At 37.7% G+C, this 126,232-nt stretch overlaps 6 protein-coding genes across 14 annotated transcripts in view; 3 read left to right on the top strand and 3 right to left on the bottom strand.

Moving 5' to 3' along the window:
- The window catches only part of pias2 (protein inhibitor of activated STAT, 2), a 10,364-nt gene extending 1,493 nt beyond the window's left edge, over positions 1–8,871 (top strand). For 4 of the 5 annotated variants that reach the window (XM_049470542.1, XM_049470546.1, XM_049470544.1 and 1 more), the window contains 13 exons: positions 228–684; positions 1,359–1,446; positions 1,581–1,631; positions 1,732–1,822; positions 1,921–2,055; positions 2,144–2,249; positions 2,463–2,536; positions 2,647–2,807; positions 3,675–3,808; positions 5,737–5,914; positions 6,481–6,620; positions 6,732–6,769; positions 7,717–8,871. In XM_049470542.1, coding sequence (XP_049326499.1) covers positions 228–684; positions 1,359–1,446; positions 1,581–1,631; positions 1,732–1,822; positions 1,921–2,055; positions 2,144–2,249; positions 2,463–2,536; positions 2,647–2,807; positions 3,675–3,808; positions 5,737–5,914; positions 6,481–6,620; positions 6,732–6,769; positions 7,717–7,905 — 1,842 coding nt within the window. In that variant the 3' untranslated portion in view covers positions 7,906–8,871. The remainder of the gene's footprint in view (positions 1–227; positions 685–1,358; positions 1,447–1,580; positions 1,632–1,731; positions 1,823–1,920; positions 2,056–2,143; positions 2,250–2,462; positions 2,537–2,646; positions 2,808–3,674; positions 3,809–5,736; positions 5,915–6,480; positions 6,621–6,731; positions 6,770–7,716) is intronic. The other variant, XM_049470543.1, reaches the window with a different exon arrangement.
- A 4,825-nt stretch (positions 8,872–13,696) lies between these two features.
- eef2l2 (eukaryotic translation elongation factor 2, like 2) lies at positions 13,697–33,485 on the bottom strand. Its single transcript, XM_049470539.1, has 15 exons — positions 33,339–33,485; positions 27,195–27,409; positions 25,995–26,176; positions 23,809–24,020; positions 23,456–23,643; positions 21,313–21,418; positions 19,401–19,514; positions 19,120–19,258; positions 18,177–18,372; positions 17,830–18,088; positions 17,569–17,676; positions 16,159–16,512; positions 15,247–15,429; positions 15,009–15,141; positions 13,697–14,075 (listed from the first exon to the last, which is right to left on the bottom strand). The coding sequence occupies exons 1-15, from the start codon at positions 33,339–33,341 to the stop codon at positions 13,882–13,884; spliced, it is 2,586 nt and encodes an 861-aa protein (XP_049326496.1). The 5' UTR covers positions 33,342–33,485; the 3' UTR covers positions 13,697–13,881.
- Positions 33,486–39,469: 5,984 nt separating this feature from the next.
- Positions 39,470–54,112, top strand: fancg (FA complementation group G). Its single transcript, XM_049470541.1, has 14 exons — positions 39,470–39,701; positions 40,667–40,751; positions 41,087–41,212; positions 42,074–42,264; positions 45,559–45,700; positions 45,800–45,930; positions 47,760–47,906; positions 48,096–48,256; positions 48,907–48,973; positions 51,353–51,687; positions 51,792–51,832; positions 53,119–53,286; positions 53,569–53,683; positions 53,879–54,112. The coding sequence occupies exons 1-14, from the start codon at positions 39,624–39,626 to the stop codon at positions 54,000–54,002; spliced, it is 1,911 nt and encodes a 636-aa protein (XP_049326498.1). The 5' UTR covers positions 39,470–39,623; the 3' UTR covers positions 54,003–54,112.
- Positions 54,113–55,224: 1,112 nt separating this feature from the next.
- LOC125786909 (valosin containing protein) lies at positions 55,225–67,731 on the top strand. The gene is made up of 17 exons (XM_049470540.1): positions 55,225–55,379; positions 57,686–57,797; positions 57,884–58,056; positions 58,429–58,571; positions 58,752–58,882; positions 59,807–59,938; positions 60,024–60,126; positions 60,241–60,374; positions 60,879–61,014; positions 62,654–62,766; positions 64,562–64,726; positions 64,857–64,979; positions 65,094–65,306; positions 65,700–66,008; positions 66,140–66,295; positions 66,684–66,838; positions 67,115–67,731. The coding sequence occupies exons 1-17, from the start codon at positions 55,363–55,365 to the stop codon at positions 67,218–67,220; spliced, it is 2,421 nt and encodes an 806-aa protein (XP_049326497.1). The 5' UTR covers positions 55,225–55,362; the 3' UTR covers positions 67,221–67,731.
- Positions 67,732–69,547: 1,816 nt separating this feature from the next.
- akr1a1a (aldo-keto reductase family 1, member A1a (aldehyde reductase)) lies at positions 69,548–84,934 on the bottom strand. 5 transcript variants are annotated; one of them, XM_049470549.1, is made up of 9 exons: positions 84,874–84,934; positions 81,695–81,831; positions 80,688–80,807; positions 80,417–80,568; positions 79,407–79,602; positions 78,033–78,232; positions 76,162–76,234; positions 70,011–70,097; positions 69,548–69,906 (listed from the first exon to the last, which is right to left on the bottom strand). In XM_049470549.1, the coding sequence occupies exons 2-9, from the start codon at positions 81,776–81,778 to the stop codon at positions 69,841–69,843; spliced, it is 978 nt and encodes a 325-aa protein (XP_049326506.1). In that variant the 5' UTR covers positions 81,779–81,831; positions 84,874–84,934; the 3' UTR covers positions 69,548–69,840. The 5 variants fall into 5 exon arrangements, with proteins under 5 accessions (XP_049326506.1, XP_049326507.1, XP_049326508.1 ...); XM_049470550.1 differs by having other exon boundaries at positions 81,695–81,828; positions 84,874–84,932; XM_049470551.1 differs by lacking the exon at positions 84,874–84,934 and adding an exon at positions 82,133–84,846.
- Positions 84,935–92,701: 7,767 nt separating this feature from the next.
- Positions 92,702–121,657, bottom strand: dnajb5 (DnaJ heat shock protein family (Hsp40) member B5). Its single transcript, XM_049470547.1, has 4 exons — positions 121,570–121,657; positions 115,823–116,075; positions 110,350–110,984; positions 92,702–98,798 (listed from the first exon to the last, which is right to left on the bottom strand). The coding sequence occupies exons 2-4, from the start codon at positions 116,031–116,033 to the stop codon at positions 98,565–98,567; spliced, it is 1,080 nt and encodes a 359-aa protein (XP_049326504.1). The 5' UTR covers positions 116,034–116,075; positions 121,570–121,657; the 3' UTR covers positions 92,702–98,564.
- Positions 121,658–126,232: the final 4,575 nt, after the last annotated feature.

Raw genomic sequence — 126,232 nt, 5'->3', positions numbered from 1 at the left:
AGACTTCTTTATTGGGTATGATACCTCTTATTTTAAGCATTCCTCTTGTTTACTGTCATGCCTTTTTTGTTATATTTTATTAGACATTGAAACAGCCTAAATGTGTCATAGAATCACTTCTTTTTATCACCTGCTATAAATGCAAATTTACCTAACCAGACTTTGAACTTGTCCCTGTCACCTTTTTCAGTTGTTTGCCTTTATGGTTCTTTGTATTTGTTTTGCAGAATATGGTATCAAGTTTCCGTGTCTCAGAGCTGCAGGTACTGCTAGGTTTTGCTGGAAGGAACAAGAGTGGTCGCAAGCATGAACTTCTGCTGAGGGCTTTGCATTTGATAAAGAGTGACAGTAATCCTGCTGTGCAAATTAAAATCAAGGAACTGTATCGCCGGAGATATCCTCGAACATTTGACAGTCTTTCGGAGTTATCAAACATTAAGGCCTACTTTCAGACAGGGGACAGATCAACGGTTGTAAGTCCGGAACTTTCTCTTGGTGCTAGTCACTCAGACGTGGTGCATCAGCAGTTGGCCACCCGCAAATCACCAGCATTTCAGGACTCAAAGCCCAGGATGAACATGCAGCAGCCAAACCCACTTATGCCCCCTGTCCACCCGGACGTCCAGATGAAGTCCCTCCCATTTTATGATGTGTTGGATGTATTGATCAAGCCATCGAGTTTAGGTAATTTTGGTGGGGATTTTTATGGGCTCCTACAATGTCAAATATGCCAAACAATGATTTTAAAAGTATTTTTTTTATATAAAGTATATAATTTTATTTTTTAATACTATAATACGAAATGTGGCATTGTTAAAATATTTAACTATTTTAAATACATTATATTTTCATTAAAAATGCATCAAGAATGTTGGCTTGTACTTTATTTTTATCACTGTAGTGAAAAATCCTTGTACCTCAAAAATGGCAATTTTAAAGGTATAAAAAAAGTTTAAAAGTATATTTCATTTATCACATTCTTATTCAGTGCAGGCCAATTACGATAATTACGGTATTGACATATTGTATGTCAAAATTAAATAATATATTATTAAAATAAAATTAATTAAAATAATATATATATATATTTAAATACATGATACTGTGTGGGGGCTTTCTTTAAAATTATTGATTTTATATAATAGTCTTGGACTACAGAGTATTTTATACACACACACACACAAAATGCTGTGTTGTCCAAAACTAGGCTTAATCCCTGTGTTTGAAGTACCCCGCAGTATAAAAAAATATATGAATCATACCAAAACGGAAAAAAATGGGAGATGCAAGGTTTTGTCTGACAGCAGCGTAATTAAACTTAGTATCTAAATTATATTCTTGTACTTCTTTCCCCACAGGACCCAGTACTGTTCAGAGGTTTCATCAGGAAAAGTACTTCATCTTTGCCTTGACTCCACAGCAAGTGAGAGAAGTTTGTATTTCACGGTAAGAATTAAGAATGACTTAATTCTTGTCTCTTTAATTTTTTTTCTTGGTTTATTTCTTTTGTGGCTGATTTGGCTTGCTGCTGTTGATGATGTCTCTTATCCATGTATTTAAATTTGATTGTTTGTTAAAAGGGATTTCCTTCCTGGTGGGAGAAGAGACTATATGGTTCAAATACAGTTACGGTAAGGATGACTCTCAATTTAATGTTGTGTAGTTTATGAAGCTGTGATATTGGTCCTCGAGCTTACTACTACTTCTTTTTTTTGGTTTGTTTGTTTACAGGTTCTGCCTTTCAGAGACCAGTTGCCCTCAAGAGGACAACTATCCCAACAGTCTTTGCATCAAAGTCAATGGGAAGCTCTTTCCTTTACCAGTGAGTAATTAGATGTCTCTCATACTTCATCAATTAGGATGTAATGTGGATGTGAAAATGAGCAGATTTGATGTTTCTTTTTTCTGCGTTTGTGCTAGGGCTATGCACCACCTCCTAAGAACGGTGTTGAACAAAAGAGGCCTGGAAGGCCTTTGAACATCACGTCTCTCGTCAGATTGTCCTCTGCAGTACCCAATCAGATATCAGTCACGTGGGCACCTGAAATAGGAAAGGTAGGCAGATTAATAAATAAAAAACAATGTTTTGATTTAAGTTTAAATGTTTGATAGTTGTACCTAATTTTTTTATTTTTTCCCCCAGACATATTCCATGTCCGTTTACTTGGTACGGCAGCTGACGTCACCGTTGCTACTGCAAAGATTACGAATGAAAGGGATCAGAAACCCTGACCACTCAAGAGCACTAAGTAAGAATTCTTAATATACAAAGATTGTTTAGTATTTAAAAGAAGAATAACAGCATTTCCTGTACAGGAAATATTTTAAATTCTGTCCTGTTGATTTATTTTGGGATGTTTTCTGTGCTTTTTATTCATAGTGCTTTGTCACTTGTTGTTGGGGGATTATTTCTCAGAATCATTAATGTAATTAAAAATACTCACTTTCTGTCATGTTTTTAGTAAAAGAAAAGCTCACAGCAGACCCAGACAGTGAAATAGCTACAACCAGTTTGCGAGTGTCCCTCATGTGCCCAGTAAGTTCTGAAGGTTTTATATATTTTATCTTTGCAAAATATTTTTTCATATTTTAACATGCCTTTTTGAATTGCGTTTGTATTACTAATTAAAAAATGTTCTTTCACAGCTCGGAAAGATGCGCCTCACAGTTCCCTGTCGAGCGGTTACCTGCTCTCACCTTCAGTGTTTCGATGCAGCTCTGTACCTGCAGATGAATGAAAAGAAACCCACCTGGATCTGCCCTGTGTGTGACAAGAAAGCCACATATGAGAGTCTGATCATTGATGGGTAAGTACTGTATGTCTTGGTTGTTTGCAGGCATGGTTTGGATAATGAAATTTGCAACTTACCACGGTTAATTCCAAAATTGGTTGGCCGTCATTAACGGTACACAGGGAAACACATTGGTTGATTTTTATTTATAAGACACTCTCCGGTCATTTGCCAGAATACATCACTTCATTGATGAATGTAAACAGCAGTAATTATCAGACTCGCTCTAGTGATTGGATCAGCTGTCAGGTTCCAACAAGCTGAAATTCACTTCAGAAAACTTTTAAACTCAGCTTACTGGTGTCACTCAGTCATTTTAAACTTTTAATATCTAATTTACCTTCAGAGAGCCTGTACCTGTTTTACTTAATCTTATTTATTCCTAACCTTTATTTCTTGCTTTAGTTCTTCTCATAGTTCTTTATTTTCTGTTTATTTCTTCATTATTTTATTTTTTTAAATAAAACTATATTATTGCCTTTTAACTGGTTTTAATTAGTTTATTGTATTATTATTGCTATTTTATTAGTATATTTATATTATATAAATTATATATATATATTGTTAGTTGATGTGTTTGTATTTTTATTGTACTATGTAAAAGTTAGTTTTTTTTATTAATCTTATCATCTTTGATCTATTAATTTCTTAATAATTCCAAGTTTTATTATTGTTACTATTGTTATTTTACTCATGTTATTTTTACTTTATCTATTTTTTAATTTTTTTATTTACTGTTATTTTAAAAAGATAAAATGTAGTTATTATTTTATTTGTCATGTCAATTAGTGTATTTGTAAATGCTCGGCTACATGGAAAATGAGGGTTGCCCTCAATGTACTTTCGAGTTAAAATAAAGCTTGATTGATTGGGTGTTCTCAGGCTCTTCATGGAAATATTGAACGACTGCACAGATGTGGACGAAATCAAGTTCCAGGAAGACGGGACCTGGTGTCCAATGAGACCAAAGAAGGAGGCGCTAAAAGTTTCATCTCCAATTATACCCAAAATTGAGTGTAAGTATTTATTGAAAATAGATTATCACTGGAATGGAATGGTTGCCATGTCAGTTCTGATTTACAGCAAGAGTTTGTATTTTAAATATGTAATTTATGTATTTAAAAATAGAATTTTAGATCAGTTAAATTAGAAACAGAAAATCCTCTAAATATTTATTCACTGTATTCTTGAGAGAAGATACAAGATTGTCTTGAAGACAGGGGTTTCCTTTCCCCAAAAACTCCTTTTGCGGGGAAATAGCCTTGTGCCAGTATACTTACAAAATAAACTTGCTAAAGATTGGTTTGACAAAGGAATTATTTGTTTGAAACATCGTTAAAAAGGTCTGTTTGGTTTAAACAAGAATTTGGGATGAATAATAAAGTTTTCTCTTGTTATTTACAACTGAGGGTCTTTCTTAGCGGCATCTTACCAAACATGTCAGCCTTGGAATCCATATGTCATTTATATGAACCATTAAGTAAAGCTATTTTAAATGTATATGAATTACTATTGTCTAATAAGTCAATACACAATCCAGATAGATCTAAAATCAAATGGGGGGAAAAAGAACTGGGGTTGTCTATAGATCCACATATGTGGGGAGATCTTTGTAGAGATGTGGTCATTTCTACCATTAGCTCAATATATTGATTGATTTTAATTTAATTTCGTACACTAACTTTATTGTACTCCAGCTAAGCTGCATAATATTTAATTCAAATGTTCCCCCATTTGTTATAGATGAAGTGTTATTGATGAAATCTTTTTACATGGTCATGGCCTAAATACATGGCTTCTGGCTGAGATTCTTGGTATCTCTTTTCCAATAGATCTATAAGTTTGCCTTTTGGGTAATTTGGGTAACTCTGACTTTAAAAATAGTTGTGCTACAAGGGTCACTGAAATCCTTTTTATAGCAACTAAAGGTTATGCTGCTCATACCTGAAAACTTAATAAAAATTCCTTTCTGTATGTGGATTTCTGAAACTAACCAGTGTATATGCCTAGAAAAGATCACCTACGTTTTGAGAAAAAAAATGGAAATGTTTTATTTGTGGCAGCCCTTTAACTATATTAAAAAATGCTCCTTTGACCAGATTGACTGATTTGGAGTGATGCAAGCTCTTGTTGAACTTTCTCTGACAATATTTGTTAGTTGCACATTAGGTATTTATACTATATGCATAATTATATTATAATAATAGAAAAATTATTTGATTATTTATGATACAAATAAGTAATAAAGTAAGATTGTAAAAATCCAAGATATTTGAGCAATTGTCTGAAATTATTGGTCCATGTGGACTTGCAAATGTTTGAAAAATAAGCATTTAAATTAGCACAAATGAAAATGTTGTATTTTAATGTGTGTTTACAGTTTGTAGAATAGGAGCAGTTTCACATGTCCAGTATTAATTGGGTACTGTATTGTGTTTAGGATAAGTCTGATTTGAACACAGAAAGAGAGCACAGATTGACCAGTTGATGTAGTGCGGTTCAAAACATTTAAATGTGAAAAATCTGTATTTCATAATTACATTAAATAAATTATTAAAATTGTATTTTTTGTCACATGGGTAACAAAGGTTATCTGTGTAAGGTAGCTAATGAGCTAACACTACTACTAACCAGTGAAAAAAAAAAAGGTAGTGTAAAAAAATATAATAAAACCTGCAAAATGTGTCTGGTGCTCAACCTTCAGCCAAATGTTTCATTTTTACATTTTCATTTCCTTTAGTTCTCAGAAATATATTTAAATTGTTTATTTATCAGCAATAGTAGTTAATGTTGTGCTGAGCCTAACATCAGCTACAGCCGTGTTCTCATGTCATTCATAAGTATGTCTTACCCAAAATATTTTTTCAGGGTTATTTGCTGAAGAACAGAGTAATCAAGACTTTTGTTTTGACCGCTACAATATCTCTTTCCTTTGATCTTTCAGGTGCTGCCCCTGTCCGGCAGAGTGCAGTGGTTCCCTATTCAGAACCCAGCAGCACAAAGAAGGCTGACGTGATTGATCTGACCCTCGAAAGCTCTTCAGATGATGATTCAGAACCAGACCCTCCCTTGAAAAAGCGATGTCTCTATATGTCCAAACAAGAGGAAATCCATAGCAAAGGGTGAGCGGTAGCTGTCATCATACTCAGAATATTATAGTCAACAGAGGGAAGCATGAAGTGCTGTAAGATTTTCTGGGAAAACACTGAACTGACTTTGTACTTGATAAAACACAGTGGACCAACACCAGCAGATGACATGACTCTTCAAACCATCATGCAGTGCAGTTTTTTTTTTCCGGAAAATCTTACAGCACTTCATGCTTGCCTCTGCTGACAACTTTTATGGTGATGCAGATTTCATTTTCCAGCAGGACTTGGCACGCTGCCCACACTGCCAAAAGTACCAATTGATCTTCTATAACATTAGAATATTCTGAGACACAGATTTTTGGGTTTTTATTGGCTGTTATCCATAATCATCAATAATAAAAGAAATAAACGCATAAATTAGATCACTGTGTGTAATACATGTATGATTTTCACAATTTGGGCTGAATTACTGAAATAAAGTTCAAAGATATTCCGATTTTTTTTTTTAGATGCACCTGTAAATATTAAGGGTTTTGCTGCATTGTGTGATTCATTAAAGACTAACCCTGAATTTCCTGGATTTTGTCTTACCTCAGGGTTTTGACCTATCAGCCATCAACAGTTCGGGTGCCAAATGTCCAGGCACTGGACACATCATACCTAACATCCTCCATAGCAGACTATGCAGTTCCATTCCACCATTCAACATTGTCAACTATTCCCACCGATATGCAAAGTATGCTATAATCTCATTGATTTATTAGATAAAGTTTCATACAGGTGAAATGCGTGATTTAGAATTTCTCATTGTGTTTTTATTTTTTTCTCTCCGTGTCCTTCTGTTCAGGTCTTGATTTATTTTCTTTACTTCAAGCAGACCCCCAGGTATGTGTTTAAAATCTCTATATGCCTTTAGACTAGTGGTGTCAATCGATTAAAAAATTTAATCCAATTAATCACAATAAAATTGTGATTAACTGCGATTAATCACATTTTGTTTTTACTCAGCCTAAATTATTATAGTATATATTATAACTCTAACCGGGTCTGAGCTGGAAGTCTGAACCCTAGTGTTACTGCTGGACACCGTATGAGCGCGTCGTTCAGCCAGAAAATATGCATTGGTCGGGGGCGGGGCAGATTACGGCGAAAGTAGGAGTCAAACTTGGTGCCTTAATTAACTTGCATTAAAAAAATAGTAACGCGTTACTGATTCCAAGTTAACAGCGTGCGTTAACGCTTTAACGTTGACACCCCTACTTTAGACGCTTAATGTTTATGACTTACAGTATACCTCTTTACCACAAGTTAGCACATTTTCCTTGGGCAATATAAATATATATTTTATTATTATTTATTTTTTTAAATTACATTTTCTGTCCAATATACAAGGCCCACTTTTTAGGACTCTCCCTATTACTAGTGATGCCCCAACGCCAGGAGACTGAAGACTAGCACATACCTCTCCTGATACATGTGAAGTCAGCCATGCCTCTTTTCTAACTGCTGCTGATGTAGCATTGTCGAGTAGCATCACAGCGCTCTCTGAGAAAAGCGCAGCGACTTGATTCTGATGCATCAGCTCACAGACGCCCTGTGCTGATATTTATTGTGTACATTTTTTTTAAAAATTGGAATATAATATTTTCACCATACGGCCCAGCCCTGCCTGGTGTCTTCTTGAAATGTAGAGTTTGACTCTTTCAACAGCACTACAGCACCCTTCTCACTTTATTAAGTTTAGTCAGTTTTTGTTCACACACAAGACAAATTGAGGCATTGTGTTTTAGGCCTGCCTTTTATAAATCTAGTAACCATATTCTGTATTCCAGCAGCATTACCGGAGCCCAGTGTTCCTGGACAGCCTCCCCAGCAGCCTCCAGAGTGCCACTACCAGTGCTGGCCTTGTGTCCTCATCAGTCCCGTACGAGACAGCCGCACATGGAGGGAGCTCCAGTCACGAAACGGGAGTCATTACCGGAGGATCCTCCAGTCTGTCAGATATTATCTCTCTGGACTGATGGAGTCACGGTTTCGGTCTACGCAGGCCAGCACGACACAATCACCAAGCAAACTGCCATGGGCCACGGGTTTAAAGACTTATGCCAGACTTTAATCATGGTTAAGCATCATACTTACAATTATGGTATATAAATGGTAGGTATTGCTGTAGATTACTGCAACAATGGGAAGCGGCATGTTTTGCGTTGCTTATAGATGTCGGTAGCACCAGATGGTTTTGGGAATTCCAGAAATCCAGCCCTGACTTGTGCTCTCTTACTGTCCTTTCTCCTTCTGAAGTTTTTTTTTTATTATTTTATTATTATACACTTTTTAACGTTGTAACAGTGACTCATACCCATTGCCTTTTTGATTGAACGGACTGAACAAGCAAATCAGTCAATGAAATGTTGGACTGGTTGGACTGGGAACACTGGACACATGTTGAGTTCACGGAGTCATGTTGTGTTGGAAACGGTGCAGCAGTGTTTTTTGTTGGAAACTTGTGAAATTACTCTGGGCAGCTCGGAATTTTAATGTAGTACTAACCAATTTATGCAGTGCAATTTACCTTCATCTCAAAGGTCCTAATTTAGCGTTAAGCAATAAAACAAGCTTGATGTGTGTTCAATTGCACAATATGTTAAATGGTAAATTTATAGACTGTAATCTGGTTTCTTTCTGCTAAAAGTTCAGATTACATCAGCAGGTTATGTTGTTTGTTATTTTTTTGCCACTTGTGTGTTTTTTTTTTGTATCATTAAGTTTAATTTGATTTTCGGCTGTGTGCTTTTTATTAAGGGCCCCTCAGATGATTAGCTTCTGTTTTGTTAATTAACAATCTTTGTTTGTCGACCTGCGTTATACTGTATTTGTATGTGGGAACTTTGTCCTCTTTTTACTATTTAAACTGTGCTTTTGAATATCCACCTCAAAAACTCTTACTCAAATTATGTTTATAATTAAAAAAACACGATTGTCAATAATGTTTCGCTTCTGCCATCTTTAGTAAACAGATCAGTTTCTGCCAGAATGAAACTGCTGTCCTGCAAATTGTTGAACTTCAATTTGCAGTTTGTAATTGAAGTTTAATTTAAGTTTAATGTTGTTGCTCCCAAACAGTAATATATAACCACGCTGTTTTAATATTTACAGCTTGTGTCCGTCAGCAGGCTGCTTGAGAAACTCTTTACTATACGCTTTTTACAGCAGAGAGATGGTCGTGTGGCTTTTTTTTTATTATATATATATATATATATATATATATATATATATATATATATATATATATATATATATATATATATATATATATATATATATATATTATTTTTTCCTCTTGGTATTGGTGATTTATTATTATTTGACATGCTTTGTGGAAAATCGGAAACACCTCGTGTATTTCCTCAAACCTCAAATCTGCTCTTCTGTCAATTGTTTTTGCCAAAAAAAGTAGATTAATCGCAAATTATTATATATAGCTGTTATACCTGTACAAATGTGATGTCACTAAGCTGCAAGGTCAGGGTTCAGCAGTCGTATCAGTAAAGAGCCTCTGTGGCTGCAGGTTTTCATTCCAAACAGGCAGAAGCACACCCTGGCCGGTTTTCAGAATGTTTCTCACGCAGTGCTTCTAGTTCTGGTTTTAAAAAATGAGGCCAGAAATGGATAGTAAAGGTGATACAAACAGTAATAGTTTATTCTGTCATGAGACTCCTATACTCTCTTGTGGTAGTCTAGCTAAGCTGTTTTTGTTATAGTCTAGAGTTTTATCATTTAATGTAGTTAAATAGCAAGTACACAGTATCTGTATTATCACAATTAAACAGTAAAAGGTTTTTATTAAACAATACAAACCTACATGGCCTTGTGAAAACGTGTTAAAACATAACTCTGGTTTATCACACCTGATTTCAATTTCTCTAGCCACGCCCTGGCCTGCCACACCAGTTCTCAATCAAAAAAATCACTTAAATAGAACCTGTCTGGCAAAATGAAGTAGACCAAAGTAGACTCAAAAACTAGACATTCCAATATCCAAAAAAATTCAGGAACAAACGAGAAAGTAAATAATTGAGATCTATCAGTCTTGGAACAGTGATTAACAGTGGCCGGCTAACCAAAATTGCTCCAAAAGCGCAGTGACAACTCATCTAAGAGGTCACAAAAGACCCCACAACATTCAAAAAACTGCAGGCCTCATTTGCTTCAGTTAAGATCAGCGTTCACCATAAGAAAGAGCTGGGCAAAAATGACCGGCATGTTAGAGTGCTAAAATAAAAATCAATGTTGAGCAAACAAAACGTTTGATGATCCCCAAGATTTTTGAGAAAAGTTGAACTTTTTGGAAGGTGTGTGTCCCTTTACATCTGGCAAAAAAGTTACACCACATTTCAGAAAAAGAACATCATACATTACAGTAAAATACAGTGGTGGAACTGGAACACTTGTTGTGATAAATGGAACCGTGAATTTCACCAAAAGTCTACCAAAAAAATCCCAAAGAAGAATGTGTGGCCATCTGTTCATGACCTTAATCTAAACCCAACTTGGGTTCTGCAGCAGGACAATGATCTAAAACACACCAGCAAGTCCACCTCTGAATGGCTGAAGAAAAACAAAGTGAAGACTTTGGAGCGGCCCAGTCAAAGTCCTGAATCTGAATGAGATGCTGCGACATGACCATGTACAATGTGGCAGAATTACAACAATTCTGCGAAGAGTGGACCAAAATTCCTCCACATTGCTGTGAAAGACTTGCAAGTAGAAGCAAACGCTTGATAGTAGTTGCTGCTAAAGGTGGCCCAACCAGTTATTAGATTTAGGGGGCAATCACTTTTTCACGCCAGGTATGTTTAGATTTATTTTCTCCCTAAAAACTGCATTTTGTGTGTTTACTTGTATTGTCTTTTAATTTATTTGGTGATCTGGAACATTTAAGAGTGGAAAAAATAAGAAATCATGAAGAGGGTAAACACTTTTTCACATCACTGTATGTTCATTCTTGCAAGGTAACACCTTTTTTGGGCCCTATTTTAGTGATTTATAGGTGATCTGTCAGTGTGTCTTTACTATAGTAATGATGGGAAAGGTGTGCCTTGTGCAGCTTGCTACACACAAAAGGCATTCTCTTAATTAATCAAGAGTGTACTTTGGGTATAATGTGAAACCAGTTAGTCTGTCTGTGGTAGATATATTTATAATTGTTGATCTATTTAAATGATGTAAAATGTGTGTGAAAATGGTTGGCAGAGTATAAGATAGCAAAGAGCATCACAACACACCTTTCTCAGGGTGTAAGATAGGGCCTGTAGTGTTCTTGGTATTGAGGTACCCCCTGTGTTAATGAGACTAGTTGATTAAACAAGCAGAATGAAATGTGTTTCTGCAGTATTAGATTGAAAACCTGCAGCCACACCAGCCCTCCTACTATACAAGATCAACCAGTTTTCAAGCTCAAGTTTCAGCTGTTGGCACATTTTTAAACATAGTGGTTTTCAATGCTCCTGCCTCAAAATATTAGACCTTGAGACCCGCATTTACTGTTTTTAAGTAGAAGTCCTAAGGCTATGTTCAGACTGCCTGCCCAAATCTGATTTTTAGCAGATCTAGATGATCTTCAGATTAATTTTTGATAGCCTGGACAGCCAGAAGAGTCTGATTTGATGGTTTGAAACAAGGTAACAATCAGATTTGTACAGATGTGTTTCAGTCTAATCATTAAATCCAGAGTGACAGAACTGTGGGGTTTGAGAAGAACTCAGATGCTGTCCTTGTAACACACATGCAGATCCAATTGTGATATTTGGACACACAAATCTGATCTGATCATTTGCAAATAACAGATCTGATCTGAGAGACCAGTTTGATTCTGAACAGTCTGAACAAAGTTTAAGACTATGATCATGAGTCTTACTGAAATGGTGCTAAAGTTAATGTTGAAATACAGTGACTTGTTAAACATACTGCATTTACTTGTAACAAAGCATTTTTCATTAGATTGAGTAATTTTAATTACTAAGTCTTTTAGTCATATTAATTTTAAGTAATAAGTAATTAATTGACTTACTGGACCATTTAATTAATTTTTCAATATGTGCAACACCATAAAAATACTTTCCTTTTACCAAAGTCTGCAGCCATACAGAGCTTTAAGTATTACAATTTATTCTTAAGTACAGGTTTTTATGTTCTATTTGAATTTAAGGTAATGTGTTTTGTATTTTTTGTTGATTTCAAAGATAAAGTGACATAAAAGGAGGTTTGCTGGGTTAGATCTGACTATGAGTGGGGAAAAAGCCAATTGTTTACTCATAATATTATGTAATGGATTTTGGTCTTTCCCAATAGTTACTTTACAGACTTATTATACAAACAATATATAAACATCATTTATGCTGATGTCAGTATTACTTAGCATGAAGAAACTAATAATGTAATTGAGGTAGAATGTCAACTTTAGTTGGATTTTAATAATTTTGGATATTCAATATTTTCTTATATTTAAATTCTATGTTTAAATATTCTTAATCAAACAATCACTGCTCTTTAGAAAGTTGTAATTACATTATTAGTTTTTTGTTTTATCATTACATCAGTGGAATGAAATGGTGACTAATATTGTTCTTTTGGGACAATACTATCCAAAAACCTTTAAAATTGTGACAGACCTAAATGTTTTTTTTTACTGTGTATTAATTCAGACCTTCCAACAAAAAACATGTCAAACTGTTTGATTATTAATTAAGAACACAGGCTGTAAATTGTAAATTTTTGGGAAATATTGATATCCTAAAGCCCTATCTGAACAGGATTAGTTTGTCAAAGGGACGTCTGTGAACAATATTTCACACTTCTACTCAGTGATAAAACTCTTGCATCTGGACTGCAATTAAAAAACAGGAGGACCAGTGATTTTTTTTGGCTTTGTCACACGTTGTCACGTGATGTCAGGTTTTGCACACGGAGCATGATGGCGGCGTTAAAGCGCTTTGTAGCAGCTCTTATTTCGATTTGGGGTAAAGCCAAATTTCAGCAAAAATATGAGAGTACAGTTCACAACCACAAAGTGTGGGAGTCCATATGGAAGTGCGTGTGTCCCTCCGTCAGTCATTTCCACTCGCTGTTGTGTTCATGTGGATCTCTGTGGAAACTGTGGCAGTGGACAAATAGCTGTTTTATTAAACATGAGGTAATGAAACTCAGAGATTTGCATCCGGACAGGACTAAAATTACTGGAGGACCACGGAGTTCAGTGAAAAACAGTAGATATTTCAGCCTGTAATTTTCTCAAAGGACGTCTGTGAAAAACACGTACATGGTCGTTGTGGACAGGAATAAAATCACAGAGGACCCCCATAAAAAAGAAAATTACCCCAGGACCCCCTGAGAAACTAATCCCGTCTGGATAGGGCCTAATATATCGCAATGTTTTTGTTTGGAATACATTATATGCATGCCGTTTTAAACTCCCCAAGAGTCGCCCACCCAGTTTAACTTACTAAAGTTACTGCTTTATTACTCCACGTGGTGTTGCCAAAAAAAAAGAGTAAACCTGCAGTGAAGAATATTGGTTGTCATTAATTCTGTGAAACTGACACCAATAAATCCACAATTCCTTGTATAAATTCCTGATATTTGCTCATTTAGGAGTTTATTTATCCTCTTCAGTAACACAGATACCGTATTGTATCATAAATAATTGCCTTGTGATATATCAAGCATCACAGATATTGATATTGTTATCGTGGGCAATGTATTACTACTTGTTTCTAGCAGACAGTTGCAGAATGATGAAGAATTCAGCCTCAGTTCGCATTATGTAAGGTGCTCAGTTTTTATTTGCTTTGAAGATTGAGCAATGTGGAAAACTCAAGTCAAGCTCAGTTATTATTTTTAATGTAAACATATATTTTTCCATACATTTTAGCTTTATCACAATGTAGGTAAGTAACACGCTAGCTTAAACATTCTTTTGGTAGTCCAGGACAGTTAGTTTATAATTTGTCCAGGAAGTTGTCTAAAGCTGGGATTCCCTCCTTCAGGCCTTTGCGCTTGCGGGTCTCTGCAACCACCTGGCAGGGTCTGCTGTTGGCATCGTAGGGGTCTCCAGGCAGAATCTGCCAGTGGTCGAACACACACTGGGGGAAAGCCTGTCCACCAGTGTTTGACCTCAGGTCAGCTGTGAATCCTAGACAATGAAAGAGACATTAAATATGTAGTTCATACATAATAACTTCAGAATAAGTGTTCTGAGTCACAGTACATTTAAGTACTTATTTTTTGTAAAAGTTTGGACAAACCTTCAATTCAGTGTTTTTTCACTATTTAAAAATGGACTGATTCCCATTTTCTTACTAATTTACGAGGCCAATTACCCAACCCACTCATTAGAACTCCCCCTATCACTAGTGATGCCCCAACACCAGTAGGGTGAAGACTAGTATATGTGAAGTCAGACACAGCACACTCGGAGGAAAGCGCAGCGACTTGGTTTTTGATACATCAGCTCACAGATGCCTTGTGCTGATCGACATCACCCTTTGGAGTAATGTGGGGAGAGAGACCGCCATCTACCCACCCAAAGAGAGCAAGGCCAGTTGTGCTCTCTCAGGGCTCCAGCAGCTAATGGCAAGCTACATGAACAGGATTTGAACCGGCAATCTCCCGATCTTAATGGCAGCACTTAGCACACTGGACCACTCGGAGCCTTGAGTAACGTTCTAATCCGTATTATGGCAAGAGATACTTATCTAAGTAAAGAAAAAAATACTTTGAGAAATGAAGGTCAGTCAATCTGAAAGATTGCAATCTCAAAGACTTTCAAAAGTTATGATGAATCTGGCTCTCACAAGGACTGCCCAGGAAAGAAAGAGCAAGAGTTACTTCTGTTGTACAGGATAAGTTTATTAGAGTAACCAGCCTAAGAAACTGCAAGTTAACAGCTTCCCTGATAAGAGCACCTAAATGCTTCACAGAGTATTTAGGTTTGTTTTAACACTTTTAAGTTACTACATGATTCCTTATGTGTTCCTTCATAGTCTGGATGACTTCAGTTTTCATTTACAATGTATGAAAAAAATCACTGAATGAGAAGGTACTGTAATTTTAATGATAAACTTACCAAATGACTCATTTACAGGGAGGTAGGCCTTCACCACAAATATGGGTGTTCCTGCCACTTGAGACTCCTCAAAGACGTGGCCTCTCTTCCTGTTTAGGACACCATAGATACCACCCACCACCTGCTCTGGACACTAGAGGGATGATCAGTGAGAAAATATGTTTATGTTAGATTGTTATGTTTGAGAAACTGTGTGTAATTGTGTTGTAATGTCCATCACTAAAGATTCCAAACTCACCTGAATCTCTACCAGGTAAATGGGCTCCATGAGTCTGGGCTGAGCCGTCAGCACAGAAGCGTAGAGAACCCTGCGGGCTGTGGGAATGATCTGGCCACCTCCTCTGTGAATGGCATCAGCATGCAGGGTGACGTCATGGATGTCAAAACGCACTGACCTCATGTTCTCCTCACAAAGTGCTCCCTGAAAACGTACCAGGAAATGATTACCCGTTAATTAAGACAGTCAAACTGAATGCATTTGCATGTAAATAATCTGTAAAACACTTTTTTGTAAGTCTCACAATATTTTAAAGTACAAACAAAATTTACATCTGCCAGACCTAAGCGTGCGTGATATTATGTGCCATAACTGCACTTTAATTCAATATTAACTAAAACATATAGCAATAAATATTAAACAAAAAATAAATCAAGCAAAATGTTTGTTCCTGTTCAGTGTCTCTTAATTCTGCAGACTTAAATTTTGCACTGAAATGTACGCTTTTTATGTTATCCGAAGGGCTTAAATTACTTTTTTTATTTTATTTTTTATTTTATCCCATTTTCTCCACAATTTACAATACTAATTACCCACTCATTAGGATTCCCCCTATCACTAGTAATGGCCCAACACACCAGGAGGGTGAAGGCTAGCACATGCCTCCTCTGATACATGTGAAGTCAGACTCCGCCTCTTTCTGAACTGCTGCAGCATTGCCGAGTAGCATCACAGCTCGCTTGGAGGAAAGCGCAGCGACTCGATTCTGATACATCAGCTCTCAGACGCCTTGAGCTGATCGACATCACCCTTTGGAGTGATGTGGGAAAAGAGCATCGTCTACCCACCCAGAGAGAGCAAGTCCAATTGTGATCTCTCGGGGCTCTGGCAGAAATTTGAGAAAATCTGTGAAATCTCTTGAGTTTTACTCACCTCTTTGGTTGCCCATTGGAAACCAGCCACCACGCTGTCCTTGATCTCATTCAGATACTGCACTCCCTTTGTGACGTCCACAAGGATGTTGGGTCCGTTTCCGTCTGGCCCAAAACACCATATCTTACGGGACTCTGCAACCTCCCATTCGTATTTCTCAGCCAGGTAACGAGCTCTCTGCTTCAGCTCCTGCCGAGCGCTCACTTCACCCTTATCAATATCCTCAGCCAGGCCATCTGGGAAGGGCCGAGCCTTCATGTACAGACGGTTGTGCTTGTTGGGAGATTTGGACAAGCAGACTTGATCTGAATCGTCGCTCACTGTTTCACGATACGACACCACTGGATCGGATTTCTATAAGCAAAGCAGAAGTTAAGACTTTTTTTTTGGCATGCCAGTGTACATTTTGACACATCTGACACGTTACCCTGTAATTAAATAAGTACATCTAAATAAAGAACAGAAAATAATGTAGAGCACCTATAACAGAAGCCAATAGGTTGCTTCAAAAAGTTATTATAAAGTATGTTGTAAATGTGGTGAATAGACATTTAGTTAAAACATGATGACTCCTTAGACTTAAACTGTTCAGACAACTGTTACATTGTAGTCAGGTCAAGTCATTATCAACCGCTTCATCCATTAAGGGTCGCGGGGGGGGGGCTGGAGCCTATCCCAGCCGGCATCGGGCGGAAGGCAGGATACACCCTGGACAGGCCGCCAATCCATCGCAGGGCAGACAGACACAGACAGACACACAGACACATTCACTCACACACTCACACCTAGGGGGCAATTTTGTATCCGACATCCAATTAGCCTGAACGTGCCGTCTTTGGACTGTGGGAGGAAACCGGAGCACCCGGAGGAAACCCACGCAGACACGGGGTGTTACATTTTATAATTAACCTATTCATATAGGTTATAATGATAGTAGAATTCCCTACTATATTACACAGTTAATTTGGTAGTCAGAATATTATGAACAGCTTGTTATTCCTCTTTGTCTATTTTATCAACTCCACTTCACATAGCATAGTACAAACACTCTAGATCTGTAATTCTGCAAACCAATCATTTGCCTAGGGCAAATTGTTAGAGCACCCCTTTAAATTATATAATGTCAATGCAGGAAACCTTTTTTTTTATTTATCTTTTTGGTAGGGCAGCAGGAGAAACACTTTTGTACCATCTTGTGGCAAGACAAAGTGTTTCTCAAAAGCTTTTTAGCACAAAGATAATTCCTAAGCATCACAAGATGCAGATGCAGGCTGAGTTTTGCAGAAGTCTGAGGGCGTAAGTTTTTGTACATGAGCGGAAATGATATTTGCAGATGCTATCAGTTCTCCCAATAATAAATATAATAAGAATACTGTTCACTCATTCCTGCCTGATTGACAACAAGCTTACCTTCAGGGGAATACAGGCATGATCTTCTTCAAGATCCTTTAAGCAGATTTCCAAATGCAGCTCTCCAGCACCAGCTACAATGTGCTCACCAGACTCTTCAATGATGCACTGACAAAGCATAAACACATAAACTCATAAATCATGATATAAAGGATGATATCAAAGGAACAGCCACATAGGTTTAAATGTACGTGCAATATTTAGAAAATACGTAGCCAGGTAGCACTCGCAACCTGTTCAAACACTGCTGTCAGTGCTTACCTGAACCATGGGGTCTGATTTGGCCAAGCGTTTAAGGCCTTCTACCAGCTTTGGAAGATCAGCAGGGTTTTTGGCTTCCACTGCCACTCTCACTACAGGGCTAACACTGAACTTCATCACTCGCATGTTGTGAGCTTGCTCAAAGGTGGTGATGGTACCAGTCTTCACCAAAAACTGATCTACTCCAACCAATCCCACAATGTTTCCACACGGCACGTCTTCAATGGGCTCAACGTAGCGACCCATCATCAGGATCGTTCTGCAGGGTTACAATAAAACGAGTTAATTCATATTTGTGTATTAATTTTGACTACACTGAGAGATGTGTCTAACAGAATGTAACGCACCGTTGAATTGGCTTCAAGTACAAGTCCTCCTTCTTCCCTGGGGTATAGTTTGGGCCCATGATGCGTACCTTCTGCCCAGTGGAAACTATACCAGAGAAAACACGACCAAAGGCATAGAATCTACCCTTGTCAGTAGTTGGTACCATTTTGGAGATGTACATCATCAGTGGAGCTTTAGGATCACAGTTCTTGACACCTAAGAATGAGAGGAATAGAAGAACAAAGATCAAAGTTGATACTATTGGATACCATGGCAAAAACATTCTCAAGCTACCATTGCTTTTTATATCTTTTACAATGAAGTACAATAATTGCATGCTTTAATAAAACTCCAGGTTATTTCAAAATGTTTAGTACATCCCCAATTCCAAAAAAAAAAGGGAAACTGGGTAAAATTAAATCAATGTAAATAAAAATAGAATGCCATTATTTGTAAATCATAGAAACCCATATTTAATTTCAGATGTAAAAAATTCAAATGTTTAACAATTTAATGAAAAACATGAACTCAAAACCTGGCTGTAAATGTCCAAAATTTAGATGATCTCCTGGGTTTTTCTGTGCTATTAATCTATGTCTTAATCTATAAAGGAAATAAATAATGGATGCTGTTACTTTCTTAATTTCTTTTTCTTGATGCTTGTGATCATTCATCTTCCTCTTGATTATGTTCCAGAGGTTTTCAATTTGGTAAAATCAAAGAAACTAATCATTTTTAAGTGGTCTCTTATTGACATGATTTTGCCATGTGTTTAGCATTAAAACCACAACAAATAAAAAAACACTGCAAATACACAATACAACTTGATGGTGCATACTGTAAACTGCATGCAAATCATCAGTGATGAATTAACATTGTATTGAACTAGGCTGTTATTATATTCTAATGAAGTCTGGCTGGTAACATCATATCCTCACAATATTGTAACTAGTTGTAACTAACCCATTGCTGCTTCATCGTCCCCTGGACCTTCATACAGCAGCTCACAGCGGTACTTCTGAGCTGTGACAGGTGAGGGTAGATGGATGGTAATCATCTGGAGCAAAGCTTCACCAGCAGGCAACCAGCGGCGCATCACGGCCTGGACAGCGCAAAGAAACCGCAAAGCAAATACAGTTATATAAATAACCTCTATATATTCAAACATGCTTATTATGTGAGTTGTCGTAAGCACATTTACACATTAATAATTACATAAAAACACTTTTCCAAAGCTATTTTACCTTAAGCAGTTGTTTCCCTTCCTTCTCCTTGTCCTCTGCATCAAGTTTAACATTCAGTTTTTCAATCAATTTCTGGGTCTCTTCTTTCTTGAAGTTCATGATGGCATCGAAAACCTTTCCAAACAAGATTAAATTCATTAATAACTAAATAATAAATTCTTGTAAAAGCTATCGAATCAGATGGAAGTAAGCTAATTTTTATATAGTCTCAGTGACAGTACCCTCAAAATGTAATGTAATACTGTAAGTAGCTTTCTGTGAAACATTCGTTAACCCCTGGAGTCTGTTACCTTTCAGACACAGCAGTAAGCACTAGTAAATTTCGCCCAACAGAGCTAAGCAGATGAACGCTGTGTGTTACGGTAAGCCAGGGTGATATTAGCACCTTGCCTCTGATATTAGTACTTGCCTCTGTACGGCGAAAAAGCTAGTGCTTAGCGTGGTTAGCGGGTAAGGCTAATGCTGCTCCAGCAGTGCTAGAGGCTGATAATACTCACATCTAAACAACAAAAAGCTAGTGGTTAGCGTGGTTAGTGTTTAATGCAAATACTGCTCCAGTCTCAGTACTGGAGAACTAAACCTAAACTCCTGTATAACGCTGTACTTTATCAGAGTGGCTTTACTGCTCCTTAATACCTGACTGGTAGAATTCATACTTAAGACACACTGGATTATAAGGTGCACTGACGATTTGGGGGAAAATTAAAGGATTTGAAGTGCTCCTTATAGTGCTAAACAGGCACTTTCAGCACAAACTCAGCTACAACATTTTGGATGTTCAAAATATGTCATGAATATGTTTTGATAAAATGTACTCCAAATCCAGACATTACAAAAAACTATTTTCAAAGGGGCTGAAATAATGTGAAAAACACATTATGACTAGCTGAAACTTTGTAAACACAGTTGTTGGCTACATGTTGGTAATTTGACTCATGTTTCTCTGACATTGATCTGAAAATATATTCACAAACAGTATCCCACAAAAGTGAGTACACACACTCTCCCTCTGATTTCTGTAAATATTTTATTCTATCTTTTAATGGGCCAACACTGAAGATATGACACTTTGATACAGTGTAAAGTAGTGTACAGTGTGTATAACAGTGTAAAATTACTGTGCCCTCAAAATAACTCAACACACAGCCATTTATTTATAAACCTCTGACAGCCCTAAGTGAAAATGGCCAAATTGTGCCCAAAGTGTCAAAGTACTCCATGCTGATATCAAAGAACTAGGGGGTGTTATACACCTCGTCCTCTTTCACCTTTCACTTGAGGATGGCTCACAGGTACTCAACTGGGTTTAGGTCTGAAGATATACCTGCCCAGGCCATCACCTTTACCTTTAACTTCTTCTGTAAGGCAGCTGTCATATTGGAGGTGTGTTTGGGGTTGTTACTATGTTGAAAAAATGCTTTGAAGCCTAATAAAATATATAATTTACAAAAATGTGAGGGGTGTACTAACTTTTGTGAGATACCGTATATAATATATTGTAACTTTTCATATATTTCAGAACATTTCAGTATAAGGTGTATTAGTATTAGGTGTATAATTAATACAGTTTAAGGTGTATTAATTATGTTTCAAGGACAATAACTCACAGATTTATAAAGGTGTTTTGAGGGAAGTTCATTTTATCCCATTAGCTGATTTGCGGACTCCATAGGATTAAGGTAAGGTTAAGGTAAGGTAAGGTTACAAGCGCTATAAAGATCTATTTATTTTAGTAGGTGATAATATGAGAAAAAAATTATCTACATAAAGTATAAACATTACCCTGATGGATGATACTTAAATAAAGTGTAAAGTCGCAGACATTTTTTATTATTAAATCACTGTATAGTATGAATCAGCTTTGCAATTTGAATATATAGTATAATGCTGAGATTTCTAATGTAATCCATACCTTGAAAATTGGATCCAGAACAAGTTGGCAGAAAGTGCGAGGGAGGTTTTTGCCCTCTGCATTTTTGGCTGTTTTGCTGAATTTTCCATTGGAAGGGTCAAAGTACCTGATGAATTAAAAACAATATACATGATTTCACTCACACATCAGTATTTTAACATTTAATTAATTTGCAGTAAATCTTTCTATTTAGAAAGATCGACTAACAGATTGATAGATCACTTACAGTGCCCTCCATAATTATTGGCACCCCTGGTTAAGATGTGTTCTTTAGCTTCTCAGAAATTGAGTTTTGTTCAAAATAATATAGGACCACGATGGAAAAAAAGAGTAAAATACAACCTTTAACTCAAGTGAATTTATTCAGTAGGAAAAAAATCCCACATTAAGAAATAATTATTTAACATCAAATCATGTGTGCCACAATTATTAGCACCCCTGATGCTAATACTTTGTACAACCCCCTTTTGCCAACAAAACAGCACCTAATCTTCTCCTGTAATGTTTCACAAGATGGGAGAATACAGAAAGAGGGATCTTTGACCATTCCTCTTTGCACATTCTCTCTAAATCATCCAACGACCTGGGTCCTCTCCTCTGCACTCTCCTCTTCAGCTCACCCCACAGGTTTTCAATGGGGTTGAGGTCTGGGGACTGAGATGGCCATGGGAGGAGCTTGATTCTGTGTGCGGTGAACCATTTCTGTGTAGATTTGGCCACATGTTTAGGGTCATTATCTTGCTGAAAGACCCAGTGACGACCCATCTTCAGCTTTCGGGCAGAAGCCACCAGATTTTGTTTTAAAATGTCCTGGTATTTTAGAGCATTCATGATGCCATGCACCCTAACAAGGTTCCCAGGGCCTTTAGAAGAGAAACAGGCCCACAGCATCACTGACCCCCTGCCGTATTTCACAGTGGGCATGAGGTGCTTTTCTGCATACTCAGCTCTTGTGTTACGCCAGACCCACTTAGAGCATTTGTTGCCAAAAAGCTCTATCTTTGTTTCATCTGACCAAAGCACACGGTCCCAGTTGAAGTCATAGTACCGCTTAGCAAACTCCAAACGTTTGCGTTTATGATTGTGAGTGAGAAATGGTTTCTTCCGTGCATGCCTCCCAAACAGCTTGTTGGCATGTAGATAGCGCCTGATGGTTGTTTTGGAGACTTTGTGACCCCAAGAAGCTACCATTTGTTGCAATTCTGTAACAGTGAGCTTTGAAGAACTTTTTATTTCTCTTATCATCCTCCTCACTGTGCGTGGTGGCAAAATAAACTTGCGTCCTCGTCCAGGCTTGTTTACCACTGTTCCAGTTGTTTTAAACTTCTTAATAATTCCTCTGACAGTAGATATGGACAGGTGTAGGCGAGTAGCGATTTTCTTGTAGCCATTGCCTGACTTGTGAAGGTCAACACACATCTGCCTCACTTGAATGGTATGTTCCTTTGTCTTTCCCATGTTGAAGATAAATGGCCTCTGTGTCACGTCATATTTATACCCCAGGGAAACAGGAAGTTGTGAATTACTAATTAAATGTTCCTACATACTCTGATCAACTTCGTAAACTACTGTAGAAGTGACAGAAATACTTTTATAAAACTTATTTCCTAAGAATTGTTAGGGGTGCCAATAATTGAGGAACAGGTGATTTTATGAAGAATAATTATTTCTTAGTCAGGGATTTTATTTCCCCCTTAAAATTTACTTGAGTTAAAGGTTGGACTTTACTTTTTTTCCCATCGTGGTCCTATATTATTTTGAACAAAACTCAATTTATGAGAAGCTAAAGAAAACATCTTAACCAGGGGTGCCAATAATTATGGAGGGCACTGTATACCTTGATCCACCTGGGTCTCCCACTACAGTGTAATTCAGATGGTGATTGATAGTATTAGCTGATCTTGTTGTACCTTGTATTTGCAGGTCAGCTTAAAATTGTTTGGAATTTGACTGATACTGGTACTTTAGCCCCTGTCGCAACAATCCTTGGTTGCAATCTTTCATTAAAAAATACAAACTAAAGCAGCACCACTAATTGATGCATTTACTCATTTAAAGGGTGCCAGTCACTTAGTCCAGTTTATTTCTGGAGTTCTGTGTTAAATGATTTTGTATCTAGGAAGACTTTCTTTGCTGCACTTACTTATCACCCCAGAGCTTCTTCATCATCTCTTCCACTTTTTTACAGCGCTCTGCAGGGGTGGAGTCTCCCTTTTTCTTGTCACCTTTGGCAGCGAACTTGGCTACATACATCTCAGCAAACTGCTTCAGGGTGAAGGCCCAGCCATGGAGACCTGAACCAAATCCTACTGTACCCACAACAGGATCCACCTGGAAACATAATGCATCAAATAGCTTAATCCAGTGTTGACAGTTGAATATGAGTATTACATTATCTGTGATTTAGCTTCCTATTCAAGATTCCACCCTAATAGATGTTTACGCAAATAAAAAAAACTTTGCAAATATTAATTGATTAGTTGATTTTTTTTTTACCATAATATTGCCCATCGGTCCATGCTCTCCTTCACCGTAGGTTGAGATGATGACATTCACATTCTCCACGATGCGCTGGAAGGTCTGGTACAGCTCGTCTGCTTCCAGCTGCAGCTCCAGCAAGGCACGGTCCATCTTGTTCATCATCAAGACGGGTTTGATGCGCTCGGCAATGGCCTGCCGCAAAACAGTCTCAGTCTGCACACACACACCTGTGGAACATATTTAAACACACTGAAATAATCAATGAAGTAGTGCTTTGTTACCAAACTACATTTAAGTGTCACTGCCTTATCTTATCTTAGTTTCCTTTAAAACATGAAATATAATTAATCAAAACTATCTGTAAAACTGACAATGTGATGTGGCAAATATTAAACAGTCAAGACAATAAACAATGCTAAACGAGCCATAGTTTGGACTCCCCTGCCTTAGAGCAACCCATTTCATTCTGTCAGTACTGTTGTAGGTTTCAGCACAAAATGTGTTGTGTCGCCATCTTGTGGGTGCTGTGTTAAAGGCTGCTTGTGTAATATGGTCTCATTGGAGCCATTTCTGTCCCCAGGAAAATTGTATAAATGTGCACATAAAATAACATTAAAATACATTTTATTAAGCATAGTGTCATCTAATTGCAAAAGTAAGATATTTAATTTAAACATTAATAAAAACTACTTAGAACACTGGTAGCAAAAATAACATTTGTTACTCTCCAACTATAAACTTTACCATGAAATTTAATTATTAAAATCATTTGCATTGTTGTGTAACTCCAAATCCCATCTATGCTTTAAAAATAGATATTTCCCATAATAAATCCATAATATTTAAGTTAAAATACACCTTTTAGTTGTGTGCCTGGGTTTCACGCAGTCCTGTTACTGTAACACATTACTCCATCTGAAACATCTGGAACATTCTACAAGTCACATCTACAGCAGGAAGTGACATCAGCTGCTTCTTCTGAAGATCATGGGAAGACCAAAATCAAGTTCCCTTATTTGTTTTTCTGTATATTTGAACTTATTTAACTATGACTGAGGAGCTGAATCTCAACACTCTGTTCTGTTACCTAATTAGTTTTATTTGTTTTTAAATATACATTTTTGGGAAAATCACTAGAATGTGCTCAGTGTCCTCATGTTATTAGCATAGCCACCATTTAGCTATTTTTCATATTTTTGCTAATTCTATGCTAAAAACTCAGTCCTATTACTTTCAGTCCTGTTACTCATAACATAAAAAGTAACAGGACTGAGTTCCAGTAATAGGCATGAGTGCCAGAAACAGGAGTGAATTTCAGTAACAGGAATGAATATTGTCTCCTGGTTTATTGATATATTAATGTGAATATTAGTTAGTCTAAACCCCTTTTCTCCAATTCTGTTTGTTTAATCATTTATCCAGTTGTTTAATTAATTACATAATAAAAAGTTTGATCAATTTCAGGTTTGGGTCTTCTTGATAAGGATTGAATTACATTAGAATATAAGTGCCTTTTTTGTGTGCATCACAAACAGAAAACAGCATCCTTGTATTTTTCCATCACTAAAACATAATTGAGGTTTAAAGAGGTGAAAACATGAGACATGTGGCACAGAGTTCATCACAGTCCAATGATAGTGTTGTTACAACACTGGCTGAAAAATCAATTTGCAGTTAATTTTAACTTTATTTTAACAGTTTTATTCCATGTTATTTATGCCTGCTTGTAATTGAAAGTTTCATTTCTGAGGTATTTTATACTCCTTTACTTGTTCTAGGGCTGTGTACTGTTTTGCTGTCTTGTTATTTTTCACAATATAATATTGTGCACCCAGATTGACTTACATGTGAATCCTGCTATACAGGTAAGTGAATATAGTGTTAACTGTCTTGCACAATTTGTCTTATTGGTGTAGCATGGTATCCAATTCTGCCACTGTAGGGCAGTGTAGCCCGAGAATTGTTGTTACCCAATATTCTGCTTTACTACCCACCTTGCAGAAAAATAAACCACTGACTAAACCATAGGCCTGAATATACTTACACAGTTTACAGTTTGTTGTGTGAACCTGGATTATATGGTGACGGGTGGGAAAGCAGCACATTTGCATTTTTTTATAATATGGGCCCTTTAAGACACATGGATCTGGGAAGTCAGAAAGTTTGGATGTTAAGCCTGTTGAAGTTGTGCACTGTCATACCTGATACACAGTCTACTACTACGAGAGCTCCATCTGTAACTCTCAGAGCTGCCGTCACCTCGGACGAGAAGTCCACGTGACCCGGAGAATCGATCAGGTTAATGAGAAACCCACAGCCATCCTTGCACTGTTTGATGAAGGCCAAGTCATTCTCGCTGAGCTCGTAGTACAGAGAGATAGCTCTGCATTGAAGATAATACACAAGAGCCTTTAAAAATAAAAGGATCCTAGCTATCTGTTTTATTTAATGACTTGCACTTTCAAAAATACTGTGTGCAAACTGCAGGCATACAGTTTACAACGAAAGTGAGAACACCCCACACATTACGACAGTCTTGGGACAGCAGTATACAAATGAAACTTGGATATAACGTCAAATAAGTCAGTGTACAGCTTGTACAATAGTACAGATTTATTGACCTGTGAAAATAACTCAACCAACAGCAAAAATTATCTTGTACTGCTTTAACCCTTGGATATGGAAATCACCAGAGCTGCACATGTTCCTACTAGAATCCTTCTTCTGTAGCTGGCACTGAGATGTGTGGGTACAAGAGAGAAGCATGTAGCGCATGCATAATAGAAAAAAGGCGCGTGAATTCTGGACCACATATGAAAATGACTCAAATCTGATTAGAAAAAAATGTTAACACACAGCCATTAAAAAGTCAGATCTGAGCCACATTGAGCAAAAAAACTGATTTGAATCACTTCAGCATGGTAATGTGAACATAGTCAGAGTTCTATGCCATGAAGTACCATGTTGCATATTTATTGGCCAGTATGAGAAAATTTTACCCAAAATACCAAATTTACAAGCCTGCTCCCTATTCACACCTGGAAACTTTGTAACATTAACGAGTCACATGACACCAGGTAGGGACAGCGATACAACTGGACACAATTTGGACATGTTTACTGTGACCTATACTCGCTTGTGTTGTTTGTGATTTGTATAGCTATTTTTCCTGCCATATGATATAAGCTGTACACTCTGTCTTCTATAAGATGTATCCAAGTTTAATTTCAATAGTGTTGTCCCATGAAAAGATGTAATAAAATATTTGCAGAAATGTGAGGTGTACTCACTTCTGTATATCATCAGGCAATAAAACATTTTAAAACACAAAATATAATGCTTTTAATAGCATTATTAAACCAAAAATGGTCAAAAACTTTGAAGCCAGAATGAATACTTACGTTGACTTGATGGTGATGCACCTCTCCTGCTCATCTTTTCTTGTGTCTGTGAATCTGGTCTCACCGGCTCGTGCAGAAGCGATGATACCTGCCTTGCACACCAGGGAATCAGTGAGGGTAGACTTGCCGTGGTCCACGTGAGCGATCACGGACATGTTCCTGATGTTGGACTTCTTGTCCATGATCTCCCTGATCTGGTCTACTGTAAAGTTCACCTAGAAAAGAAAAGTTTATTTTTAGAATATTGCATGAGATGCTTTTAACTAGATATTGGAGCATTGCTGTAAGGATTTGATAGCATTCAGGCACAAGGGCATTAATGAGGTCAGAAAATGTTCATCAGAACTGGATAGTGCACCATTATTCCAGAAAACATAGTTCTTACACAGCTCAATGCAGAAGTATTTATACCCCACTAGCCCTGCAGCCTCAGTTTTCTGGTCTTGGCTGATTGAATAAAAAACAGATGTGGCCTTCTGATGCTTTGTAGCTCATCTGCCTCAAATGTGGACATGTTTTGCATTCTGATGTGTGTTTCTGTTTACAACAATTGTACAGATTGTTACTAATCATAGTATTTCAGTTTGGTTTAACCACTTACATCAACAAGGTGGTTCCTTCTACAGGACTGCTGCTCACTGGATGTTTTTCTTCATTACATTATTCAGAACAAACTCTAAATACATTCTGGAATCAGACCTTTTGAGTTTCTTTAATTTTACCAAATTGAAAACCTCTGGAATATAATCAAGAGGAAGATGGATGATCACAAGCCATAAAACCAAGCTGAACTTCTTGAATTTTTGCACTAGGAGTGGCGTAATGTATCCAAAAGCAATGTGTAAGACTAGTGGAGGAGAACATTCCAAGATGCATGAGAACTGTGATTAAAACCAGGGTTATTCTACCAAATATTGATTCCTAATACTGAAACATGAATATGAACTTGTTTTCTTTGCATTTTTTGAGGTCTGAAAGCTCTACATCTTTTTGTTATTTCAGCCATTTCTCATTTTCTGCAAGTAAACGCTCTAAAGGACAATATTTTAATTATAATTTGGGAGAAATGTACCTATACATAGCAAAATCAGAGAAACTGAAAAAAAAATAGATCTAAGTTTTTGCTCTGTATACTGTATACACTGTACTGCTGTCACACAATAAGTTGATTAGAAAACTACAAAAATGAGGTTTACAGGTGTTTACAAATAAAGTGTTTAGTCACAAATGTGTATTTAATGTAGAAGCATTTTCTTGGAGTCAGCTGAACAGAGTGAAATCCTGCCAGCAAGCATGTTAAACAAGCACTGGTTCAGCAGTAACTCCGTGTTTCTAAACATAGAGCTGCTTGATCTCCAACACAAGCATTTCCATAACCCAGCAAACTCTAAGTATAGTAAATACAACCTACAAGTAATCCTACAAGTACAGCAATGGCGTTAGTGGAGGCGTAACATTTGTGCCATGCAGCAGTTCTGTGAATGGTGTTCTTAGGTACCAAGTAAAAATTCAGTTCATTAAGCTGCCACTTAAGAAACACTACAAAACTTGGATATATGAACATTAATTTGCTAGTGAATTTAGCAAATTTCCAGAGACAGTGCCTTAATGTAATTTTGTTTAAAGGGAAAAAAACTTTTATTTACAGTTCGTGTTGAAGGTAAAGAGGCTCTAAACCCTTAACACTGTTTTCATGAATAGCTGGAATGTGTTTATTTTAAGTAATGAAACATTTCCTGACCTTTAAAAATGTTTTAATTGCAATCATTTCCGTCTCTGCAGCGCCCTCTGTGCTATAGGCAAGAATGATGTGTCTGTGTACATTGGTACACAGACACTCACAATATGCAAATTAGTGATGGGATGATCCACTTTTTTCAGCTCTAATCCGATTTCCATATAAAACTGATATAAAACTGCAGATACCGGTACAAATACAGATAAAAGGTCTCTTTTAGTTTATTATTAGTACTTTGATTAATGTTACGTAATGAGGCTGAAACAGACCACACAGCCCTTTGAAGAGCATACACAAGTGCATTTATTGTAAATGCATTCCAAAGTCATTTATTTGACACACTTTATATACAAACACAAAAGTTTTCTTTCAAATTAAATATTTACATTTTTAATAAATATTTCAAAAAAGTTAAATATTTAATATAAGTTTAATATTAAATACACGGCTCTAGACTAATTTTTTGCACTGGTTGCGCAGGAGACATTTGTTTTGACATGTAGTGTATTGGATTACCTTTAACGGTTAAGCGGCGACGCTAACTGTATTTCCAAGCTGAATTAATCACTGTTTTTTAATAACAGATAGATTTCTTACTGCTGGTTAGAGTGGGTAGGATCTGTTGTTTGATATTCGATGTGGATTATGGCTGTAGTTCACTTGAGTTCACTTTACTTATTACTTTCACAATGCCAAAAAAGAAGCTGTCGGCTCAATGCTAGCTAGGCTAACAGACTGCAGATAATAAAGGAGATGGCTAACGGCTAACTGGCAATGCTAACTGTATTTCTGAACTAAATTAATAGCTGTTTTTACCCACAGATTGGTGTGTTTGTGCTGGTTAGTGTTTGTAGATCCTGAGAATTTATAGGACATGTGGATTATGACTATAGTTTACTCCAGTCTGTAGTTAATACCTTTACAACACCAGAATGCAGCTGTCAGCCCAATGCTAGCTAGGCTAACAGACTGCTGGTGTTAATCTGTTCACCCCTCAGATGCTGACTTTACAAATATTACAGTACCAGAACTGCCTGCATGCAAGTTTACCGTGTGTTATTTGCTGAGGGGAGCTTAGGAACCCTGCAATAATTTCTGGGTCACAGGCAATGTAGTATATTACCCAGCCTGATGACATCCATAAACACACAGTGTAGTACAACACAGACTTATAATTGTGTTCTTGAATTCAACTAGTGGTGCTAAAAGCCAGTGTGTGATGCTGGAAATGCTAGAGAACCTCAAGTAACTAGCTTAGGTCTAGCAGTTAGGTTAGTGTTTCTGTGTTGACTAGCAGCACATCTCGGGTCCCTCACAGCTTATCTGGCTTTCTCTCAGAATGGATGAAACAAGACAATGTTTAAAGAAATCTACTTTATTTACTCAGAAGTCAGTACATAATACATGAAATCCCCTACAATTTTGACCCCTCTTGTTTAGCTCTTTAAACCAGTAGTTGCTGACACTCGTCTGATCACCAACCTGTTAACTATAACCCACAGCAGCTCAGCACACTCAGCTCTCCCGCCTGCCCCACCCCTAAACCCAATCAAGACTTTCAGCTGTGAAAACTTAATGTCTTGGGCCAGAGTGTGTGATTAACAAATCCTGTAAGTGTGGGAGCAGGACGACATTTACAGTACATGTAAATTAATAAATCGTCTATGCACAATTATAACAATCACAAACAGATGAATAATAATCAACAACAAAGTAATAAGTTGATTCTAATAATTTGCGAAAGTAACTAATGATGTAAAAACACATGGAATGTGTGTTATTGTGCTCCAGAAATTATAGAGTCAGTTATCTTTTTACATGTAGGTGTATGTGTGCAATGCATAGAGGCTAATTACTTTTTACTGTGCATCAAAGCATTTGCCTACTGGAAAAAATGTTCCACATTTTAAATCTGGCTTTGTTCTTATCAGAAAAATGTAACATCCTGCACAACAATACTATCAAGTTAAAGTGGTCTGGTGTTTATTGGTGCCTTTAATGTCCAGTGCATTAATGGAACACTATCCAAAATTGTTTAGTTCTTTAATGCATTGCATACTGTTTAGGATGATTAATTGAGTAATTGTACATAGAATGAATTTTCTCTCAGCCACTCTTGTGGTCTGTAGGGGAAAATCAAGCTGGCAAGGTCAGGAGTACTCAGCCCACGCCCATAGGCTCACAAGTCTTGGCCATCGCGAGAGTACTAGCAGAGAGCGAGAAGCAGACAAAATGCTAGTGGCTCCAAAATTACAATGGCAGTAGCTGTAGACATGTACATTTATCATGATGTACCCAGTGAAAAAACAGTGAAAGACCATGTTGGAGCAGCAAGAAACAAGAGAAGACTCTCGACAGAAAGAGTAGTCACACATGGGTAAATCCTGGCATGCCTCCAAATAGCAAGAGCTAAAAGGCTCATTGTAAGAAAAACTAGGATGATTTTTCTCTTTCTGTGCATGTTTGTGATTTCACTATAGAAGTCATTGTTTGTAAAGGTGTTTGTTTGAATGTTTTTATGAATGTCGTCTGTTGCTCAAAGTGGTTAGTATGGATGTTTGTTTACTTAGTTAGATACCTAGCTAGATAGCTTGCTGGCTAAACATCATTGTTTGAGTAATAGCTAGAATACTGGCAAACTTGCTTCATAAGATAAGTTTTGTCCAGATATGTGTATTTACTTAACTAAATAGCTCATTATTTGATCCAGATTTGGTTTGAAGTGCGCTTTACAATGAGTTTGCTAGCTATAAAACTCACAAAACTGAGTGTGTCTGTCTAGAATAGCATTTACTGATGATTGCTCAATTTTTTCTAATTGTATTTTACTTTTAACCATGTAATGCACAACCCCATTTTACTGCATACTCCATCTGTTCTCAAAGCAATCATGCATGGCTGGAGAGAGGAACCAGAGAACACGCCACGGACAGGCCACAAAGTGTGCATCCGAAGAATGAAGAAGGCACCTCAAGGAGATTGTCAAACTCCAAACGAGTCAGTAAAATAAGGCAGAATAAGCTGTTTGGCAATGGCAGAAATTATTTGGGATTTTTTATGGCCGCTCTGCTAATCATCCAACAAATGCATGTTCCATACAAATGTGGCACCATTTAAAAGGGAAATTAGCAGGTTTTCCAACTTTATAAAATGTATTGCCAAAAAGCATTGTAACCTACCAGACAATATTTTTACATCAGAGATACTATCCAAATATTTTAATATAAACTATTTACAATATGTGGACTACTGCTCTAACATGCTCTTAAATTAATGATAAATTATTATAAAGTTGCATAACGCTTTCATTATACTATATTATATTATATTATATTATATTATATTACAGCTCTGGAGTTTCTTTGATTTTACTGATTCAGAAACTGAAGTGATCTCCTATTTTTTTCCAGAGCTGTATATTATAAATGTATTATATTATATTATATTATATTATTTCATAAACCCAAAATTTAGTTGCGCGCCTGCGCATTAGTGGAGCCGCGACACTGCTGCGTTCTTTGAATCCCGCCTGTATTACGTTAAGCCCCGCCTCCTGCGGAAGAAACATCCTGCGATAGGTTCATCCTCTTGACTTTTGACCAATCACAGCAAACATGCCGGCGCATTCCAGCCAATCAAGACCAGTCTCAATGCAGAAGTGACCGGAAATCGGGTGGGAAAACAAACGCCGCGGTATCTGCCTTCGCCATGCGCGCGAGGAGCGTGCCAGCGGAGCGGGAGGGGGGTGATGATATGCGATATACTGTATAAGAGGTGACGGGCAGTTTTTACCCCCCTGAAGAGGAAAAACAGCCTTAAAGGGTCTTTCCTGACCTCTAGCACACATCCATCCCCCTGCTCTCCATCCGCCAGCGGCTCGCTCTTGCTCAATCTGGGCTCATGCGGGTTTGATGAGCAGGGTGGGCGGGATGGAGCTATTTATAACGGGGCGGGGGGTGAGGGGGGCTCTGGGGGGTAACGCTATTCCTAATTCTAAATCTGTCCCGAAAATAACGCAGCGCACATGCGGGCTACTTAAAGCTAACCCCTAGCTTTTCAGATCGAGAGAAACCTCGTATCTCCGCAGTCTAATATCATCTCAGTCATGACTGGGCAGATCATGAGCAGACCAGCCGGTCTGTATAAAAACAGGATTTATTTATTAACCAGCATTAACTAATCCAGGACCCTCCGCAGATCAGTGCGTCACAACACACTCACACACTGCACTGCACAAGTTCAAGAAACCCCAGATAACAGGCTCACATTACGTCACTCACATTAAAATCCCACTGAATTATAATAAATAACAATAATTATCCTCATAGCAGGTTCCCGACCCCTCAGCGCTGTATAGCCCCGGGTTTAGGTGATTAACGCCGGGGCGGTGCGGTGCCGAGTCTCACCATGTTGGCGGGTTTGTCCGGCTGTGAGACGCGGCCTCGCTGCGGCTCCTGCGCTGCTGCTGCTGCTCCTCTCCGCTGGAGGACTTTGGGGGGGAAAGAGAGAGAGGCTGACGTCGAGTCTTAGTTTATACTGCGACAGGCGGCTCTGAGGAGTCATGTGGAAGGAGTCATATGGGTCCAACCGAGCCGGACAGACCACCTGAGCCTGAGGTCACACATATACATACATACAGCTCAGCCGAAGAGAAATAAATACAGCAGATAAAACACTAATAACACTAATAATTAACATGTTCATTCTCTCTAAAACAAAGATTAAAAAAAAAGAATTACCTTCCTATGACAATCAATTTGTTTTAGTAATAACACCATACCATACCTTATTTTTAATGTATATATGTATTAGTCTATTTATTTTTATATAATGTTACAAGGCATATCTAAAACCAATACAGTGAGACATACAAGTGAGTCATAAATAAAAATATGTATATGTGCAAGAAAAGGTAAAGAAGTGTATTTTGCTGTTCATATTCTGGACAATGTTATGCAGACAACTAGAACACTCTTGCATGTTCTGGGTGCTTCCTTGTTGTAAAACATCTGATTCAAACAATCTGTTTGAAAAAAAAATACATATATATATATAAATGTTTATTTAATATATCTACTGCCTAGACCCAGTTATGAATATTGATCCAAAACAAAAAAATAATGAGTTAAATTAACTGAGAAGCACGTCTTATTGTTCATGTCTTATTGTGATAAAAAGCACATTGTTAATATTGTAAGTTTAAAATCCAGATGATATAACAATTTCATAACCTGTGCTTTATTGCATCATGCTGTGGGGCTGTGTGAAGTGAACAGTGCAGGTACTGGGAATCATGTTAAAGTTGAGGGTCTCATGAATTTCAGTCAATATCAGCAGATTCTTGAGAGCAATGTTTAAGAATCAGTGAGAAAGTTGAAGTTGAGCTGGGGCTGGATACTTCAACAAGACAACAACCCTAAACATTCCAAACACTGCTGAAAATCTACTAAATCATTCATGCAGGGGAACAAGTACAACATTCTGGAATGATCTCAGTTCCCAGACCTGAATATTATTAAAATTTGTGGTGTGATTTAAAGCGGGCTGTTCATGATTGGAGGCTATAGGCTATGGTGCACTATATAACCCTGTGGCACAGCCTAAGCTTTTGCCCTTAATGGCATTTTTTCCCTTACATTACTTTTACTTTTATACTTTAAGTAGTTTTGAAACCAGTACTTTTACACTTTTACTTAAAAAAGTAAACCCTAGTATCTATAATTCTACCTGAGTAATGAATGTTGAATGAATGAATACTTTTGACACCTTTGTCAGACATGACACTGGCTTCTTGTACTGGCTGGATGAACACTGTGCCTTGCCGACCACTGAGGAAAGTTATCTATTGTGGGTGGGACAGCCAAGGTGGACTGTTATACCCTGGGTCTTAAGTGTTGCTTTGGGTCATTGTCCTGTTCGAAGATAAATATCTGTCCGAGTCTCAAATCACTGACAGACCCAAACAGGTTTTGCTTAAGAGTATTGCTGAATATAGCACCATCCATCTTCCCCTCGACTCGGACCAGTTTCCCTGTCCCTGCTGCTGAAAAACATCCCCACAGCATGATGCTTCCACCACTATGTTTCACTGTGGGGATGGTGTTTTTGGTATAATGATATGTGTTAATTTTGTGCCAGACATTTTCCTGACAGGGCACTTTGCTCCATACATTTGGGGAGTCTCCAACTCATAATGAGCCTTCCTATTTTTGTCTGCAAGTAAAGATTTTTTTCTGGCCACTCTTCCATGAAGCTATGGAGCTGTAAGAAACCAACCAGGAGTTTGGATGCAAATGCAGACAGGTTTATTTATCCAAATCAGAAGGCAAAAATCGTAGTCAAAACAGGCTAAGTTCAAAAAGACCAGAAAAGACACGCTAGGCTAAAATCGTAGTCAAGGGAAAGCGGTAGATCAAAAACCAGGAAAACAGTAACAGTAATAACGCTCGATAAGACACAATGTGGCAATATCTCGCAACTAGGCAGTGCATGAGTCCAGTTTATATAGTCCTGTAGATGAGTGATCTCCCACAGGTGTGTGGGAGAGGAGGAGTCAGCCTCAATACTCAGGAGAGGTGGATCTTAAAGGTGTAGTGCGAGCAGGTGTGACAGAACCCCCTTCCCTACGCGCTACTCCAGGAGCGCCAAGAGTCCGGCCGGGGGGTCGGCCCCGAGGTCTGGGTGCAGGACGTTCCGGCCTGCGGGAGTGGAAATCCGTAATGAGAGAGGGGTCCAGTATGTCCGGTGTAGACACCCAGCTCCTCTCCTCGGGACCGTACCCCTCCCAGTCCACTAGATACTGGATGTGCCCCCGTCTCCGACGTGAATCCACAATGGTGTTGACCTTGTAGGCAGGACTGCCGTCGATGTCCAGAGCTGGAGGAGGCGATGAGAGAGGGGAAGCATCATCCAGTGGACCAGGAATAACCGGCCTGAGGAGAGACACATTAAAACTGGGTGAGACTCTGTAGTTATGGGGCAAAAGCAATTTATAAGTCACATTGTTTATTCTTTGCAGTATTTTGAAGGGTCCAACAAACCGTGGACTGAGTTTACGACAGGGCAGGCGCAACTTGAGGTCCCTTGTGGAAAGCCAAACTCTGTCACCTGGGTTAAATAAAGGGGTTTTGAGACCAGAGCGCTGTAGCCCACTTTAGGGCTTTACCAGAGAGTAGTGAAGTTACAAACATTATTTTAGCGTTATCGTTGGGACCAGGCGGGGGTTGTTGGGCGAAGTAAATATCGCATTGCAATAAAAATCCCTCACATACCTCTGGGTCTCCGTGGTATTTCTCCGGCAGGGCGACTTTGAGAGGAGTTAATGCAGGTGGCTGGGGTTCTGGTACCGGAGGAGGTTGTGCTGGTGGGTTAACCACCTGCTGGACGGGATTAGCAGGCTGGTTGCTAAACAGAGCCTCCAGACGCTCAGTCAGTGAGTTAAATGCTGTACCCAGTTGATTGAGTTGTTGTTGTACGAGTTCTACAGCTCGTGATTGTTCAGCCACGACCTCATTAAGGTCCCGGTTCCCTGCTGCATCCATGGGTGGCGAGATATTCTGTAAGAAACCAACCAGGAGTTTGGATGCAAATGCAGACAGGTTTATTTATCCAAATCAGAAGGCAAAAATAGTAGTCAAAACAGGCTAAGTTCAAAAAGACCAGAAAAGACACGCTAGGCTAAAATCGTAGTCAAGGGAAAGTGGTAGATCAAAAACCAGGAAAACCGTAACAGTAATAACGCTCGATAAGACACAATATGGCAATATCTCGCAACTAGGCAGTGCATGAGTCCAGTTTATATAGTCCTGTAGATGAGTGATCTCCCACAGGTGTGTGGGAGAGGAGGAGTCAGCCTCAATACTCAGGAGAGGTGGATCTTAAAGGTGTAGTGCGAGCAGGTGTGACAGGAGCTATCAAGTGTACAGCTTATTGTGTTCGTAAAGACAGATGCTCCAGTCTCCTCTTGAGAACTGCAGCTTCTTCAGGGTTATCTTTGGTCTTTGTGCTGGCTCTCTGATTAATACCCTACTTGACCGGTCTGAGAGTTTTGGTGGGCGGCCCTCTCTCGGCAGGTTTGTTCTGGTACCATGTTCTTTCCATTTGATGATAATGAATTTGACGTTGCACCTGGGCATCATCAGAGATTTAGATCAGGATTTTTTTATTTTCTACAACTTTGTCCCTGACTTGCATGGAGATCTCCTTGGCCTTCATGGTGTTGTTTGGTTAGTGGTCTCTCGCTTAATGGTGTTGCAGACTTTGGGGCCTTTCAGAAAAGGTGTGTATATACTGACAGATCATGTGACACTTAGATTACACACAGATGGCCTTAATTTCACTAATCATGTTAGTTCTAAAGGTAATTGGTTGTACCTTTTATGGACTTCATAACAGAGGTGAATACACAAGCACATGCCATTTTTTTATTTCCACAATTTTATATATATTTTTCATTTCACTTCACCAACTTAGACTATTTTGTGCAGATGCATCACATACAATTTAGATTAATGCTTTTGCAAGCCACTGCAGACATATGTGGAATTGCAAATGATTTTACACTGTTGTGAGCTGTGTATGATCAAAAAAAGCAACTTGCAACAGTCCAAAACCCCACTAGACTATATTCACTCAGGTGCACCCATGGAAAGAATCATCGTGGACATTCTTGGGTCTGTTTTCCCTAACAGATGCTAGAAATCACTATGTGCTCTGGCAATGAACTATTTTGCCAGTTGGCCTAAGGCCTTGCTGAACAGAAACTTTCTGCAGGTCCCAGAGGAGCTTCACAGCAACCAGGTTTGCAAATTTGAGTCAGTGGTCAAGGCTGAGGTATGCAACCAGCTGGGCATTTATGGAAACACAATTCCACTCCAGCCTCAGTAAGATGGACTCAACAGCATGCAAATGGCCCAGCATGCCACATCACGATTCACCAGATTCATGCCAATTCTGCTGATGCTCTGCAAGGACATTTAGCACTTTTCAGAGGATGTTTGCAGTCCTAAAGTGTGGGAGGGGGTTAAGGGGGCCAGGCTGAAATTTTGCAACATTTCAAATAGATTAAGGTCAGGGCTTTGACTTGGACATTACAAAACATTATCTTTATTTTTCTTCTACTCTTTGGTAGAATGACTTGAGTCATTGTCTTGCTGCATAACCCACCTTCTTGAGATTCAATTCATGAACAGATGTTTTCAGTTCATGTGTCATGAACTGACATGTTCCTTTAGAATTCTCTGATATAATTTAGAATTCATTATTCAATCAGTGAAGGCAAACCATCCTGGCCCAGATGCAGAAAAACAGGCCCATCACCACAGTGTTTAGCAAATGGTCTAAGGTTCTTATGCAGTGTTTTTCTTTTTCCAAATATAACGCTTTTATTATTAAACCAATATGTTCTATTTTGTTCTCATCTGTCCACAAAACCATCTTCCAATAGCCATCTTAATTAGAGAGAGGCCTTCAGTTGCTTAAAAGTTCCCCTGGGTTCCTTTGTGACCTCGCCAACTATTACACACCTTGCTCTTGGAGTGATTTTCGTTGGTCAGCCACTCCTGCGGGAGAGTAACAATTGTCCTGAATTTATTCCATTTGTCCACAAACTGTCTGAGAATCAACAGCTCTTTTTTGTGATCCTCAGAAATGTCCCTTGTTCGTGCCATGATACAGTTCCACAATCATGTGTTTTGAAGAGCAGACTTTGATAGATCCCCTGTTCTTAAAATAAAACAGGGTGCACATCCACACCTGATCATCATCCCAGTGATAAAAAAAACACCTGACTTTAATTTTACCTTCAAACTAACGCTAATCCTAGAGGTTCAAATACTTTTGTTTATTTTCATTTATTTAAATGTACTTTTTTACATGTCGGCTTTCCTTTTAAAGGGGAGACTTTTATTATAGCAGTTTTTTTATTCCGGATTCAGGACAGCAGGTGGCAGCAGTCAGGCCAGAGACTCTTTAGAGAGGTGAGAATACCCACTTTATAATAATGTCTGGGTTTGTCAGACCACCACCAGGGGGCGCACTCGAGTAAGTCTGAAATGGATGAGTTCATATGGCGCAATTAAGCAGAATCAGAGTTTTTAAATATTAGATATTTTTATCCAGAAAAATGTTATAAAAACACTGTTTATTTTCTTATCTCAGAAAAGTATCAAATGTTCCTGCACAGAATATATAATTTAAAAAGCTTCAGTTATTAGTCTTTTTAAAGATCTTCTTCAGCATCAGCTCACTAACCAGTCAGCTCACAGTAGCAGTAATGCTAGCGCCTGGGTTGTCCAAAATCGTTTCCTGTTTTGAACAGGAAATAAATAGATAAGTTTTCTTTGCTTTATTGAGAACAAAACGTCATAGTACATTCTAAATTAAAGAAATTCCATAGAGTAGTAAGTTAAATAATATTTTATAAAAGTTTTTAGCCGATTAGCTCTATTCAGCCCCATTCATTGAGGACTCACTCGCGGGCTCCCTCTATCGGTTGCAGTAATTTTCTGGTATACCGGGGAAATAGACAGCCTCTCCATAAACTGTCTCTGGTCTCTGTTTACCGTGTGTTTATGTGTGGAGGGAAAGTTGAAACCGCTGTTAATCGGGTTATTAGCGGATATTAACACATTTTACTGTGTTTATTTTCTACCTTTAACAGTTTATAGTTAAATAAATGCGTTATTACCTGTATGGTCGACATGCCTGTTACTGCGAGCCTGTTTAACAGCTGGGCTGAGGAGAATAACAACATCATCAGAAAGTGGAAGGTAGGAGACAGCGTTAGCTCAGATATACTGTATCTCTAATTATACTCAGCTACTCTCTAATTACTCAGCTCTACTGTTTAATTACGCAGCTATACTTTCTATTTGCTTAGCTATACTCTACTTGTATATATACTCTAATTACTCAGATATACTCTTATTACTTAGCTATACTCTAATTGCTTAGATATAACTTACGTATTTCTCAGCTATACTCTAATTAATCAGCTGTACTTTTTAATTACTTACCTATACTCTAATAACTCAGTTGCACTCTTTAATTACTTAGCTATACTCTCTAATTAATCAATTATACTCATTACTTAGCTATACACTTCAATTTCTCAGCAGTACTCTTCTAAGCTATACTCTCTAATTACCTAGATATACTCGAATTACTCAGCTATACTCGAAATACTCAGCTGTACTCTTTCTTTTATTATTAGGCTACGCTCTTTAATTTTTCAGCTGTACTCTTTAATTACGCAGCTATACCCACTAATTACTCACTTGTACTCTCTAATTACTCAGCTATACTCTTTAATTTCCTACCTATAATCTCTAATTACTCACCTATACTCTCTAATTAATCACCTATACTCTTTAATTACCTACCTATACTCTCTAATTGCTTACCTATACTCTTTTATTACTCACCTATACTATCTAATTACTCAGATATTCTCTAGTTATTTTGCTATGCTCTCTAATTACTCAGCTATACTCTTTAGTTATTCAGATATTCTCTTTAATTACTCAGATATACTCTGTAAATACTCAACTATAGTCTCTAATTACTCAGCTGTGCTCTCTAATTCTTTAGCTATACTATAAATACTTATATATTCTTTAATTACTCTGATATATTTTCTAATTACTCAGCTATACTCTGTATATACTAAGCTATACGTTTCAGTTTAAAGTACAATTCATAAATTTGAATTAATTATCTTTAAAATTAATTTCAGGAATATGAAAAATGCCTCCAGCCACAGCGAGACACAGTAAAGCAGTGTTATACAGAACTCATTAAACTCCAGCAAAAAATACAAGGTGAGAGATACGTTTTATTTAATCATATTTAGTACCAGTCAAAAGTTTAAACACATCTCTTCTCTTTTAATGTGTTTTATTTGTTTTTATGATTTTTTTTTTTACATTATAAATTTAATATTGAAGACTATATTAAATCTATACAGGAACACATGCAGAATTATTCAGTAAACATAAAGTGATAAATAAACCAGAATATGTTTAATACTTTAGATTATTCTAAGTAGCACATTTATCTTTAAGGACAGATCTGCATGCTTTTGTGTATTGTCAGTGTAAATTATAGTTAATTAGTTTAAGAATGATCTCTTTCTGCTTCTGAAATTTCTCCACAGGTTTACCAGCCACTGCAGAGCTACTTAAACTTGATCTCACAGTTTCATACAACACCTTACTGTTTTCACTCAGCCACTCCAAACCTGAGGAGATCAGGCGCTCAGTCACTGACAGTCTAATCCGAGGTACATCTCCAACTTCTGATGTTGAACAGAAATACTGAAACTTACAGCAAGCTATTTTAGTCTAAAATCACACCAGCCTGCTGCTAACCCTGTTAAGCGCTGCCGAAGCAGCATTAGCTTTACCGGCTAACCACATTAAGCGCTAGCTCTTTGGCTGTTCAGAGGCGAGTATATCGGACTGTTGCCTGCGTGTTTACCATGTTAAAACAAGCTAGCTGATATCGTCTGGCTTACCAGAACACTCAGTGTTCCTCAGTGTAGTGCTGTCGAGTGCCATTTACTAGCTAGCGCTAGCAGTTCTTCGCTAATGTTGCTGCACCCAGCCTTAGTGGAAACCTGGAAATCTTAGCTTACTGTAAATAAACAGAAGCATTTTATTCACCCCAATAAACAGTTTTCAGAAGAGAAATGTGGGTAGATTAACATCCGGCGCTTGTTTGACTGTAGTTTAAGAACTACAGTTTTGTTTACTTAACTTAGTTACACCACCACCACCTCCCAGCTGTGCTCTATAATTCGTTGCGCTTATGTATGAAAATATACCCAAAAATAGACCCTCATTGATGCAATGTACAAAGTGCTTTTTTATAGTAGAAATTGTAATTCTAGACATTTATAATTACTATAATTCCACTAGTACATGTGAGTTCAGTGAATTCTGGCAATCACAAATGCTAATTCAATGCATTTTGGATATGTGCAGTTTTACATTTTTATAATATAATATTACATGTCTACAATTTAAGTTTTCAGTAATTACTGATGTGATTTTAGGCTAAGTGACTTGCTATACATTATAAAAAGTCCAGTTTTGAGTTTTTGCATTCTTAGCTTTGTTTCTCTTTCTTGTATGCTTTCCAGTACTTGAAGTGTTTGAAGCTGAGGCGCCCAGTACTGATCCAGTTACATTATGGCAAGTTGTATCAAAAACTGTTGGTGGTGCAGAGTATCAGGCCTGGATCCACCCGCTGCTGCTGATCCAGTGGGTCATCTGCCTCTCAGAATGTCAGTTTGAAGAAATCCTTCATCTTCTTCAGCAGATTAAACCACAAGTAAGATTCAGCAGAAGTAAGAAAGTAATGCTAGATATAAACATCTTCATCTCTAACATCAAATGTATAAATTATTTACCCAAAAAATATATAGTCAGTCTGTGAAAATATGTTTGGTCTCTGAGGTTTGCTATTTCTTTGAGCTAGGGCAGTTAACAAGACTGGTTGTGCTGTCCCTTAGTTATTGAGACTTTCACACTACGTGACTGATCGGTTTCACAGTGCCACAAATTACACATTTTCTCGCTGTGGGAAATCATAGACTCACCTGGCTGCTCTCCAGAAACACACCAGGACTAAATGCACGAGCACTAGCGATGCCATACCAGAGAATCTCTTTAGAGGAGAATACACAATTGCAGTCCAAAATGAATGGATTCATATGAAGCCTAGCAAATATTTGGCATGCTAGGTATCTAACCCAGTCGGTGACTGGGAGTCAGGAGCAGCAGCTACCTACAGCCAGTGGGATCACGGAGAAAGAGAGAAACGCAGGTCCAAAGCACACCCTCTGCATTTGCAGAGCTGTTTACGGAGAGTCTGACCACATTCTGTCCCCCCTGTTATCAGAAAATGACTGTTAAACTCCAGAGGGAGACTATTATAACGTTATTCAGAAAACCATGAAATTCCCAAGGGTTTACATGTTTTTTTTGCTATTGTATATAAATGACTACAGTTGTGGTCTGATTAGACATTTGACAGACTAAGAGAGGGGGTGCATCATTGGATAGAGGGAAGCAAGTTAGTTGTTTTGACCAATTGCTCTCCCCCATAGGCAATTTTTCAGATTTAAAATTTTTACCATCACCTTTTTCAGTGTTATTGCGAATAAGAAGCCTAAACTGCTGTGGATTGGAATTGTATCATCACAGTTTCGGGTCACTGCTCCACAGCTTTCACTGCTTCACAGTTTATCTATTGCAGTCCTATTCTATTGGAAATACTTTCTACTGCGTCTAAACTGTGTGTATGTGTGCATTTGCACATCTGTGTCAAGTTAAAGTAGCTGAATACATTAATTAAAAGGGGTGTCCAAAAACATTTGGACATAGTGGGGAATTATTGTAAATGAGTATGATAAGTAATTGCAGACTTTTGAAGGACAGTGTAGTTGAGGTCAGAGGTCTGAGCGAGGGTTGTTTGTAATGGAGGGTTTTATAAGCATCAAGACTTAACGTGAAATTAGGCCAAGAAACAAAAGGCACATTCAGAAGGGCAAATAAGGACAGTATAAAAGTCTCTTATGTAAGGACCGGTTTGTAATGATTGTGTACATACAGTTCAGTCTGCATGTACGTGGATAAAAAGGCCACTTTTATTTGTTAACAAAAGCTCTGTTACATGTACCTCTTATAATTTTATTGGATATAATTATTAGGACAGATGAATGTAATCTTAAATGAAATTGCCACGTGTAGCATGCTGTTTTCTGGCAGCCAGTACACATTCTCAGATGCTATATTTGTCCTGGTGGTGCAGGCCATGCATGAAAAGCAGCTTTTTTCAGTTTCTTAAGGTTAATAGGTCTTTTGCCGTATTTTGTCTTCAGGAAGTTCATCAAGAAAAAGTCAATAGTTACTCTTATAATGTACTTCAGTATGTTGTCATACTACAGTACACCATCAAAGCATTATCCACAAAATGAACTGCTCGAATGTTTCTGTTCAGCTGCTACTTCATGGGAAATCCCAAACAACCCCAAATAAGAAAAGTTTGGTGAGTATGGAAAGTGTGAATAGAAATAATTTGAGTATTTCTTACATTTACATGAACTTTTATATATATATATATATATATATATATATATATATATATATATATATATATATATATATATATATATATATATATATATACACACACACACACACACACACTCACACAGCTCTGAAAAAAAAATAAGACCACTTCAGTTTCTCAATAAGATTCTCAGATTCTGCTATTTATAGGTACATGTTTGAATAAAATGAACTTGTTGTTTTATTTTATAAACTAAGGACAACATTTCTCCCAAATTCCAAATAGAAATATTGTCATTTAGAGCATTTATTTACAGAAAATGAGAAATGGCTGAAATAACAAAAAAAAATGCAGAGCTTTCAGACCTCAAATAATGCAAAGAAAACAAGTTCATATTCATAAAGTTTTAAGAGTTCAGAAATCAATATTTGGTGGAATAACCCTGTTTTTTAATCACAGTTTTCATGCATCTTGGCATGTTTTCCTCCACCAGTCTTACACACTGCTTTTGGATAACTTTATGCCACTCCTCCTGATGCAAAAAAATCAAGCAGTTCAGCTTGGTTTGATGGCTTGTGATCATCCATCTTCCTCGTCATTTTTAAGTGGTCTCTTATTTTTTTTCTCTTATTGAATGTATGTAAACTATCTACATGTAGGCATGGCAATTCTATAAAAGTTAAAAGTAGTTTTGATGTGTGATGGTAGGGGCAAATACTGGGTGATATTTTATTTTTTTTGCATAGTTGTGAGCATTGTTTTACTTTATATTTATATGAATTTGGATATTTGAATACTTGGTTTTAAGAATTAACTAATTAATTTGTGATGAAGCTGAATTTATTGTCAACTACAAATCTACAAACTACAAATATTAATAGAGAAACATTTTGTATTGTTGACCCTTTAAATGTGTCCTTCTGTTAAAATCCACTTATTGTGAAATACAATATGTCTCTCTGAGTTGTATTTGGCCCATTGTCTGCAGTAACTAGTAAACAAAAATATTCAGAAAAACACTCAGTGGAGTACCTGTGTTTTCTGCCAAAAAATAGCAACACGCCCAAAATTTACCTGAACACACCTCCCTTCCAGACCACCACGCCCATCAGTGTAGATTTATTCCTAAACTCTGACACTATTTTAACAGCGCGGATGCAAGGCATGGAAATAGACTGTTGACGGGGTGTAAGGTAGCAAAGAGCATCGCGACGTACCTTGTGCAGAGTGTACGATAGGGCCCTGAGAGGTCAAGCTAAACTTCTATAGGCTGAATAGGTGTATTAATGTAAATGCATCTTTTTTTTGACATTTTAAAAACCTTGCTTTCGAAAGAAGATGTTTTTGGAGCACAGTTTCTATTTACTTTATGGCTGAGGAAGTCGATAATACATTTTATCAAACATTTCAAACACTTCTGCCATCAATATTCAGAATATATGTTTATTATCAGTAATCCTTAGTTTTTACATTGACATTTCTACATGTAATTTTAAGGTTCAAGAAGTTGATTTGTTGTAATCTCTGGTCCTCTCTTGTTTCTCCTCACAGAATAAGATCACATCGTCAGGGGATCTCCTTGCAGAAATCCGAAACCTCACCTTCTCCATCCAAGAAGACGCCTCCCTGCTCGTTGCCATAGCAGCCAAAGACCTCAAGGACCTTTTGCACATCTGTACTTTTATTTCCAAAGGTATCTCCTCTGAGATCTTGAACACGCTGTGACCTTCTAACTGCTATTAGAAAAATGTTGCCCTTTCTTTCAGGTAAATAAGAATTATCTGTGTTTTAGGAGTGGAGCTGATGAATAAAGAGAATTATACTGAATCTCTTCTGGCTTTTCAAGAAGCTGCCACTCTCTCCTCACCCAGGACTCTCCTGGCTCATGTCCACACTCTCACAGGTCTTAGCTTCACTAAGCTGGTAAGACGTTTTGGTCTAAAATCTCTGGTGTACTCCAATTAAATCTCAACTTGTTTGGAATGTTCACCAGTATAACAGAGACAGCCCTAGTTATATCACAGGACAGCTTCCAACAGCTACACACCAAAGGCTCAAAACACAAAAAAAAACATCAAAAAGGCATCTTGGATCCCTTCCCGAAATGTATTCAGTTTTACACAGGACCAAAAAGTATGAACAAAGTTTGAGTCTGTTTCTCTTTATCCCTCCAGCAATTACGAGATTAAGATCTTAGTTTTACGTCAGATGTAATGGGACACACACCTTCATAAAGTTCATGTCAGTCCAAAGAATATTTATATTTAAGTCCTGGGGTTCATCAAGATGTTTATTGTAAATGTGAGATGGCTGTTGTGTTCTTTTTGTTGAGCAGTATTTTGTGCCTTGAAACTCTCTCATGGATGCCATTTTTTATTATTATCTTTTTTCTTATTATTGAATCATTAACTTAACCTTAACTGACGCAACTAAGACCTGCAGTTCCTTAAAGGTCACCTTCCGCGAAAATCCGATTTTTCTTGTTTTTTGTGGAATACAGTAGGTCTCTCCGAGTTGAATGTGTACACCTGCACATTAAACTGTTTTGCAGCCCCCATTGTCTGCAGGAGCTAAGCAAAGAAATCCCCCCTCCCCCCCTCCGAAAAACGGGTGAATTTTGAATTATCTTTCTGCCTACGTAGGCAGAAACTCACAGACCAGCCCTCCTTGGCTCGAGAAACTCCCAGAGGCGGAGCTGAAGCGACGCAACATCACCGCTCATCAGTTAGGAGGTGGGAGGCAGTGAGCGGCAGAGCGGCGGAGGGGCGTCGCAGTGCTCCTAGCCAATCAGAGGAGAGATATTTGCATTCTGTTTGCATGTATGAATATTCATGAGCAAAGCTGGAATCCGGTCATTTTGGACACACCCCTAAAACAGTCCATTAAAAAAGAGCTATACAGAGACACCTGAGCACTTTTTTTTTTACAAAAACGGCTCACATGTCATTCATTCATACTAGAGACCACAACTAGACATTTTAAAATGAAAGAAAAAACGACGGAAGGTGAGCTTTAAATGTTGTTCTGGGTTCTTTTGTGACCTCCTGGATAAGTTGTCCATGCCCTTTTTGAATAATTCTGGTAGGCTGGTCACTCCTGGGTGGGTTCACCTGTGTTTCATGTTTTCTCTATTTGTGTATAATAGCTCTCACTGTGGTTTGCTGGAGTTCAAAAGCTTTAAAAAATGACTTTATAATCTGTTCCAGACTGATAGATGATCAATAACTTTGTTTTCTCATCTGATTTCTTTTGATTTGGGGCGTAATCTGACGCTTTTTGATATCTTTAATCTGCTTTGTGTTGTCAGACAGGTTCTATATTTAGGGTGATTTCCTGATTCTACAGATCTTGCAGTTATATCAGGTCTGGTTGTGGTTAGTATTGATATTGAACTCAGCTTTCCAAAAAGTGTGATTAATCACAGTAAATTTATGGAGGCAAACACTTTTTCACAAAGGGCTAGATTGGTTTGGATTTTTTTTGTACCTTAGTAAATTAAATAATCATTTAAAAGCTCTTTTTATATTTACTTAGGTTACATTTATTTGATATTAAAGTTTGTTTGATAAACTGAAAAATGTAAGTATGATGCAAAAATGCAAAAACAAAAGAAATCTTTAAGAGGCAAATACTTTTTAATGCCACTGTATGATATATTGTATATTTATTGACATTTTATTCAGTGTATGAAAGGACTTCATACAATCACAAATATCACAAATAAGTGTTGCACTGTTGTTTTTGTTTTCTAGGGAAGGCTCCAGAGTGCCCTTCACTGTAACAGAAAGGCCTTGGAAGTGGACTTCAGCTGCCAGAGGGCACTGTATCAGAGCTCACTTGTCTACAAGCAATTGGGCAACAGTCAGGCTGAAATAGAGGCTCTAAATCTCCTTCACTCTGTAAGTGACTGTACAAATGCTTTGTTTTCTTTAAAACACTGTGTATTCTTAAAACACTATAATTATTAAGGACTGCTGATTTTTAGGATACAGAAACTGCTTTAAAACTGTCCCTCAGTATTCTGCTGCTGTTTTCCAGTTTAGAATGGAAATATATGACATGTCTGTTTTTTTGTTTTTTGTTCATAGGCTGCTTTGTTAAATAATGAGAAAGATCCATCAAACACTCCAGCCCCCCTCATATCTCCTGAAATGCTGCTTGGGAAGGAACAAATGGCTTTCATTAGCCAAAAACCCTCACCAGTTTCAATACTGCACACACTGGCACATAGATGTGTGCTTAATGACAGGCAAGTATGCTGATACAGAGGCCAAAAGGTTTATTATTTAATAGATTGTAGGTGTGTAAATACAGGACTTCATGAAAGTATTACAAAGTTAACAAAACAAAATAAGCATAAATACATTACGAAATGTACAATATACAACCCAAAATCAGAAAAGGTTGAAACAGAATAAAAAGGCAAATAACAGATTTTTTATTTATATTTACTCACATTTACTTTTACGTGATTTGATTTCAGGCAGTGTGACCCCAAGATATTTCAAGCTGAAGTTAAAAAATGAAGTACAAATAAAATTACTTATTGGTGAAATGGAGGAATTAATATATGTTAAAAATTGAATAAATTAAACAGATAAAGCATGAAATATCTTGGGTTCATATTGTCTGCAGTGCAATAAAAGTCAAAGTAAACATAGAAAACACTGATTTTATTTTATAAGCATTTTAGTAACTTTTATATTTACTTTTAGTAAGTTTGAGTTGGGGCTGTAAATTAGGAGAGCAAAGATTTAGGTCTTAATTTTTTTTGAGGTCAAGACTGTCTATGCTATGTACATATAAGAAAAATAAAGAACGTATATTTTTTTGTTTTCATTAATTGGGTATTCTTGTTGTTTGCACAGATAGTCATTCCTGTATTGTTGTCTCAATTAGGAATTCAGAAGGGGCTGAATACTATCTTGACCTTTTGGCTTCTTTACAGCCGGGCTCCAGACAACATGTAAGTTGTTCATTTCAGAAAAGTATGTTATTGAATGTTACTGTATATATGCAGAGTTGCTAGTTTCATCACTGGTCACTAGCAGTGTTTATTTAAAATCTTTAAATCTTTAAAGTACTAAGCCTGAGCATTGCTTTACCAGCTAAACAATATCTGGCCAGTGGTGGACTGATCAGATGCTGATTGAAGCCAGCAACTGATGGGTGTACCAGATGAAACGACCAATTATCAGAGTATAAATTGATGGTACTGTATGTTAGGGGTGCGCAGTTTGTCAGTATTTTGCTTAAAGAACACAGGTCATCCATATGTTTCTGTAAAGAGTGATTAGTCCTGATTAAAATGATAGAATGCTGTATAATTGGTTTAAAAATTAATATGTTCTCACTATAAGTATTTGAGAGATTTTAAAATGTGTTTCAATTTGTGAAAAAGAATTATGATTTTTTTTATTGAAAGCAACAGTAAATAGTAGTAGTATTCCTAAGTTGGGAGGGGACTACATATTGTAATGAATGGTATTAGTGTAATGGCACAACCATCCCTGCAATGTCTAATATATATATTAATTCTAAAACCAGAGTGGTCTGATTGGTTTGTTGGATGTAATTGGATGTAATTTGACAGTATTTTATTAATAAGCAAAAGGAAACAATATCCTCAAAAACATATAATTTCACATAGCAATTTATTTACATTAACCTGCATTAAAAGTACTCTTTCATATGCTTGGTGCAATTACACATTCTCACCAGAGAGTAATTGGGAAAAAAAAACTTACATACAGGTGCTTTAAATATTATGATATTTTTACTGTATCGCCCTGCCCCACTCTAGTATATACTCTTAAGAAATGCAATGGCAATATAAAAAAAAGTCGCCACCAAAAAAAAAAAAAGTCACACACACTAATATTTGGCTGGACCGCCTTTGAATCTTTGATTGCTGCACACATTTGCTGTGAGTTTCGATCGGCTTCTGCAATGTCACAAGATTTATTTCAATCCAGTGTTGCATTAATTTTTCACCAAGATCTTACAGCAGTATTGATGATGGTAGAGTCTGACCACTGCACAAAGCAGCACTTCTCCATCCAGCACATCCCAAAGATTCTCAATGAGGTTAAGATCTGGAGTCTGTGGTGAACTCTCTCAATCCATGTGTGAAAACGATGATCTTATGCTTCCTGAATCACTCTTTCACTATTTGAAAACTGTTTCACTCTTTCACTGTCAAAAGGTGTGCACCTCAGTCCGGCATAGTTTTGCGCAGATATTTCCAGTTACAGCCAAAATCACGTTTTTATTCCAGAAAATCGCTCTATTTTACCTTTTAAAAGGCCATTTAAATGTTCTGATTAAAGGGCCGATTATTGTTGCTTTGCTGGTTTTCTCGGGTTTTGAGTGCTTGGCTGACTCTAAGATTACGTTTACATTACAAGCCACGTTGCTAAAATCCGATTTTTTGCTCAGATCGGATTTGGCTATCTTGACGGTTCTTGAACAACTCTGTTCCTGAAACGCCTCACATGCGCACATTGATACGTGTATAAATGTCTCCTTCTTCACCAACAATAAACGTCATATTTGAGAGACGACTCGTAGCTTTATAAAGGGAAATGGATGAGTTTGTTAGCAGCTCATATGTGGAGCATCTTTTGCTGGAGTGGAGAGTAAACAGCTGGTCTGAACTGGTTCATGTTCAGGTCGAGGAGGTGAAAAAAGGACAGGTGGTTTGCTTTAGCTGTTTTTACAGCTATAGCTGCACAGCTGCACCAAGAGATGCGTGCATACGAGAGAAAAGTATATAGTGCAGCGTAAAAGCAAAAAGATGAGTGAATTCTGATTTGACTGTTCACATTTATATTGCATGTCCATGGATCAGATACGTGTACAGTTTAAAACCACATAAGAATGTGACTTAAATCTAATTTGAAAAAACAAACAAACAGATTTGGCTCATTCACACAGCCATGAAAAAAATGAGATCTGAACCACATTAAGGAAAAAATCTTATTTGAGTCACTTCAGCCTGATATTGTAAACGCAGCCTAAAGCACAGACTTAGCTTTCAGTAGGTCCAGATCTCTGAGTGCGAGGGTGGGGGCGGGGCTGGTGACATCACGGGTGTTAATATCGCAATATGTATTCCTACTTGGAATATGCCCGTGTCATATATGGAATATATTCAGTATGTTCAGAAAATAAGCTGACCTCATTCTTTCAGCACATACTGTTGCTAAACATAGACCTGACCAACTGCAGCATCAACCCCACATCATTTATTTACTTAAATCCAGGTGGAGACTTTTTTTTGGCCAGACAGTGTACATGAATTTGTTGCTAATCTGAATGATCTGTATTTATTTACACATTGCAGATACCTACAAGCAATGATCCCCCTTTCCCAAGAATCCCTGTGATCTACCTTGAAGCCGCATTCGCAATGTTGAAAGCGAGAAGGTCTTGGGATACTCTTGCCATTTGTGATGAAGTCATTACTGAAACTTTGGACCTCATCCCAGAACGAATGCAGCTTCATCCACCAATATCACAGCAGCAGCAGTCAGTTGGCCACATAGACCTGAGTCTGGAATCTGAGACTGTAGAGGAGAAATTGGACTGTGTGCTGTGGTGTGGAGCAGCGTACTTCCTCCAAGGACATGCACATTTGCAGCTCAAGGATACAAAAGAGGCACTGGTCACATTTACCAGGTATAGTATGAAGCTGTTTAAAAGGGCTTCAGTTTGCAGACCATTTATTTTTAATGCTTCTTACCTCTTACCTAATGCTGTTTTGTGTTCTACTACTTTTGCAGAGCTATCAACCAACTGGTGAAAGTGTTTATTAAAGAGAAATGTAAGCAATTATTATGTTCTTTTTGCCTGTTAAATTTAACTACAGCTGCACAGTATGTAGATTGTTAATTGTTATAGAAATACTGCCTTTAGTAATTATTTCTGTAATCTAACAAATGCTTATTATATTGTCTGAATAAGTCAGACCATTTTTAAATACGTCAAATTGTTTATTTAGTAATTTCAGAACTTTCCATATAATTGCAATGCCAGTACTGTGTACAAGTTGTGCAGACCTGGCACAAATTATATTTACAGACAAATTTTTCACTGGTTTGGAAATAAATAGGTAATTGAAGAAAGTGAATATAGTCAAAGCACTTTTACTTACAGTTGCAAGAAAAAGTATGTAAACCCTTTGGGATTACTTGGATTTCTGCATAAATTGGTCATTAAATGTGTTCTGATCTTCATCTAAGTCACAACAATAGACAAACACAGTCTGCTTAAACTAATACCACACAAACAATTATATGTTTGCATGGTTTTATTGAACACAATATTTTAACATTTAACATTTTAACATCACAGTGGAAAAAGTCCACAGGGTGGAAAAAGTATGTGAACCCCTAGGCTAATGACTTTTCTAAGAGCTAATTGGAGGCAGGATGTGATGAGACTGGATGTGTTGGTTAAAGCTGCCCTGCCCTATAAAAACACATCACACACATCAGATTTGAGTTTGCTGTTCTTAAGAAGCATTGCTTGATGTGAATCGTGCCACACACAAAAGAGCTCTCAGAAGACCTACGTTTAATAATTGTTGACTTGCATGAAGTTGGAAAGGGTTACAAAAAGGAGGGTCAACCAGTTATTAAATCCACCCTGCACTGTGAAAGTTAACATGTTGTGTTCAATAAAACCATGCAAACATATATTTTTTTGGTATAAGCAGACTGTGTCTATTGTTATGAATTAGATGAAGATCAGAACACATTTAATAATCAATTTATGCAGAAATCCAAGTAATTCCAAAGGGTTCGCATACTTTTTCTTGCAACTGTAGTTACTTTCTGTTATGTACCTCATATATGCAGTCAACACCAGTATCCAGTTGCTGTCACCACCACTGTAAACAATTCTGACTTGCCAAGAATGGAGCATTTCATAGCAAACCACCCTAAAAGAAAAGGCTGACATTTACATCTTAATGGATTAATTATAGTTCAATTCTTCTTTAATATGTTTGTCAAAATGTACAAGAATTATTTATCCAGATTTATTTTTGGGACAGAATTATGATCATTAACTTTTTATGATGTTCTCTTACTAAATTCTATGTTTCAGTTTCAACAGTGAACAGTGCAGCTGAATCAGGGGATTTTTACAGTAAAGTGGCGACGCTGGATGCTCTAAAGGGACGAACATTGGCAGGCAGAGGGGTGTGTTTTGTAGAGAGAGGGCAGTTAAAGGAGGCCTTGCGGGACTTCCAGCTCAGTTGTCAGGCCTCCCCAGGTACAAAAAAATTATTGACTTTTCTTTTAGTAAACACCTGACCTGACATTCCACTGTAATGTGATTCGCATGATGTTCCACAGTATTGAGATGTCACAAGTAACATTCAGTTTCGGTTTAGATGAGCAGCTGTTACATAACATCTTATTGACTTCAGCTTGAGTAAATGTTATAAATTGCTGTTCTACTATTCTTAGCTCAACTGCTCTGTCAAAATGAAGTCCTATAGAAATGTGGAAATGTGCTAATCCTGGTCAAACTATAACTTTTTTATGTTGGCAGGATGTAGAAATACAGAGATGTGGCTGGTTGAGATTTTGTGGAGGCTGAACCGCAAGGAGGAGGCTGCAGCTTTGTGGAAACACAATCAAGAATCCACTGATTCATCTACACTAGTGTAAGCTGCCTCTGCTGTGTTTGTGCCTCTGCTGGTGTAAACATGGTATTAAATTGTATTACTGTGTTGGCTGTATTTTACTATACTTTGGCTGCATTCAGGATCTTGATGTTGCATAAAGTTGGCCTTTGATGTTGAATAGTGGCCCGGTGTGTGCTGTTAGGAGATAAATTACAGCTCTAATTTGTTTTTCAGAGACATGCCCCTGCATCTACAGACGAGGGAGGAGGATCTAACACACATTGACCACAGCAGCTTAAACAAGAATATGGAGGAATTCATTCAGAGCTGTAGTGTTAAAACAGACAACAATAGATAAAATAAATTGAGGACTATAATGTCTTTGAACATTCCACTTATTGTTTGCTTTTCCATAAAGTGTGTGGTGTGTGTACATGAGAAATAAATAAATGTAAAGAATGTGTTCAATTCTGAATATAGTACATCTCTTTTGGTACACTGTATTATCACCCAAAACATATAGAAATATAATTTGTTTTCTTATGTGCTGTATTTTGTAATGCCCTGCTCAGTGCAGTTCAGCCACTGACCTTGTCTTGGAGTCTCTGCAAAATGCGAAATCCACCGGAGATCCTATGTAAAACTATATAAGGCAGTTGGAACAAAACCCTGGGATGGATTTTTACTTTTAACTAGTGTTTTAAACTTACAGCTAACAATCTCAGTTGTACATCGCTAGTGGTGTTCTATAGACCGATTCTAACCATTTGTTCTTTATCTCTAAATTACTGAGCAAAGCATATAACACTGACGTGATATTTGCACAAATAACACAGGAATTAACTGCCATGCTGTTTCTAGTGATGTTAGCTCCTGTCTGACGAGACATATCGGCTTCAGCTCTACCTGTGGGCAAGCCAAGATGGGTGAGACCATGAACATTAACTCGAGAGACCTACTGTATTTCACAAAGAACAAGAAAAAATGGATTTTAGCAGAAGGACACCTTTAAGAGTGATGTCTCAGACTCCGACTGCTGTTTGCATGCATCAAGACGAGATTCGAACCAGCAGTCTTCTGATCGCAGTGGCAGCTCTTTAGTCTGCTGTACCACTTGAAGCCATAAATATGACACTTGCATGCCATGCTCTCTTATGGTTGAACTAAACTGTTAAGTTTTTGTTTACAGAAAATCTTTTTATTTATATCAAGCTTAGCTATTTGAGATTTTTGAACATGTAGTACACTCTCCCTTGGTTTGAAAGTAAAAATGAAAACATGTTTACTTATATCATCAAAAAAGAACTATTTGAAAACGGACTTTCTAACATTCTAAAAGTTAAAAATCCGACCCTGGGAGAGCCTGATAATAATAACTGAAGCTTTGAACAAAGACTTACCAGAGGTAAGGGCCCTGCTTCTTCATCAAGGACTCTGGCTTATATTAACTACTTCTCGGACTTGGCCGAGTGATGTGTTGCGTGCTCTCTGATTGGCTGACGTGTACCACTAAGGTCTCCGTTGCGGCTTGTGATTGGCTCGGGGGGTCGGTGGGCGGGCGAGTGGGGTCTCCGCAGATAGATGTTATAGCGAGATGAGCTGTGGTTTTGAAACTCAGTGCGGAGTAGAAGCGCTAGCGGGGAGTTTGCGTTCAGTCGGTCGGGAAAGCTAACTCTTATTACACATTATTTATATATCGTCTGACGGGGGAACACAGCATGGCTTCGGGCGGAGAGTAAGTAAAGCCTGAACAGCGCGTTATATCGGTGTATAGAGGACAGTTTAGGGTCGTTTTGCTTTAATTTATTATTTAATATACTCACAGGCGACTGGCGTAGTTAGCGGATAGCTAGGTTAGCTACTTGGCTAGCTAGCTAAGCTAACTTTCGGCCAATTTGCTATGTCGCTGTCTTCTTTGGTGAAATATAGCTGATAAATACGTATACAGACGGGTATTTTACAGTATTTACACTTAACTTATCATTTTCTTCTAAGTGTTTGCCAACTGTTTCCTCCGTAAACTCGCTGAAATGTTCGTTATTTTCAAAACTGACTAGCTAGAGCAGACCGTACTGAGTCATTCTCTGGCTTTGGCCTACCGGCATCAGGCATGTTCAGCTTTAACCAGTCATTATCGCCTCGTCTCCGAACTTTATTACTATTAATACTGTCTAAATATTATACTTAATCAGTTTATATGCGTTAAATATATTTAATATAATTACTTTATCTGCATTTACTATATTAGCATACATACGCTATAGCTAACTAGTTAGCTTAGCTACTGCTCATAATGTCAAACAAACACACGACTGACTGACTACAGCTAACCTAACCTAGCTGCTGTAGTATTTAAGGCTTTTCGTTCACAGCTAACCCTAACTCTCATTCATTATAGGCTTAGTTAAATACAGTCTGCTCTCATTTTATTTACTATTTAATTCTCTAATAAAACCTGAGGCAGTTTCAGGCTATTCAGACCGTTTTACTACCAGCTAGCCATTGTTGTGTTAGCTTTGCGTGCTAGCGCAATGTCGAAGCATTTGCTGTGTCATTCGGGCATTTGACAACTCATCTAGTTAGCTAACCTAGCTAGCTGTGCGCTTATCTAGTTACCTGTACTGTGGCGGGGAAACTGTAGTTTATATAGTTAAGCTAAATAGTATTTATTTATTTTACCAACAACTGAACACACTTGTAGCTTAACTGGAAGGTTAGCTAACGTTAAATTTCGCACTGAAGGAAGTTGGATATTAATTCGATATGCCTGGTATATAACTAGATATACCCCTTGGACAAACTTTAGCCTAAAATCACTAAACACTAGACATACTTTTCTTCACTGTGGAAAAACTTCATTAAATGATAGATTTCTCTAGTACGTTGTTTGTGGTAGAAGCATTTTTTATTAATCTTCACATATTGTCAAGACACTTCTGTAATGTAATTTCAAAAGATTCTGTAATGTCATATGTCTAATTATTTATTTGACAATACTGATTGTAGATAACCTCGATATTGCTTCATATTGTAATATTTTGTTTAGCAAGTCTGTATTGATTCACAGTTATTAGTTTGTGTTAATATTGTTGCTAGACACGGTGCGTTTTGGGTTGTGTGTAATCCCTAACTAATCCCCACTAGAAAGCAGTGTTTTGATCCCTGGTTTATAATTGTTTAGAAAGTAAACGTTTTATTTTATTTAGATTATATGCAAGTTGGTGTTTTTTTATATAAACGATGGCAGTTTTATTAATATGACATAAACAATCCCATAATATCGGTTTCCTAACAGTATAACAATAAAGGTATATCATGATGTACAACTCTGGACCATTTCAAAATGATGAGTTTACTTGATTTTATCAAATTGAAAACCTCTGCTATCTATCTATCTATCTATCTATCTATCTATCTATCTATCTATCTATCTATCTCTATCTATCTATCTATCTATCTATCTATAAGCCTATACTGACTAGTGCAAACGTTTAGTTTTGGATGTAAATGATATGTTTACTAATCAAGACTTTAATGGTGGATATTTAAAATTATATTACTAAGATATGAAACTTATCCAGCACACATTGTTACTATAGAAGCCAAACATTCATGAAATCGGAAACTATAAAGATTTGTAGTTTGTTTTAACTATTTAAAACTGAGTCTATAACAGTGTTCTAGCTTTAGCACACTCATGTTCATGTTGGCCCCACAAAATCTATAAACATAGACTGTCTAATAATAATTATGCAGGAATGTAGCTACAGCTATAAGTGCTTCTAAAAGGAGGCCCTGAACAGATCGTTTTTTTTTTTTATTTTTAGTCTTTTGTTAATAGCACTAGAGACTCACATTAGAGGAAGTCAATCTGTGATCTCACTCAGGATTTATTAATTCTGAAGAAAAACAAACACATGCCAATTAACTTATTAGAAGTTAACTTTCACTTTCCCTTCTCTGTAAAGATGTTTCCTTTACTGCAGTGCAGCCAAGTCTGAGTGTTGATTGTGCCACTGAAGTTTTTCTCCTTCTGCACAGATCCAAAAATGATGATCTTTCTACTGCCATTCTGAAGCAAAAGAACAGACCAAACAGGTTGATTGTTGATGAATCTATCAATGAGGACAACAGCGTGGTCTCACTCTCTCAGGTATGGTCTTGATTCAATGGATTTATTTATTTTTTTTGTCCCCCAAATTTGTTATTCTCCTCATATCATGTTAATTGGTTTTGCAGGCAAAGATGGACGAGCTTCAGCTTTTCAGGGGGGACACGGTGCTGATGAAGGGCAAGAAAAGGAGGGAAACGGTCTGCATTGTACTGTCTGATGACACCTGCTCTGATGAGAAGGTGCGGATGAACAGGGTGGTCCGCAACAACCTTAGGGTACGCCTTGGAGATGTCATCAGGTAGGCCTTAACCTGCATAAAGAAGTATAAAACGGGCCTTGGCGTTTGCAGTAAAGTGTAATGCCTAATGTGTTTTTCATTGTGATTGTCATTGCAATGCTTATGAAGTTATGCTTATGAACATATTTTGGGTAGTATTAGGACTGCCAGAACACTAGAACATAGAACTAGAACAATAGAACATTTTTAAATGTTTATATTTTATTCGTACTTGAATGTGCCACCAGCTGCTTCTTTGTTTTCTTCTTTAACCATTTGACATGTCAAAAATTAAATTACACCATATGTATTGATTTGGGTTTGATCACCCAGGTCTGGAACACAAACAAATCTTTGTATTTAAACTTGTAATTTGCTTTGATTTGTTTGTAGCATTCAGCCATGCCCAGATGTGAAATATGGAAAACGTATCCATGTTCTGCCAATTGATGACACGGTGGAAGGGATCACTGGCAACTTATTTGAGGTTTACCTCAAGCCATATTTCCTTGAGGCCTATAGGCCAATTCGCAAAGGTAAACACCCTGAAAGGGTTACATTTTAGAAGTCTTCTGGATTTTCTTTTAATGTAGTTTTTTTTTTTCTGTTGGAAAATGTAGCTTTGCTAAAGCTTAGTTGCAATCCTCATTATTAATAAAATAACACTGAGTAGAATTGTTCTTGCGGGGGAGTGACATTGCTTACCTTTCTCATAGGTGATATCTTCCTGGTGAGAGGAGGCATGCGTGCTGTGGAGTTTAAGGTAGTGGAGACTGACCCCAGCCCTTACTGCATAGTGGCTCCAGACACTGTCATTCACTGTGAGGGAGAACCAATCAAGCGTGAGGTTCGTACAGGTTTTCACATTAATTTTAGAACAAAAACTGTAAATAATACACTTCTGTACTCAGGCACTATTCTGGGCATGCTTGTGTATTCTGTTGGTGCTTTGCCAGTTCTTTGTCATTCTGCAACATTTTAGTGAGGTCACTGAGTGTTGCTTCACAAGTAATTGTACAGGGAGTTCAGTTTTGTTGGCTAAATGTAAAAGGAAGATTATATTAAAGTTGACTACTTTAAAAGTTTTTGTGTGTGTGTGTGTGTGTGTGTAAGCCATAACATGCAGCCCTGTATTTGATATCACAGATGGTGTTACTTGTCTTTTGTAATGGTATTAAATAACATGCAGTTAATGTTGAAATGTAAACCGTTGAATTGGGATGATCTGTGTAATTCTGGATTGGATGCCAGAGGATTGTTTAAATGTAAAAGGTCACATCAGATATAATCAGAATCCTGATATGCTTCTGCAACTCTGATTAATCTCACAGCGGGGATGCTAATTAGTGTATAAAAATAGTGCTTGATTTAATCCATACCATTTATATTGTGGTGTTTAGTGTCTGATCATGTTGGAAAAAGGAACTGCTAAGATTCTTTGCTGTGATGAAGATTGGTAACATTTATATCTCCAAAATTTACAGGACAGAGATAAAACCACCTTAATCACTGTCAAAAGTTTTTCAGGTAATTTTCAGAAATGTGTATTGGTCCATTCATTAAGAAATGTTGACACCCTGGAACAAAAAATTGACTAAAATGCTTGGGACACAATATACTTCTCTAAACAAAGTAATTGTCTTTATTTGGATTGTGGAAATGAATGTTTTCATCCCATTTTTTGATCAGAAATATCTGTGTTATATCTGAGCATTTTTTTTTGCTATAACTGTTTATGCTGCCCTAAATGTGGTGTTTTCCCTTGCAATAGGATGAGGAGGAATCTCTGAATGAGGTGGGTTATGATGACATTGGAGGTGTCCGAAAGCAGCTTGCCCAGATCAAAGAGATGGTGGAGCTCCCACTTAGGCACCCAGCACTCTTTAAGGCGATTGGTGTGAAGGTGAGAATTATTCATTGTAGGACACAGTATGAAATTACAGACTTCCTTGGAGTTGTTAATAGTGTAACCTTGATTTGTTATTCAGCCTCCCCGTGGCATTCTGCTGTATGGACCCCCTGGAACTGGAAAAACTCTCATTGCCCGTGCTGTTGCAAATGAAACTGGAGCCTTCTTTTTCCTTATCAATGGTAAGGCAAAAATAAGCCAACACTGAGTTTAACATGTTGTTTTTTTCTGTCAGTCTGGGTGAAGGTAGACCCTGCTTGTGAATCTACTTTTTTGACAATTTCTCAATTCCACAGGCCCTGAAATCATGAGTAAACTGGCTGGAGAATCTGAGAGCAACCTGCGTAAAGCCTTTGAAGAAGCTGAGAAGAATGCACCTGCCATTATCTTTATTGATGAACTAGATGCTATTGCACCCAAGAGAGAGAAGGTGAGGAACAATGGAACAATTTGCATCTTAATAATTGCAGAGAATAATGGTTATTTGTTATTTAATTGTGTTTTCCTTGGCTGGTATTGCTATTCATTTGAATATGCCTGTCACAATAATTAGCTTTTCTTTTATATGGACTTTACATCAATTTTTGCCTTCATCAGTATTGTTCATTATGGTTTTCTTCATGGCAAGGGGATTCTAGTAGCACAAATAAAATAGTATGCTGACTGGTTAAAATCTCTGAATTTGTATATTTGTTTAAGATCCTAATATTTTTGTTTTTTCCTAATCCATCCTAATGTTTGAATATTTTTAGTAAAAGTACATTGCTCTTTAAAATGATGTAATTGCATTATATTTTCATTATATTTACTACAGAAAATTGACAACTCTTGTAACTCTTGTATAGTTATATTGTCTGCATATTCTGTTCTGTAAGGTACTGTCATATCATGTGTTTCTGTGGTGCAGTAAGCTGATCTGTTTCTGCCTCCTCAGACTCACGGTGAGGTAGAGAGGCGCATCGTGTCTCAGCTGCTCACCCTGATGGACGGCCTGAAGCAGAGGGCTCATGTCATTGTCATGGCGGCCACCAACAGACCCAACAGCATTGACCCAGCTCTCAGGCGATTTGGTGAGTTGGCTGCATTAGTCTCAAAGCACATTTTATATTTTGTGTCCTGTGATCAGAGTGCGCCAGATATGTTGTCTCTCAAATTAAAACCTGTTAAAATGTGATTTACGTGTTTTCTTTTATTTATTTGGTCAATTGATCAAACACACTTCTAGTGCTCAGTACAGAGGTGGATGGACATACAATTTTGAGTGTTAAGATTAGAAATTTTGTGTACAAATACCACTGATAAATTCTGGTACTTGGTGCATCTTTTTCTTCTATACAGATTGTTTTGTTTTTTGTTAATTGCATGACTACTTGGTATTTTTAAAGTAAAATATCTGTAATGATCTGTAATAAATCATGCTATTTATTAGAATATTTTGCACTGTTTCTATTTATTTGAAAAAAGCAAAGCTAATTAAATTAATCGAATGATTAATACAAACGTCTAGGATTAATGTTGTTAGGGTAATGGTTAGGCAAGCTTCAGCCACAATATTATAACCAGCTACAAGGGGGGAGCAGAAACCAGGTGATTAAAACCAACTCTTACATTATACTGGTTATAATGTTATTGGTGATCTGTGTATGAATAAAGTATATGCAATATATCTGTATAATAGGAAGGTACACATTTGAATAGGCTTCGTAATGATTTATATGCATACAGGAGTGGGTCCCCAGAGGGGCTTACCTGATATTTATCTGGAAGTAAATTGTAATAATTTTACTTAAGAAATAAATTAATAATAATAAAACCACAATGACAATCGCATTCCTCCCATAGAAAATTAATGATCGCTTTCTCATTCAGGTTTGTTGCCCATCTTGCATCTTTTTCTTGTGTCTGGGGTGCTGCAGTTCCACACTTTCGAGTTCTGCTCTTGTGTCCTGTAACCGTCTAAAAAAATAATTTTGTAGTACAAAATCGCCCATGTCCCAATCAAGATTAATCTAAGAATCAAAACTTTTCCCCATCCCTACAAAAAAAATACTTTTTCGGAGCAGTGTGCATTTTTTTTTTTCCTGCACAGTAGCTGGAATATGGGAATGTACTGTTACATTTATTAGTAGATGAAAACTTAGTCTGTAAATATTAATTAATTGACTGCTGTCCAGTGTTCTTACTTTGAGTTTGAGTCATGTTTTGTTTCTTTGAAAAACTTTTCACCTCTCATACCACACACCTCTTGTGTGACCTTATGTTCTGTATATATAACACCCCTCCATTTTAGACAGAGGCAGAGGTTAACTGTCAGTTATTAAACATTTACAGTGTGGGGAAACAGTTTTGCTCACCTTTCAAACAATATAAATAATGATACCATACCATTTTGTGTTTTGTGCCTCAATATGTGGCTAAATAATGGCAACCATTTCAGACAACCACAAAGCTGGGGTAACATTATATTGCTAAGCTGATTGTAGAGTAGCCAAGTTAATATACACAATCTAAACATCTGAATAACATGAGTACACCTCAGTATACATATAAGGAAAAGGTGTGCTGAATGCTTACCCTTTGGCCCACCAGCAACTGGGCAAACTTTACCAAATTAACATTTTTATTCTGATGACAATATTTTTGTACACTAGACAAGCTGTGTGTATATTTGTGTTCAATTTACAAAAAGTTTATTGCCTCATCTTACAGGACGCTTTGACAGGGAGGTGGACATCGGCATTCCTGATGCTACTGGACGACTGGAGATCCTGCAGATCCACACCAAGAACATGAAGTTGGCTGATGATGTGGACCTAGAGCAGGTAAATTTGGCCTCATTGTGCTCTGATTTACAATAGTACAGGAACTCTTTTAAATCTGTGGTATGCCGGCTTGACAAACAGGTTTAGAAGTTGGCACTGGGCAGGATGATGACATGTTTTGTCATGTGGCGTGTAACGTGTTAAGACACCTTTTTTAGTATGTGGTTTTGTCAGTTAACTTACACATTACATGCTAAACTCTAGATTCCATTTTCTGTATTGAACTAGCTTTAATTTAACTGGAAACCTTGTTAAATTTTGTAACAAATGATTATATTTGCATTGAAAATATTTTAGTTTTGAGCTCTCTGCCAGTAAAATGTACCTGCTGCTCTTTGCTAACAGTCTGTGTCTTATAACGGACCAGACTTTAGTTTTTAAAATGATTAATGAATCATGTTTGCCGTACTGATAGAAAACATACTGTTCCTTTCAGTGGGAGAGACATACTTATGTTTTTACATGTTTCACAAAGTGAGACATTATCAAAGCTGGTCTCTTGCGGGCAGTCATTGACAAATATAATGATGTATGTAATTGATTTCTGTAATTGTGCGAAGGGATAAGGTTAAATGTATAATTGTACAAATTAAAGAACGTACATTTAAAGGAAGGCTTCTATCTCGCTGTTGGGCTTCCTATAGCCTGGATGAAAGGTAAAGTGTTGCAATCGGGCAAAGACATTCCTGGGAACTCAGGGTGGCCAATATGGCCCTAAAATAATCTCACTATATTTCATGGTATTTTTGCGATAACGATACACTTGGTGTTAAAACAAAACACTGAATCAAGAAAAAATCAAGAAAACACTAATGCAACAAAATGAAATTTAAATGTAATTTATTGCATAGGATTTGATATGGCACACCCCAAACAGAGATGTGTTACATAAGTCGATGAACCAGAATGATAGATACTAATAAAGCACACTATATATCTTCATATATCAATGACTAAAGTAAAATAAATGACGCTGGACAGATATAATCTGTCTTTAGTATAATGGCAAAAAAATTTTAATTGTCTGCCTGTTTTCACTTTGACTACATGTAATATTTAAGACAGCAGCTGAAGGGTGAACAGATTAACAACATGTCTGTTAGCCTAGCTAGCATTGGACTGACAGCAGCATTCCGGTGTTGAGGGTATTGAGGTATAATCCACATATCCTATAAAATCACAGGATCTACAAACTCTAACCAGCACAAACGCACGCATCTGTTTGTATTTCCGAACTACATTAATCACTGTTTTTACCAGTTAGCATCGCCAGTAGCCATTAGCCATCTCCATTAACATCTGCACTTTGTTAGCCTAGCTAGCGTTGGGCCGTCAGCAGCATTCCAGTGTTGTGAAGGTAATGAGTAACTAACTCAAGTGAACTACAGCCGTTATCCATATAATACACGAACATCAAACCACAGCTTCAACCCACTCTAACCAGCACTAAGAAATCAATCTGTTATTAAAAAACAGTGATTAATTAAGCCGGTTAGCCCTTAGATATTACAGTTAATCCACTACGCTATGTGTCAAAATAGGTATCATGAAAATAACTGCTGGTATGTGTGACAGTTTTTAAGAAACAATCACTAAAAAGTAGCCTCTGAGAGCTATGTTATGTTATGCAACAACAGAAGTACTTTTACATCCTCTTCTGACAAGATTGTGATCCATTACATATCTGCCTGAGACATCCCAAATTGTGTAGCAATCAGGGTTTTCTGAATGTCTCTTTAGAGGCTGGTGCATGGTGGGTTTGAACTTTGCTAATCACTTTTGTTTTGGTATTCAGGTTGCCAATGAGACCCATGGCCACGTGGGTGCTGATCTTGCCGCCCTGTGCTCAGAAGCTGCACTTCAGGCCATTCGCAAGAAGATGGACCTTATTGATTTGGAAGATGAGACAATCGACGCAGAGGTCATGAATTCTCTGGCTGTCACCATGGATGACTTTAGGGTATGTATATTCCTTTTCCTTTCTAAATGGCCCTTTTTTTAAACCAGACACTACCAGAACTTGAAAGTAGGAGTTAGGTGATCGTATAGGCTTTTATCTCTAAGTATGTCTGTCTCGTGTTGGTTTGCAGTGGGCGCTGAGCCAGAGCAACCCATCTGCTCTGCGTGAGACTGTTGTTGAGGTGCCCAACATCACCTGGGAGGACATTGGAGGTCTTGATGATGTCAAGAGGGAGCTTCAGGAGCTTGTTCAGGTAACCTACTAATCCATTTTATTGGTTGTTGTGGGGTTTTTTTTTGTTTGTTTTTTTGCTGTCCTTTGTTGTCTTTAATGTTTTAATGTCCTTTCTTTTCTCCCCTTCCTCCAGTATCCAGTGGAACACCCAGACAAATTCCTGAAGTTTGGTATGACCCCATCCAAGGGTGTGTTGTTCTATGGACCACCTGGTTGTGGTAAAACTCTCTTGGCTAAGGCTATTGCCAATGAGTGCCAGGCCAACTTCATTTCCATCAAGGGCCCAGAACTTCTGACTATGTGGTTTGGAGAGTCCGAGGCCAATGTCCGTGAGATCTTTGACAAGGTAAGAGAATCTTGCCTATTTTAGGTGTTTTGAGGTGTGATTGTCAGAAGTATTCTGTGTCCTAACAAGCCATAGTTTATCACTATTTGGTGACTATTAAGGTGTTTTGCATGATACAAGTGAAAATATTGTTCTGACAATCGCAATAGTTGTTAAACGGGCCATTATCAGAATCTTTTCCCATGATCGAGGGATGCTAAATGCCTGTACAATACTTGAATGTACAATCTGGCACCTGCAGTCCAGTCTTAAACTCAGTAATAAACTCAATACTTTGCATCGTCCTGCCATAAACACATTGGCCATTATTGTCTTACTCGCAGGATAACTCCTCAGATTTGTATTATATGAAGTGGTGAATTTGCCATGGCTGATTTGTTGGTTTTTCTACAGGCACGTCAAGCAGCTCCATGCGTTCTCTTCTTTGATGAGTTGGACTCCATTGCTAAGGCCCGTGGTGGAAGCGTGGGTGATGGTGGTGGAGCCGCAGACCGTGTCATCAACCAGATCCTAACCGAGATGGACGGCATGTCCAGCAAGAAGAACGTCTTCATCATCGGAGCCACAAACAGACCAGACATCATCGACCCTGCCATCCTCAGGCCTGGCCGATTGGACCAGCTCATCTACATCCCACTGCCCGATGAGAAGTCACGCATGGCTATTCTAAAGGCCAACCTCAGGAAGTCTCCTATCTCTAAGGTACATTTTTCCTCAGGACCTACTAGCTTTGTAGTAGCTTTGTTTGCCAACTGTGTTTCCAGTTGCTTATGCTTATGATATGACATTTTTATTATTTTTGTCTCAATTAATCCTGCCTACTCTCACTCAAGGATGTTGACCTGGACTTCCTGGCCAAGATGACCAATGGCTTCTCTGGTGCAGACTTGACTGAGATTTGCCAGAGGGCCTGCAAGCTGGCTATTCGTGAATCCATTGAGAATGAGATCAGGAGGGAGCGCGAGAGGCAAACCAACCCCTCAGCAATGGTGGGTATATTAAAAAAAAAAAAGTATTGCCAGTCAATATGCTTATGAACATTAATAAACTGGTATGTTGACTTAAAAAAAAAAAAAACAATAATAATTTAGGACCTTTAAAATATTTACAGTTTCAGTGTTTGATTTAAGTTTGTTTTCTTTTAAAAGGGTGTAATCGCGTTATGATTATTTACTTATTTATTTTCACTGGCAATAAAACAGCTTATAATAAAAAATATTTTCAAAAATTATTTTTGGGACTATATATTCTCCAAACAAAAATAGTGACCGCCTTATTGTTTGCATTAAGAACTGGGATAGTCTGTAGTAGTCTGTCTGGGCTTTCAGCTCTTGGATGGAAATGGCTTATCATGTGACTTTTATCTGTGGTTTTCAGGAGGTGGAGGAGGATGACCCTGTGCCTGAGATCAGGAAGGACCACTTTGAAGAAGCCATGCGCTTTGCTCGCCGCTCTGTCAGCGACAATGACATCCGCAAATACGAGATGTTTGCACAGACCCTGCAACAAAGCAGAGGCTTCGGCAGCTTCAGGTAAAGAGTCTACTAAAAAATCTTCTGCTATGGTTTAATTGAAAATATGCATTATTTTTTTTTATTTTACAGATAAAGAAATTGTACAGACTTATGATTTAAATGTTTTTTTATATATATATATATATATATATATATATATATATATATATATATATATATATATATATATATATATATATATATATAGTAAGAAAAAAAAAACATCTTCATGTTTGTTGTTACTGTTAAGTGCACTTTTTCGATGTTTGCTAATTGCTGTACCTCCTCTTCCAGATTCCCCTCCAGTAACCAGGGAGGAAGTGGACCAAGCCAGGGCTCCGCTGGTGGCAGTGGAGGGAACGTCTTCAATGAGGACAACGATGATGACCTCTACGGATAAATGTGACCACATGGCTGATGTATCCAACACAGGCCACGATGTACAAAACAGAAAACCAACTGATAATTCCACATTTTTAGGACTCTGTGCTTCTTTGATGTTTTTTCTTTTTTGGTTTTCCTTTTTTCTTTTTTATTATTATTATTATTCTCCTCTTTTTTTCTCCTCCTCCTCCTCCCCCTGTTGTTGGAGAAAAGCATGTAGCTGCTTGTATTTTGCTCCGGTTTGTGAAAGGATGATTTATTGCAGAACCTTGATCTTAACGTAATGTGGGTGGGGGTGCATTTAAGTCAATAAATACACGATAGAGTGGCTTCATTCTTAAATTTTCACAACCTCTACAAGCAGCTTTAGTGACGGGATTTAATGCTAGCTCGTTGAAAGAATAAAAAAAGAACGAAAATAATAAAAAAAACAATTGCTAATGACTTCATTTTTTATGAATGTAGCATATAATGTATTACAAGTTTGAAAAAATGTTAAAATAAAGTTCTTAAAATGGGCCCAAAAACCGTCTATATTACAATTTATATTTGTGTAGCTTTTGAGACTGTCCTTGTCACAAAGCAATTTTAGACAGTTAGGGCATCTCCTATGCACTTTTTAGTCAAGTTAAACCAGATTTTGGTTCACTTTAATCCATGGCTTTTGTGGAAACAGTAATGACTGTCCTGGAAAGGGGGACATTTTTAATCTATATATACACAGTCTAGTCAATATTTTATCCACCTTAATTTCTACATTCGATGTCCATCCTATTAGCTCCTCTGACCATAGAGCAGTGTAGTCCTGAATCTGTTTGTCTGCATACATAAGTATCCTCTTTTCAGACAGTTCTTAATTGGTCAGGACCGACAGAGCAGCTATTATTTGGGTAGTGGGTCATTCTCAGCACTGCACAGTGCTGCTGGAGTTTTTAAACACTGAGTCCACTCACTGTCTACTATATTGGACACTACTACTTGGCTGCTCCACCTTGTAGCTGCCAAGTTGGACACAGAAGCTGTGAATGTTTGTGCACAGTTTGTGCTGGTCATTTTCTAGTCTTTCATCAGTGATCAGTGCATGCTTTTGGCTGGATGTTTCTGGCTTGTGGTATAGTCTCAGTCCAGTAGTGACACTGAGGTGTTTTAAAAACACCAGCAGCACTCCTGTATGATCCATCAATTGAATAATAGTTTCTCTGTGGTGTGCTGCTGTTTTTAAGATCTGGACAAAGAAACCTAGTACGATATGCAGATAGACTGATGGACTAATAATTAGAGCCCTTCAAAGTGCTCCTTTATGGACAATAGAGGAGGTAAAATGGCCAAAGTGTAAAATTAGTTAGGTTCTTATCTACTGACTGGGCTGTGTATATGTAACATGCTTGCCTGGTACATACTTGTATATGCTTCATTCTTTGAGGATCATTAATCCAGCATCAGCGCGCACAGTATAATTATCTCTAGGAATTAAGTTAAAATTTTGTGTAAAATTTTAGTGTTTGTTTCTCTGTATCAAATAATGTAACAATTAATGTCCATATAATTTGTAGATGCTTTTGAAATAATATATAAAAAACTGTCCTTTAAAACGATATCTTTAAAATAAATGTTTCGAGTATTAGGCATTCTGATTGAACAGTGTGTAAACACTAGACACTAAAATAATATGTTGGAGCCAAAGTTTAAAATCTGCAGTCTATTTCTGTGTAAGAATCTTTAATAATAGAACTTCTAGCACCCCTGAGCAATAAACAGTAGGTTTGGGAAGAATACTTAATGATGTGGTGCCCCCCACAGGGCAGAGTGGGCAATGCGCTTATGTTTTTACCTTCATATCCTGAGAGAATTATTCTGATATTAATTCATTAAAACAAGACATATTAGATTTTCACACATTGTTCAAACCAAAGTTTTTTAATGACTAACAACATTTGTAAGGTTAAAATTCTGATATAACACAATTTTGTTAACTATGTTTAATATTTTAACAGTTTAACAGATGTGTAGATCAAAAAATAAGTTTCTAGCAGGAGCCGATTTTATATGAAGCACTAACCCTGTACACCTACATGCTGTAAATGAGGTCAGATTAATGAACACATTTACAGACTGTCCCATGATGCATTCAGGATGTTCAGTATGTGTCACTTGGGTACTTAATGAGTTCACGTGAAGGACAGAGTAAGGAACTGCTGTAAGGAACTTTACACGTCTTTTGAAGGCTCTGTGATGCACATGTTATCATGAGTTCTTTAAGGGTAAACTTTTCTAATCAATTGTTTAATAATAATATATACCATTTAAAAACTGTATAGACAAAAACAAAATCATACCTAAATGTAATGTTATTATTTATTTATTTGTAATCATTAACTCAGCCAGGCTATAGATTGTGTATTATACCACAGTGACAATTTCTTTGTGCTGTTTGTTCCCTGATCCTTTAGTAGTGTTATGATGTAAATTATTTCACGAGTTCCAGCCTTTAAACAGAGCGGTGTGCCCAGGAGTTTTAACAATTTCTATCTCACCAGTTCTATAATTAGATAATAAAAGCAGTCTGAGAGTCCTTTGAAATGGAGCCCTGCTGTTCTAGTGTGCGCTGTTGCACAGTTAGACTGGACTGGCTGTAATCAGTATGCATCATGAAAAGGAAAATGAGGATGGCTGGCATCTCTCCAGACCTTCTGTCCATCCTTCTGTAGAGAGATTATATAATCATTATTGATGATACATTTTGAGCCCAGAATCTTTATTTAGTTCCTGTATGTTCAGATTTAACTAAGAATGGTACAAAACTCACCTCTATAGTTGGAATGATGAGTCTCTCATTCCTGTTAAAGGCTTCAATTTTCTTCATATCCTCGTCAGATAACTTAAAATCAAAGACCTGGTGGAACAAATATAAATATAAAAGTAAATATGCATGTGTACAGTGGTATGAAAAGGTTTGGGCATCTCCTAATAATATTTATGATTTTCTTTTATAAATCATTGGTTGTTTAGAGCAGCAATGTTCAATATTCACGTAAATATATCATATAGCAGATGAACATAGAGATATTTGAGAAGTGAAATGAAGTTTATAGGATTAAAGGAAAGTGTGCAATAATTCTTTAAACAAACTTTAGGCAGGTGCATACGTTTGGGCACAGAAAAATCACATCAATATTTATTAGATCCTCCTTTTGCAGAAATAACAGCCTCTAAACGCTTTCTATAGCTTCCAATGAGAGTCTGGCTTCTGGTTGAAGGTATTTTGGATCATTCTTCTTTACGAATCATCTCCAGTTCAGTCAGGTTTGATGATTTTTGAGCATGAACAGCCCGCTTTAAGTCACACCACAGATTTTCAGTAATATTCAGGTCTGGGGAGCTTCTTCTGCATTACTGTCTTATACAGCTTCTCCTTGTGTAAAGTGAGCTGAATAGCTGAATGATGAACAGTGACTCCATCTGCAGTAAGATGATGATGTAGGTCTTTGGAGCTCTGGAGGTCTGTGGGATGACTATGACTGTTCTCATCATCCTCCTCTGATTATCTGAGATTTTTTATTGTTTTGCCACTTCAGGCCTTAACTAGAACTGTGCCAGTGGTTCTTACAGTTCCTCACAGTGGAAACTGCAGCTGAAATCTCTGAGATTTGAGCTTTTTGTAACCTTCCTCTAAACCATGATGTTTACAAAATCTTTGTTTTCAGGTCATGTGAGAATTGTGTTTTGAGGCTCCCATGATGTCACTCTTCAGAAAAGATGCAAAGAGAAGAGAAACTTGCAACTGGAACCTAACCCCTTTCTCATAATTGGATTCACCTGTGTATGAAGGTCAAGGGTCAATGAGCTTAATAAACACATTCTGTGTTCCAATAATTAGTGCTAAAGGTATTCAAATCAATAAAAGGACAAGGGTGCCCAAATTTCTGCACCTGCCTAATTTTGTTTAAATAATTATTGCAGACTTTCTGTAAACATCACTTCTTAAATATCATCTGCTATATGAGATATTTAACTAAATTTGTTGATCCGAACAACCAATAATTTATAAAGTAAAATCATGAAAATGATCAGGGGTGTCCATATTTTTCATACAACATAACTATGTTTAAATTTGACAAATATTCCACTATAATTTACCCCTACTTTTAAACATGAGATTGGGGAAGTTCGGGAGGTTTGGAGTGGGTTAGCGGCTGGGTTCAAATGGTTATAGGTGGGCGAGCTGCGATACTATGGGCTTTACAAGGGTTGGAGCTGCGATGCTGAAAGACACAGCAGCCAAACTTGAAAATTGTGCAGCTGGTTAGCTACGGTGCTAACGAGCCTCGGCAAGTTTGCATCCACTATGTTAATAGGCACTTAGGAGCTTCACAATCATTTTTCAAGTCTCACGCTTTGAGCATATGACACACGCACCTCAGCGAGTTCACAGACACACATGGTATTTCTCACGCTTGCCAATCCATCGGCTGCATATTATAATGTACTCTCGTTGAGCCAATCAGAATATTGATCGCTCTGTTGTTAGGCAGACCTAGTCAAAGAGGGTGGAGTTTCAGCCAGAGTGTCAGGCACGATTCGAATGTTCGGTAACACTTTATAATACTGTTCCATAGTTAATAGGTAACTAAGCAGTAACTAAGCAGTAACTAATTAATAGTGCTGCATTAACACCTAAATATTTTCTATTAACTACCAGGGAGTACTGAATAATTACTCAGTAGATAGTACTGAACTAATGATTATAGTAGTTCACTATTAACTTCACAATAATTACTGAGACTTACATATCTCCCAGAGAACTACTTACTAATTATGTCTCCTTTATAATAACTATTCATTAATTACTGCTCAAATCAACATTAACTACTGAAAACCCTTACATCCCACCTGGGGAACTATAGATCCAAATCAGGCATATTTGAGTTAAATGCATATTAATTGAAGGCATATTTGAATTAAGCAAGTGACACCATTTGTAGTAGTGGTAACCTTAATTACCTTATTATCCTCAGTTACTTCCAAATTAGAGTTGCACGGTGTACCGAAGGTTCGATTCTTTTTCGATACTACGTCATCACAAACGATTCGGTTCTTTAGCGTTCGATGCTTTCGATACTGTATATAGCCCAGTCACTAGCTTCAAATGAGTCAAATTTGTAGGCGCCATTTGATTCAGTTCATAAGAAAACTGATTCACACCGCAGCAGTCGGTGTGGCAAGATTCAGATAAACTTAGTGTTCTGAACAAATGAATCGATTCACGCGCAAGCCAGCAGAGCAGCAGCGAGTGTAGAATGGCGACGGCAAAACGGGCGCGAGGAGTGAAGTGTGGGAAAATAGTCTGAGATGTAGGCATCTGTTTTTTATTTATATTTTTATTTTTAAATAAAATAACGAAAATAACGAAAACTGAAAGTGAAACTAAACTACTTTATTTATTAGCGCTGTTTTCACTCCCGCAGTTGTACAGCGGGGGGTGTTGTGCCGATTCTGTCCGCGAATCGGGAGTCGGATTCAGTAGCGGATTCGGCACAAGCGCGGCGGCACCTCGCGCTCCGCGGTGTTAGTTGTAAGCGCTCGCGCTAGCCGCAAAATACGACAGAAAACACTGAGGGAGCTGCAGACTTATGTGTGGGACTAGAATATGAGCACGAGGAGATAAAAGAGAACCTTTACCTGTGAGTAGCTCACATCAGAACACGCAAATCTCTCTCTCTCTCACTCTCGCTGTGTCTCTTTCTCTGTTTCTCTCTCTCTCGCACGTGAACGCCTCCGCGTTTGACCTGCAGCAGTGTGTTTAGCTGTTCTTAAAAATCATTTTAATTAAATAATAGTTCTATGCTTCTATGTTACAGTGTTATTTAACATAATTCTGATCATATTTCGCTCATTCATTTAGCAGACAAGCACCCTGATCTCTACAAAGAGCTGAGAAGTCGACAGGTTAGTGGAGTTAGTCAAGATACACTCTGTCTGTAGCTTTACTAAGATTTACTAGCGACTGCTTATTAAAAACGGTAAACGGTTGATTAATAAAACGGAGCAGTGAGTGTTAAAATGAACATAACATTGTAATGTTCTTCTGTCTCTTTATTTTCCTTATTCAGAACTTAACTTCTGCCCGCCCGTCAGGTTCACATAGTCAGGCTACCATTACCTCTGGTTTTAGTTTTAGTTTTTAGGAAGTGTTTAGATAATTATGTTATAGTTAAGGTTATAATAACGAAACTTGTTTTTTGTACAAATGTTTCATTTTAGAATAAAAACGTTTGCACCTATTGTTCAGTGTTCAATCCAGTTCAGTCAAAAATAAACATTTTATGTTCAGATATTTTTGTTTTTTTTTTCTTCCAAGTATCGTTTTGGTATCGAGAATCGTGATACTACAGTTGGTATCGGTATCGAAGTCAAAAATTTGGTATCGTGACAACCCTATTCCAAATATTAGCAACATATAGTAAAATACTTCAGTGTGTATTACTCTGCTTAACCCCCATTTTTGGAAGAAAAAAACAACATTATAACGTAATATTATTGCATAGAAGACATTGATGAAAGTTCTCCAGAAGGCATCTCAGACTCTAAGAATGACTGTAAGACTGTAATAATGTAACAATCATTGCTTTAATACTAGGTATCAGCCTTATAAAAGTGCATCTTCAGCGTTTGCAGTCTCACAGAGATTTATTTTACTGCGCATTATTAGGGTAATTACGGTAATTTCACAGCGGACGCAGCTGTCCTGGTCCTTCGTGTAAATTCTCTGCTGTGCGCTGCTGCTGCTGCTGCTGCTGCTGGAAGAGGATTAAGAGAGACTCTGCTAAACTAGTAATCAAGATATTGAGATCTTTTCCAGCTGATTTTACCCCCGGATCAGAGGAGGACTCTTTGTGGGTTGTTAACTGCTCAAATCAACATTAACTACTGAAAACTCTTACATCCCACCTGGGGAACTATAGATCTAAATCAGTCTACACAAACAATTATTCTATCAGTGGTGATATTAAAGGCATATTTGAAGCCAGTGACACCATTTGTAGTAGTAGTAAACTAAATTACCTTATTATCTTCATTATCTTCCAAATATTAGCAACATATAGTAAAATACTACAGTGTGTCGTAATCTGCTGAAACCCCATTTTTGAAAGAAAAAAAAAATCTTTATAACATAATATTGTGGCGGCTCTGGGTTGTGTGTGTGGCTGCCTGCAGGCATGTTTCTGTTCTCCTGTGTGCGAGGATGACAGGGGTGGGGCATCTCCCTTGGGAGGGGTTATGCAGAGAGGGTGGGCACCACTCTGGATCTGCCATCTGGGAGACACACAGCTGGGTTGGTGGCCTTTGGGCTATTTGAGTTCTGTGGTGATACAGATTTTAAAATGAGGCTTTCTCTGCCGCTCAGATTTATCCTAGGTAGTTTGGACTTTGCCAAGTTTGTAATATTTAGATTTTTTTTTCTCTTAAAACATCTTTGTTAATGTCAACACAGAAACATCACTGACAGAAAAAATACACTCAGAAGTCACAATAAAATGGTTCTTTGACTTTTTAAATTATTTTGGGCTATGAAAATAACCATCCACATTCTCTATTTCCTTTAATAATAATGATTTAGTTAACAAAGAACTGTATTAATTATATTATTAATATCTATACATTAAAAAAGGCAGTGCCATATGCACTGCAGGTCAGAGAGAAGTTGAGCAGAAGCAGCAGTGAAATACTTTCCATGACCACAAGGGGACAGAGCAGAAAGACAGAGCACAACAGAACTGGAGTTCTGAGAGCCAGTATAGACCATAGGTATATGATGTCTATGGCAGCGTTTCTCAACCTTTTTTCTATCACGGCACCCTTTAAATATATTCGAGATGTCAAGGCACCCCAGTTTACGGACGGGGGGGGGGGGGGGGGGGGGTTTGCTGGCGGAATATGAAATAAAATAGCGCGTGCATCGCGTGGGGGGACAAAAACTTTACAGTGTGTCCCAATTTAGGGGCTGCATCCTTCAGAGGCTGTATTCGAAGACAGATTGCGTCACAGCTGCGCAGTAATACACCGCCTCTGTGGGTCGCATCCTTCAGAGTATGCTGCCTGTGAATTGGGACACACCCCGACACGAGCTGACTCTGGAAAGGAAATATGCACGTGAGGCGCAATATTTTGACGGCACCCCCGATGAAGCCAGACGGCACCCCAGGGTGCCGCGGCACCCTGGTTGAGAAACACTGGTCTATGGTATAGGTCAGGGGTCGGCAATTAAGTTTGGCCGCGGGCCAGATTTTTTCCAAGCCATTACATGGCGGGCCACAAGCACTTGGGGGGGTTTGGGGGGGGGGGGGATTGGGGGGGGGATTGGCGGGCGCGGTGGCGGGAGCGGTGGTGGGAGCGGTGGCGGGAGGGCGCTCTTAAAATGACAAGCAGACATTCAAGTGGGCTGATGTGGGTGAAATCTGTGGACTGACCATTGGGGGCGCTATTAATGATATACCTGTTTGTTAAATAAAAAAAAACAAACGAATAAAAAAAAAAATAACAGAATAAAGAAGCTAGCAGTTATCTAACAGCCCGTGGCTCTATCAAACAATCTTTAATAAATTTTTCTGTTTTGGAAAATTAAGTTTCTAAATAAAGAGCATTTTTGAGACGGACAGTCCGATTTTTTTTTCATTATAGTTCAACCTCACGGGCCAGATGTTTCTTGCTTGCGGGCCGCATCTGGCCCGCGGGCCGCCTATTGCCGACCTATGGTATAGGTCATCAAACATACATTAGTGTTTATAGTTTATAGTGTTTTGAGACGTTTTCAAAAGCCATGCTAGTCATGTTAATAATCCCTATACTGTAGTTATTATGATTATTATCACAAAAGTAATAAGTAATAAGTGATAAAATAATAAGTGATAAAAGTGATAGTCCTCAAACTATCCTCAAAATTAGATCCCATTACTTACCTCAATGTTCTGCTTAATCCTGGATGGAGTGACACTTTTAGGAATACACACAAGTCCCCTCTGAACGTGCCATCTAGATAACGAAACATTTCATAATCATACAGCTGTATCAGTTTGAACCAGATTAGAAACTAGATTCCTACTCTTGGCTAAGCAAGATTGGGCCGGTTAGCCACAACGCTAACACGCGAGTTCAACAAGGGAGCTGTGATGCTAACAGACACCACAGCTGGGCTCAGCATAGTTAGAGCATGTTAAGATGCTGGAGTGTTAAAAATGAATGGACCTTCTCAAATAGATGAAGGGGTATACATTTCAAGGCAGTGAGCTAGCCTGCCGAATATCCATAAGTTTAAATGGCAGTGCCTGTGTGGACAACTAACCTCACACACCTCCCTGAATTAACGAGCAAAAAAAAAAGCAGGCAAAAATGAGCAGAAAATAAGAGCAAGATTCTCTGGGCTGTTTTACTAAAAGCCTACAGTAACTGGATTGAGGGTTATGTGCACAAGGTGGAAGGTAGATAAGTAATTAGCTTGCTAGCTAGTTACTAACTAACTATGTGACTGCAGAAAAATACCTTGTAGTTCATCTAACTACAGTCCTCCTTACAAGCTTAATTAAACAATCTGTCCAGGCAAATAACGTGGGCGCAGCATCCTACTTCAACTTTCACACTGTTTTGTAAAGTGTTCTAAATTTACTTTTGTGTCCACATTAATCTGTAATATCAAACTAGACATAAAATTAATGTTAACATGATGTTTAAGTGCAAAATACAGTCCAGCTAAGCACTGTGAGTGTACACTCTTGTAAGACCAGGCTCCCCACGGTAGGATATTAACTAGCTAGCTAGCTAAGCAGGCTACTCTAAGAGCAATGGCTTGACTAACATTATCCTCCACTCGTTTTGCCGTTAAATTGAGAAAACAACCAGTTCAGGGTTAGTTAAATCATAGCCAGAGATCCGGGTTTAGCTAGTTCACTGTCTCCCTGCTAACGTTCATCTGGCTAGTATGGTGGGCTGGGTAATATTAATATGGCTAGCATAAGCGTATAGGGGCAGTCCTTGTGACTGGGTGTTTTAAAGGATAAATCTGGTGTTAAATAGAGTTGGGGTGTAGTAAAACATGATAAAGAGTACAAACTCATGTAGAATAGCCCATCTCCGGTCACCCCCAGCATTCTGAAATATAATGCTTTTAGCCAATGCTCCCAACAGGTTTACAATGCAGGAGAGAGCGGCATAGAGTTGATTGTGAAAAGAAAAGGCTATTTTAATACCATTAACGTTACATTAACATTAAAGTGGAGGTGCCTGAATTCTATAATTTCTACAATGTCAATAACTATATACTCCATAAAATTCATGCATTTGATTTATTGTGACTTCATTTCAAGATGGTGGCACCGAGAGTACTACCTAAAGGTACTATTTGTATAAACAGTGTTTTTACAAAAAATACTTTTCACTTTCAAAGTTCTTAGAACTTCGTTCACGGCCCTCAGAAATCTAACAATAAAATTTGTTGCTATTTTTATTTTGTTTATGGTGTTAAAGTAGTTATTTATTTGCATGGGTAACTCTATGCCTCCATCACTAGCATTGTAAGCCTGTATTATGGAATGCTGGGGTGAAGTGGGCTACACAAAAAAAGTTTGAACTCGTTATCATGTTCTACTACACCCCAAGTCCATTTTAGTAAATTACAGTGGATAAAATTGGATGAATTAAAAATTAAACAGAAACAGTACAGAGCTGTACAATTTAGAGCCAATTTTTAAACCCTAAATTTGTTGGAAAACAGTTTTATTTCTTTCTTATATTTACATTTCCAAACCCAGAGCCAGTGGAGAGTTTTCTCTCTCACCTGAGTATAACTTGAGCTGTTGTTTTCTTGTAGCGGTCAGCCATGGACACCAATCTTGGGTCATCAAGCAGCAATGGTTCACCTGGAATAGCCCAGGGTCGGTCAGGAGAACCCAAAGGACTATAGGCCGTCAGAACCAGCCCTCGACTCTGAGAGTGAAGCAGCAGCTCAGACTGCGTTAGGTATGGATGGCACTCCACCTTAAATAAAAAAAATAATACTTTTGAATGTAAGTATAAATCTGTATTTTTATATTCTAAAAAAAAAAACTATAGCCTAGGATATGCCTTCTTAGCATTAAACCATAAACCTTCATGTTTAAATGTTTAAACACAGAGGATATAGCGGTTTGGATGATATTGACAAAAATATCACTTGATGTCTGTTTGTTTATCCATGAGGCACTTCTGGAAGGAAGTGACCACTGCAATCTTAACAGGTTCTTAGTTTGGTTGGTTCTCCTAGACTGCCTTTTCTAATGTATGTAATAACATTTTATATAATGGTTGACAACTGTAAGAGCAAGTTACCACTTTGTGTTTCACTTATGTATTAAATGACTAAAGTATTCCAAGTGTAATATGTAAGCAATGTTTTACATTGTTTTGATTTAAAGTAAGCCTTCCTTAACCAGGTGTTGAGTAATAATGGCTGTATGAGTAAAACTGAGTGAGTAAAACTCATGTTAAGAAGCAACATGTATAAACATGTATAATGTAGTCAAATCAATTTGCAGAGAAAGTCCAAATCCAAACAAGACAGTCATCAGTTAAAGAAAATATTACATCAAAATATATTTTTAAAAGTTTTTTTTTTTACTTTTTCAACAATTTCAAAAAAATCTGTATCATGATTCACTGACTATCCAGTTCATGCAAATATATAATTATATATGAACTGAGTGATTACATGGTTGCCTAATGTGTTAATTTAACAAAATAACGTTAGTGTTGATGAAAAGCTTTAACAACTAGTTTTTCTAAATTTATTTAACTTAATATTATAAGACAGCATGGACACCAACATTGTAAATAGTTTTAAAATGGATTCTCTTTTCGTTTGTTTATTACAAAAGAAGTCTATTGAATGTAATATTTGTGTATTGTGAAAATCTAGTAACATTTACATCAAAATTAATTTGCTTTCAACCAATCCAACCTAGTATTGAAATCAAGGCCAGTGAACAATCATTAAATCAGTAAGTGTGTTGCAGTCCAGCCTAGTTTCTAAGTTTTTTTTTACATACAAACCAAACCTAAAAATGAATGGACAAATTGATCTGAAAACAGAAACAGAAAAAAGCACCCTCTATGACCCTGAATGGGAGTGTCCCATCCCTGCAGTAAACACTAAAACTGATTGTGGTAATGATACCTGGTTGACCACAGGCTTGTGCTTTCCGAAGCTGAGGATATCATCAATCTGTCTGGTGTTAAAATTAGACAGGCCAATGGATTTCACCAGACCCTGGTCCACCAGTTTCTCCATTGCTGACCAGGTGTCTCTGTAATGGGTATCTGCATAGCGAATAGTTCCATCAGCTCTCCTAGGCATTAACTCATCTCCCCTCCTGAAAGTGAGAGAGTACAGGAACTCAGAGTCATTGTATAGAACAGTAGAGTTTGAAGCTAAAATTGTAGCTTAAAGTTTTTTTGCAGTTGCAGCTTGCAGCCACTTAAAAAGTCTTTTTAAAAAGATTTGCAATCTGGTGGAGACATTATTTAGAAACCTTTGCTGTGTGTGGCCAGTATTATCCTGCTAAAAAATATCAATTGGAAGCCTAACCATGAAAGGGAAACACATGTGTCATGCTGTCATTGACCCTTGTAACATTACTTGTAGGTTGTAGGTACCGGCTATTGTATGCAGTGATTCCTCAGATTACCCCAGGCAGCCAAGATGGCGGCAATTTTCCAATACAACCATTCTGCTTATTTCAGTCCAATTATATGCCCCCTCTCAAAGATTGTCAGCTGGGCAAAAAATGCATGCGGGGTTTTGCAGCAAACCATCCAATTTTGGTTATTATGTGTGGATTGGGATGCAGCCCTGGAATCATTAGGACCTGTAATTTTATGTAGTAAATCAGAATATGAATAAGGATGTTTTATCAGATATTAAATAAAACGTTGAGTTTAAGCACTAGCAGGTTTTGCAAGTATGTTCCTTTTTGAACAACATTTGCTCCAGTCCTATTTCAGAGTAGTCGCCATTTGCCAGTGTGTGCCAATCTGGCAACCTGTGTGAAAAAACTCCCATTGCATGTTTGGAAATTGGACTCCTATTTTACAAATTTGTATTTATTACTGATTGTTCCTTTACAAGAATAGATTTTAGGTTTAGTTTATGTAAATAACACTGATGTGATTCTGTTGGTAACTTACTCAAACGCCATTGGCCAGTGTATGAGATACAGGTCCAGGTATTTTAGACCGAGATCAGATAATGTCTTCCTACAGGCTGTTTCTACATCTTCGGGGTGATGCTTGGTATTCCACAGCTTGGAGGTTACAAATATATCTTCTCTTCTTAGTGGCTGGAGAGGATAAAATATAAAACTGAGTTTTTATTCTGTACTTTTTTAAGGGTTAATATGCATTTTTACAATAGATCTGAAAAAAAAAAACCCTGACATGCACATCACAGACGGGTTACCTTTCCAGGCCCAACTCTTTCAGCTATCGCCTGACCGACCTCATGCTCATTACTGTAGGCCGAAGCACAATCAATATGCCTGTAGCCGCAATCCAGCGCAGCTAGCACAGCCTGTTTCACCTAAAACAAGACAATCCTTCAAGTCAAGTCAAGAGGCTTTTATTGTCATTATATGTGAGTACAGGTACACAGTGTAATGAAATAACATTCCTCTGGAACCATGGTGCAACATGGAACAACAATACAGTAGACAACATAAAGTGCAAAAGTGTAACTATAGTGCAACATAAAACTATAACACAATAAATACAATAAATACAGCAGACGAGACAGTTTAACAGACAGGAAAGTGCAGTACCGAAATGGTACAATGAATAAGGTGCAGAGATATGTGACATACTGTAACATGTAACATACATGATCACAGCAGTTACTGTATAGTATCACTTATGATACTAAACAGATAAAGACTTACAGCAGTTACGGGCTGAAGATACTGCTATAAACATAGAGCAGTATACACTGACATGCCAAAATCCATAAGGTTTTTATATATATTCCCAGTACACCACTTTGGAAATGGATTGTCTCATTCATCCGGCATCCACTATCAGGCACTGCTCCTGTGTTCTTACTTACAGGATAGCACCTCACAACACATACAGTTGTGGGCATTCCCAAGCTGTCCCATGTTGTTACATTTTAGTATCAAATTACATACTGCTATCCAATGGCTTGTCAGTGTTTGTTTGAATACTCAACCCTCAAGCTAAACAAAATAAATATATATTCAGTAATGGGTTTGTGTGGACAGAAGTACAGTACTACTGAACTCTATTAGTAAAGAGATGATAAAAGTAAAAAACAAAGGATTGTATTAAACTGTTACATTTCTTCAAACGATTTTATTTCACTGCAAGTTATTTTCTATTTAGAAGAACCAACGATCTGCATGGAATTAATTTTGTAATTATCTTCTGAAATGTATACAGTAGAGTCACACATACCTGCCCTGGTGCACTCTTCCACGTTCCAAGACCCACAACTGGCATCTGCTGACCATTGCTGAGTAATATGTTGGTTGATGCCATAATCCTTCAGAGGGTTGGTGCTTTGCCTCAGTCACGAAAGGTATGCTCTGCTACTGAAAAATGTATACCTTCAATCAAACATCATTTTTATCATCACTGACAAATAAGGTCAGCTTGCAGTTACTGTATGTCTTGCACAAATATGTAAATGTTTACAGGTGGGTCTGATTAGACACTGGGTTTTGCCACAAGATGGTGGTAACATAGGTTTTAGAGACTACTTGTAGGTAGTGTACCTCCTGTTGAGAGATCATTCACTGCACTATGGCAAATTCTGTTCAGTTGACAGACTTTTAGAGGGCGGGCTTTACTGGACTGGAAGAAGCAGGATGTTAGTGTTAACTAATTGCCTACCATCTAGGCTGTTCTTCAGTCAGTCACTCACTGTCACCCTTGTTTGCAGTGGTGTTGTGATTGGTGTCGTGGATTGCTACAGACTGGAACCATATTATCTTTAGTGACAAATCCATGTTCTGTTTAGTATTGACTTGTGATGAGTGCATCTTTGCATCTTTGGTGTGGATTGGAACACTTCCCCAACTACTGGTTTGATGATCTGGGGAGATACTGCATAAGAGATATGAGAGACACATTAACAGCTCAGTGATATGTGCAGGACATCCTGAGGTCACATGGTAGGGCTTCGAAGGGGCATTTTTTCAGCAGGATAATGGATCAGATGGATTTTCTGGTGTCGTTTACCGCTGTCTCTTTGCTGTGAAGATGCTTGAAGATGAAGAAGAAGACACAGCAGACATTGCCTTAGGTGTAATACAATTAATTATTACAAAAGACTAAGACAATATCTTCAATGCTTCCTAGGCCAGCCTTGGAGAGAGATCTTTTCCCAATTCTGATTTTCCCTCTCTCCCCCTTTCCCACTCTTGGGGACCTCTTTATGGGTTTGTGGTACACATCTGGAAACACTTAAGCATACATAGCCATACACAGTCGTAGGCAGGGTCTACCTAAAGTACATACATTAGTGAAGAGTGTGAAGAGAAATAAAAGAGAATATAAAGAAAATATATATGCTGAAATATACTTCACTGGAATGTCTCCTCCAGATGCAATACTTACTTGTCAGATTTATTTACAAAACAAGCATTTATAGGACCAGCTGGGACGCCAGCTTTGGCAGACTATGAGTGTGCAGGATTCACCCCGCGGTATTAACCCCACAGTTTGGTACGTTTTTGGTACGGTTGGTGGAAAAATAAAGAGGCGGGGCATTCTGTAAAGCCTCATATTTATTAACTTCTTTTGATTTCACCAAGTATATTTGATAGATTATTTTTGTGTACATACTGACAATGTTCTGGTAGTGTCTTTTGTAAAAATAGATCTGAGATTTTGAGAAAGTGCTGTTTTGATATTCAACAGCTTCCAGTGTTGACTGGGTGAATTTATGTTGTGTGAATGGCAGAGGATGCGTACACATGATGACTCATCTCGTGGTCACATATTGACAGTGACAAAACTGTTTAACACTGACTCTACAACTTTTCATTATGATTCATTAACTCAATATGTGACAACTGCAAACAAGAGTAAGCGTGTATGTTTTACAGTGTGTGCATGTGACGCCTATGGTATCACGTGCACATGCATGAAGTGAGAATTTAATTTAACACCTGCTATAGATGCCTTATTGTGTCCCGATCTAACACTTTGTTGTCAAACTTGGTTCTATGAATGATTAAAAGTTTTTTTCCACTTGTAGACGGTTCATAACTTTTTAATGTGTTTAGGCAGTTTAATACTGCATAGAGTTATTATTGCTAAGACTGCCAAACATATATTGCTGATGGTAGTAATACATTTATTTTAATTGTTGCTGTCAGGCAAAATAATTGTATCTCCGAAACTTTACCTTATAAAAAATTTAAAAAAAATCTTAACCTTCTTTAGTAACAGTCAAAGCAAAAAGATTTCAGTGCACAAAATTTTAGAACAATTCTACTAGTCCATTCATCATTCATTTTTATGCAAATAACAACAACCAGAATCAAATTATGGCAAAAAGTGACAGCAAAACTGCAAAAATTGACATAAAAGGTATTAGTCAGACAGCAACAGTATGTTTATTCTAATATGGTGGCTTAGCACATAATCATTTGATCTCAAATCCTTTTTCTGTCAAGGCAGCATAGACGATATGAGTAAACAAACAATAGAGGACATATTTTGGTTCAGAATACAGTCAAAAGTTTGAACACACCATTTTATTCAATGCCTCACAGTTCTTAAAATGTTTCAGATGAATTGACCTTTATTTCTTAAAGTATCTTTCTTTACTTAGCTAGATAGTAGATCATGTCTCATTAGAACATTACTCAAATAGAGCTATTCACTGTATACCAACTCTACCTCTTCACAACTTTACTACTGATGCTCTCAAACACATTAAGAGACAAGAAATTCAAATCATTAACTCTTGATAAGTACAGCACAGCTGTTAACTGAAATACATTCAAGGTGACTCCACCTCATAAAGCGGACTGAGAAAATCCAGCCAAAATGTGCAAAACTGTCATCTAAGCAAGAGGAGCTACTTTAAAGAATTTAAAATAGAAAACATATTATTCCACATGTTTAACACTTTTTTATTTACTCAATAATTCCATAATAATGTTTTTGTCCATATTTTTGTTGATTTTAGTTTTAATCTACAATGCAGAACATTTTACTAAATATAAGTTGTGTCCAAACTTTTGACTGGTACTGTATGTACACATTTGACCCATTATCTTAACACTGGTATAGACGCATACCAATCCATATCAGCATATTGACTTGAAAGCTGCTGGCTCTCTTTTTTAATAAATAAAACAGGTTTTCACGCTTACTAATGTGGGTCATTTTTACCCTGACTGCACAAAATAGGATAGAATTCCATGCTACAGCTCAGCATATTCCAAAGATATGGCTACACACCACCCCATGTGCAAAGACACTATTCATTAACCCCTGCAGGCAAGTAGTGTATTTTAAGAATTCATACGCTTATTTTTTAAGGTTAAACATCTCCTGCAATGTTTATTTATTGATATAAATTCTATGCATTGCATATAACTGTATATTGAGTTGCTTACCTTCTGAGTTGCTTCTGTTGAAATTATTTAGTTCAGCAGACAACGCCATGGGACAGAGTTCAAAGTCTCAGTTTATCCATTACCCACAGGGATGGAAAACAGCCAAAATAGAGCCGACACATTAAACAGCAGGAGAAAAGCTGGTCAAATTCGTCTTTTTAGTAGGGTCAGTATAAATGTAACCTTTTGTGTTCGCAGCTTATTTGTTGTAGTTTCATGCAAAAATGGCTTTTTAAGAATGAACACATATTTACTCATTCAGAGGAATGTTATCCTTCACTCTGAAATGGTTAAAATGTCAACACCCTATGTTTTTGAATTGTATACATTTTAAATCTTTTATCATTTTATTATTTGATTAGTAGGTGTGAGTTCTTTGCCATATCTGTAGTGTTTGTTAAATAGCAATTTTAAAATGTACATTTTTAAAAGTTTTTTTTAGAATCAATATATTACAAAAGTGAATACACCCCTTACTTTTTTGCAAATATTTTTTTATAGAGCCACAACCATGCAGACCAATTTTATACACTGTGTGGTGTATGGTCTGAGCATTGACAGGCTAACCCCTCACACCTTTAACCTCTTCAGCAATGCTGGCAGCACTCACATGTCTATTTTCAAAAGCCAATCTCTAGATATGATGCTGAGCATATGCACCCAACTTCTTTCGTTGACCAAACTGCTGGATTGCCCTGGCCACCATGCTGCAGCTCAGTTTTAGGGTGTTGGCAATCATCTTGTAGTCTAGACCTGTGATTCCCAACCTTTTGTGACTTAACCCACCACAAATTTTTTTACGGCCCCCCAGAACAATTTATTTGCCGTTTAAAACGAAATACAGCACAAACATCAGCTTCATAGTTTTTGGTTCCTTTGCACATGAAGCCTAGTGCTAGGTACTATCTGCTGTATTCTCTTAGTTTGCAGTGTTTTTTCCCCTCTGTTGGGGGGAGGTTAGGCCATATTTACAGCAATAAAGATCCTTAGAGAGTTATTTGCCATGCAGTGCCATGTTGAACCTCCAGTGATCGGTATGAGAGAGTGTAAGAGTGATAACACCAAATTCAACACACCTGCTCCTATTCACACCTGAGAGCTAGTAACACTTAACGAGTCACATGACTAACAATTTGGGCACAATTTGGCCATTTTCACTTAGGGGTGTACTCACCTTTGTTGCCAGCAGTTTAGACATTGATGACTTTTTGTTGAGTTATTTTGAGGCACAGTAAATGTACACTGTTATTCAAGCTGTACACTGACTACTTTACACTGTATCAAAGTGGGGTTGATGCTGCAGTTGGTCTGCAGGTCTAGGTTCAGCAACAGTATGTGCTGAAAGAATGTGGTCAGCTGACTACCTGAATATACTGAATATAGACCAGGTTATTCCATCAATGGATTTTTTCTTCCCTGATTATCACGGCCATTTTCCAAGATAACAATACCAGGATTAATGGGGCTGGAATTGTAAAAGAGGAGCATGAGATCATCATTTTCACACATGGATTGTTCACCAGACCTTAACCTCATTAATACTTTGTGCAGTGGTCAGACTCTACCATCATCAATGCTGCTGCAAGATCTTGGTGAAAAATTAATGCAACACTGGATTGAAATAAATCTTGTAACATTACAGAAGCTTATTGAAACAAAGCCACTGTGAATATGTGCTGCAATCAAAGCTAAATGCGGACCAACGAGTGTGTGACCTTTTTTTGTCCAGGCAGTGTGTTTTGGTGCTATATTGCAACATGGCAACATAATAGTGCATAACACGATAGCTCCATGGATCCTTGCACACTCCAGCTCTCCAGGTCTCTTCTGTCAAACAAATAGAGACGCTGACCTTTCATAACAGCTTCAAGTGCTGTGACGTGTCAGTGTGTTCTGCACAGGGCCTACTTGACTTCCCTTATGTGGCCAGGCAAGCTTGCTGCCTTAGTCATCCCTCATAGGAATAAAACAGCCTGCAGAAATTTTCTGAAGAGCAGTTTGAGTTTATACACTTGTCAAGTGATTTTACCTTCTACCACAGTAACACCATACAAATATTTATGTGATCAGTAAAAAAAAACTGTAATGCAATGTAAGGTATAATATTAACATCATAAGATGTATGGATCTGTACTATATAAAGATTGTTCCACATGCACCCCTTGAAAATATTTGTCTTTTATCCATTACCATTTAAACATCTGAATGTGTCATCATCATTTTAACAAAACTGATAGATGGAGGAAATACACATTTTAAGTAAAGGTGATGAAGTCACTGAAAATCATTTGTAAAATAACCTTTGCTGACATCAGCTGGGAGAAAGTTTGTCCCACTCCTCTATGCAGAATTCTTTCTGATGTGTCAAACTTCTACTTTAGTTTTTGTTCAGGTGGTCTCACATTTACCTCAAGTCCCCTTTGATACAGTAAAGAATTCATAGTGTATGCTTTGATTAAGAGCATGAAAGGTCATTCAGTAACAAATCAATACCTAACCATGACAGTTCCTTCTTCATGCTTCACAGTATGGTATGGGTGCTCAAGTCCAGTGTTTGTTTTGTACTATTCTGTCACTGTGCCCAAATAATTAAAATCTGGAGTGTCTGCTTCATTAAATGCTTATATGTCAAAATGTAGAGGTTTTCATGAACTGTCCTGCATTTCGACGGTATAATTTATACATATGCACATGTGCATACATTATCCTGAAAGCATGCCCTCAAATGTCAGCACATTTAAAATGCAGGTGAAGTTCAGTGAAACAGTAAAATTACACTTTTTTGTTCAATGTGTCTTAATGCTATTTTTTCTGCTTCCAACACATCAACTTTAAGAAATGACAGATGTATTTTCCACCCATTGACAGGTGCCACTGTAACAAGATAATCAAAGTAATTTAAAGCACCTGTCAGTGGTTCTATGTTAGAATTGATTGGTGGATTCTGTCCAAGAGACAAAACGAATGGAGCTCATGATTCCTTAACTTTTTTTTTTACTTCTATTTTAATGTTTTAATTGTTTGTAATACAAATTAATATATATTTATCTGGCAGTTCATTTTATTAAAAAAAATATATGATGAACTGACTTTTGATTTAATATGTTTGCACTTTTATTGGGGGAAAAAACAAGTAGGACTTAACATTTGGAATGACAAAGCATTCCTCCTTATGTGTAACAGATTAATGAAGAATGAACCAGCGGGGGAAATGATAAAGTGACATAACAACCTTATTCATACTTGTGAACAGCCAGTGTAGCCTTTAACATAAAACTACTCCATGCAAAAAAGAAAATGTTATTTTACTCATAAAGACCTCAACATTTATATATTTATCAACATGGATAGAGTTTTATATTCCTCCCAAGACGCAAAGCTCATGCCAGTTGCCAGATTGACACCCATTGGCAAGCGATGACCTGTGTTACTTGTAGCTGATCAGTGAATAAATATGTTTCCTATGTCCAAAATGCCCATCTCTACTATGCTAGTGATGGTGGTAAATTACCCATCTATGGTTAGCAAACCTTACTGAAGCTCAGTGATTACCTGTTTAGCAAAAAAATACCCAGCTCACCTGTTTCCATGACTGCAGCACATTGTTTGAATGCTACTGTCTATAGCCCTGTGGAAATGGGACTGGGTGAAAGATGGTGGGCAGATTGGGAGGCTACAACCAACACAGATTTCCCTACTGTTCAAATGAGAAAATACTGTCTGAAGCTCTGCTGACACCAGCTATCGGTGCTTAAACTGAGCATGTTTCCTTAATATCTGATGATACATCCTGATCATTATATAATTTACTACTGAAAATATAATACTTAAAGCAGAAGTTTAAAAGTTTCACATAAAAGTTATTTTTTGGGATCTAAATAAGTTTACCAATTTCTTCAAATTAAGTTTTTCAGTGAATCATCACCAAGCTAGATGGAACATAGGCTACGCTGGTCATGAAGTGATTAATCAGCTAGCTTACCAGCCAGCTGTACAGCTTTTGAACCACAAAAAAAATTATCCTATCAAGATGTGCTTTTTTATTTTAGCAAATGACTGCAATGAAACAAAGAGTGTAATATTTAAAGGGGTCTGAATACTTTCTGTGCCCACTGTAAATGTAATGTCTTATATTAATATTATTATTAATCACCCCAGAGTTTTTACTTTACTGTATTACAATAAATTATTACATTGCATTTCAAATGAACATATCTCACAACAGACTAAACCATCCTGGTCTTTTTATCTTGTCCTGGAAAAATATTTTTTTGTCACAAGATGGCAGTGATGATTCTGATTTTTGAACTTTTTAATGCAAGTCTGTGATCACAAGGAGAGCAGAGCACGTGTGCAGCTGAAAACGTGCCCCCAGATTTCAAACTACAGTGAAACAACTGCATTATGCATTATGAGTTGAGTTGTAATTAAAAGGCTTTTTGATCATCACTGGTTTAAACATCCCAATTAAATCACAGTGTCAGAACATGTCATGCAAAAATTTAAGCCACAGCAATACCTGACCAACCCCCCACCACCACCCACCACCCAGTACCACAATATAGTGTGATATTATGAACTGCCATTCCAGTTTAAACTCAGCTGTCAGCAGGTTTACCAGGGGATTCTAGCACACAGCTTGTTTCACTGCAGGCTATCAGCAGCGAGCAGAGAGAACCTTCTGGAACTTGGCAGCCAGAGTGGACTGGCCTTTAGGAACTGGACTCAGCCCAGAGTGGAGCTGATTCACTGTCAAATACAAGCGCATGCAGGCCTGAGTTATTGTAATGGCAGGTTAGTCACAAGTTATTTCTGCTGCCTTCAACAAGAGTGCACGAAGTTCATGCAACAGCCTCTGAACTTGTTCTCAGATCAGAATCTGAGCTCAGGTTCAGCCTGAAGTTGTGTTTTCTCACCCAGCGTGTTGGTCCTTTACAAATTGACGTAATCTCCCCTATCGCAGTGTTCTGATGGAAGGCATGACATCATGCATACTATTCCCACATTCCTGAAGGTCCCACTGAGCATGTTTTGGGAACAGACTCCTTTTTAGGCTGCCCGAGTCGCTGTGGTCATGACGTTTTCTCATATTTCCCATAGTTGTTGAGTTAAACAAGTGATAAATCCTCTGGAGAAAATGAACAGAGATTTAGAAAGCTTATGGCTGAAAAAGTAATGTGTTGCTCTAAGACCACACTGAACATCTGTAATGTAGAAATAAATTAATGAATATATAGTTAGATGGGTTAGATAGATGGGTAGGTAGATGGGTTAGTGGATTGTAGGTTGGTAGATAGATGGGTAGGTGGATGGTTAGTGGGTTGTAGGTTGGTAGATAGATGGGTTGGTGGGTGGTTAGATATGTGGGTAAATGTGTAGGTAGATGGGTAGTGGGTTGTAGGTAGGTAAATGGATAGTGGGTTGTAGGTAGGTAGATAGATGGGTAGGTAGATGGGTTAGTGGGTTGTACATAGGTAGGTAGATGGGTTAGTTGGTGGGTAGATAAGTGGGTAAATGGGTAGGTAGATGGGTTAGTGGGTTGTAGGTAGGTAGATAGCTGGGTTGGTGAGTGGTTAGATAGGGTTGTTTCTTTTTCTTGTTTTATGTGGTAGCAATAATATGTACAGTATAATATTATAACCAGCATTACTTGGCTACTGAATTTTCTTTATTTTTAAAGTACCTGTTTTTGTCTGAGCTGGTAATTATAAAGTGTAGAGTACTTGTCTGTTACAGTGCCAACTTTAGAATAGTTATCGATTTCTCAGACAAGCGTCTCTTAAATTATCAGCATGTGTAAAATGAAGGCAAGCAAAACAATTATGGGAATCAGAGATGCACTTCTAACACTGTGAGAGGGACAGCAATGGATTTATAAAAAAGGAAAGTCTTTCTTATAGATTTTGGAGCATTGCTTTGATGATTTGATTGCGTTCAGTAGCAGGATAATGGATTTCAATATTAGAGTGATTCTATTCATTCTCAGCCATCTAGGTTATTAAGGTAGTGAATATTTAAGATAGATTTGAGATGTGAGAGTTATCCAGACTAGTCCTGGCTAATGTTGTCATTCTACAACATGGTAACATGAACTGCTCTCAGTCACAACAGAGGAACTATCACAGCTGTTACCTTATCAGAAACCTAAAAATATATATATATTGACTAGTTTAACTACAAATGTGATTATATGTTGCTTTGTTCTCGTCTTGCGCTCGTTCCTGTAGGTTCAGTGTCCTCAACCTGGCAACCCATGCAAGCTTCATTTAAATGGTTATTCTTGCCATTTGTCATACATACCAGCATACTGAAACAATTTCCATGAGTTTTATGAGTCTGGATAGTGAATAAAAGGCAATCCAAACTGTACGTCATATTCACCAGTCACATATATTTCCAAACTCCTAGTAGGGCATTTATAGCATTGTATTATAGAACACTTTAATAAACCATCTGTCATCACGTTAAAATCTTAGACATATTTTACGATATTTAATGAGCTTCATGACAGCTAAACCCTGCATGAACTCCTAATGTGTTCATGAAAATGCGACACTGCCTTATGTTTATGCGTTTATAACTTCTTACCTACTGTGTTTTTCTAAGTATTCTTGTACTTCCAGGCCATGTTTAGCCTTACTGCTGAACTTACTTGATCCCAAAACTCTATAATCTGGTGTGGCAGAGGGAGGTGAAGGATGCAACCCTGTTTAAATGAATCAAATTACACTTATTTAGCACCTTCAGGTCACTTCAGTCAACACTATGAACAATCTTTTACACTCAGCACTCAACCAACACAGACTGATGAGACGTGGCAGGAAATTGTGCACAGCGCACTATCAACCAGAAATGACAGTCCACCTGGAGAACTGCATTGGGTTTACAGACATACTGTACTTTTTGCACTATAAGGCGCACTTAAAATCCTTTAATTTTCCCAAAAATAGTCAGTGAGCCTTATAATCTGATGTGGCTTATGTATGAATTTTACCAGTCAGGTTGTAAGGAGCAGTTTAGTTCTCCAGCACCAGGGTTGGAGCAGTATTAGCATTAGCCGCTTATCGCGCTTAACGCTAGCTCTTTTGCCGTTCAGAGTATTATTGGCCTGTAGCCTGCTGCTTACCCAGGCTAGCACTGCTGGAGCAGTATTAGCTTTAGCTGCTAACCACGCTAAGTGCTAGCTCTTTTGCCATTCAGTGGCAAATATATCGGACCGTAGCCACCATGTTTACCGTATTAAAACAAGCTACGCTGGACAAACCATTAGCCAATATCACTCTGGCTTACTGGAACACTCAGGGTTCCTCAGTGTAGCTCTGTCTGGTGGCATTTACTAGCGATAGCGCTGCGGTTAGCAGCTTATGTTAATGTAACACTTACTGTAAATAAACAGAAGCACTTTACTCACCCAAATAAACAGTTTTCAGGAGAGGAAGCTGTGTAGATTAACATCCAGCACTTGTTTGACTTGAAGTAAATGTTTTTTTTTTTTTTTTTTTAAGAATTACAGTTTTGTTTATTTAGGCACCCCAGCACCCCTGTTTATTTATTCACACACACAATGGCATTTAGAGTAACCAATACTAGGATCATTTAAAGTAAACAGTTATGTAATCTCTATGTTGTTGGACTGTGAAAAAACCCATAAAGACATGGGGCATGGAGAGAACATGAACCCATATGGATTGGAAAACAAGAACCCAGTGCTGAGAGGTGAACATGCTTACCACCACTGTGCCACCCCATTGAACAGCATGAAAAACTTTTTTTTTTCTTTTTTGGTTCCTGTTTCATAATAACTTGTCAAAAATCACAAAAGCCCACATAGTCAAGAATTTTGTTTTATTTATAGTCTTTGTAAAACAATTTCCTTAACACGAAAAAGAGTCATAATGTGGTTTAACTACTAAAAATGAAAAAGAAAAAAATAACTCAAAACATTCAGAACAAGCTTTAGCCCCGCCAAAGCACAAGTCCAAAAGGCCTCGACACTGAAACACAGTGAACTGACACACTGTTTCCTCTCTACTGAACATCACTTGCTTAGCAAATTCCACACATTTCTGAACCCAGTCCCAAAGCTGGATTTACCTCAATACATGAGTTCAAAGCTGATACTACAAAACAGAGATATCCAAAGACTTGAATGTTTGATCTGGGACAAAGGAACCGAAAACAAGCGTCCGAAAATCCGGTGTCCCAAACGATCACATTATTATATTGCAGAACACAAATAATGTGTAAAAATTCTATAAAACAAACTGGAATCCTAGTGCGAAACCCCTACAGCTAGCCTCATGTGAGGCAGTCTTCTGAGGCAACAAACAGACTTCGCGTTCTTACTCCGGTTTTGACAGGTCCAACCGTGTGGACACATGTGCTGTGAAAAAATGATTATATTAGTGAAAAACCTGATAAGTTTGTAAGTGTGGGCTCAAGCTTGATTGTCCATAGAAAAATCGATCACTCAAACGCAGTCAGTATTGCAAAAAGGCGAAAGTTCATAAACCCATTGCAAAGGATACAAATGTGTATAAATCTTTGCTTTGTTTCAAACTAAAATAGAGAAAGCCGTAGCTAGTTAATATACACTTTACACATCTAAAATCATAAATTGTTGAGTATCAACAGTCTTACTAACAATGAAAAGTAGAAATGTCTCTCTCCACTTCCTCTTGTGCATGTTTTTTGAAACAAATCCTGTTATAGTGGCATGTTCAAAAGTTAGGGCACCCCTGGTCAAAGTTTCTGTTTTGTTCTTCAACAAAACATTACCTGATTTCCAAAAGATTAAAAACAAAAAAAAAAACATTATTCAATGTTTTATGCAAGGATGCATTTTTTACTTTCATCGTTCAAGGAAACAATTAGGTGCCCTGGATAGTCTGAGGACTTTGTAACACCCCTTTCAGCAAGAGTCATAGCTTGCAAATAGTTCTTTACCTTTACAAATATCTACCCAATTAAATATTCTCCATGCTACTGATTGAAACACAACGTGAAATTGCTTCATTCAATTTCAACTCAATTTTGGGAGAAGGAGCATATTAGACCCTGTATAATACCCATATAATAACTCTGTCAAATAAATTTCACACTCCACCCCAGCTCCTATCATTGTTTTCCATCACTTACCACACCAACGGGGGGGCGGTGCAGCTTTACATGCTGACCTCTTGAAAGCTGACCCAGACTGGACTCCATGCCAAAAATATTTTATGAGTCCGTCCTAGCAAACCTATATTTCTCCAAACATACTGCTGCTCGTTGGGCCCAGAATTCAGTTTCAAACCTTCTGAAGCTGACTTTTGTGGCGAGGATGCACAGTAGAACAGTGCACCACCACTCCAGAGTCTACTTAATCTATTTAAATGCCATCTGCAGTCAAACAGGGTTTTGATATACAATACCTTCCATTGAAACCCTATCAGCAGTTCCATCATAAAACTTTCTCAGTCTTTCAAACCTCAACTTGGCGCCTCCTCCATCAAACTGTTGTTTTTTAATAACATTACGAACAGAGGAAATTACCAGCTGACTACGCTTTGCTATCATATAGCTTGTAGCCTATAGTTTGGACAAACATTAAAAAGCCACCATATTTTGGACAGTCAGTGGCAGTTGCTGTAAACAGGGTATATCTCTCTTAGGATCTTAGGCCAGTTTTGTGTGTTTGGTATACAGTATTTGACTAAAAATAACAAATAATTTATATGAGACAGGTACATATATCAAATGTAATTTCAGGAGGTTGTAGACTACTCAAACATGTCTTGATTTGAGATAATGTTAATAGAATCAGGCATTTGATCATATTTTAAACAAAGGGTTACTTAGAATAATCCTATAATAAAATAAAAAATTACTGTATGTATTTTATTATTTGCTAGTTATTCATGCATTCATTAATACTATCTGGCCTTATTATGAAATATGAACTTTTTTGTTAAAAACATTTAAAGCCATAAGGCTTAAAGAAAAAGCAGCTGGTCTTGACAAGTTTAGAGCAGGTTATTGTCGAAGCTAACTGTTTTCTGAGCTGGATTACTCGCTGATAGTTGTTGACAGACCAGTGGCATTGTATTAATTAGAATTGATAAGCCAATTATATTTATTGTTTACTCTGAACCAGTGTTGAGCCTTAGGTAGGCAGCCCAATCTGTGAGTTTCGATCTCTTGGGGTGCCCAAATGTTTGCAAGGTGCTCCAATTCTTTTTTCTATGCTGAAACTACAAAAAAGAATAATTCACTAATATTGCTAAAATATTTTTGAGAAATCAGTTTGCTACTCACTTATCTATTCACAGGCAGAACTTTTGACCAGAGCTGCCAAACCCTTTGCATGCCACTATATATTCTAACCACAGCTGTGCGCATTTAACAGTGTCAGCAATACATGTTTATAACCTTGCTTAACCCTCATCATGTGACTTCACAGTTTTCTGAAATGGACACTCTAAAAGTGCTCAGACAAGTTTCAGGCAAGCTTTTATATATAGCTAAAATGAATCCTGATGAAGTTCAATTTCACCGCTATAGGTTGACTATATACACTGCTATATGTTGACATTCAAATCTCTCTTCAACCCAACATGAAAGAAGGTGCATGATTGTCCGATAAAGTCCACGTAGAGGATATACTTTACATAAAACTCCCATTCTTGGTCATTTTAATGATTCTTATAAACATATTAACACTGATAAAAGAAAATTAAAGCAATTCCTAAATATACTGTAGTCTAAAGCCCTATTTGGATCGAGTCTCCAATACGAGGTGACATCTGCAGCCTGCAATTTTCTTAAAGGAAAAGAGAAAACCACAGAAATGGCTGATTCAGACTGAAATAAAATCACAGAGGAGCCCCAATGAATAAGAAAATTAATCCAGAAGCCCATGTCGTTTTAATACTGTCTGGATATAACTAAACCCAAGCATTAGAATGTCAAACCTTCCACCCAGTTACAGTACATGAGAAATGATTCTCTTAGGATATCTGCATTTGAACAAACTGAATGAAATATAGACTGGAAATTGATGTCCCCCTTGTAGATTTGAGGAATGCAGGTTGTAGAAAGAGGCTGTCTACTTGTTTAGGTCTTTAGCCATATAACCATTAGCAATACTACAGTGTACCACATTAAAAACAACATTGGTCATTTTGAACATTGAGTTGTATCAGTGTGTTAGCTTGCACCCTGCTGTAACTACTGTCCAATGTACACTCAGTGCCTAAAAAATAATAATTCCTGCAAAACTTGACATGCAGTAATGATCTCTGTTGATTACAGGTATGGTATGATTCCCCTTCTCTCCTCCTATAAAACTGTCTTTCAGAGACACTTAGAGGTTAGTGTACCTCTTGGTGGGAGACCAGTGTCTAATGGACATGCCTGTACAATGCACTCAAACCAAGAAAGCAACAACTAAGAAGGCTGATGACAAACTGCTGCCATCTAGGCCATCCAACAGTCAGACACCACATTTGCCTTGGTTTGCACTGGTGTCATAAACAAAATCCTGGACTACTATGGACTACAACTGTATAATATTTAGCAATGAATCTAGGTTCAGAAAACAGTTGGGTTCTAGTATAGAGGCCTTGTGGTGAGAGTCAGAAAGGCCATCGGATTTGACCATCATTCCCCCCTAGCAGTTATACGAGGGACACTAACCGCTCAACGATATGTGAGAGATAACCCGTGGTCACATGTGTTGCCTCCCATGGCAGGGCATCTAAGTAGCATTTTTCAGTAGAATAATGCTCGCCTGCACAGGGCAAGGGTTTGGTGCAGCTGCAACGTTTGTGGGCAAATGTGCCGCAGGATGACGTACTGAACCTGTATGCCTCCATGCCCAACCATATCTCATCTTGTATCCAGGCTAGAGGCCCAACAGAACCTAAAGCGCTGCTACTTTGACCAGGAGATCGTCAGTTTGAATCCTGTTCATGTACTTGCAATCGGCTACCAGAGACCTGAGAAAACACAGTGGGCCTTGCTCTCTCTGGGTGGGTAGATGGCGTTCTCTCCCCTCATTACTCCAAAGGGTGATGTCGCTCAGCACGAGGTATCTGTGAGCTAATGTATCAAAACTGAGTCGCTGTGCTTTCCTCTGCACTCAGCAATGCTGCATCAGCAGCAGTTCAAAAAGAAGCAGTTGCTGACTTCATAAGTGTTGGAGGAGGCATGTGCTAGTCTTCACCCTCCTGGTGTGTTGGGGAATCACTAGTGATAGGGGGAGTCCTAATGAGTTGGTTGGGCAATTGGCCGTGTAAATTGGGGAGAAAATGGGGAAAAAATAGACGTGTCCTTTTGCTTTAATATTGTAATCCCTGACATATGCAGCTTTGTCACTACATTCACACACATGAAGTTTCATTCAATTCCAACAACTCCTTCTTTGTGCGTTTATTCAATAAATTCAATAAATACGTACCTTTGTTGGCTACTTTACTTTTAAAATATAATTTCCACAATTTCACAACAAGTAAAACTGGACATTAAAGATCAGTTTAATAATAAATGATTGAATGGTGGGGGTAAATCAACTTAAGTCCCTTCTTCATAGTCTGTTAAGTAGTCTAAAGGATGCTAATATTTTTTTCTAAAGATATTTTTACTGTCTTAGCCACGTAGCCAAAATGATATGCCTTATATAATGCAAACCGCAATTTGTACTTGGATTTGCCTTCAACACTTACTATAGCAGTTACTGTGGAAACTCCCTGTTGAACCTAACTTACACAGATTCCAACCTATCGACACCAGAAAATTCTAAAAAATGACAAATGGTTGTTTTTAATCACTGTTTATGCCCACACTGTTCTGATCAGGCAGGAAAGATGGATTTATATGTAAATGAGTTTAATATTTTAGTTCTACTTGACTTGACTCTAAGTGACTTTGGTAAATAACCATGAAATCACAATGCTTAAAGATCTTTTGAGCTTAATTTGCATTCAAGTGTACAGCCCCTTTAAAGCAGAAATGTGCTAAACCTGCCCTGATCATTTTTTGCTTGTTCAGTGGAGAATATAGTACCATAATAGGTATTGGTTGAGGTGAAAACACTACAGTCCCTTTTGATTACACCAACTGTTGTAACAGTACACTAAAATCTAGTGAAAAACAAACTGTTAGTTTGAGCCATTTTAAGGCACTCAACGATTCTGTGATTGGCAAATGTGGTAAACGTGTCATTGAAGACATGTAATAAATGACAGCACCTAATAGTCTGGTCACAGGGAACAAAGCACCTTTAGACTGCTGGGTTGGGACCGAGCATATAAATGTATCAAATTGATTCTATTGAACTTGCTGGTGCTAAGGCAGCCCATCAATCTAAATGACCCAAAAGCTTATCCTAAATTCTGCTTTATTCAAAGTGCCTAGGGGTCCTAGGGGCCATTTGTGTGTTTTTTAATATAGGAGACATATGAAAGAGGTACAGTAAATAAGCAACACTGTCTTTAAAATCAGCATAGCATCAATGTGAAGCTCTCGTTAAATCTTTCGCTTTTACTTTCAGTCTTTAAAGTAGTGAACTGCTTCGAAATTCTTAAAAACAACAATTTCCATCTGTTCAAAAAAGGGCAAAAAAATAAATTAATACAATAATAAAATGTGAAATTAATTTCCGGTCCTGGACAGTCGTCATTCCACTGAATCAGTGTTCCAATAAAATTCCTTTAAGACTGGGGTAAGTGCTGTTTGATGATCTCTTTGGACTGAGGAGGTATCCGGTCTGGAAAGCGCACCTGGAATTCCACTATCATGTCCCCACGCTGAGAGGGATTCTTGGGGAAAGGCAACCCCTCGCCCCTAAGTCTCTTGATGGTGCCTGGTTTGATGATGTCGTTGCAGGGCAGCGAGATCACTCGATTCTCCATGGTGGGAATGTTGACCGTGCAACCACACAGGGCCTGAGAGAGAAGAAGGAGGATACAGAGAGCGCTGTCAGAGAGCTGCGGTAACAATGACTGTTACAGAATTAGACAGAGATGATCAAGAAAATAACAAAGACCTTGAAGAAGAACAAGTATTACAAAGAATAACAAACAATAACAAAAGCACTGAAATGTCTTGTCAGGTATTGTTTTATCCTTGATATCTAGTGACTCATGCTATCCCACACTACAGAATTATATGGTTGGTACAGCCAGTACCAACAATCACAAAAGGTACCCCAGTTTCAGGAATTTTACAATGATTATTTTTAGTATTGTGAATGGTAGTAGGAGTGTTGGAGTGGAACACCGGCTTCTCATATCAAATGAAATTTTCATATCATGCATAAACTGACCAATAACTTATTATAGCCCCTTGTAAACCCTTAAATATTAACAACAAAATACATTTTCTTCAGCTTTTCTGCTGTACACAGAACAAACATAGTAATCGGATGTTTAATGTTGTTGACTAGGCGTGTAAGAAAATAAAGATATACCAAAGTATTGCAATATTTTCCAAAAACACTGTATCAAAACACTGACTAGAGTTTTATAGTATATGTTACATGTCCTGAATCAGTGGTAGAATGGTGATGTCAGACTTGAATTATTAAGCTGATGCCAAAGACCTTTTGTTGCAGATGTTTTAAAATGTGAAACAATAGGCTTTTATTTCATGTTAGACTTTAAACCCAAGGCAAATTTCTGGATTGTCAGTATGTCAGATATGACAAAGGTTTCTTATATAACCTGCCATCGATCTGAAGTATAAACCAAACACAGAACAGAAGTGAAACTTTTGCACTGGAGGCGAAATTGTATTAATAAATCTCATCGATGACAGTATGATGTAGGAAGGTGCTGCTCCCGTCCATTGCATTCACTTTAACTGTTTTTTTTTTGTTTATCACATTTATTGTTTTTAGGAGCGTATGGATAATTAATCTCTTTAGATAGAAGTGATTTATGATGTACCTTTAGGGATCCATTATTAGTTGTTCTTTGCCTTTGCTACCCTGTGATCCAAAGCAGTTGTTCTTAAACTGCAGTAACACTGGTGGTATGTAAAGTCAAATCACTTCAATACAATAAAATCTAAGTTTCCCTTTGTAATTCTTATAACTTTACATTTTTTGTATTTGTTTAGCTCTGCATACCAAAGCACATATGCCTTCCAGTAGAACTTCAAACTTTCTGAAATAATAATCTAATCCTGTCCTAAAAAACAATATTTTTGAGTGATATAGTGTCCCAGAAAAAAGAAGTGATTTTTTTTGCCCCTAATATTATAATAATACTGCATTTAATCCTTAAGAACATTCAATCATTAGCATTTGCTTATTAAAATTGTTTGTAATAAAATAAACAAAAAATCAAGTAAAATCATTTTTTCAAAACAAAGTTGACCTACTGGCTCATTTTATTTTATTATTAGGCTCTTCTTATTATGAAAACACAAAATGTAATATATAGGCCATTTCCATTTATTGTATGAAAAGTTGATTATGTAATTGTTGTGACAGGCTTACAATAATCCAACACCATAAAATGCTTGCTTAAACATATAATGATATCAACATTATATTGGTATTGGTTTGTCTAGACATTTTAAACTGATATATGCTGGCGTATTCATTTCATGCTAAAAAGGAACAAGCAACAATAGCTGTACAATTTTATAATCCATTAATTTAAATATCAAAAACTATTTCTTGGGAGGCACCTTTTATTTAATTGTTTGCATACTTTGGTTGAAAGCTAAAATGCAGAGCATAAATGGTACATTTGTTTCTGAATCGGGGTGTATTGTCTCTTTGTAAGTTTAAAAAAAAACTCTGTAAAAAAATAAGAGACCACATTTAAAAATGATAAGTTTCTTTGATTTACCAAATTAAAAATCCTCTGAAATATAATCAAGAGGAAGTTGAGCGATCAAAAGCCATCAAACCAAACTGAACTGCTTGCATTTTTGCACCAGGAGTAAAGGCATAAAGTTATCCAAAAACAGGGTGTAAGACTGGTGGAGAAGAACATGGGTTATGGGAGAAATGTTGTCTGTAGTTTATAGAATAAAACAAACAATGTCAATTTTCCTCAAACATTTACCTATAAATAGCCAAATCCGAGAAACTTCAGAAACTAAATTTTCTCTTAATTTTTTTGCATCAGCAGATATATACATAGTAATATTGGAAATCAGCATTTGCCCAGAATTCCCACATCGGTGCATCCCTAAAACTATTGGCAAAAGAGATGAGATGAAACTTATTTGTGGAGGTCACAGCTAGCCTACTGTGTGTGTGGTATGTGTTCCTGTGAATGACTTGTAGGTGATACTTACTGAAGTTTTAGTTTGATCTATAAAGTCTGATAACCACAGACTTAAAGATTTGTTCTCAAGGCTGCAATACTGTTATAAAGGAAAGGTCATGGCTAAAACTTCCTTAAGCAAGACTGACTCAGAAGCAACATTAAGGTACAGACGCCAGAGAAGATAATTGCTGCTGACTCACCGATGTACTGAGACAATGTTTAGGACTTGGCTTACATAAAAATGGACAGGTAACTGTCTGATGTCTGCCATCTAAGTGAGTGTGTTGGTTGTTAGCAGAGGGGGGCTAATGGCTCGCACTGAAAGCTAATTTTAGCTGCTGCTCCCATTTTGCAGCACTAATGGAGTAACTGAAGAATCAGCTGGGGTCGTAAATAGCTGGCAGGTTTATCAGAGCGCTTTAAAGCCATCTTTGACAACTAACAGTTTTCCTCAGTTGGACTTCTGGGAATTTCTCTTAATTGAAGGTAGGCACAGAGTGAACTTGTAAGAAAGTAGACAAAGAGTACAGTTTTAAAGTGGAGGCAGTGGCTGCAGAGTATGACTCAACTAGCATTACCTATCTAGAGCTGTTAAAGAAAACTTCTAAAACTTCTAAAAAAGGAAGTTTAAAGCAGCTGACATACATAAAGTGACTGACAGTTTCTGGGATTTTCAGTTTAAATCCAAGGCTCAATCGTTTCAACCTTCTCCACAGGACACTAAATCAAACTCTCAGGCATTAGTTGCCATCTTAACTGTCTTCGTAATTCAGGATACGGGTACAGATACTCTTGACTAAATCCGAGAAGTTAAATCTGTGACAGAGCTTATTACAATTCCAGTTTCCAAGAGTCTGCATTCTTTAACCATTAATTCATCTTAGCTTAAGGAGGGAGAGCTTATCCACAGCTTTCTCACCAGAAGGCCTGATAAGGCTCCTTAGCATCAGGCCCAAGAGACAAGAGATGTGTAGGCAATGACATCAGCTCCCTCCTTCAGGCATGAGCAGCCGATGGGGTGGAGGGGGGAGGGTGATTCATGGAAAGAAGGCTGTGGCTCAGGCTAACACAAACATTTTGCCTTGACTGCATGCCAGGCATCTCCATGGCTGACCTAATGTGGAACAATGGCTAAGGAGTGAAGGTTTTCCAAACAGTGCCAAACCACCACTACAAGCTGCTAAAATGAACAGACAATGACACGGATAGTTTAATTACGATTAATAAGACTTAAGGCTAATTTTGTTAGCACCACAAGCAGCCTAAGTTTAACCATGATGAATTTAGCACCAAGTTACCAAGGCTTCTCTAAATGCTTCCCTAATGTTTAAAAAGGAACTAGTATCTTGTTCCATAGAAGCTAAAGAACATGGCACTGAACTGTGGACAGATATCCCAAGTTGCAAAAATGAATTTCAGGGAGGTACCCCAAACCTGGACTTGGAACCCTGACACCAATCCCCTGCCCTAAAAAAATATATATATTCACATTTACTCACCTCAACATGCCTTTTGCAATCATTTACTCCCCCGTGGGGCAATGCTAAAATCACTAATACAAACTGTACAGCAGGAAAGACTTTAATTGTTTTTTTACTTTCACTAGACATGGATATACTTTAGAGTAGTCAGAGGTGAAATGAGTTTTGAAGCCATGAGCCATGATGCTCCTTCTCCAAAAACACTGCCCACCCACACTAAAAACTGATTTGCTGACTTACACGACTCTTTGCCGAGAACAGGCCAATCAGAAACCTCTCTGTTTTGCATGTGCTTCATGAATACACGCACGAAGGGGAGCACCTTTCTGTCCCTTTCTCTCTCTTTCACTCACGCAATTGGGGAAAAAAAGTCTGTGTCGCCGGCGTGCACGTTTGTTTTCACTCTTGGGCCACTCGTTCTAGATTCCGGGAGACTTAATGGGCATCAGGGTGCCGTTACTGATATGCGGTATTCTCCCGCAACTTCCGGAAGACTTGGGATACTTACACAAATGTAAAACTTGCGAGAAAAAAGGAAATCGTATGCGCGCTGAACAGAATATCGCTCTCAAGCTTCATTTTTCTCCTCTCGGGTGTTTTTTTCCCCTTTTGAATTCACAGTTCTCCTCGCACGCTATGAAAATTACCTGCGGCTGCAGTTTGTGCTCAAGTGAGTTTTTTGCGCTCGAGTTTTCAAATAGGGGTGGTTTTGACAGTTTGGGGGCGGGGTCAGGGTCGCCCCCCTCAGCGAATACTATTGGCTGATATGTCCAGGGTTTGTGACGGACCTCCTTCCTCCAAGAGCAAGGTTGGAGGAAGCTAGCTATGCTAAAATCCAAACAACCCACTCTCCGGCTCTGTCTGCCTGGATTCAGTGCCTTGAGCGACTAAAATTCATTATACTGTAACTAGACTAAAATGTTTGTTTTCCTCGACTAAAACTAGCCTAACACTAATAATAACCAAAACACTAAAATATGACTAAAACTACTATACATTTTAGTAAAAAAACTAAGACTAAAACTAAATCTAAATTTACCTACCACATTAACACCCGCAAGGAGAAAGCTACTGTCCTCCATAAAGAACACTGCTGTCTGTCTGCAGTTTTCTAAATCTCACATGGGCAAGGTTTGTAGACAGATGAGATAAAACAAGATCTTTTTGGATGTAAATGAGAAGGTTTACAATATGTTTGGAGAAAGAAAAAAATCCTTTATTGTTTGAGACCTTTTTGCTGACCTTTTTGAGACAGGATGGCTTGCTGTCATTTATGGAACAATTAATTTTGATATTATTCATGCAAATTGTGTGTCTGTGAGATGAATCTCAAGATAATGTGGGTAATGCAGCAAGACAATGACCCTAAGCTGCCAAAGAATAATTAAAGATATATAAAGTTAAATATATAAAGATGTATAAAGTCAAATACCTTAACATGATATTATTAAAAGACATTGTGAAGATGAATACCATAGTTACACCCTGTGTTAGTGCACACTAAAGAAGCTTTAAGTGGAGACAATGTGTTCCTAAAACAAGCGCAACCTGCCTGCAGTCTTCCTCTGAAACTGTGTTTATGACAAATAGACAGACAAAGATTTATGAGGTGAGCTCGCATGCCCCTGAGAGCGCAGCAGATGGCAGACCACTTTATTGCCTGTGATATTATAGCTGCACTAGCTTCTCATCAAGTTTCAATGTGCCCATCTAATGACTATGATGAGGAACAGCATATCTATGCCATCCTCTGGAAAGTTATTAAACACTGTCCCAGATTAGTGGCTCCACAAAATGAAAACATGTTTTTATCATACTCTGGCTCTGAAGAACACCCTTCAACATCAAACCCCTTGCAGACAGCGGACTAAACTGAACGCAGCCTGCTCTATTTTGAGTGAAGCGGGAGAAGATGTATTTATGGACTAAGAGGCCCTGCAGACATTTCTTTAAATTAGCTGGCCCAAGAGATCCGCTGGCTGGACTGAGTTGATGTACTTATATTTCCCTTCCCTTCAGCACATTATTAAGCTTTCAGACAGCCAGGCAAGGAAAGACATCCACTTCTATTAGCCTCACAGGCACTGATGGTGATGTTCAGATGCGCCTAAACACATCTAGGTGACTGAAGATGTGGATTAAAGCTATTTTGGGCTTCTTGAGTGAGAGGCTGTGAGGGAGGGGCAGATGTCTGTTGCATTTGTAGGTCAGGAGTGTATAGATCTTCTTTCTTTATACATTTAAATAGTAAAAAAGATTAGTTAACTAGCTGAAATAGACACCTTGCTTATTTCAATGTAATCATATTACATCAAAATTACCGTATTTTTCGCACTATAAGGCGCATTTTTCGGTAAGCATTATAACCCAGTGTGTCTTATGTATGAATTCTACTAGTCAGGTATTAAGGAGCACTAAAGCCACTCCGCTGAAGTACAGTGTTATACAGGACCTTCAGTTTAGTTCTCCTGGATTGAGGCTGGAACAGCATTAGCATTAGCAGCTAACCGCTATTTCCCAGTTCAGAGGTGAGTATTCTCGGACTGTAGCCTGCTTCTAACCGCGACTAACAGCATTAGCATTACCCGCTAACCGTGCTAAGTGTTAGCTCTTCCACCATTCAGAGGGGAGTATATCGGGCTGTAGCCTGCACATTTACCATGTTAAAACAAGCTACGTGGGATAAACCTTGGGATAAACCCTAAATGGAAGCGCTTTACTCACCCATATAAACAGTTTTAGGAGAGAAATCTGCAATTCACTTCACAATGGGTGTCAGAAATGAATGAGTGTCAGAAATTGGGGACAAACCCAGACTGCAAATAGATTGTACCAGAAGCCAGTGGAAAAAAAGCTGCCAATGTCAACAGACTAAACTCGCCTAATTTAAAATAAATGAGTAATATCTGGGAAAATGCAGTTTTACATAAAACAGACTTATTATATTTAAGTTTTAGCTAATTGTGGGTTTACAGTGCATGTTAACTCCTATTTATCGACCTTCTTTATTTCCCTTCTGTATTTTTTGCACTATCTTTCCTGCTCTTTTGATTCAGCAGAATGTTCCTGCTGAAATAGCTTTCGCAATTAAATCTGCAACCAAAAATACCCAGTGCTTGGCTGTTGCTGCACTTGCATGACAATTCTGTCTGCAGCGCTTGGCCTTGCTGGCTTTGCCTTTTCAGAGCACGGACTCTGTGCTGTGGCACATGACACCGTACCACCACATTCTTGGGTGCTCACACTATAGTGGGAGAGGGTAAATCATGCACTAGGCCTGACCAGACAGAGAAGGAACTGCAGTTAGTGCAACTCAAACCCATGGTGTGTCCTGTGAGGAGTTCAACCCTTGTACTTTAGGGCTTATTCTGAGCACAGCACTGCAGAACAGAACAATCCAATCAGCTCACTGGAAATAAGTCTTTGATACTTTGGTCAAATGACAAAGACTTATTAAACACACAAATTGATCACTGGAACTATGAGGCCAATTAAACTTAAATTAAAGTTTGAACCCCATAATTAGCATCATGCAAATAACATAATAAAATCATCACACACTTTCCTCAAACCACATTGTGTAACTGGTGTCTAAATCGCACAGAACTGCTTATGTGGTTTCTGACACTATGGCTACACATTACCAGGCGCATTGCTCAAATCTGATTTTTTGCTCAGCTCAGATTTGTCTATCTTGACGGTTCTGTCCCTGAAACGTCTTCCATGCTCACATTGATAGGTGTATAAACGTCGCCTTCTACACCAATAATAAACGTCATATTTGAGAGACGACTCGTAGCTTTATAAAGGGAAATGTATGATTTAACAGCTCATATGTGGAGCATCTTTTGCTGGAGTGGAGAGTAAACAGCTGGTCTGAAGTTCATGCTCAGGTCGAGGAGGAGAAAAAAAGGACAGGCGGTTTGCTTTTGCTGTTTTTGCAGCTATTTGCATTTAGCACGTTCACACAGCCATGAAAAAATCGGATCTGATCCACATTGAGCAAAAAATCTGGTTTGAGTCACTTCAGCCTGGTAATGTGAACGTAGCCTATATAATCCAAGTATAACAGTTTCAAACCTTATGTAGAAACAAAAACATTCGGTAAACTCTGACTATTTTCTAAAGAATAAAAAAACTTAAATGGCTTGATTTTTTTTTTTTTAAAACACTTTATTGTGTATGATATGCATTTTAGTTGGTGGTGTCAAAAAATTTATAGTATTACTAGTTTTACATTACATTACATGCAAACCTCAAACAAATGATAAGAGAATGTATGTCTGTCTTTGCATATTTAGTATTTAAAATGTTTTCAGAAGCTTAATCTAAAGGTTTGTAAGCCTTAAGAGTATCTGAAAATAGCAATGCTCTACATGTGGACAATAAGGCCAGAGTGTAGGTAAATTTAGTGAGGGTAACAAGGTCAGAAGTTATTTTGGACACAATGGGCTGATGCCAAATAAGCCCTCTACTTCACCCTTTAAGTCCATGCAAATGAGGAGACCAGAGTTGCCAAATGGTGGTCCAGTGATGGGTCTGCAGTAAACCTGTCTAATCTGTGTCTGAGCCTCACTGATTCACAGGACTGCAGCAGCCAACTGATAAAACAACCACAGTGTCTATCTGCTAATGAGACAGAATAAACAGTGGAAAATCACAAACTCAAACAAACAAAAAACAAGCGCTGCCTGTTGCAGTAATTCATGCTTCGAATGATGAAGATACAAATTTTGAGAAGAGGAAGAATTTAGAGGGAGAGTCCCCAGTCTCCCTTAAATATATTCAAACCAACAGATACAGACTAGCATTAAAAAACTATTGAACCAATAAGATTGAAGATTACATTACTAAAACATGGCAAAAACATGCTCTAAGTGTCTTATTTTTTTCAATTTCTGATTTACTTTTTGATCGCTTTTAAATAGTGTTAGTGCTTTTTGTAAGCAACCAATTAAATGGTTCTAAATCAGTTGTTAAGAACTAGAGTAGAACATACAGTTATGGATATAGTGTAGGGCACAACTGATGGGCAAAGTCCGAAGGGGATCCATTTAGATGATAAGTATTTAACCAAGTACCAGAGAAAAAACAATCCTGATTTGAAAGTTTTTTAATTGTGTGCCAAGATTTTAATCACTTAGGTTTCAACCTCAATTCTGCATTAAAATTAGTATTGCTAAAATATAAGTATTATGATTCTATTAAAAATAAATATAATACTTATAAATTTACAGGCATGGATTCTTTTAAGTGCCCAAAAAAGCATTTCCATTACTACCAGACGTCTACCAGACGTCCAAGTCTCACAGACGTTGCGGGAGTCAACCGCATATCAATAACGGCTCCCTGATGCCCACAACTCAGATAAAATCTCACAGACTCTAGATCAAGTTCCCATTAAAACTAATTTCACCTCTTACTACTCTAAAGTATATCCATGTCTGGTAAAAGTAAAAAAAAAAACAATGTAAGTCTTGCCCACTGTACAGTTTGTTGAGGTGAGTTAATGTGACCCAAAAACACACCCTTCAGTGTTTTTTTTTGGGCAGGTGGTTGTGGGGAGGGGGTACCTCATTGAAATTAAGGTCCAGGTCCGGGGTTATCTCCCTGAAATTAATTTTTGTGACTTGCAATGTCTGTACCAGTGCTTTTTAATGCATTCCACTGTGTCAGATCTCTTAGCTCAGCATGTGGGCATGTCTGTGATGCTTTTCAATGTCAATTTAACAACAAAACACTCTAAGTAGGCAGAGGTTTTTTTATGTTGTTAGTCAGTCTTATTTTAATTTGTAATTCTGCCTTTTTAGCTTCTTTTCCTTGTTTGATGTACCAGTCTGATTAGCTAGACAAGGGGTGCACAAATCCAATTCTTAAGGGCCAGTCTTCAGCAAAGTTTGGTAGTTGTCCTACCTAAACACACCTGATTAAACTCAGGACTGGAGATGTAAATAGGATGCGTCAAAGTTGTCAAAGTAGACACATACCATTAGACCTTAGAAGAATGTTTGGAAGGTCTTCAGGGTTCCCTATAGGGGAATAGGCTAAAAACACAATCGATTTTTTTTCCACTCTATCCACTTTATAATACTGCTTTTACTTTCTAGACATCTCTGAATGTCTCTCCTCCTTTATTCAAAATAAAGCTGATGTTTGTGCCAGTGATTTAGTATCTGATTTCACAGATTAATAAGACTGGTGTGGTAAAGAGTGCTGTAGTCTTAACTGGGTCTTCCAGCTATAGAAAAGGTATTGCTCACTGCATATTATTTGTATTATTTCGTCCCTCACTTCCTTAATATAGGACTGTCATAATAGAGGAAGAGGAAAAGCTGTTTTGGGGATGCCCCACTATGAATAGCTCCAAATACTGCACATCTAATTTTGGATGGCATGCATATGCCTCTTGACATCTCCCACTCTCTTCATTTAAATGAAGACTGACTAGTGCAGCTCTCTACAGCACCTTACAGTCATTTTAGCTGCAGAAGAGAAACTGAAAAAAGTCCGATTTAAGACAATAAGTGTTTTCTTGTAAAAAGCCTATACAACATTTGAGCACATTAAAATTAACACTGACAAAGTAAAACACAAAGAAGAAGGTTTGATTCCTCTTCTCCTTAATGCAGCAGGTTCACAATTTATCTAAATTGATATGTACAAATTAGATGAACTAGATTGATGCTAGCCCGTCTGTTGTATTGCAGGGGTTCCCTTAACCCACTAAAAATGTTTTGAGGTCCACATGAACATGTAACTGACCATTTAACATGTAAACAAATACAGCACACCTATAAATGTAGCCCATACACACGATTGATAGACTCAGATTGCCTTTTCTGTCTTTCATTGCTTGAAAATCTGTTGTCAAACATGTATTCATATTTATCCACTATTTATTCATAACCCTTATAAAATAAGATAGAAATGTTTCACTCACAATAATAATAATGTAACTAGCACCCAAATACACTACCTAGCTTTGATAGCCATGTGACTGTACTCTGGCAGACCAATCAAAGAGCTCAATAAAAAAAAAAATTCTAATAAAATAACAGCAATCATACACTCGAGGTTCGTGCTATAACTTGTAATATTGGCAGTACCGTAGATCAACACAGCAGTACCAATATTACAAGTTATAGCACGAACTGCGAGTGTATTATTGCTTAATTATACCACAGTTCCATTATCGCTGTTTATTAAAAGATTTTGAGTTAAAGAGGACAAGAAAGTATGATCTGTTTGATTATTAACACTCTGTGAGTTAAAATAGTTCCATTGCTGCTCTGTTTGTAGCTGCACTGTAAGCTCTGCATCGTTTCTAGGTTACCGGTATGTTGTGGAGTAATACATGGAGAGCTTCGGCTACAGTGCACAGTACAGTATGGCTGATAACGGCACTCTTAAAACACCTCTCAGCCAATTACATTGCAGGGTCGGAACTAACTGTGGTATAATAAAATACATACCAAGATCTTGCCTTATCAAACATAAACTTAAATGTATTCTAAAGAACAGTAATACCTGTACCAACACTACTGGAATAGTCCTGAGGGCTCTTAGGCGTTTCCTCTGTGTTTTCTCTGTATTTTGATAAAGACAATGTGCTTATGAGAATTGAAAATGTACTTCTGCTTGCAGTGTCAAAGGTTTTACTATGTAATTAAGTTTTAATATGTGAAAGAAGCCTTAGATGCCCCTACAACAAATGATAAAAGCTCACGTACCTCCTTAAGACTGACTCTGGCAGTGTAAATGATGTTGGAGCCGTCCCTCTTGAAGTGTGGGTGTCCCTTGTCTTTGAGCACGAATGCGATGTCAGCTGGAATGTTCTCAGGGGTCTCATCGCCCTCCTTGGGGAAGGTGATTTTGGTGCCTTCTTTCCAGCCTCTCTTGATGACAATATTAAGGATCTTGTCTTCTGTCCTCATCGACCGCCCGTCTGGATTGAGTCGGCGGCGGGAGATGCGCATGCGTTTGGTACATCCATGAAAGATCTCCTCCAGAGAAACCCGAAGTTCATGCACCACAGGAGGGTCCTGGACCTTCTTTCTGCCGCTGTGCAAAGGCTCGCTGCGGTGCCTTCGGCCATGGTGGAACCCGTTGATGCCGTTGAATCCGAAGTGGCTGAAGGAGCTGAAAGGGTCATCGTCTCCATCCATGTCAATGTCCATGTCATGATCCCCATGGTCTGCAAAGCCATTGTTGTTGCTCCCCCGGTGACGACTAGAGCCGAAAAAAATATCAAAGGGGTTCGAGCCTCCGAAGAAAGAGGCAAAAGTGGCATGTGGGTCCCCGTGGAAAGTGTAGTGATATGTTGGCCCCTGGCCACTGGATGAGCCGCTCCCTCCAGTCTTGAGACCTGAGAAAATACATGAAATTAGTCGATATATAATGAAGTATAATAACAGTCACTCGCTATAAAAAATACCAATCACATGTAAGATCAGAGCAAAGAAGAGCAGCATTATAACTAGAGAATAATGTTTTTCCTAACTGGGAAATGTAGATTAGTAAAGATCCAGAAAAAGGAACACCATCTGCTTATCATTCCTGCAAATCTTTTTAAACCATCTTTAGAGATAAATCAATATACAGCTCTGGAAAAAAGTAAGAGACCACTTCATTTTCTGAATCAGTTTCTCTGATTTTGCTATTTATAGGTATATGTTTGAGTAAAATGAGCATTGTTGTTTTATTCTATAAACTACAGACAACATTTCTCCCAAATTCCAAATAAAAATATTGTCATTTAAAGCATTTATTTGCAGAAAATGAGAAATGGCTGTAATAAAAAAGGTGCAGAGCTTTTACACCTCAAATAATGCAAAGAAAACAAGTTCATATTTCTAAAGTTTTAAGAGTTCAGAAATCAATATTTGGTGAAATATAATATTTGGTGTTTTTTAATCACAGTTTTCATGCATCTTGGCATGTTCTATTCCACCAGTCTTACACACTGCTTTTGGATAACTTGGATATGGATATGCCTTTACTCCTGTTGCAAAAATTCAAGCAGTTCAGCTCGGTTTAATGGCTTGTGATCATCCATCTTCCTCTTGATTATATTCCAGAGGTTTTCAATTTGGTAAAATCTGAGAAACTCATAAGTTTTATGTGGTATCTTATTTTTTTTCCAGAGCTGTTTAAGCGTTTTAGATAATTTATTTTAATTCAGGTGGTAATTCTGTCATGCATGTCAATATGCCTGGGAAGGCCCTGTGCCATTAAAGCAAAAGCGTACCACAGGGATGGCTGTGGGTTTTGGTTAAGTTACTTTAAGAATTTATTCTAACAATTGTAAATAATAAACTGTGCAATTAGTGTAATTAATGGTACTGGAAATATTTCTGAGTTATAAAACACCATCACCAATTAAGAGGCACTGGAAGACAAAACGATGGTACTTGTCAGCACTCATGTATCTATTTACTTCTAAGAATTTTGTGTATATTTGTAGAATATATACGACTTGGCAGCCTCATAGCTTCACCATAGTACAGTCAATGCATGACATCACATGCCATAACATGGGAGAAAAACCTCAAGTGGAATATTCCAAGAAAATTGAGTTTTTAACATATTTAGCTCTAATATTACAAAACATGAATTCCTAATGCAAAGGAAACATCAGAAACATCAGAAACTATCAGCAATTAAATTAAATATCTGTGACTTCACTGTAGCTGGTAAATGAAATGATAATTACATGGCTGTTTTTTATGGCTTACAATTATCAAGTGTGAGTTCATGACACTGCAGTGAATTTGATTTCCTTGCAATTGCTGCACTTCTCCATTCTGAAGTGTAAAGCTTGGCTAGGAAGACTGCCAAGTCTCTCTCTCTCTCTCTCTCTTTCTCTCCCTCTTTCTTTCTCTCTCTCTCTCTCTCTCTCTCTCTTTCTGTATTTAGACACTGAGAAAACACAACATAAATTCAGACAGATGGGTACAGAACACAGACCATCTCCAACACAAACAGCCCACCTCACTTCTATTCTCATCCCTCAGCAGGCTTAACCCCTTAAAATCGACAGCAGGTCCAGACTTCTATTTATTACTCTAACTGAGTAGAGTAACATACCTTACATAGCAGATGCATAGTAGATTTGCAGAAGATATAGTATATGATTTGGGTTAATACATGAACAACAAGCCTAAAAAAATAAACCAAAGATTAAACATAAAAACTAAAACATGGTTTATAATTGGCTAATATTTGCATCAACACTGTGACACACTGGCAAGTTGAGTAACTTGCCAACTTTGATATCACCTGATATCATCATACCACAATATATTTGGAAAATAAAGTGATATTGGGTCAGCTTTCATTTCAATTGAGAATCTCCATTTATATTTTGCTGTAGTCACAAACTAAGCCTAATCCGTCTTCAAAAATGGGACTAAATCTCTCAGCATTATCCTATAAGAATGCTTGCCATTAAGTGTCCATAAAATAAAATTCAAACATTTTTAAAATATTTTTTAAATACTAAAGACCAATTAAGTATGCAAACTGGAAACTGGAAAAAATATATATTTATTTCAGGTTTTAATTTATTTTGCCATTTATTTATTTTTTACCATTGAATATACTGAGGGCATAAATGCATTTTCATCTTGTAATTACAAACTACTATTAAAATATATATTTACTACACAATACATTTACCTCAGCAGTGCAAGTTTAATCATATATATACCTCAGTACTGCTACACAAGTCACTTGTGAGGGAAATTTACACAGAGAAATTGGGTCTTTTTGTAGACAAACACATTAGCTTAGCTTATGTTACTATATCTTAGCTCTATACAGCTCATGTCTTTCAGCTGGAAAACAGATTATAAAGAGGAAATAAACAGATACCAAACAAGATAAGGAGCAGTGTTGGTTCAGAATATCATTGTGTGTGCTCAGTAGTGTGTGTGTGTTTGTGTGTGTTCAAAGCACAGAAAAGTGAGGCAGAATCCAAACTGCTGTGATGTTAAATGCTTTACTTAGTTACATTTGTGCGAGTAGAGCATAAAACCTGGCCAAATATTCAGTGCATCCCTAATGTAAACTATACTATATCTTACACTATATTATCACACCATTAATTTTCATGCCCATATAGTACATTTGTATATTAATGGAATTTACACATAGGCTTTGCACTAATTTAGTCTATAGCCTTGCCTGCTCACACTGAAAGACTTAAAGCAAAAACTGCCTAATTGTAAGGTTTCAAAAATGAGGGGAGGATGGAAAATGGAAAATGTAGAAATTTCTATTGTTTTGGGAGAAAAAAAAAACAAATATAAATGTTACAAGAACACAAAAAAAATCTGCAAACACATTGTTGGATATGGGACATTAAATACACTGTTAAACCACATCCTCTGCAATATGGTATATAAGGTCTAAGTGCCTCTTGATGTTTGATTCCGTCCATTAAGAAAGCAGTAAAACGCTCCCCTGTAGGGTCTCACAAAATTAGCACCTATTTGCTACGCTAGACGATTGATGGCTTGTAATATGGGATGAAGGCACACCCTGTGACTGCTGGAACTGTGTCTAAGACAAGTTTGCATCTTCTCTAATAGAAAATATAGGCCACTTGTCATGCATTCCTAATACAGCCATATCATTAAATATGCAGCCCCCTCTTGCTTTGCTGTTACCTTGAAAATAGGCATTAGTGAATAGACATCAGTGCCTCTAGCCAAAACAAAAGCAGGGAACCCGTCATTAGAACTGTAAGTAGGTCATATGGGAATGATTTGTTCTCCATCTTTTTAGAAACAGGATTTGTTTCGTAGCAGTGAAAAATCTGATGTTTGACTCTTCAGTCAGTGTCAGCTGAAGATACTTCTGAGGCAGAGCTGGATTCTTAGAGAGTTACACTCTATCAAACTGCAGGGATTCATTACGTTATGTATTCTGCAGCTCTATATCAAACACTCAGTGCCTGAAGGATTTGTGCGGATTTATGGCTGGCGAGGTTTAAAGCGAGGCTACCCTCAAAGAGAATTTTTTCACTACGGTCAAATCTGCAAGCTGCAGCCACTATTTCTTGGAACAATCTTGGGCCTTCTAACAGTTTTGTGAAATCTGTAAAAAGGTATAGCATACAGGATTCAGTGGAAGAAACATCAAAGCATTCCTCACATGTCCTGAACTCACAGCTCACATCCGAAAACCAAGAATATACAGCTGTCTAACAGCAGATGAGTCATGCTGGCACGTGGCCCGGTATGTATATGGGTATGGAATCAGCTGAAATCCGTTTGTTGCCACAGACGCGTTTTTCTTTCCTTTTTAAAACACTGCCATGTCTACCACTTCAGCATTGAGTGCAGATAGGTTCCTCGTCTCGGAGATCCCAGAGAAGTAATTGGATTTGCTTTAAATGTGAATAGTATTGTGCAACACTGCTAGAAGTGGTGGGTCTTTATTTGGCGAATGTAACAATCTGCTGCGGAGTCACATGAAGAAGAAGATGATCCTTTTATGGACTGAGACTCTGTGTCTTGTGCTCATGTAAATACACCGCTGTGTTTTGCTCCATGAAACAGTGTGCAGACTGCTTTTAGCTGAGGACTGGATGTTCACATCCATTAAACTATTATGTAGAAAAAGGTTTGGCATTTCAATAATAGACTCTGATAGGAAATGTGATTTATATCAAATTCTACCAAGCTCAAATAAAGATAGCCAAGACATATTGAGTTTTCACTTCTGCTGAATAAATTTAGCTTGGAACTACAAAAACGTTCAGACATCAAACCTTTTCTCAAAACTACAGTTTTTTGCAGAGGTTTATTGCTGAGATTTTCTAGGTAAAAACACCTGTCTTCACATTTTAAAGCATAATTACTGTTTATTTGCCTAATTTTACATATTGCAGTAATATGGCAATGAAATACAAAAAAATAAACAAGTTTTGTTCTAAAATGTGTAGGAAAATGTCATGTTTTGCATTTGGATTTATTAAAATATTCTGAATTAGAGTTCCTTCATTTCAAAATCAAAAGTAAACAAATGTTGAAGAGGGTTGCCCAATAACTGCTTGCCAATAACTTAGCAAACTAACTAATTGGTAGCTTTATTAACTAGTAAACTGTTTTTAAACCTTTACCTTTATCATAAAGAAAAGGAATGTCAGCCTCGGCAGGACTAAACAGAATGTGTTCAAAAAGATCTTGTTCCACTTACCATCTTCTCCATACTGGTCATAAATAACCCTCTTCTTTGGGTCGCTCAGGACTTCATATGCCTCTGCTATCTCTTTGAATTTTTCTTCAGCATTAGGGTCTTTGTTTTTATCTGGATGAAACTTGAGGGCCATCTTCCTGTAGGCCTTTTTGATCTCCTCCTCATTGGCACCAGACTGAATGCCCAGGATTTTATAGTAATCCTTCCCCATGGTGTTGACTGATAGTGTCCTTCCCGGAACCACCCTCTCTTTCTAGGAGACAACAGAGAAGAAAAAACACATAGTGAATAGAAATACACTGATATCTAAGCAGGCTTATGAAAGAATGACGCATCACTCACAATGCGACATTAAACAACCTCATTCAAATCCAGAATGATGGAAGTGCTGACCTCATTACCACAGATAACAGATAACTTTGTGATGCTCAGACATGCAAACCTAATCTGACCACTTTCATATAACAGTGCGGACCGCAATCTCAACAAGAAAAAATCCTATTTGACTGCAGTCTAAACACACCCATGCACACTCTTTAAACACTTGTATATCTACCCAAACATGTCTTTATCAAATTATCTCATATCTCCTGTTATGATCAGGTAATGCTCACATCATCCATCAACCTCCAGTTTCAACCAGAAATGTGTGGTATTTTTTGAGTATTGATAGACTTGATAGAACTGCTGATATGGGATCTTTAGCTCAACACTCTCTAGAGTTTCCTCTGGGTGGTATAATAAATAGTAAAAAAAACATCCAGTTTCTGGCAGTTCTGCAGACAGACCCTTTTAATGAGGGGAAACAGAAATGGCCAGGCTGGTATGAACTGACAGAAAGACTATGGAAAGCAAGGTAATTAGTTTCATGAACATGACAGTGAGTTCAGAGTTTCTTTAGAGACCTTTCCAGTGTGCAGATTAGATCCGGATTAGCCATATTAGGCATGAACATGCTTAATATGGCACATATTAAGGGCAGAGGCATTTCTGAGACCAAAACGAAGGCCTATACATTACTAGCAAAGTGTTTCTAAATTCTGGTTGAGATAAACATATACAGTGGTAAATGTCTTTATTTTTTCAGAAATGTGTCTTAAAATTTCATAAAAGTAGATAAACAGATGCAGATCAAACAAATTAGTCATTAATAATATATTTGACTATTTATTAAGACGTAGCTATACCTACAGGGGTTGGACAATAAAACTGAAACACCAGGTTTTAGACCACAATAATTTATTATCCTGACGGACAGTTCTGGTAAAAACAGGAGAGTTAAGGTGCACATTGAATTCTGCTGTGATTTGGGCAGCCGTGGTTTTAGTTTTTTTGGATACAATCCGGGTTAGCACCCGAACATCCCTTTCAGACAGCTTCCTCTTACAGCGTCCACAGTTAATCCTGTTGGATGTGGTTGGTCCTTCTTGGTGGTATGCTGACATTACCCTGTATCACAGATGCGCCAGCAAGACGTGCAACAACAATTTGTCCTCTTTTGAACTCTGGTATGTCACCCATAATGTTGTGTGCATTGCAATATTTTGAGCAAAACTGTGCTCTTACCCTGCTAATTGAACCTTCACACTCTGCTCTTACTGGTGCAATGTGATGGATGGATGGAGCTGTGCTGGTTAGATTAGTAGGTTCTTTGGTTTGATAACAGATGGATGGTGCTGTGCTGGTTAGATTAGTAGGTTCTGGGGTTTGATAACAGATGGATGGAGCTGTGCTGGTTAGATTAGTAGGTTCTTTGGTTTGATAACAGATGGTTGGTGCTGTGCTGGTTAGATTATTAGATTCTGGGGTTTGATAACAGATGGATAGAGCTGTGCTGGTTAGATTAGTAGGGATGTGGTTTGATAACAGATGGATGGTGCTGTGCTGGTTAGATTATTAGATTCTGGGGTTTGATGACAGATGGATGGTGCTGTGCTGGTTAGATTATTAGATTCTGGGGTTTGATAACAGATGGATGATGCTGTGCTGGTTAGATTAGTAGGTTGTGGGGTTTGATAACAGGTGGATGGTGCTGTGCTGGTTAGATTAGTAGGTTGTGGGGTTTGATAACAGGTGGATGGTGCTGTGCTGGTTAGATTAGTAGGTTGTGAGGTTTGATAACAGATGGATGGTGCTGTGCTGGTTAGAATAGCTCTTCCTCACACATATGTAATATTAGATCATTCCACTTTCCATTTGTGTCATTTGTTCGATTCGATTCACCATTTCCACTTTTAAAAGAAGTTTCAGGTCAAGTCTGAGTAAAAGTCGGGAGTAAAGCTGCCATTCTGTTTATCTCCATATTTATGTTCTAATGTGAAACATCAACAGCAATTTTATTGAACCTCACAGGCCAGTTTATTTCCCCATGTGTGCTCCCTGAAGCCTAAATAGAAGTGATCTCATCATTCAGCATGTCTTAACGTCCAAGCTGCCAGTCTACATTTGAAAGCAGTCGACTCAGTGTGTCTCTCCCAAAGGGGCTAATGCTCAAACCACTGATCCTCTTTAATACAGAGAATTTTTCTTTTCATTTCTGATCAGAGCTGCAGAGAGGGACTGACAACAAAACTGCTACAATAAATATTAGGGGTGTGCCATATTGTATCGTACACAATAATATCGCTAACATTTTTTTTATATTGTGAACGATATCATACCCTGAAATATTGTGCTATATCACCCACTCCTAATTATCATATCAGGATACTACTTTTTTGCTGTTTAAGGCAAAAAAATGCACTTTTTTATTTCCTATTATACAGCTCTGGAAAAAAGTTTCTGAATATCTGATTTTGCTATTTATAGGTATATGTTTGAGTAAAATCAACATTGTTGTTTTATTCTATAATCTTTGGACAACATTTCTCCAAACAGCATTTATTTATTTATTCTGAAAATGAGAAATGGCTGAAATAACAAAAAAGATGCAGAGCTTTTAGACCTTAAATAATTCCAAGAAAACAAGTTCATATTCATAAAGTTTTAAGAGATCAGAAATCAATATTTAGTGGAATAACCCTGGCTTTCATACATCTTGGCATGTTCTCCTCCACCAGTCTTACACACTGCTTTTGGATAACTTTATGCCTTTACTCCTCGTGCAAAACATTCTAGCAGTTCAGCTTAGTTTGATGGCTTGTGATCATCCATCTTCCTCTTGATTATATTCCAGAGGTTTTCAATTTGGTAAAATCAAAGAAACTCATTATTTTAAGTGGTCTTTTTTTCCAGTATCGATAATTTTGCTTCAATCCTGAATATATATGGAGATATATGGAGTGCATTATTAGTATCATGGCATTCTGGATCATTGACTTCTGTTGCAAATCTGATAATTTATTGTATTTTAATGTATTAGTTAGGGGTGTGCTGTATCATATCGAATGCAGTAATATAATTTAATTTTCATTTTGTTGTAGAAGTGTATAATTATTTTTTTTATTCTGTTTTGTCATTTTGCCAAGAGTATCATTATGGTGAAAATACCATAAAATATTGTGATATTATTTTAGGTTCATATTGCCCACTCCTAGTAAATATACAGTATTACTGTGTGGGGAATAATAAATTAATTAATAAATGAATGGATGAATGAATGGAGAACGGAAGTCTCGAAGGTAGAAAGGGAACTTCCACAGGGAGAGGGGGATCAGATCAGGAGCTTGGAATCCCACAGCAGCTCGTGATGGCCAGAATGCTGGTCTGTGGGCGTGAAAAAGTGTTAGACGCTCTGCAGATTGGAGCCGGTTTGCCGCAGCCAGACAGCAGCAGCAGCAGCGCGGCTTCCCACCGCGGTCTCCTCCACTAGTGCTGCACACACCGCTCATGATGTCATGGCGAACAGTAGTAAAAGGATAATGTAGCTGATGGATAGATCAGATATAAATAGGGGGAAATCACTCGGTGACATCCAGTTTCTGACGTCACTGTCGTCTAAAACAGACACCCCGGTGCTCCCCTGGCATTCCACCATATATATATATATATATATATATATATATATATATATATATATATATATATATATATATATAAATACATAAATCTAAGCTATAATACACACCAACAGCAGCAGCTGCCAGTGTGGCTGGTGACAAAGGATTCCCCAATACAGCAGCAAAGAACACAACAGGCTGATCCAGCATTAGCCAGAACACATAGAATAGACTCCGTGAATCAGAGAATATAGAGGGTGGTGGAGGCGTGGAGAACACTGTGAACCTTTCTTTCATCAACACTGATTTAAAAAAAAAAACTCCAAGAAAATAGCCTACTTGAAATGACTGAAGTGACAGATAGCTAAGGTGTTCTGTCGAATAGTGTTCCCCTGTCAAAACGTGCTAACGCGAGCAACCATAGTGTGCTAAATGTTTTTTATTTATAGGTCTTTTTTGTCGCTTTGATGAGCTAAAACATCATATCAGAGAATACCCCTATTAACGGAAGTATATATATATATATATATATATATATATATATATATATATATATATATATATAGCTTAGGTTAGATTTAGATGACCTAACTAAAATTATTAGCTATAGTCAGTAGCTAGCTAAATATAAGGTATAAGGTATAGCTAATTTATGTCATTTATTTGTTTTTTTTTTTTAATTAAATTTGAACCACAGAAACTTTTGTAACACGCGAGCAAATAGTATAACAATAAGCTCAAAAGCTGAATAATTATGAAAAACACATTAAAACTTAAAAAATTGGCAATCAGCTATTATTACAGCCTTTATTTAACCTATTGATAATGGCACTGTCTGAAAGGACTGTTAAAAATATATAAAATATATATTTAAACATATATTTGACATATATTTTATTTGAAGCTTTGATAAGCTAAAAATATTATATCAGAGAATACCGCTATTAGCAGACGTATATGCAGCTTAGTATGTTGATGACCTAAATAAATTAATTAGCTAAGTAGCTAGCTAAATATAAGGATAGTAAATAAAATAGTTTCGTTTTTTGTCTTCTCTTTTTATTTAAATTAAATTTGGACCACAGAAACTCTTGTAACATCCAAATACAAAAATATAACAATAAGAACAACTCGTATAATCAAATCTTATAATACACGTAAAGAAAGCAGTGTAATTATGAAAAACACATTAAATCGTTTAAAATTGGGAATCAGCGCATGCGCACAACCGCTAAGCAACACATACCGGTGGGTAGCACAAAGCGGCACAGCACCGGAGCGGCTCTGCGCTCTGACAGTGCTTTCAGAGGGAGCCGTTATCGATAGGTTAAATAAAGGCTGTAATAATAGCTGAAGTGTTAATGGTCTCCGCCGCCGTACAGCACAGCCTGGAACACAATTAGAGCACAGCTAACATATTTCAGTCAGCGACATGAACTTACTAACTTATCTCCACCGGCTTCTCCAGCTCATAACGATCATAAATTCAGTGTAACACCGGTACATTCACCAATCACACAGACTAACCACTGTTACCAAGCCAAATTCAAATAAAACACCTCTCTCAAATATTCACAAAACCTCTGTATGTTAATGTCATTATTCTCACGATGAATAATAAAAAATCTAATTCTAACTGAAATCAGGCTACAGACTGCAGTCCAGCCTACACTCCTTACTATACTATTCACAACTGGGTGATTATTACACATAGAATCACTCCTAAAACACGGGCATGTCTTTATTAATATAAGCTATATCTACCTAGTTAACTAGTTAACCAAGTACAGAGAAAACCCACAGTCTTACCGTGTGTGAGTGTGTGTCTCCCCGCTGACTGGCGCTTCCAGTTCGTCTGCTGTCCAGCTGCACTCGTGGGGCCCCGCCCACAGAGAGCCCAGGCCCCTCCCCCAATTTCAAGGAATGTCATTTTTAAGAGGGGTGTTAAGTAGGTTACATTACATCAACGCAGTCTAGCTCTTTACCAGCACAGAATCTGTATGACCAAGTATGACCATATACTTGACCATTTTGGTCAACCAGGATGAATAGCATAACCAAACGGTTTGACCATCACAACCAGAAAAACCAGCAAGACCATCTTAACCACACTGATTAATCATCATTTCCAGCAAAACCACTCTGAACAACTATCATGACCAACAAAACCATGCTGGTCAGCCAGTATGATCAGCAAACCATGCTGGTTGACCATCAAAAGGAAAGGATGTGTTTTCCCCTGGAAGAGCATCTTTTCAACCTTCTTAACCATCAAATACATTTTTAAACCATCTGAAAACATCATAACCATAACCAACAACATTTGCATTGTAATATAATTACTTTCCTTGTCCCTTTAAATCAATGACAGTACTGTGGGAGAGAAAACCTGAATGAAATGTGTCTGTGCTTCCTGGCTCTTCTCAGCAAGGAAACCCTATAGAGAAATAAAGTATTACAAAGGAACAAACAGCATAAATACAGGGGCTGGACAATGAAACTGAAACACCTGGTTTTAGACCACAATAATTTATTGTCCGGATGGACAGTTTTGGTGGAAACAGGAGAGTTGAGGTGCATATTGAATTCTGCCGTGATTTGTTCAGCCGTGGTTTTATGTTTTTTGGATAAAATCCGGGTTAGCACCAAACATCCCTTTCAGACAGTTTCCTCTTGTGTCCACAGTTAATCCTGTTGGATGTGGTTGGTCCTTCTTGGTGGTATACTGACATTACCCTGGATACTGTGGCTCTTCATACATCACAAAGACTTGCTGTCTCGGGTCACACATGCGCCGGGCAAGACGTGCACCAACAATTTGTCCTCTTTTGAACTCTGGTATGTCACCCATAATGTTGTGTTTATTGCAATATTTTGAGCAGAACTGTACTCTTACCCTGCTAATTGAACCTTCACACTCTGCTCTTACTGGTGCAATGTGCAATTAATGGAGATTGGCCACCAGGCTGCTCCAATTTAGCCATGAAACCTCCCACATTAAAATGACAAGTGTTTCAGTTACATTGTCCAACCCCTGTAGATTATAGCAACCATACAACAGTGTTTCTCTAGACCGAGTCAATGTGGGTTTACTCCAGGGACTCTATGTCTGTCGGTATGCCCAGGTAAGAATTGACACTCTGTCCTGGGTCATTGCCGTAAGTGCACAATGCAGTCCTACAGGTGGATGTTTGTTTCCGGTTCTAAGTACACTGTGTGCTATTGGCTGTTGCTTCTCCTCTGTGTGTTGGTTAAAGGTGAAGTGTGTTGGATTGTTGACTGTAAATACACCCTTGAGTTTTTTGAAAGGCACTATATAAGTATAACATCATTACATCAATGTTGTAATATGAAAATATGTCAGTACAAACCAAGTATTTTTGATTGTTTTTAGACACAATGTCCTACTGTGTATGCAAACATATTAAACTAAAGGCAATAGCGATTAAATCTCTGCACATCTGTTGTGCGGCTTCATTTAAACAGCAGCATGAACACTGTCTGACAGTTGTGTTAGGAACATCATCCAGGCCTCTGTAGATAGGTATGGGATCACCATAGCAGCAGTTTGACAACAGAGGACCTAGGGGAACATTATGAGTGAAACATTGGACTAGCGTGAAGACTGTATTAGTTTTGCAGACTTCTCCAGTGTCCACCAGAGATTAGACTATTTTCACCATGCAGCGTTTATAGTGTCCAGATTACTGTACAGAGCAACTGTAGCTATCTTTACTCAATCCCAGGGTGATTTACACTTTAATTATTGCTGCAGTAAGATTCCTGTGTGGTCACAGTCTGATTTCAGCACTTTATATTAAAGCGGAAGTTTGTATTATTTAGTTTCTAAACTGAAAGCAGAAGTATTTCTGACATATTACCCCAGTCCTTATCATTATATTGTCCACTACAACACGATCACCCAGGTGTGCTGATGGTGGGGTCGGTGGATTGCAGAGTTTCAGAGTGCTTCTGTGTCTATGTTACCTTCTGGTTCTCTCTATTTAGTTAGGCTGTTCAAATCTGACTTAATGTTGCCTTTTGTCTGTTCTCCAGATATTATCCAGTAATATTTGGTGGAATAACCCTGGTTTTTAATCACAGTTTTCATGCATCTTGGCATGTTCTCCTCCACCAGTCTAACACACTGCTTTTGGATAACGTTATGCCTTTATTCCTGGTGCAAAAATTCAAGCAGTTTAGTTTGGTTTGATGGCTTGTGATCATCCATCTTCCTCTTGATTATATTCCAGAGGTTTACAATTTGGTAAAATCAAATAAAATCTTCATGTAGCAATACTATCTATTTGGGATTTGTTTTAGGAAATTGAACAAGTATATTTTTGGTACCTTAAAAAAATGACTGAGCTTTGAATTGAGCTATTTTTTATCACACTTTGCACTACTTCAGATAATCTCAAAGTAGGTTTGAACAATCGTCCTCAAACTAGTGAAACACTCCAATTACCCAAAGGAGGACACACACAGCTAAAGTAGCATCTCTTAGCATGTGCACAGTATATAAGAGTGAGTGTGTGTTATTGTGAGCTCGATTTATTATAGGATAGGAATAGATCCATTCTTTTTTCCTCTGATATCTCATCCAAACTAATATTTCAGGCCTAAAAATGAAAAAAAAAACTCTGACTGCTCCTTCCTGCTCATGCAGTCGATGAACATTGGGAGTGTGACAACGTCGCTGTCTGTGCTGTGAGTAAAGCAGCATTTATCCTTTCACACTAAAAGGCCACTGTGACTCAACACAGGCAAGAGGAAAGAGAGCGAGTGGGTGCGAGTGGTGTACTGAGGCAGTAAATTGTCCTTACAGCCTTTAAAAAAAAGGAAAATTCCAGCAAAATTTAATGGACCCAACCATAAATCCCTCATCTGTGAAAAAAGCTGCCAGTTCTGACTGGCGGCACAGTTGAGTAATGCAGTATATGTATAGTCTGATAGGAGCTGAATAAAAGTGAGGTAATGAGCTGGCAAAGGACACTCAGAGGTACAGAAAAAAGGGCTAAAGGGCTTGGGGTAGAGATGAAGAAACAGTGATCAGAGTGGCTGTGATTAAGGGACATGCTGTATTGTGTATTGCTAAGGACATTTAATAACCATCAATTCCTTTAACACCACAGCATTACCCACCAGTTCCTCATTATTCTAAAAAAGGCATAAGCACTTACTACTCCAGGGCTTATAGTTGTCTTCTTAAAGTCACCTGTATATTCCTAATTAATTCTACAGTGACCAAGGCTTCCTGCTGATGTCTCAGCTTTTATATGCATCTTCATGCATCTTGGCGTGTTCCCCTCCACCAGACTTACACACTGCTTTTGGATAACTTTATGCCTTTACTCAAAACTTTAAGCAGTTCAGATTAGTTTGATGGCTTGTGATCATCCATCTTCCTCTTGATTATATTCCAGAGGTTTACAATTTGGTAAAACCAAAGAAACTCATCATATAGCAATACTTTCTATTTGGGATTTTTTAAAGAAATTAAACAAGTATATTTTTGGTACCTGTAAAAATGACTGAGCTTTGAATTTAGCTATTTTATCACACTTTGCACTACTTCAGATAATCTCAAAGTAGGTTTAAACTATCGTCCTCAAACTAGTGAAACACTCCACTCCAGTTTAAACTAGCTGATGTCTCAGCTTTTATACACATACAGTGGTATGAAAAAGTTTGGGCACCCCTGATAATTATCATGATTTTCCTTTATAAATCATTAGTTTTGGATCAGCAATTTTAGTTAAATATATCATATAGTAGACGAACACAGTGATGTTTAAGAAGTGAAATTAAGTTCATAGGATTTACAGAAGGTGTGCAATAATTATTTAAACTAAATTAGGCAGGTGCATAAGTTTGGGCACCCTATCAAAAAATTATATCAATATTTAGTAGATTCTCCTTTTACAGAAATAACAGCCTCTAATGAGAGTCTAAATCCAATGAGAGATATTTTTGGTTCATTCTTCTTCATAAAACATCTCCAGTTCAGTCAGGTTTTATGGTTTCTGAACATGAACAGCTGCTTTAAATCACACCACAGATTTTCAAAAATGTTCAGGTCTGTGGACTGAGATGATCATTCCAGAACGTTGTACTTGTTCCTCTGCATGAATGCTTTAGTACATTTTGAGCAGAGTTTAAACAATGTTTGTTTTCAGGTCATTTGAGAGTTGTTTTGAAATTGCAGCTCTTTGTAGAAACCCTTTTTTAGATGCATTTATCTCAGTATCAGGAGTTCAGTTTCACACTCCAGCTTGTCCAATTTCCATAGAAAAGCATTTTTATCACCTAGCAACATCCATTTCCTAAAGGAAAGTGGTTTGTAGGGTGTTGCCAGGTGGTTGCTAAGGTGTTGCTATGCAGTTATTATTGGGATCACCCACTCTTACATAAATTGTGAGGTTTAACACTGGCTAGTGTGAGCTAGGCCTGACAGTGGGTACCAGATGGA

This window comes from Astyanax mexicanus, chromosome 22 (assembly GCF_023375975.1).
Source record: "Astyanax mexicanus isolate ESR-SI-001 chromosome 22, AstMex3_surface, whole genome shotgun sequence".
Lineage (NCBI taxonomy): Eukaryota > Metazoa > Chordata > Actinopteri > Characiformes > Acestrorhamphidae > Astyanax > Astyanax mexicanus.
The sequence above is the reverse complement of the archived record's forward strand: the minus strand, read 5'-3'. Positions and strand labels throughout refer to the sequence as shown.

Coding starts and splice junctions, on each gene's coding strand:
- eef2l2 (XM_049470539.1), bottom strand. Junction 19,259..19,400: donor AAGGGAAACAACTGCTTAAG/GTAAAATAGCTT, acceptor TGCGCTGTCCAG/GCCGTGATGCGCCGCTGGTT. Junction 17,677..17,829: donor AATCAGACCCCATGGTTCAG/GTAAGCACTGAC, acceptor ATGCTTTGTCAG/TGCATCATTGAAGAGTCTGG.
- fancg (XM_049470541.1), top strand. CDS start 39,624: ATGGTCGACATGCCTGTTACTGCGAGCCTGTTTAACAGCTGGGCTGAG. Junction 41,213..42,073: donor CACTGACAGTCTAATCCGAG/GTACATCTCCAA, acceptor TATGCTTTCCAG/TACTTGAAGTGTTTGAAGCT. Junction 53,684..53,878: donor ACTGATTCATCTACACTAGT/GTAAGCTGCCTC, acceptor TTTGTTTTTCAG/AGACATGCCCCTGCATCTAC.
- LOC125786909 (XM_049470540.1), top strand. Junction 60,375..60,878: donor TTGCACCCAAGAGAGAGAAG/GTGAGGAACAAT, acceptor CTGCCTCCTCAG/ACTCACGGTGAGGTAGAGAG. Junction 64,727..64,856: donor TCACCATGGATGACTTTAGG/GTATGTATATTC, acceptor GTTGGTTTGCAG/TGGGCGCTGAGCCAGAGCAA.
- akr1a1a (XM_049470549.1), bottom strand. CDS start 81,778: ATGGCATCAACCAACATATTACTCAGCAATGGTCAGCAGATGCCAGTT. Junction 80,569..80,687: donor AAAGAGTTGGGCCTGGAAAG/GTAACCCGTCTG, acceptor TATCCTCTCCAG/CCACTAAGAAGAGAAGATAT. Junction 79,603..80,416: donor CACTGGCCAATGGCGTTTGA/GTAAGTTACCAA, acceptor TCTCACTTTCAG/GAGGGGAGATGAGTTAATGC.
- dnajb5 (XM_049470547.1), bottom strand. CDS start 116,033: ATGGGGAAGGATTACTATAAAATCCTGGGCATTCAGTCTGGTGCCAAT. Junction 110,985..115,822: donor TGACCAGTATGGAGAAGATG/GTAAGTGGAACA, acceptor GTATTTTCTCAG/GTCTCAAGACTGGAGGGAGC. Junction 98,799..110,349: donor CCAGAGTCAGTCTTAAGGAG/GTACGTGAGCTT, acceptor CTTCTCTCTCAG/GCCCTGTGTGGTTGCACGGT.